General features: G+C 37.4%; 4 protein-coding genes across 14 annotated transcripts in view; 2 read left to right on the top strand and 2 right to left on the bottom strand.

Moving 5' to 3' along the window:
* The window catches only part of LOC139694330 (dual specificity calcium/calmodulin-dependent 3',5'-cyclic nucleotide phosphodiesterase 1A-like), a 580,826-nt gene extending 543,382 nt beyond the window's left edge, over positions 1-37,444 (top strand). For all 6 annotated transcript variants that reach the window (XM_071592827.1, XM_071592822.1, XM_071592825.1 and 3 more), the window contains 9 exons: positions 4,127-4,412; positions 6,607-6,723; positions 12,416-12,556; positions 14,504-14,673; positions 31,415-31,576; positions 31,907-32,109; positions 33,167-33,418; positions 33,919-34,038; positions 34,902-37,444. In XM_071592827.1, the coding sequence (XP_071448928.1) occupies positions 4,127-4,412; positions 6,607-6,723; positions 12,416-12,556; positions 14,504-14,673; positions 31,415-31,576; positions 31,907-32,109; positions 33,167-33,418; positions 33,919-34,038; positions 34,902-35,053 (1,603 nt within the window). In that variant the 3' untranslated portion in view covers positions 35,054-37,444. The remainder of the gene's footprint in view (positions 1-4,126; positions 4,413-6,606; positions 6,724-12,415; positions 12,557-14,503; positions 14,674-31,414; positions 31,577-31,906; positions 32,110-33,166; positions 33,419-33,918; positions 34,039-34,901) is intronic.
* A 5,726-nt stretch (positions 37,445-43,170) lies between these two features.
* Cwc25 (CWC25 spliceosome associated protein homolog) lies at positions 43,171-50,830 on the bottom strand. 2 transcript variants are annotated; one of them, XM_071591944.1, is made up of 8 exons: positions 50,722-50,830; positions 50,224-50,396; positions 49,475-49,641; positions 48,038-48,189; positions 47,177-47,485; positions 46,088-46,272; positions 44,494-44,595; positions 43,171-43,490 (listed from the first exon to the last, which is right to left on the bottom strand). In XM_071591944.1, the coding sequence occupies exons 1-8, from the start codon at positions 50,737-50,739 to the stop codon at positions 43,376-43,378; spliced, it is 1,221 nt and encodes a 406-aa protein (XP_071448045.1). In that variant the 5' UTR covers positions 50,740-50,830; the 3' UTR covers positions 43,171-43,375. The 2 variants fall into 2 exon arrangements, with proteins under 2 accessions (XP_071448045.1, XP_071448046.1); XM_071591945.1 differs by lacking the exon at positions 43,171-43,490 and adding an exon at positions 46,912-47,048 and having other exon boundaries at positions 44,495-44,595.
* Positions 50,831-50,937: 107 nt separating this feature from the next.
* LOC139693996 (uncharacterized) lies at positions 50,938-88,915 on the top strand. 4 transcript variants are annotated; one of them, XM_071592381.1, is made up of 11 exons: positions 50,938-51,230; positions 51,830-51,937; positions 52,679-52,894; positions 57,198-57,615; positions 59,206-59,417; positions 60,648-60,717; positions 62,014-62,176; positions 63,267-63,416; positions 65,204-65,437; positions 70,090-70,144; positions 85,854-85,947. In XM_071592381.1, exons 1-10 carry the CDS (start codon positions 51,204-51,206, stop codon positions 70,103-70,105), a joined length of 1,614 nt encoding a protein of 537 aa, XP_071448482.1. In that variant the 5' UTR covers positions 50,938-51,203; the 3' UTR covers positions 70,106-70,144; positions 85,854-85,947. The 4 variants fall into 4 exon arrangements, with proteins under 4 accessions (XP_071448482.1, XP_071448481.1, XP_071448480.1 ...); XM_071592380.1 differs by having other exon boundaries at positions 70,078-70,144; XM_071592379.1 differs by lacking the exon at positions 70,090-70,144 and having other exon boundaries at positions 85,854-88,915.
* Positions 88,916-140,608: 51,693 nt separating this feature from the next.
* Positions 140,609-144,179, bottom strand: part of Arpc1 (Actin-related protein 2/3 complex, subunit 1A) — a 5,264-nt gene continuing 1,693 nt past the window's right edge. For both annotated transcript variants that reach the window (XM_071591786.1, XM_071591785.1), the window contains exons 7-9: positions 143,193-143,383; positions 142,534-142,637; positions 140,609-141,357 (exon numbers count right to left, since the gene is read on the bottom strand). In XM_071591786.1, coding sequence (XP_071447887.1) covers positions 141,153-141,357; positions 142,534-142,637; positions 143,193-143,383 — 500 coding nt within the window. In that variant the 3' untranslated portion in view covers positions 140,609-141,152. The remainder of the gene's footprint in view (positions 141,358-142,533; positions 142,638-143,192; positions 143,384-144,179) is intronic.

The following is a 144,179-nucleotide window of genomic DNA, read 5'->3' as shown; positions in this document are numbered from 1 at the left end:
TTGTTCAGACCTCTCCACACTAGGCTCGTCTAATGTTAATATTAAGATCTTTGATAGTTCATCGTTCAAGGTAAGTGAAACGCATACACCGTTTCCTTGTTTGCATTCTCAAGTCACTACGATGTTTTGTTTTGGATGCAATGCTTCCATTATTTAGATCATGCATGGAATGCGTACTTTCATGTGCGAAGAACAATGTAAAGTTTGATTTACATGTGAAATGATTGGCATTTCTTTCAAGTCAACCTTGAATTAAAAGCATTGGTGATGAAGGAATGCAATAGATCCCCTATGGAAAAATGTGATTAGAAAAAACGTCTATTTTTTGTTTGTATATAATATTTCTACATTAATATTGGGAATGAAATGCAATGTTGTATATTATTTTTATTGTTAAGATTAGCGTTACTTCACCTGCTATTTAAGTATTCTACTTACATAACTAGAATTAAGAGAAAATGTCCTTTCTCTCTTTGATTTCTCGTGTATTTTATTCTATTTTTATTGCTAGTGTACATCTACCTTCCGGTATGGCATGTATTTTTTCTTCCATTTCAAATGTTGGTAGTTTTCCCACAGCATCCCACTCATCCCTCATGGCTAAGAGTAGCATTCCATTACTCCGATGCATGCATTCGATGTAAGAAAGAAAAAAATATTTATACAGATCAATAAGGTCGTAAGTACGCCCACGCTTCCTCGTGGCCCTACCCGCGGGTTTTGCAGCCCTTAGGGCGCCGAGCGGGCTCTCGCTCCTGCCGACGAGCGGTGAAGGGTTGTTTCCAAGGCCGTCGGCAGAAGCGTCGCTGGGAATCGGCGAGACGCGGAGAGTGTGGACGTCCAAGAGAGTACGATCCCCTCTCTCCTCTTCCTCCTCCTCCATCCTAGCGCCCTCACGAAACATATATCCCACCTTTTCCTCCACACCCTCCGGATGCCCGTTGAAACCGGCGGGGTACCCTTTTTTACTTGATCTCCCACCCTTCCCAATCGTCTCATAAACCGCTCTCCCTCCCTCCGATCCCTTTCCCTCCATCTCCAACCGCCGCACAACACCCAAACAGCAGGAACAGCGACTGCGGACGAGACCCAGGGGAGCGAAGGCTCGCAGCACACTCTATCCCCCCCCCACACCCAGTTCCATTACCTCGCACCCCGCATGCTCGTTACTCGCCCACAGAAACACTCGTGCGTTCGTTTACAAGAGCACAAGCCCTTCGCCGCGACATGCAGAGTATCCGGAAGGAGGAGACTTCTGCGGGGGTTGGGTACGACGTCTGGGGAAATGAGGAGGAACACCGCGTCGAGAAGCGGAAGCGGAAAGTACCTGGGGAGGAAGGGGGAGAGGCAAGGAAAGACAAACATCCCGGTGGTGTGAAATGGAAAGAAAAAGGCAGGTACACGAGCGGTGTTTTGAGCGTTTTCTCCTGCAAGTCCTCTGTCAGCAAGTTTATCTCTTCGATTTTTTTCCGCGCGGCGGGGCCTCGATGACGGAAATTGATGTTTCGAGCGTGGAAGGTTGAATTTCATCCAGATTTTCCGCGTAAGGACCTCAGCGGTAGGCTTAAAAATAGCGCCTCTGTTGCAATTTCATTGTCACATGACTGTCGGATCTCAGAAGACCGTAAGGCTTTCCGAAGCGGTATTGTCTACGTGCCAAATCAAATCTTGATAAATTATACCCTTAGAAAATGGCCCATCTCGATGAAAAGTGTGCACGTAGGGCGACCCCATTTATGGGAATCATTATTCAGCTGAATGGCGGTAATTTGTCGAAGATGCCCGCCTTTTTAATTGATGAAGATCACTAGAAAAGTTATGGCAATGAGACCGTAGTAATTAGTGGTGGGATCGAATATAATTTATCATCCATTCTCCGAAATATGATATCCTGGCTAGGGGTATTAGAATTGACCGATGGGCATTAGCTTTAACCTAGCCTATCAGAGCTTTTGTAGATGCTATTGTCGCACTCTGTACTTCGGAAAATTCCACTTAAATTCTAAAGCTACACGTTTTTGGGAGGATCAGATTTCATAATAGAAATGCATCTTTTTCTTTGAATCATAACAAGACATATAATTTCATTATATCACGAGATTTTCATTGTTTTTTGTGAAGAGATTACGACATATCTCATTAATTTCATTTTATTTTCAACCTTTTGGTATTATCGGGATACTTAATTGGTTTAAATTGAAAATATTTAACAAAACCCAAATTTAGCAAAGGTTAAGGTTCAATTGATAGCCTTTTCGGAAGTATGTAATATGTTTGCCATTTGTTTCGAAAATCCGCACTGATTCAATTTGTGGCTCACTGTTCATTTGTTTCCGACATTACCGATCGTGTGTCCATTTGTTGACATTATAAAAGTAACTTTTAGCCGCTCAGGCATTCACCTCGTGGTTTAATGAAAGAAAAGCGAAAAAGAGGCACTAGACGCGGGTTTTCTTTTGTTACGCGTTCTAGCCGAAAAAAATCATTCCAGTCAGTAAAAATCAACCGCATCTTTAATTTTATGCTTTCCATACAAGAAGGCTCCGTCTGTGCAATGCCACGACTGGAAGGGTTTCAAAGATTATACGTGTGCTTTCTTCTTCGTCCCATGCTCAATTATTTTAGCAAGCTTCGAGAAACCCTTACCGAAACTCATTTCCAGCCATAAGCTCATAATTCCTTTTCTTTGATTTGAGCACATTCGTAATGGGCGGTTCTGAAATAATAAATGGGTAGGATCAGAGTGAGTCGAGAATGGTACACGTTATTCATGGAAGGACTTGAGAAATAAATTGGTTGTGGTCGGAGGGTATCTCGAAGACACTGAATATGGAGTTCAAGGGGACTTAACCTAGGCAGAGGACGTAGGCTAGAAGGAAGTAGAGCCATTTTTTTAGAAGCAGCACCTCACACGAGAGATAGAAATACATGATGGCGAGAAGTTAATAAAACGATTTTTTAACGATTGGTTAACAGTATTAATAACTTCAGGAATGGGATAACCAAGGAATAGGGGTTTGATGATAGCTTAGGCCATGAAATGTTCTCAGGCTCCGCGTTCGTTGTCGCTGTTTTCAGTTCCCAGCTTTGATTTACTCAACTAAGTTAAACATTTAATCTCATTCAGATAGTGAGAAATTTAACAACGGAGTATTTTATAAATTTATTGTTTAAAATATGAATTAATGGACATTAAGTGAAAGGAAATGATAATTTGATGAAAGAGATTTGACTCGTCCAGTTGCAAACTCCTGTTGAGAAATATTCTTTCGTAGAAAATCTTGGCCAAATAAATGTATACACCCTAACGTATTCGTTTAGGTAGTATCATCAGTATATTTGCTTTGTGAAAACACTCGAATGAATTCATTGTATAATCTTTTTTGTTTCAACTTTGACCAAAATTAAAAATTTTAACCGGTATGCTCTGGAAATCAGCCTTATATTTTTAGGAATATTGTGAGGGTACCGCTACATTTTGACGGTGAATGGCTAGTATCTACTAGAAGTAACCGCACAGACAACCAATTCATGATGCAAAAATGCACTTTAGGATAGCTGGGAGTGTTAACGTACTTTTATCTAGAAGACATGCCCCACACCGCGTACAAATTAAAGTGAACCTGTAACTTTCGATTAAAGGCGAAATAAATGCTGAGGTCTCTTCCATTAGGGCACCCATGCTATAACTTGCTGTCGACAATAGAGCTTGGAAACGCGGTCAATGGCACTCTATACATTCCATCTCTGCAACCTGAATCACGTGCTCATCGGAACTAGAACCGAAGCCAGGCGTGCAGTATGAACTTTTAGCCTCTCCAAGTTATTAACACGAAATACGAAATTTAAATTAAGAGGATTAGGTGTGGCAAGACTAACACATCTTTTTGTACACAGTTGGCCCCTTGGCACAAGGCAAATACACAAGGCACAATTCATTAACCCTCTTCCAAATAAAAATCCTCAAACCTGCCACCCTCCCTCCTCCCCTCGTTGAACTCCCTACACTCTCCGGCCTTCTCTCTCGCCCCCGGCTGTCCCCGCCCCCGTGGAATTCCCCCAAACCCTGCTTCTCACCCCCCTCTCCCCCACCTAAAACGTGAACATCTCCCCCGACGTGGTGCAGGAGGTTGGCCGACGAAGAAGACGAGCTGTCTGAGGTACAACCCGACGCCGTTCCCCCCGAGGTCCGCGCATGGCTCGCCACGACGTTCACTAGGCAGCTGGGAGGGGGGGGCGCCGGCCGGGGCCGACGACGCTGGGGGTCCGATGAGGACTCCAAGCCTCGGTTCCGGTCCGTGGCGCACGCCATCCGGGCCGGAATCTTCGTGGACCGCATGTACCGGAGGGTGCTGGCGGCGGGAGGACCGCTCTCCATGCAGTTCCCGCCCGCCGTGGTCCGGGTGCTCAAGGCGAGTTTTTCCACCGGCGGTCAGATTCGCCCGCCCGCGCGGATGGGGTAGCAGCCCCGAAGAGGATCCTCTTCCATCCGGATTGAGGATCCTCGGGAAGGAATCCTTCCATTTCGTGGTGTCAAATTATTGGGTCGTTTTTTTCATCCAGGCTTTCGAGTTTCGGGATTTCTCAGAAATATTTCACGAGATTCTGAGAATACATGTACTGAAAAGAAAACTTATGTCCAGGTCTGAAAAAAATAATCCTTTAATTATTATGAATTTATTTTGATGAATTTTTCTTGAAATAAATGCAAGCAAATATTCTGTTTCTAGCATCTATTCCTTGAAATGATAAAATTATGCATAGGGTTGGATTGGATCACCAGGAGCAGTCTTTTGTATCAGTCTCAAGTCCGATGATCGAGTCATACATGATGTGTATTTCTTTTTCAATGGTAACGTGTATCAATTATTTGTGTTAATTTCTGTTCAAAGCATCCTCATGATATCTTTATTATTATTTTTACCTTAATTGTATTTTTTAACGTTCACTAAATCAAAAGATTTGAATTAACCAAGCTGTATTTATCCTAAATCCACGTAGTGCAAAGTAACTCTACGTGCGTCGTCGAACTTGTTTGTCATAAAATGTTTCAATGAAATGCTGGAATTTCATGAAATAATGTACATATTCCCAGAAAGAACAATTCACACAAAAAAGGAGGGATTATCAGATAAAGTTAGTACATGGCCTTTGTATCATGACTTCATGGATGTTAACCCTTCTGAATAATTGAAAGGAGAGAACTTGCGCCTTTCCATTGGTTTTATTAATGTATGAATCTAGTGATAAAATTGATGCGTAAAGGAATTTAGGAATGTGCAGCTTCGTTTATTCATGGTCGGATGTGTTAATGATGTAAGGAAAGAATTTAAAATTTGTCGTACGGGAGGTTAAATTTTTAATCTCCATCCGTGAAATTCATGGAATGCGCAAAACAACGTTTTGGTTAAAAGATGGGGCGTAAATTTTTTAATTGAAAGTTTAGCGAGTTGGTGATTTTTACTTCCTGCTCGTAAAAAAGGAGAAAAAAACGATCCAAAATCCATATATGAAAGTGAATGAGAAAAATTCATTAGCAATGTTTATGCATTCACTGCAAAAGTATTTCATCAAACCACGTTTATTCGTAAGAGGGTTTTCTGAGTTTTCATGATGTCAGTAAGGCTTCCGAAGCGAGATTTTCAATTAGGGAAACATTTCTGCTACTGACCAGAGGGCCCATGTTTGACTCCCGGATACTTGAAAAACTTATCTGATGACTCAAAATAAATATGATTTTTCGAGTGCCTGATTTTTACTAGTAAACCACTATCGGTACAAGAACATCAGCCAACCTTCCCGGAAATCTGTCCTTCGGTAATGATTGCATAAATTAGAGAATTTCGCGATACGATTTTTGTTGACAAATTGTTGCTAACTTGTGTATTTTAATGCGGGCAACTGCTAGATAAATGATTGCCGATTGGAAAATTCTGACTCGGCCTTTGCCTTAAAGTTATCTGCATAAGCAATGGAAAAATTGGGATACGTGCTGTATAAGTGTGTGCAAATTGTAAGTGCAGGACAATTTGAATAAGATAAAAATATGAAGGATAAAAAGAGAATTTAACTTAATCAACCCTTTGAATGAACGCACGGATGGGCAGCCGCAAATATCACGGTAATAATTACCTCATTCAAATTTCTTGTTATTACAATAAAAATAGCAATTTTCTCATTTTATAGTAAAAAATAAACTATTACGACCCACCGTGTGTTTTTCTCATTGATGGATATTTTTTTCGTATCGTTAATCTCTTTAGAAAATCACATCGCGCCGTATTGTAATTACCATTTGTTTTTTTTAATGGATCGGTGAATTATAATAATAATAATAAATCTGGCAGTATTAATTGATATCAGTAATTGTGTAATAAAATGTATGTTAGTGGATTTCCTCAAAATAAACCTGAGTGGTCTCTTACAAAAACCTGAAACGGCTCGACAATGAAACAGAAGAAAATTAAACGTTTTTCTTTTACTCATCGATCCCCATGAGGACGAAGAGCAATAAAAAGACACAAAGGCCGCCCAGAACCAGAAACCATTGCGGTCACCGTATTCATTTACTTAATGCTCTTATTCTCTCTTTTTTATTTCCCGCAGACTCTGGATGAATGGTCCTTCGACGTGTTTGCATTAGGGGAGGCAGCAAACAATACGCCCGTGAAGTTTCTAGGTTACGACCTCCTGAATCGATACGGCATAATACACAAATTCAAGGTGAGACTTTGTTCCTAGCATTAAACAGTATTAACCCGTAAGCTATCTTGATACCTATCTTGTCTTCGTTTTTTTTAGCTATTAACTATTTAATTTCTCGACGATCCTTTCATAATCATCATAAATTTGTTCTCCAGATTCACTTTTCAGCGCTCTCACAATTAAAACGACAATGTATCCAGGTGAAAAAATCCATGCGCAGTAAGATATTTCATTTTCTAGGTGTGCAAAAGCCCATTTGTTATCATAAAGTTTAATTACGATGTGCAAAGTAAATATGAAACCATGTGTACATCTGTTGACATTCAAAATGGTGGGAAAATATCCGTGAGGTACTATTTGTGATGTACAGCGTTATTTGTAATGTTTGCCTTTTATTTTGTTTCATAAACTAAAATTGCGAATGGCGATAATGCCGTAGCTGCATACCACTCTTAGGAGTTTAGTGATGATGAAGATGGTGCCTCTGGGATTAAAAATTGGCGAACCTGAAATAAAACTTTGAAGCTGAACAAAGTATTTTTTTCGCTCTGAATTTCGATAAAAAATTTCCTTCATACATATTTCATACTACGGATTTACAAATTTGGGGAAAAAATAAAGTTGAATCCTTAATGCTTATCAGATTAATTTCAAAAATTAAAATCGTCATCGCTATCACCTTATCAAAAGTTTTTATTTATCTACATCTACACAATACCCTGCAAGCCGATGTAAGGGCGTGAGGGCGGGAAATTAGGACACCATCCGTAAAATAGAATTGAACCACATGAATAACAAACAAAAGTATTCCAATTCACACCCACACAGAACCCATGCAAAACCCATGTTAACATATACACTTGCAAATACATATACTAGCAACTAACATACGTATGCACCTATGAATGTACCTAATATATACAAATATAATCTTGTTCTCGCTTGTAATTAGAGTGTCCTAACTATTTTGATAATGACTTGATAATGATTTTGATAATGATTTCTTACCATTATGATTCCTGATTTTCCGATGAAAGAACGAATATACGTATCTGTCTGTACTGGAGTCTATATCTGCCTTATCTTATCCTTGTGGCCTAATCTACCCAAATAGTGTGGGAACATAATAAGTCCCTTTGTGTCATTATTAAACTCGTGTGTTCTGAGCCTTGCTTGCTAATTCTAAGTCACGCTTGTTGTATTTGCATCTCCAGCGGCTCCCAGTCTAATTCCTTTAAAAGCCCTCTCACCCTCATCTTCTTACTATCCCTTAAGCTTTATTTTTTAGGGCTACGAGGAAGTGAAAGGTGCAAGTCCCAAACATACCCACTCAAGATAAAAGTAACGAAACCAACACAAATGTATTCCCTTCAGTGTTTGTGGTAAACACTGATCCTCGCGAGTCTCAATCACTCACGGTGTCAGAAAATAACGGAGAAATCTAGCTCCGAATGTATTTACACTGAAAACCCCCTCCCACCCTACGTACAAATCAAAATAAATTAACTGACGGTAATTCACTGCCCATATCAATACTATCTACCTGGCATCAATTTTAATGGGCACACAAGCAAGTAAAAGTGATGATTTAAACCCGTTCCGTTAGTTTTTATTTAGAATGCGAATGTTTCATCAGGTTTTTGATAAGTTTAAATGACCTGACCTATCAAAATGTGTATTCGCGGCTTATTTGTAAGAATTTTTTCAAACTCTCGAAAGTACTTCGTGTTGATCATGTTGTCATCATCCAAATTTAGAAAGAAAGTTATTGCTGAAAGGTATTTTGACCGACTGAATTGCTATCACCAAGGCAACGGGCATTATAGGCGGAGGGTGTCGCAAATATCTTGAGACGTCAACGCAATTCAGTTTATATTAATAAACTGTTATTTTCACGGTCGGAAATATTAAAGGAAAATATACATCTCGTCATACTCGTCGTTTCCCCTTTCTTATTAACTTTGTTTGAAGCTCCATGTATAATCATGTGTCAAATTAATTTCGATTGGAGCTTGTGAATTCATTTAATGCACGATTAAGGTACACTTTCACTTTTTTGTAACGAATATACACAATTTTTTCTCAAGTTCAAAAATGTAATCGGAATTCTTTCGGATCATTAGTAGAAAATGCAATAAATATGTTAGATGACAAGTATACTGTGGCGGCGGCGGCAACTCCATGGTATGATTTTTTCCATTCCGCCTAACGCCCGGTCCAAACCCGTTTCCTTCCATTAACGAAATTTTAATAAGCCTTATTTGAAGTTTTTGCAGACTCTTCGCAGACTTAAACTGCGAACTGTATAAAATTATAATTCTACCAGGTATCTATTCAAAAAGGGGTAGAGCGCTGGTCTATTGACTTCGTGTGATAATTTAATTTATTTATTCAACGACTTTATCGGGGCAAGATTGAGACTTCCTAGTCCGTTCTTCCACATAACCCCTATACATTACATCGAAGACAGTCATAAACACTCAAGCTCTAGTTGGAGGAAAACCTACCAGGCTGGGATCGAACCCATGACCTCTGTGTCAGGCGAGGACGTTACCCACTGCCACCGAGGCCGGCATGAAATGGGGTGCTAGATCTCCCTTGGACACAACAAACGGCATAGGGGAAGTAACTGATACCCTGACATCATGTAAGAATTTTGCTTAGGGCTTAGCAATAGTATCTACTCCACTATCTCTACTCTCACCTATCAAACCAACCTTCAGGTTCACTAATATGATTATCTAATCAAAATTAGTTTTCCATTGAAAGTGCAAAATGTTATGATTGCAAGTTACCTTCTTTCAAACATGACTTTTCGCTAAATACAAATAGTTCACAGTACACCCGCTCAGACCATCGTGTATTCATTTCATAATTGTGAATGAGCTTAAAGAAGGTGAGAGACAGTAATAAATGAAGGAAGAGATAGGCGATATAAAAAATCAAGATAAGGGGAAGTAATGGAATTGGTCGTATATTTGTGAAAAATGTTAATAAAATGAGGTAGGTAGAGATGCGAGGGAGAACAGTTAAGGTAAGGAAGGTGTCAGAAGGAACAACGAAAAAGATTTGGGCATAAATGAAAAAGAGAAAGAAGAGCGATAGGAAAACTGGAGAAAAGCTGAGTAAAGGAAAGAAAGAATTGGAAGAACTTTCATACGGAATATTAATACTCGGGAGACGTAATAGCGTATTAAGACAAGAAACTAAGCAAATGAGGAATGGTTGACAGAGAAGTGCAATTAGTACGGAAAAATTGTAGAGATAAGGCAGATTTTATCTGAGGAACGGATTTACGAACAGGTTTTATGTTGAAAAACGAAAGGGGAATATGTCCCATGGAAATGGAAACAATAGAGTAGAGGCTGCATGTGGCCCTAATGAAGTTATATAAAAATAGAAAGTAAATAGAGTGGCTATAAGAGGGGTGTAATAGGGCAGAAGCGAACCAACTAAAATGGAGGGAGAACGCATTTATTCTGAAGACGAGGAAGGAGTTAGAAACGGTTGAAGATATTAAAAGAATGGGGAGAAGAGTGAAAAAAAGATTTATAGGGCATATGAAAAGGGATATTTTAAAGTTTAGCATCCTCTAGAATCTTCCTGGAAAAGATATGAATTCTGTCGATATTGATAAATTTGGCTGCAGCAGAGATAGAGGGATTGATGTTAAGAAAGACTGGAAGTGAAGGAAGAAGATACCTATTGTTGGACAGCATTCGGATAGGAAATGGTAGATATGACAGATTGATGTAGGCACCCAAGATCGAGAAAGATTTCAAAGTATCGTGACGAAGCATGCTGCCCGTTGAGCGACACACGGAGATCATTCAAAATAATATGGAGTTCAAGATGATAATCTACTTACAAGATCAATGTTTTAAGAATGTAGTATTATATTTTCATGCTTAACTTTGCCGGCGTACTTTCGGCAGAGGAGTTTACTAATGCATTTCGTAGAGCATAGTAACGTTTTTATTTAAATAATTTTATGGGTTTCGCGTTTGCTTAGTCATGTTTCCTTTGGCTCTTGTGCTTGAATCTCTACCGTTATTCCTTCGGTGTAGTCCCGCCCCAGGGAGATATTTCATCCTTTAATCCTTAATGCAAGTTTCCGTCGAACTCATTAATTACACGTACGAGTTTGATCGTTGGACTTAAAACGCTGAATCACCTCGAGAGAGTGATTACGAGATTCGCCCCAAGTTGCTGAATGTTGCAACTCTATCACCCCGCCTGCTTCCGTTCTTCGCGCGACCTTTCGATCAACCAGCCATCTTGAGTGATCACCTCCTCGATGCTCCCCGCGAAGGAGGTGGCAGGGGAATCGGGGTGGTAGCAATGGTTGGCCGGGGATCGAAGGGATCCCGGGGGTCACGCTGCGGAAGGGGGGGAGGAGGGTGAAAGGGACATGGGGCATACTGCGGCCCGGGGGGAGTATTACTGGGTACCTACCATAGCAATTAATTTGCTTCCGTTTCAATCTGACTCAACAATGCCAGGTCGACTGACTCTCACTCTCCTTATTCACACGCCTTCACTGACCTCCATCACCACGGAATGACGATGCAACCTCGGACTTTTCTCCATTCTTGCGATATTAAGTTGTATGGTTAATAAACTTAAGCAAAACATAAACGTTTGAAAATCAGGTTGTAATGCTCATGATAAAATTACTAGTTGAATATTTAAACAAGTGACCTTGTCGACTTATTTATGTTGTACAATAATATTAACAATTGAAGGTTATATCTACGGATTAATTGGCCCATAAAGTCGAGTCTATCTTGAATGAAATGACAGGAGTTTTATTACATACTCCATGTGTAAATTCATTTGAGTCGATTCTAACCCGTTTTACCAAGAACGCTTAGTACGTTGTAACTTGTCAGCATCTAATAACGAGCCCATCCTTCTCACTCTAGCACTAGTTAAACCAATGATAATATTATAGTACATATCAGAATATGATCAGAACCAGCAATTATTCTTTTGTCTCTAATATCGCCAGTAAATTGCCCGGTCTTTTATGGCATGCACAAGAACTCTTTAAAAAATAAATGATTTATTGATATGGTTGTCTCACCACGAACGTGATAATTCCATAAAAATATAAATGCTTTTAACTTCCTTAGTTGGAGCTGTTGCTTCTCTTCAAAGTAAAGATCTCATCATAAAGTTATCATCATTTCATTGCATATCATCATTATTAATATTATTTGATAGTCTACCGTTTGAGGTAGGTTTTGGATGGACGCGGACTAAACGTCGCTACATTTTATAGCCTCGTCTAACGAGATGCAGCCTAGAAACCCTACACTAGGTAGAAGTATGTATGTATGCCTGTATGTAGAAGTAGCCTGTATGTATGTAGTAGTATAAGTATGTATGTATTCATGTTTGTGTGTATATATATATATATATATATATATATATATATATATATATATATATATATATACAAGTGTAAGATAGGGATATTTCGTTAATATGAATTAAAAATAATTATTTCATTAGATGCATAATATGAATTAAACTTTATAGCTCAACAATCTGAATGAATTAAGTTTTCTGTCTCTTAAAACTACAAGTTGTAAGAATGCGCCGTAATGAAATCGACTGTTATTTTATTTTAGCCTAAAAAATTATAACTAATGGGTGGATATTTCCTTGTCTCGCCGCCACTAATAATGATTGATTTCCTTTCAAGGTACCTCCATCAACTCTCGAAGCGTTTTTGACGAGGATAGAGGAGGGATACTGCCGATACGGGAATCCCTATCACAACAACAACCACGCGGCAGATGTGGCCCAGACGGTACACCACATGCTTAGCCAAACGGGACTCATGGTAATCATTTCAACTACATTATTAATATCCCAGAAACTAACCAGAAGGCGAATCCTTTATCACAGATATAATTGGAATGATTGTTTCGAGGCAGCTTCTCGCCATCTCCGATTTGTACAAAAGTCTAGCTTGCCCGTTTATTTCCGCCTGCGTTGCTCCGCCCAGCTTGGAAGATTTAGATTGCTGGGAACGAAGAGCACCGGGCCAAGTTTGCTCAGTGTCTACATTAATGAAAATTTATATCCTTAAAGAATAAATGACAATTATGGTGTATATTTTGTACCATTTTCCTGCATGCAGATACTTATTGAACCATGTTATTTCAGTCACCGATGCATCGGAGACCTGCTCCAGAGTAGTATCTTACGAATTGCCTGGAAAAGTTTTGATAATACATCCTTCCTTTTCTCATAGAACTACTTCGAAGTGGTTAGATCAGCATTAATTATAACTGCTGCTATTACAGAAAATTATTTTTTTTCTCTCGTCTTTTTCATATGCCCTCTCCATTCTCGGAAAATTACCTTTTGGACGACGCCTTAAATTTTCATACGATCTGTCGGTCGTGTTCTTCTGTCGTATGAGTTAAATGAAGAGTTGATGGCGTACAAAACTTTACGGGACATGATTATTCCGATTTTTTTAAGTTTTATTCGAGTAATGCGTTGATAAATAATTACAGAGTTGACGTGACGTCAGCCATCCAAGCAATTTGAAAGTTGTGTGAGTATACTTTGGATAGGATCTTTGTGAGTTTCCGTCTATGCAAGAGTTTCCAAGAATTACGTTTTGCCTGATTTTCATTTCATTTGCTCCACTTATTTACGTGTTGCTAAGCGTAATTCGCTTTTCCCACCTGTTTATAATTAAACTCTCGTGGAACTCGCGCTAATGCGGATGCTAGAGAAAGGATCGATCGCAAGAAGGGATGATGCCGAAGTTCCTCCAACTTCCCCATCCCCCAATGCCTGAAGCGCGATGTCGTTTAGCTGCCTAAAATCTCGCACTTCCTCCACATTTGAGAACTTAGTTCTTTTTTTTCTTCAATAGTTAGTGCCCCATGTTCGGTAAATATTTTATGTTAAATCAGATCACTATTAGAGACCTTTCGTGGTGTTGAAAAAATCCGTAATTTTCAATAATTTTTGCGATGTCATAAATTCAATACGTATTCAATTTGAATACATATTTTGGATGATCTATTTCTGTTTTGAGAAAGAGCAAAATCAAGAGGAATTCGCAATTCATCTACATGCTCTAGGATATTCCCTTTCACTGGTAGCTGTTTTATCGGTTTGTTCGTGTCCGCAATGGGTATGCCTTGTTTGAATCTTTATGCCGTACAATATGGCATGTGAAGCGCGTTTGTTTTGCAAAGAACTTGATAATATATGACCCTGTATTTCACACCATGAATATCAGCGTCGGTGTTAGTCTTTGTGTCAATAGTATTCGATTTTTACGGAGATTACTTTCAACTAAAAACGTAGAAACGCCTAAGGTGTGATTCCCATTAAACATAAGTTATTAGAAATAAAATTAAGCTTGTTTGTGATTAAAAGCGTTTTCTAAGTTTTCTGATAATATTTTGTTTCGTAGAAACTATCATTTTGCTGGCATGCGAACCAATAATCCAAGTTCGTTTGGGACTAATGTTGAAAATAATTACTGCTTTAACTGTAGTTTGGGGCAATGAAATTATCGTAGCGGCTGCACGTGTTTGTGGTTTGTTCACTATATGGTTAGCGATCGAGCAGTTTTTTATTTATTCCAGAATATTCTGCCAAAATTTGGGAGCATACAATCTACCCGTATGACTTAAATGCCAGAAAATACGAAACGCGCCGTCATTTTGATTGGATTTTCATCTAAAGTATGAATGGGAGTATATTTGATTCCGTCATGTTAGCACAATGGTGAATAATCATTTCAATACTTTTCTTGCAGAACTGGCTTACAGACCTGGAAATATTTGCCACCTTGATCGCCGCCCTCGTGCATGACTTCGAGCACACCGGAACTACCAACAACTTCCACGTCATGTCCGGGTCCGAGACCGCCCTCCTCTACAACGACCGAGCCGTTTTGGAAAACCACCACATCAGTGCTGCATTTAGGTATGTGCTTTGCTTGCTATGCCTTAATGCTTATGTGCCCGCAACAACACCGACATTGATTGCATCAGTCTGAGTTGGTGTTACCGAGCCACGTTTTATAAGATTTACAGAAATGACAATGTCCACCGCATTTTGTCTTTTAAAATGGATAACAAGCGTAGGAAATTTGTCCAGCGTGCCACATAATGGGATTACATTAACAATTTTTAACATTTGTGAAATGCAACAGCGAAAATGTATAGCGAAGGACTTTGGTTGAAGGACAACGCTGTTTTCCAGAGATGTTTCTTTTTAAAATTAGTACGTTCGCGGCGGGGTCAAAGAATACGAAGTCAACCAGGATCCCGAGGACGACGCGACCTAACGATCACGGTATCACGGGCGTTTTTAGGCAACATTTCCACGTGAAGGTGAATTTGTTTTCGCAAATTTTTCACACCTTCTGGCACGAAAATTAGACGTTTTGCTCCGAGATCTCACAGGTTTTAAACCTAAATATGGAGTTAAAAACTCTATAGAGCTAGCCCGAAAATTGAAAGATATTGATGTCCCGGAAAAAGCGAGGCTAGTCTCCTTCGACATTAGCAATTTATTTACTTGCGTACCAATATCGGAAACTTTGCTTAGGGTGGAAGAACTACTCAAGGATTCCACCATTGCCCAAAATATCTCAGACGAATTGGTCCCCCTCATCAAAATGACAGTTAACCAGAATTATTTTAGTTTCAACCACACCCTTTACAGCCAAACGGATGGGTTAGCTATGGGTTCCCCACTGTCCCCCTTCCTAGCCGAAGTCTTCCTCAATTCTGTAGAAGAACATCTTTTTAATGCTGACAATCAGCATAACAAAAACGTGGGCTATTGGTTTCGTTACGTGGACGATATACTATGCCTATGGACCGGAACCAACCGACAGTTAGACTCCTTCCTTAATTTCCTAAACACTCTTCATCGGAATATCTCCTTCTCCATGGAAAAAGACGTCAACGGCACCATCAACTTCCTCGACTTGACAATCACAATTAGGGATAATAGACACGAATTTGCAATTTATAGGAAACCCACATATACAGACCATATAATTTCTAATGATTCCGCACACCACTTTTCTCACAAACACGCAGCCCTCCACTCCATGATCCACCGCCTCCTACACATCCCCCTTTCCCCCAAAAACTTCAAAATTGAACTCGTGAATATCACTAATATAGCTACCAACAATGGTTTCAACCCCAAACTAGTTGACACATTACTACGGAAAAAACAAAAAGCAATGGCCATAAAAAGCATTTTCGTATCTCAGCCCGCAGTATCTAAAGATTTTAAGTGGTGCTCGATCCCGTTTCTGGGAGATCTTTCATATAGGATTTCCAACTGCCTACCCACCTCACTCAAAGCAGCCTTCTACCCACCCATAACCCTCTCCAAACTTCTAGCCAATGGAAAAGACACCCAGGATAGCCTTCTCAAATCAGGCATTTATAAACTGAAATGCGAGGATTGCAACAGCGTTTATGTCGGTCAGACCGGCAGGAATATCAAGTTACGAGTCAAGGAACACGCTAGGTGTCACAAAAATCAGAATAACAACTCTCTCTTCGCCAAGCATTTACTAGAATTCAACCACAGCAGTGACTTTGTCCCAGAGATATTACACACACTCCCAAAAGGATTAAAAATGGACGCTCTCGAGCAATTAGAGATTAGAAGGCACTTGGTGAACCCCAACACGACACTTTGTAATGAGCAATTATTCCCATACCCCTCCCCACTCCTCTCCGAGAAATTAGCCTGGAAATGGTCAAAACAATCCATCAACGCACCTGCGAGCCCCCACCCCCTCAAATCCTTCCAACCCTCCCCGCCCCCACTCTGTCCTGAGGGTATATATGCTTGCTCTGTCTGTTTTGCAAATTTGTACCTGATGATGCCGCAAGTCGGTGAAACGCGTCGTGCCGTATAATAAAATCTGTGGAAAAGTACGAGTCTTTCTTTCTATTTCAACAATGGAGAAAATTATTTTATTCGTGCGTGGAAAGCAACTGGCTAATTTTAATTGATTTCTTAGGAAGCCGTATGGACTGCCACGAGAAAACGTTCATTAAATGCGTTTTGTATAGTGGTCAATTACAATATAACATCGGATTTCAACTCCGGGAAAGGTTTTTGTTTACGTCCAGATGGATGAAAGAACAATGTACCTCTGATACAAATAAATTTAAACATGGAAACGAATATTTTGAGTACAATGCTTAAGTTCAATACTAAGTAAATGAAACAGAGCGGTGTGATATGCATTAAAAATATTTAATAACAAACGTATTTTAGTGCGAGTTAAATACTTATATGTTAAAATACCTTGCGGTGGCCTCGAAACTAAAAAGATGGCGACTCCGGTCACTTAGATTTTCTCAATTTTAAGGCATTTTTTGTAGTAATCATACATCCTTTTTTAGCTATATATGCTTTTGCCTTATATATTACAATTCTATGAGAATTTGCAATAATTTACAGTACTGACAAGCTAGGAACAAGTTTTATGAATGTTTCCCAATTGCCAATACTTTGTAATGACGGAACGGTTACACTTCCTCAAGATACTTTCATCTAATGGAAAAGTGTTACCATTTTGTCATTATTGTGTTTGAAATCCAACGTATCACGCCTGAAAATATGCAATTAGTTCACCCTCTATGTTTTATACATTCGCTCAAATTTCCCACTGCAGAAACTATCGTGGCATAATACTCGTTCGGGGAACCGCGTAGTAGTAAACTAAAAAAGTAAATAGTAGTAAAACTTTGTTAATATTTTTGTACGCATCGTAGTAGTAAGTCATTAATGTTTAGGAGGTCAGAGGAGAAAACATAGGATCTCATGAAGACGTAGTTATCTTTTTCAAATGGATCAGTCGGAATTTCCGTCCATTTCACAATAACTTGTTTTAAAGGTTACTTTCCGAAAGTAAAGCTGAGTTCTCACAATTTTTCTGAAAACTAGATGATAAATATATCAAAATGCAAGCATCCCTCTTTTAACTTCTTTGTTGTCCGTTTCTTAATTCATTATTTCATGCATAGCTTTTCGTGCAAAGTATCCTAACCAATATCCTCTCAGCCATTGTCCTCCAATCACTTATTTCAACATACTCTTTTTGCGTTGGAGTAAGTCTCGTGAGTATCTCTCTTTCCCATTTAGTTGGTTTTATTCGATTACCTTCTTCGCTTGCTCCTCGCCAAAGTTTGCTACTATTAAATTTCATCCTCCTTATCGTGTTTAACGCTGACACCGAAGGAATAACCATAGTTCTCCGATGCATTGGCAGGCGAGCCCACTGTGATACGTCGAGAGAATTTGAATAACGAATCGATCGATTTAAGGAGTCTGTTCTACGTCGGAGAACTCGAGACCGTAACATTAAGAAAAAATTTAGTACAAATCAATCAATAATTAACGACTGGTGACCTAACACCACCTGCCATACACCATCGTGGCGGCTTGCAGGGTACACACTTCCAAATTGATCTGCGTTACATCTGACCAACTCTTCACTCTTTCGTTTTCCCAAGCCAACCTTTTAATACTTGTATATCTCCTGTCGGCAAAAAGTATTCCCTCAAATATTCGTCTGAAAATACCGCAGGAGGGTCTATGGCGGAAACAGTTCATAAAGGAATAAAATTTTACGGTGAAGAGCTGTAAGTTATTTCAGATCCAAATGTGATAAAAACTACTCCCGCCGAATTTCGCCAGTCTGTTGTTCAATTTTTTAATTGTATTCGCAAAACAAACCTACCCCATCGCAAAGTTCGCTCAGACGGACAGGCTTGAAAAAAAACGTGCAGGAGCGTGCTGTTATTCGCAGTTAGGAGTACTTTTCTTTGGCTTCACTGCTGAGTGATTTTAATAGCGAGTTTGAGGTTTTACCGCCCAGGGTGACCATCCATCCGATAGTCTCAAGTCGTGCTATATCTCCGCAAGAACGATCGAGTCGTTTCAATTTCTCGGGGGCGTTAGTTGGACGGGGCATTATTTTTTTCTCTCCGTTCGCTGTCACCCGTTTATCCGGGGCAACTGCGAGTGAATCGTACACGAAGGCTGCAAATACTGCAACCTGCTGCCCGGGCTCCCATAAAATAGCCGCGATCATAAATCTGCCCGCGCGAGTGGCCGGCGTGTGTGTGTGTCCTGGGAGTGACGCGATACCTTGGTGGGCCCCGCAATTCCCCGAGGAGTAAGGATCCCGCCACCGACAACGCCGCTCGGTTTTATCAGCCCTTGCGACGGAGAGCGAGTGGATCGAACGACGAGGGTTATAATTGCGAGCTCACCCAGGCACCGAGCACGGCCCCGAATGAGACCCCACTTGTAGATCGATGGCAAGTTCTAATGATCCGACGTCATCCGATCGTCTCACAGAAAATACGGCTTCGCCTACGTCAATACGAGCGAACCGCCAAGAGTGCGCGTGGCAGGGGGTGATAAAGTACGATAGCCTTCCACTATGTAATCGCAGGTTGAGGTGATCCGTACGTAATAGGAGTGACGATCGGAAGTTATTTCGAACGGTGTTCTTTGAGAAACTTTACCTTGTCTATGGCGTGATTGCGAATTTTGCGAGGGAAGAAAAGAGTATCAAAATCTACTCGTACTGAACTCCATATATCTTATCTTATCCGGGTGACTTAATTTGCGGATGCACTGAGGGGGTCCCCATATTATCGTTAGTGAGTGAGGGGGCGATAAAACCCTTCGAATATTTACGATTTCCTTTTAATTTCATCTTTTATGGACTCCATGCGGATTGCACTTTATTTTCTTGCGTATCTCACCCAAAACGGCACCACCATTGATGTCGCTATCTTCATCAACTAGCGAATCATGTTTCCTTGTCAGCATGGATTAATGCAAGTTAGTTATCCAAATCATCAACTATCCATAGTTGTCCCCAAGCACTAATAATTGTCTTGGGTGTCAAAATCATACTCAATAGCTCTCTATCTATCTTACATTCTAATTTTTAGTCTCGCTTGCAATCTTCTGGTATAGAGGGACTTCTCTTAATTTTAGGTTCTTCGCATTTTCTTCTTGTAATACTTTTTCCCCATTGGATCAGATCTTCCTCGACCTTAATTCATGTCCTTAAATTTCACCTTCTTTAATGGAACTGCTTATTCCAAATATGAACAAACCAAGGTAAAATAGTAACTCGTAGTTACTTTTACATGTTCCATCCATTAAATAGTCCCATCGCTCATATGATGAAGTAAAGTCCCTCCACGCGGATCGGCATATTCTCTTGCTGTGTTGATTGGAAGAAAACTGACTCCTATGCAGTTAATTTTTTATATTCTTCCCGCTTACTTCATTCCGTACCGTCTAATTACATGCATGTAATTTCTTTTTTTCTATTTTTCTACATTTTTTAAGAATTAATAATGATTCCAATTCTTTAAACAATCTGAAAACTTGGTTTTGGGTGGAGTAGTTGGTATTTAGCTAGGGTCATCATTTCTCTGCTAAACACTATATCGGTGAATAATAATAAGCAAGTGATTGCTTTCTGTTTGAGGTGAAATAGAAAGTCCCCGATCCAGTTAATCACTTTAGTTGAACATTTTTTTAATCATTTTAAGTTTGAGAACCAAAGAATAAATAAATGAATTCTAGAAACTCCTTTAATCCTTCTGCTAGCTTCGCTTTGGGAGTAAAAAGCAGGTACAAATTAAGGAGGAGAAGGTTGGGTAATTTTATCGAGAGAACACAGTATTGAGCCGGTATAATTAGATAGTAGTAGTAGTTTTTAGGGGAGGCGACCGACAGCTAAGGTCATTTGCGCCATAGGGGATAGACAGGAAAGGATGAAGGGTGGAGAGAAACCTGGCGTCGGTATTAGCCAACTTTTTACGAAAGGCGCCAAGGGGTCCGCAGTTTAACGTCCCATCCGACGGACGGCGTACTCACTCAAAGTTCCCTCCACAAAGCACCTCAAGTAGGGATCGAGATACCTCTGAAAAATATTCAACACCTCCGAGATTTGAACCCGAGCCCTCAGGGTGGGAAGCCAGTACGTTAGCCCCGGCATGATTAGATTGTTGGACAATATCCTTGTTTGCAAAGCTAAAAGTCGCGGGTTCAAAGTCTTCCAAAGAATGATTGTTTTAGGAAGTACCAATTGTTGGAAAGCACCTTGGCGCTTTTTATGCGAAGACAATATTATAATGTGAATGATCGATATCTCTTATTTTATTACGTAAATAATTTCAATTCATCTGGAAAGTTTAAATAGTAAGCTTTGCTATTTGCAGTTTTGATGCATAAATACAGTCATTGAAAAGCAAATCACTTTTTGTTCCGTATGAATTTCACGCGTTGTTAATATTGTTGAAGATACAGGACACCCTCTAGTGGATCAGGAATTTGTTAAGAATTGAACGTAACTCGACACTTGTTGAATTCGGAAATCACTGCGCTAAGAAGAGGAAAATGCCTGTTTGTGAGATGGCAATTTGCGGAGTTTTTTAAATTTGCTTACCTATTATTGGGATAACCACGAATGCAAAGCTTGGCGATTAGAGTTGAGATAACCCATTCTGTTATTCATTCCCGGTGCATTCACTTTCTTCATCCTCTGCAGCTTTTACCATTTTCACATGGGACCGATTTTGCTGTCCATTTCTGTGTCGCAGGCCAGCCTCCCCAATCTCTTTCAATCTTAATACAGTGCGTCATCCGTTATTCTCTTCTCCCTTAGTTATCGCTCCGAGCCCCTATTCCGCCCTCTCCTCGGTCTTCCCACCCCCCTTGTCTCCCTTCCACTTCCATTCTCATCACGTCGCCCGCATAGTTATCGCCCCTATGTGACCATATCGTTTCAACCACTGACTGTACGCTTAATTCTCTCATTTTTCATTCTGTTCAGTCCCGTTACTCCACCCGCCCACCTCGACGTCCTCGTCTTTGCCACATTCATCTCCTTTTCAGCCTTTTTTTCCAATCCAAGTTTCTGGCCCATGCGCCATTGCAGTCCTCACCACTTTTTAAACCCCAGTCTCATTTTTAGGATGTTCATCTCAGCATACGACTCGCTCGATATGTAGTTAATATCAATATTCAATCCACCATCAGTTCCTATATGGTAGCCTTAATATTTAAAATTGCCCTCTTTTTTCCTCCCCTTGAAGTATCACATCTCCATTGCAATCTTCTTTATTGCCTACATTGATTGTGTTTCCTACCGATCTTAAGAAATCTGCCGTCTATTCACCTTCTCCGCACTACCAACTTCCTTTGTACAGTTTTGCTGTTTTCAGTCAGCGCGTATTGTATCTGCGAATAGCATGGCCCCACAGTGATTGCTCGATGACATTACCTATATAATGCACTTGAATAAGCAGAGATTGGGCCTAAGTCTTCCAGTTTTAACGGTCACTCACTCAAATACTGATTTACTTGAATCCAGTAAATTCCAAGAAACTGCGGGAGATGCCGCAACAGTAACTTTTAACGGAGCCATCCGCTAAGTATGCATTTCAATGCAACAATGTCAGAGTGTAAAAGTCATTCGCCTTGATCAAGACGAATGATTTTAATATTCGGAAATATTCGCATTATAATTCTAGTAGTTCTTGATCATTTTACGGCAAGGATAATGGGGATACATTGCAATCGAACCAGCCAAAATTTCGACCTAGCGATTGTAATTTCATGCGTGAAAACTTTTGCAATTTGAATCTTATAAAGTAAATTTTTCTGTAAATTATAATCGTAGCACTAAGGCTGTGTATAATTAGCAGTATTCCACTAGGTTATGGTAGGATTTTGATGGGTAGCTTCAAATTCTTCTGTATCATTAATCCCTCGCCTACCACGGCCCATAATTTTCTGCATCCCTTAAGGTTATCCATAATGCCTATTCTTTTCCTCTCTATGCCTCGCTTTTCCAACGTTCTGCCCTGCAGCTTTCAGCGTTCCTATTGCCTCTCAATATCTCCTGCACCCACTTACAAGTATCCTGCCTCCTTCAAATCTCTTCCAACAACCTTCTCTCTTCCCCTGTAATGCCTAGAATTTCATCGTTTGCTTTCATTTGCATCCATTTTATTTTCTTTATTCTTCTCCGCACCCACCCCTCAGCAACCTCCAAATCTACGCCTATCATCATGCCTCAATAACCAAGTTTCCGTTCCATACACACTTTCAGACAGTATTAGGGCTTCCAATAAGCTATTCTTTATTACTTCACTTTAGATTGTCCGTTATCAATGCTCGAATATTTCTAAAAGGTTCTATACCCAACGCAATTATTTTTTAATATCCTTTCTACTTCGTCCTCCTAGTACACTTCCTAAATAGGTGAACTATTCTGCATGTTTCAGCTTATGTCCCCAAATTTAATGAGGGTAGACAAAGAAGCGTTGCGCTTCCACATTCTTTATTGCCATTCTTTTGATTAGTTCTTATTCCATACCCGTCACCCTGTAATGCTACCTGGGCTAAGTAATGATTGGCTGACTAGCTAACTAGCACTTGATCATCCGCAAATCTGACTTGGTGAGTTCCCCATTTACTCCAGTATTCTTCTCTGCTTATTCATCCCTTACTAATTCCTCCACATATAGAGGTATAGAAAATAATAGGCCATAGTGGATACCCCTGTCCTCCTCACCTGCCTAGCACTCCCCATCCCGATTCTCCATTCGCTATCCGCACTTGTGATGCCTGAGGCATGTGCAGGTTTGGGATAAGTCTTCTATCTCTCCAGTCTGCAGCAATATTCTGCAAATTCTTCATTAACTGGGCACAGTACATTCTATCGAAAGACTTCTCCAAACCCATAAAGCAGAGAAAGATAAAGGTGTGTAATTCTAGCTCAATTCTTAGGATACAGTGCATCTGTAAAGGGATTTAGAGTCAAATAGCTTTAATTATTGAATACTTTCTCCAAATGGGATAGATGTAACATATATCTCGAGCGTAATTGTACATACGAAATCGCTCTTTCCTTTACTTTGTTGCAATTGCTGAATTAGTGGGAAGATAGCGGGTCAAGTATGGAAAATAAAACTGTATACTAAATCATGTTTAAATTTTTTTGCTGCTAAGAAAAGGAACCGACGATTATTTACAAATTGTGGCGCCTTAGCCATCGTTAAATCCTATTAAGGTTATCCTTAAAGGTTTACTATTTGAGGTAAGATTTAATGTGGGGTCAGCTTTAGCAATAAATATGCAAAACGCCTCCATTGCTTCCGCTCTTAAAGTAGCGCCCACCGAAACGACTGTAGGCAATACACCCTTAAGGCCTCGCTTTAAAGTATCGGGTTTTAAACTGTGCATCGACGGCCCCCTTGGATGGCGCGAGAGACAAGAGGCGGGATCGCATGGTTCCCTTGCCTTCGTCAATCCCCACGAAATGGTGTGGTTTTCCACGAACCACCCTTTAAGCCGCGGCCCCATTGGCTTTTCCGAAAGTCCATTCTGTGTTAATGGCACTCTTCAGGTTAACCTTGAAATCCCATTATCTAAAAAAGAACTCGATGAAGAAGTTCACGTAATTTAATGGTTCGGAATAAGGCAAAAGCGCATCAGCTAATATTGGAACATTAACAAAAAAACTGATGAGACCCTGAAAATTATGTACATCTCCGAAGGAGTTAGTAGTCGCCGGAAAAAACCAGGGTAATGCTAAAATTTGTAGGGCTGACTCCGGTTTCGTCAATTTCATGAATGAAAAAAGCTCAGTGAAGTTCACAAAAACTTTTTTATTTAATTTTCCGACCCAGGTTTTGAATTATTCAAGTCACTTCCAAGGTGGAATCACGGACAGGATTGTTTTAGGAATGTTTTTTTTTTAAGTACCACCAAGTGACACCTGAAAATATTCAGTTTATCAGCTTAGATTCAAAGCCAATTGGCAAACTTCACTTTCATTCCGTCGTAGGAGTAGTATGCTCGTAGACAATTCACCATCCCATCATACCCGAGTTCAGTGATTCGATGATCAAAGATGGAACGTCACTGAGACCAACAAAACGAGTTACGAATAGGTGTGGGAAGGATGAAGCAATGTTAGCTGCCGGTGAATTGCTGCATGATCGAATATACGAGAAGTGAGTGACAGCTCCGTCGACTTGGGGAGGCATCCGTGCTGGCACTCTTCCTCTCGCAATTCCATCGAGGATCGAAGTTCGACACTAGCACGGAGCGGCACGACCTCACCCGTAGATCCGCCTAATAAGATATCGCTCTCGGGCTCAGCCGAGTGGGGAATTTTCCCCTCAATAACCGACGCACTGGCACACAAGCAATCGGCGAATCATGCGGATAGCAGTCTACGAGGAGATTCATCAACCTCCGTCGATGATTCCGCGGACGGGGGGGGGGGGGAGATGGCGCCAACGCGTCATAATCCGCTCATCCACGGGCCGGCACGTACGCGCGCGAGTTTTGGCGCAGTGGCCCCGCCGGCCAACCCCAAGCTGAAGAGTTAAAATTCAGCCTGGGACAATAAATTAAATAAAAAAGGATACAATAATAAGTTCCGGTGACGATCAAGAGATAGGACGACGGAGTGGCGGTTTATTTTTTCTTTATCATCGCGGAGAGAGGAAGGAACGAAGGGGAAAGTTATTTTTTTCTCATGCTTTCTTTTTCCTGCAGGGAAAGGATTTTTTTAAATAAAGGACTGAAGTGAGGAAAAAAACAGGTTTTTAAAGGGGGCGAACCCTCGTGCAGGGGTCCTCGAAGGGGAGAGGGGCAGGGCTATATATCAGGGGTGCTCGGAATGGGGCGATGGTTGGGGCTGGTGGTTTCAGGAAAGGGCAATATCGATTGGGCCGAGCGAAGTGTTTTGGTTTTTTGTTTTTAAGAGGAGAGCGGGATGGGGAAGAGCATGTAGAGGGAGGGAGGGGGCTGAGAGCTCCAGGGATAGTGAGAGGGAAAGGGGTGTGTGAGAAGAGGCTTGGGCAGAAATAGAAAATTTTCGCCCGACCCTTCCTGAACAACCACTCTCCGGTTCCACCGACTCGGAGAGACTTTTTAATTGCCCTCACAACCAGCAAACCCTCGCTGCTGCACCTTCCCCTCTCCGTCCAACCGCAGTAGACTCTATTTTAATTACATAATTTATTTTTACACGATCCATTAGGTCCGCATTACTTCGTGGGGTTCGTCGATGGATTATTCATCACGAGTCATTTGATAGTGCTTCGAGGGGTACGGGAGGGAAATGTGAGATGCATGCGAGATGGAAAAGGCTTCTGTGGGTGAGAGATGTTTTCAGGAACCAAGTGCCAATTAGTGTCCGCGTGGGTTGCTGGACTCTCGCACAACTCATTTGGTGTGAAACAGACCGGTAGATCCGGATTGTCTTCAGACCGTGTTATATCAAATGAAGTGAAAAGGAAGGATGAAGTAGATTTTGGAAGTCGAACGTGGTGGAGTATATTCATTAGAACATGATATTGATCTACTCGAGATTAACAATGAGCTAAGAGTTAAAACTGAGAATGAGTTATAAATAAGTCCTTCGCTAGATAATCTCAGCTGGCTTTCACACTTAAAGCCGTTCATCATCTTCATTCATGGTTTCAATTTGTTTTCAACTGTTAGTCAGCTTTAGGTTTGGTAGAGTTATTTTCAAATGTCTCTTCAAAAATCTGCCAATTTCCGTCTTCTCAGTAAGTATACCTCAACTCCTTGCTCGTGTATTGGACAGGTATCGCTCTCGGAGATATTACGTTAAATTCAGCGGGCAATTTCCTGAAACAGTGCAAAAGAACTTGTTTGTGGGTCCATGGATTTTTTTATCATTAGTTTATGAGTGAGTCCCCAGCCGTGTGGACTATTCGACCAGACTCCCGGCACTCGACCGCCCTCCTTAGATGATAAGCATCCGGTAGCGAGGATCGATCATTTTGATCATAAGACGGAAGCTTTCGGTAATAGTTGTTGGATGAATTCACGCTGCTACCCGCACAGTCACTCGCAATGGGGACGTTAGTTCGCTTCTACCTGCCTCTCGCTGCAAGCTTTATCGTTCATTGATTATATAAAGGCAGAGGCATGCGATAAAGGCCGTCATATAATTTCGTTTTCCACATGCAACGAAATAATTTATTCAAAAATGTGATTCAATTATAGAAATTACAATGCCCGTACTGAATCACTGCAATGATCAAACCGAGGGATAGTTTGACACGTGAAGGTTTAGCTCTGCGGCATCTGAAATTTACACATCTATGATCTAAAAGATTTAGCACCCCAAAAATAGCATAACTTGACTGAAGCTGAGGGTGATCATATTCATCCAGATTTGAACCTTTGTCCTTCTTTTTTTAAAAAATCGCTCTACCCGTTAAGGCATTTTGCCTCATAATGCATGTGTGTGTGTGTGTGTGTATGTATGTATGTGTGTGTATGTATATATATATATATATATATATATATATATATATATATATATATATATATATATACACATACATGCATACGAGTACACCGTTCATACATTCACGTACACCAGTTCAAAAATAAAAAATCGGAATTTCCACAAAAATGCTCCTTGTAAACGGTACCTAGTATTTCGAAGAACATTTTAAAATTAAAACTATGTAGTAGCCTGTACATTTTTATGAACTTATAGTACGTCTTATACTTCAACATTCTTGTTTATTAATTACGTCTTCGGTTTTGTTAATGTTTCATAGCGAACGCTATCTAGACTAGCTTAATAGTAATGGATTATTTTTTATTTTTTTATTATGTATCCATCCTAGCATAGCTTAAGTCTCACTTCCATTGATTAAACTACAGTTCGGAACAGGTGAAACGGACTAACTGCTTCGACCGAGGGAATAATTCCTGATATGGTATCACTCTCGTCCTTAAAATACTGGCAGAATCTCCCGTTTTAATTCACATGGACATTGTTAACGGTCGTCCCGTTACTGCAGCAGTAATTTCTTACAAAGCGATCCTGACAATGCTTACATAGATCCTGCTCTGGATTGTTTGCTTTTAAAATATTCTTTAGAGATAAATTAGTGACAGAGTCGAATGCATTCATAATCAAATGTCCTAACCAGCTGAATATTCCAAATTTTCACTGTTATGGACTGAGTCATGGAAGACACGGTCAAGAAGATAAGTTCAACTTAGAGCGAAGAGATTAAGTAGCGCCTCTTGATTTTTAAAGAGATGTTTGGGATTGACTATGCTCTCGCTGTGTCTCAATGTATTTGAATATTGTTTATTGATACTCGTCCAGACTAGCATTGTGTGAAACTTTCTAGAACGCACGATCTCAGAGCCGACCTCGTTTGTTCCTTGACCAATATCTCCAATAATAAAATAACAGTCGCACCCGCCGTGGTTTTGACTGAGTAAACTCACGTCTGCAACGCGAAAAGCGCTTATGATCCGCCACCGCGTCAAGGATGCGTCTGGTGGGGGTTCATCGGTCTTTCATTAAGGGCTCCATTCAGGTCAGCGGCCGCCAACTTCACGCTAAATTTGGTGTCCGACCTGCAAACGGCGGATACCAATCTCTTCAGCGAGAATTTCGAAAAAATCATCATCTCTCGTGAGTTAATGCCACGTATTGCTCGATCGCGTTGAAACTTGAACCGCGCTTCGTGTGGCACGCCGAAAAATTATAAGAAAGGTTATAGACGAGCGAGAACACCGATAATTAGGTAAGGGTCAATATTCTACGATCCATTTCTCTAGTAGATCCTTCTCATCTCGACGTTTTCGCAATTCTTTGGGCTTCGGAGGAAGCGGAGGAGCAGAGGAAGGATAGAGCGAAAGGATGACTGAGTTGACCCGTTAGAAACCACCCCGAAGCATCTTGAGATTCAATTTTCAGAGATTCCTGGATATTTTCCTCTTTTTTTCGCCATCCTTTGGAGTGCCAAATAATTAGTGTCTTGGATGTCTTTTTTCTCACAAAGTGAATTAATGGAAATAGGGTCGTCCCCGACAAATCCCTGTCCGATACCTCAGCGAGTGCTTATTGGAAAAGCCCACATTTGACTCCTTACCTCACCAGGAATGCTGCCAGATAGTTCTTCTAGCATAGAAGATAGCAGCTTCTTTGGTGCTGCAATCCTAAGGACTCCGTAACGAGCAGTGGCACAAAATTCCAGTTTTTGCATTGTAATGCAGGTGATAAAAATAGAAAGCAATGGTTCTCTAGTTATTATCGCCAGAAACAGTATGCAAGCTGCTTCACTCAATAATAGATATCGTATCGGCTCTAATTTGACACTAAAGGCAATCATATCTATTAATAGATAAATGCAGGTCACATCATTGGCATTAAATGGGCTCAATTGTTGGCAAGGTTCTTAAAAATGATGTATCCATTATAAAAACTCAACCAACCACCCTCAAAACCATAGTTTCAGTTGTTTGGATTTCAAGGTGTAATTAGTGAGTGAGGTTATGAGCATCCTAATGGGAAATCTTTGGGATAATTTCCTGGGGGCCCTTCTTTACCAATCTATTCCTTTTGCTTAGAATATTTTATTTGCTATTTCTTTTTTTAAACCTCACCTCTAGAAAAGTATCCTCAACTCATACCTGTAGGTTTTCATAAATGGCCTAGGCAATGTTTATTCTATTTGATGTAGTAATTGAATCTATTCCAAAACGATATTTAAATAAGAAAGATTCAACAGATATGGAAAGATTACATAGAAGGTGTACATGGTAAAGATATTTGGCCATCAAGTTTATATATAAAAATATGATATAGGGAGAGATATCGTGGGTCCTGGCATAATTGATTGGTAGATTTTGCACCCAGCTAATGTTTCTCAGGCTCATTAATACAGGGAGGGCAAATAGTAACTGATCTGTTTGGGTTCAGGAAGGGTTGAGGTAGTCTTAATGTCAGCAGTAATGCATAGCAGTAATGAGGTTGCCAAATGGAGGAATATAGAGTACAATCAGGACGTATATATTTTTCTTGGATTTTGATTTGGACTTTGATTTGGAAAGGGTGTTTAATAGAGTGAACTGAATAAACTAATGAATTTATAAAAGGAGATGAGATTAGAATGGAGAGATAAAAGACTTATCTGCAACCTGTACATTTCTTAGACTACTCAGGTGCGTATGTCAGATAGAGAATCAAGATGGGACGTGACAAGCATGGAAGTATAACAGGGATGCTCACTACCACCTGTTCTTGTCAATATATATGCAGAGGTCATGGTAAGAGAAGCATAGAAAGTACTGGAAGTAGGTTTGAAAGTCTGGGAGGAATCCATTAAATCGGTTAGATTTGCAGATGATTAAGCTTCAGTAAGCCAGTCAGCTAAGGCGTGACTATTATTGCTGAGCACTGGAAAATCAGTGTAGTAGGTATAGGATGTGAATTAATTTAGCAAAGCAATGGTTATGAAGCTTTCAAGGAGGAGGAAGGCTTTAGTTAAACCTTAGAACAGAGGCTCATAAATTTAAAAAAGTAGAATAGTTTACTTATCTCAGAAGTGTTTTGGACCAGAATGGTTGAAGTAGTTGGGACATAAGAAAATGAATTGTGATAAGCAAAGAAGCTTTTACCAGGAGAAGGGCATTGATGACAGAGACTTTGTGTGAGGATGTTAAGAGAATATTGTTGAAAAATTTGATATGGGTCATGGTTTTGTACAGCGTCGAAGCTTGGTCATTGAAGCAAGACAATGCTTTAGCTTGAATGCCTCTGAGATGTGGTTGTGGATGGAAATGAAAACAAATAAAAAAAGTATTGGGCATGGTGGGGGAGGAGAGAGGGTTATTGGGAGGAATCCAAGGAAGTAGAAAATAGGTGGATGCAGTGTATTTGGTGATGAAGATCGAATATTGAAGGCTGCCATAAAGGGAAGAACATTAAGTAGTTGAGGTAAGGAGAGGAAAATGAGAGGCATGTGGAATGGAATGAAGGGAGGTAGAAAGTATAAGGGGCAGCCAAACGAAAACCTAACAGATGGACACACTAGACCAGTCTGCACACCAGTAAGGACATAACCCACAACTGCGTGCGTTTGTGAACGGTCACTTCGCAGTTCTCCAACCAGAGAAATGCTAGTATCAATACATAACAACAGTGTTACCACCTTTCACAAGTAGAGTGTTTTATGGCGGGTGCTCAGTATTCATTTGACTGCCCATCATATGACTAATTTAAAAGAAGTTTATTGTGGTGTGAGGTGTCAGGTTGTGTCCAGTTGGGCAAGGTTGGGAAATCTGTGGGTTTTAAAGTTATGTCGTCCAAAACTTATCTTAACCAGTTGACTACCACATAATAATAAAAATGGCCAATTCTAAAGATAATTCATATGAATGCAAGAATTTTGCATTGAAAATATATAATTGGCCTGTACTCAAATTCAAACCTGAATCCCTCCACTTTCAGCATGTTAAAAGTTCAAGGCCTCATCTTACATTTACATTTCTAAGGTCTTTAAGAGAATTTGATGTTCTGATGTGTTACCTTACATATCTCATGAAATAATCATAATGACTGCACCACAGTTAGGAGGGAAAACCTAAAATTTTGAAACACATTGGTGTTTACCTTAGGCATGCATCCAAATTAACTGCAGGAATTGTCACAACAGTAACTGAAGCAGTGCTGACTGTCAACCAGTCCTTCAACCTTGCACCTTATATGTCTTGATTGATTGCCCCCAAGTGCACATTTGTTATAATCATAAACAATAATTCTTTACCCTTCTCATAATTTCAGAACTTTACGTGAAGAAGAATGCAATATTCTTCAAAACCTCACGCGGGAAGATTTCCGTGAATTCCGTGGACTTGTTATTGACATGGTGCTTGCAACTGATATGAGCTTCCACTTCCAGCAGATAAAAAATATGAGGAACTCGTTAACATTGGGTGAGACAAGGTGAGTACATTTCTCATTATGGGCATTTTGAATTTCATGGAGAATGAAAGGCTAGCTCTAAGTGTCTAATGATTGACAGAAAGATTTAGAAATAGAAGCATTTATTATTAGCAGATTTTAGAAACGAACCTGTACAAGTTAGTTACATTTTAATTAACTGTTTTCTATGGGAATGAACTGTAAGAAAAATGTAAGTCGCATGGGTTTAAAAATGTTGTAAACTATCCAAAATATTTGGGGATGGATATTTATACAGTTGTTAATGATGAGTCCTTAGTCTTCCAACCAGTTGCTTCAAAAAACTTTTTATTTAAATTTATGCTTCCACAGTATTGATAAGTCGAAGGCATTATCTCTTGTGCTACACTGTTGCGACATATCACATCCAGCCAAACGGTGGGATCTTCATCATCGCTGGACAGCTCTTCTCCTGGAAGAATTCTTTCTTCAAGGGGATAAGGAGAGAGAACTTGGACTGCCCTTCTCTCCTCTCTGTGATCGCAATAATACACTTGTGGCTGAGTCTCAAATTGGTGAGTGGTTAGACCATATTTTTTCTGAAACTACCTTATCAGGGGTCTATTCAACATAATTTAAAATTGTGTGTACAACATTGTAGGCTGATATCTGATATACGAGGGTCATCCGGAAAGTAGTACCCGTTCGTGAAATAAAGACACAAAAGTAAATATTAACAAACATAAAAAATTTTATTTGAAAGAGGATACTTTAAACTACTTCTCAACATAATCTCCAAGCAAATTAAGGCATTTGTCATAACGTGTGACAAGTTTCTGTATTCCTGCTGCATAGTCCTTCGCCGCCAGCTCATTGAGATACACGAGGGACCCATCTTGCACAAATTTTTGCATAATGCAGATGGTGTTTAACAATTTCATGAACAATTGTTCGAGAAACATTGGGAAAATGCTCACAGATGTCATCAATTGTGACGCGCCGATCGTTCCTCACGAATTCGTCAACTGAGCTCACCAGTTGGTCTGTAATGACAGACGGTCTCCCCGAACGCTCATCGTCGTGTGTGTTCCCCCTCCCCATGTTGAAGTTGCGACACCACCGCCGAACAGACGACTCGTCCATTACATTGTCTCCATACACCTCCTTTAATTGGCGATGAATATCACATGGGCGAACGTTTCTTGCATTGAGGAATTTAATCACTGCCCTCACTTCACAACTGGCGGCGTTCTCAATTTTTTTAAACATTGTAAACAATCACAGAAACAACACAGGCAATGCTAGCGTCACGCAACTTGGCTCAGAGAAGGCAGACAAGCCACTGAAGCTATCTGACCTCGTCCAGCGGCTACTCGCGTCGTCAGCACTTCATGCGGCACGAACGGGTACTACTTTCCGGATGACCCTCGTACCAGTATCACAGAGAACAATTCTTGCAAAATAAATACAATAACATAGCATAAGTGAATTGCCAAAGGTTACCCATACATTTTCATCGCTAATTATTATTAAAAAACACGATGATTCTCTGTTACACTGCACAGTTACGTATTAAATATCCATGACTTGATGGTATTCCTTTTAAAGTGAGAACTATGTTTTTCCTCCTAGGTTTCATTGAGTTTATCGTGGAGCCAAGTATGAATGTTTGTAGTGATATGCTGGAAGCAATACTGGGACCATTAAATTCAGAAACAACCAAAGAGGTGCCTGAAGAAGGTGCTGAAGAAAAAATGGAAGTTGTGAAAAGTGAGGAGAAGGTAGAGAAACCTGCAGAACAGTCGGAAGAACAAAATGTAACTGAGCCAGCCGATGAGAGTGAATCAAATAGTGCAACTAAAGAACCAACATCAGAAAGTAATGGTAAGCCCAAATATTAAGTCTTTAGTTTCCAGATTATTTTCTATACTGACTGTTGCACACACAGACAGCATGTGTAAATGTGCAAATATAAAGCAGTCATTCTGCTATAACTACACAAATGACATGGAAGTCTAGCCACCTCTGGCCACCTGTGTCAGTTGATTCATACATACATGTACACATCCTAAATCAAACCAAATGAAAAAATATTTCAAATCATTTTTATGAATTTAAAATATCAACAGAATTTTAAAAAGGCAAGAAAACATTTAATTTAACTGGAAAATAATTTCAGATAATTTTTAAAAATTCATGCCTCTTTGTTCATCAGAAGGATGGATGTCACATGCTATGAGATAGTCAATCTTTGCGAAATATGTACATGAATAAACTTAATTATATGCATTTACTGACTGTGTTTATGAATAAAAAAGATGTCACATAATATGCATTAATCTTTTTCCTGCTATCACTGATTAATTACTATTATATTTATCCAGACACTCCTGCACCAGCACCAGAATCAAGCACCCCTCCAGCACCAAAATTTGTACTGAAAAAGCCATGGATCACTACCCTAGCTGAGAATAAGCAAACTTGGAAAGATCAAGCTGTGAAAGGTAAATGAGTGTATTTTAAGTATTTTGGCCTACAGCAAAAAATAAATATTATGAACATTTTATGGCTTAGGAATTTAGTATTATAATTAGGGGCATGATTCAATATATGCCTACCATCTTAAAATGTTACAACTTAAGTGTCAAAATTGAATTAGCTTGGAAAATGATTTAATCGCCAAGGTATGCAGCCACCTGAAATGGGATTCAATGTGTGTGAATTTCTTGTAAGGATTTCACTTGAATCTTGAGTCCATGGATTTTACATGAATGAATCCATGGCCTTTACAAAGAGTCTGCATGAATAGGATTTCACTGAATCCGTAAATCCTAATACCTATTGAAATGGAACCAAAATAAATGCATATTATTTTTGTTGTAGCATAATGCCAAATCAGGACATCATGTACCCAGAAAATGGACAGCATAGACTGAAAATGTAAAAATTATACAAACTGCTTGTGTTCAATGGTATGATGAAGGGTTAATAATATCATACCCAGTATCGAGAAATACCGATATCAACCCATTTCTAGTAAAAACATTCTAGAATCAATTATTTTGTCTAAATCTACATGATTAAAAGCTTGGAATATTTTCTCTGTTGTCCAATTTCAATGGCCTAAACATTTTCCATTCATTTCATCTGGTAAGAAAGCATTTGAGCTGACCAGATTAAGTTTGTTTTTCTTTCCTCAATTTCCATATAAATAAAAAATGATGGAATGGATTTTCAACCATTCTTGCGCCAGCTCATTTATTTATAGGTTCTTTCCTATTTAAGGATTCCTGGTTGAATTCAGAACCAAAATAACCAGTTATGTGCTCCTCTTAACTCATTTCTTTACTCCTCCTTACACTTTTAGATGCTGAAATAAGGCAGAAATTGCAGGAGGAGGCTGCTGCCAGAGAATTGGAGGAAGCGGAGAGCCAAAATGAGGGTAATCAAAGCAGTATGGATGTTACTGCAGCAGATTCTTCAAAAGATGATACAGCAACAAGAAACACAGAGGAATAATCTCCTAGTCTGAATGCAAAATGAAGGTATAATTATTATGGCTGTAGCTTGTAGAGAAGCTCAGTCAAAACAGAACTCACCAAAGGGAATTACAGGCATGCTCAGATGCCTTTCAGGATAGGATATGCTACTCAGGGTTTATTCAAGCAATGATCTCTGAGGTATTTCAGCACACTATGATAGTAAAAGCCATCATACATCAATAAACTTATGTGTAAATGACTGTCATCTCTAATGAAATAAATTAGTGTGCCTGTCTGTCCTCCAATGAGTTTGGTGATCATGTACAATGTACACAATTATTACACTTAAGAGAAAGACAATGTAATGTACTATAAAAACGATGGCAGCATATTTATTTGCTGTCTTTAAATTCGTGCACAGTATTTTTTTCCAATGCTCTTCATTCAGTACCAAGAAACACTCCACATGGGATTTAATGCACACTGCCCAAAGCCACCCTAAGTGACCAAAATCTCTTTAGGTGGTCTGAGACCTGTGTACTCAGGTATGCTCTACCAAATGATTTTACTTCAGTTTTATTGGTTAATAAGAGTATTTTTTCACTCTTGGAAATGATGTTTTCTCTAATTACTTGCGATCATTGATTAGGAGACTACAAGCATTGACTGTTGAAGATAAACAATAGACAATTTCATTTTTGCTGATAGATTTTATAAAAAAAAAGGAATTTGGAGAATGAAGATGTTTACCTTGAGCATGACATTAAATCTCCCTTTGGAAGACTGCTCAGTTTAGCCAGTATGTTTTGTATGCAAACTGCAGAGTAACACAGGCTGTATGCTAATGCAGTTTTCTTAAATTATTAAACAAAATGTTCATATTCCTTATATTAAATCCTGGGTTATGGCATGGAAATATGTGTGCGCAACACCAGATATGTGAGTTTTCAATATGTACATCTAACTGGTTTCTTTCTTGATTTCATTTTCAAGCCTCATAGTTAGGTATTTGGTTTCAGTGTCATAAGAACTGGAAGCAAAATATGCATTGCTTCTAAGTACACTGTAAGAGCTGGTTAAATACATTATAATATATGCTTTCCAAGTATAAACTGCATTTCAAACGGGTTTGATGAAAAATTTGATAGTGAACCAAAGATAATAAAAGTGATTGAAGGTCCTTAGATAACATTTCCAATTTTATTTTTTTATTGCAAATAGTTAAATTACATGATAACCAACTTAATGGATTTATGAACTGATGAGCTACAGTAAGCATTTATTATCATTCTATTGTGTATAATCTTTATAGACTCAGTTTCATTAGTTTAGATAAGTCACCACTTGGTACCATTCTTATGATTGAATAGGATTGCACGAATTACATTGAATACTTCATGAGCAACCAGTGCTTTCAAAATGAAAAGTTACTTGGAAAGAGAATTAAATATAACCTCACATGTACACAGAGGTGCAGTTTAAATTAAAAAGGCAATCATTCCATTCATTGCAAACACACTTGGAAAACTTCATTTCATTAAATGAATCATTCAATCACGAAACATACTTAGGTGACAATGTCCTATTGCCTCAATGAACTGTTGTCTGTAATAGTGTATGTTGATTTTTGGCTTGTTGATTTAGAATTTCAATTCTTTCCTCAGGATTTAGAAAACAATTTCTTTACACTCTTTGTTAAAGGAGCAAAAATAGAAAAATGAGTGCTTTCAATAATGATTACACAATCTTGAGCAGGTGTTCATTGCATTACCTGGAAAATGAATTAACATGATATTATATTTGTAGTGATTCATCGCAGTTCATTCCTGCCAATTTTTTTTAAGGAAATGATATGGTCTCCATCAAGAGGCAGAAATATTTGTACATTGAGACTCAAAGCTTTAAGGAATGAGATGAGTAAAGATTAACAAAGTATATAAAAATGTTGATACCATCAAAATATTTTTGAGCTAGCTACAATTTTTTCAAAAATAAACTTACACCTTTGTAAATACGAAAAGCCTGATATTTATTATGTTTTAATTAAAACATGTTGAATGCATGATTATTAATTACATATTAGGTGGTATCTTCTACCCCCATGCCTGAAGGAGGCCTTTCTAAGAGGTGTTCTTTTCATTTGTGTATTTATAAACAGTGAAAGCTGTAGCACATGGCCACACCAAAATGATTCATGTGTTTGCGTAGTTGCATTTCCTTGCACCAGTTATTTATAGAGATAAAAACAAACAAATTGTTTCTTTAAATAATAGATGGTTTCTTTATAGTTTCCTTTCCTGCACTGTCATATCACCAAAGTGATGGCATATATGGTCGTTCAATTTGATAATTTATTTTGCCAACTGAATTTGTGATAATCAATTCATGTGTATAATAACTAGATAAATAAATTCTACAAATACTGTTATTTTAATTTTATTCTCACAGTGAAAATTATCTTCAGCATAACCCGCCTATAAGAAGATGAAAACCAATCACTTCAATGCAGATCTTGGAATTAAAGTTTCTTATGGATATTGAGGCATAATATAAACCAATAAGATGAGATTTACCTAAAATAAGTTGACGCAAATTTGAACCTCTACTCCTGATTGTCAGTAGAGCATTATTGACAGTGAAATTCCCCTGGACTCTTTCTCTCAATAGATCACCCACAAAAAATCCCTCCTTTTGTTGTACTTTCAACCTAGTCCCAGAAGTGACATTAACTTTTTCAATTTAAAAAATATTAAACCTTTGGAATTTTTTATTATTGTAATTGGTCAGTGACAGATGCATTCACATACCTTGGGAATGGAAGATGGCTCACATAACCCCATATACAATAGGTGTCAATACGGAGGATTTGAATGATTACAGACTAGCAGATATCTGTAACAAAATCATCCTAAAAAATCTTGGAGCATTTTGTTAGTAATGTCAGTTCCCACACCGAACAACACCAAGCCCCATTTCAAGGTTGAAAAAAGCCTTTTCTGAAAATCCTTACTCAATATTCTTGTGATCGATTGCCTCCTCCTTGTACAAGCTTCAACGTTCAATGCAATTCTTCTTATGCCTCTACTACTTTGACAATTTTGGTCCAAAACACTTTTAAGATATGTTAATTGTTTCACCAGCTCTAGTTTATGAACTCCTTATGTATTTGATATGATATTATGTATGTGATACTTAAGTTAACTTTCCTGTTTTCATCAAAAACCACATGACCTTTGTTTTGCTTAAACTGATTCTCTTCCCATACTTATTGCCCTGACTTTCTAATGAAAATAGCATTTCTTGCAACCATTAGCTGACTGGAAAACTAAAGCTTCATCATCCAAAAACTAAATTGATTTAATGAATTGTCCATGTAATTTCATTCTTATCCCCAATTCTTCTTCTAAAACTTGTTTAACCACTCAAATCCCAAAACACACTCTGAAAAACACACCCTTTGATAAATGCTATAGTGTGTCCATTCTAGCATCCCTCCCACTCTCTTCTCCAACTCGAAACAATAAAACAGGCATGTACTCGTATCTAGCTCCTTGCTTCCTGAGATGAGGCAGGTATTAATATCAGACACAAATTACCCCAATCGCCAGACATTCTCATCCCCCTCCTCTCAATCCTACCTTCCCCCCCCCAAACCTTTCCCTGCATCCTCCTTCCATCCGGCATCCTTGACCCTCCTATTGAAACCTTATCCTCAGTTACTTCTCTCCCTTAAGAAATGTGTTCTTGCTGCCGAAAATTCAGAATATGTGTGAGTTTCAGTCGGATAAGATAATACGAGGGTCATCCGGAAAGTAGTACCCGTTCGTGAAATAAAGACACAAAAGTAAATATTAACAAACATAAAAAATTTTATTTGAAAGAGGATACTTTAAACTACTTCTCAACATAATCTCCAAGCAAATTAAGGCATTTGTCATAACGTGTGACAAGTTTCTGTATTCCTGCTGCATAGTCCTTCGCCGCCAGCTCATTGAGATACGCGAGGGACCCATCTTGCACAAATTTTTGCATAATGCAGATGGTGTTTAACAATTTCATGAACAATTGTTCGAGAAACATTGGGAAAATGCTCACAGATGTCATCAATTGTGACGCGCCGATCGTTCCTCACGAATTCGTCAACTGAGCTCACCAGTTGGTCTGTAATGACAGACGGTCTCTCCGAACGCTCATCGTCGTGTGTGTTCCCCCTCCCCATGTTGAAGTTGCGACACCACCGCCGAACAGACGACTCGTCCATTACATTGTCTCCATACACCTCCTTTAATTGGCGATGAATATCACATGGGCGAACGTTTCTTGCATTGAGGAATTTAATCACTGCCCTCACTTCACAACTGGCGGCGTTCTCAATTTTTTTAAACATTGTAAACAATCACAGAAACAACACAGGCAATGCTAGCGTCACGCAACTTGGCTCAGAGAAGGCAGACAAGCCACTGAAGCTATCTGACCTCGTCCAACGGCTACTCGCGTCGTCAGCACTTCATGCGGCACGAACGGGTACTACTTTCCGGATGACCCTCGTAGTTGAAATAGAAAGAATATAAGAGAAATAGAAGGTATATATAGAGATAAACTGTATGGTAAAGAACTTAGGAATATGACTTAAATAAAGATTGCTTAGGTCCAGGTATACCCGACAATGAGATAAAGGGCATTATTGGAGAATAAATCAAATCAGGCCATGGGGGTGGATAACATTCCTGTGAAATTACTACAAGGTTTATGAAAATTTGGTAGGAAGAGACTATATGGGCTGATTTGTAGTATCTACGAGAACGAAATATGGCTGGAAGACTTTGTGAGATCAGTGTTAGTTCCTATTTTAAAAAAGGTAAAGGCTACATCATGTGAGGACTACAGAGCAATAAGTTTGATTTCCCACGCAGTTAAAGTTGTTCCCACAATAATCAACAAAAGGATAGAGAGTAGGGCAAATGATTACTTAGGGGATGACCATTTTGGGTTTAGGGGAGAGGTAAGTGTGATGCTATTGCAGTAATTAGATAATTGATACAGAGGAATATAGAATACAATCAGGATTTACCTGTTTTCTAAATTTAGAAAAAGCATTTGATAGTGTGAATTATGAAAACTAAAGAATATATTGCAGAAAATAGGAATAGGTTGGAGGGACTGGAGGCTAATCCACAACCTGTACATGTCTCAGACTGCTCAGGTGCGAGTGGGGAACGGGAGGTCCGGATGGACAGTGTTCGGAAGAGGTGTAAGGCAGGGTTGCCCATTATCACCATTGCAGTTCAACCTGTATGTAAAGGAAATGGTTAAAGAGGCATGGGAAGAACTAGAGGTAGAAATGAAAGTGGGTGGGGAATTCGTAAAATCAGTTAGGTTTGCTGATGACCAAGCTTTAGTTTGTCAGTCAGCCAAGGGGTTGCAAGCATTGCTGAGTAAATTGGAAATTCAGTGCCACTGATATGGGATGAGAATCAATATTGACAAAGCAAAAGTTATGCGATTTCCTACAAAGAAAAAGGCTAAGCTAAAAATTAAAATAGGAGGGAAAAAACTAGAGCAGGTGGAACAGTTTACCTATCTCTGAAGTGTTTCAGACCAACACAGTCAATCCTATGGAGGCAGGAAAAATGGATGAAGGGCATATTGACTGGCAGTGGGATGCTGAAAACTGTAATAGAGGGGAGAATGTTAGGCAAAAGAGGAAAGGGAAGGAACAGGATAGGGATGTTGGATGGGATGAAGGGAGGAAGAAAGTACTCAGAGACGAAGAGGGACCTGATGTAGAGTAGGATGCTGGATTTTGTTTTTTTATGAATCACAAAATATTTATTTAGCAGCTGTGTCCATCCAAAAACCTACCTTAAGGGCTAAGCTAAACATTAAAATAGGAGGGCAAAAACTAGAGCAGGTAGAACAGTTTACATATCTCGGCAGTGTTTTGGACCAACACGGTCAAAGTAGTAGGGACGTAAGGGGAAGAATTGTGCTAGGCAAAGAGGCTTTCACAAGGAGGAGGGAGTTGATGACAGGGTTGTTGAGTAAGGATATTAAGAAAAGACTCGTAAAAACTTTAATATGGATCGTAGTCATGTATGGCGCGGAAATGTGGTCATTGAAGCAGGAGGATAGACGTAGATTGGAGGCTTTTGAAATGTGGGTTTGGAGAAGAATGGAGAAGGTGAAATGGACAGAGAAGAAAACAAACGAGGAAGTACTTGGTATGGTGGGCGAAGAGAGGGGTTTGCTGGGAGCAATCCTATGGAGGCAGGAAAAGTGGATGAAGGGGGTATTGACCGGCAGTGGGATGTTGAAGACTGTAATAGAGGGGAGAATGTTAGGCAAACTAGGAAAGGGAAGGAACAGGATAGGGATGTTGGACGGGATGAAGGGAGGAAGAAAGTACTCAGAGATGAAGAGGGACCTGATGTAGAGTAGGATAGTGGATTTGTATTTTGTTTGGAATCACAAAATAATTATTTAGTAGCCGTGTCCATCCAAAAACCTACCTTAACCGGTAGATTACCTAATAATAATGTGTGTATATATATATACACATTATATATATATATATATATATATATATATATATATATATATGTATATGACATGTATAATATGTATTCATGTTATATACAACACACATATATTTGTTGTTGCTAATATATATAGACACACCTGTTTCTGTGAAATATCTCTTCCTCCACCCAAATTGAGTTGAAAGCTAATAACAAGGTATGTGAGTTAGTTTCTAGCATTTTACTTGTAGGAGGGTAATCCCAGAAGTACCCGACCCAACAAAGAAAATAAAAAAATTTGGGAAAAAAATTTATTTATTTTTCAACATGATCTCCCCTCAGCTCTATACACTTTTACCAGTGATGTTCAATAAGTTCAATACCCTTTTTATAATAAGGGCTCTCTTACTCCTCCAAATAGCCATTAATTGCCGACATCACTTCTTCACGGTCAGAAAATCTTAAGACCACCGAGCCATTTTTTTTCAAGATTGTGAACAGAAAATAATCCAAGGGGGCTAAATCTGGAGAATAGGTGGCATGAGGTAGGAATTCAAACCTTCAGTCATGAATTTTGCCATTGCAATAACAGATTTGTTAGCTGGTGCATTGTCTTGATGAAACAACACTTTCTTCTTAGCTACATGTGGCGGCTTTTGCTTGATTTCTTCACTCAAACGTGGCAACAGATTTGCATAATACTCGTCGTTGATAGTTTTTCCTTTTTCAAAATGGTCAATGAAAGCTTTCCCACATGCATCCCAAAAACTGATGCCACAACCCTGACTGCAGATGAAATGATCTTTGCCTTCTTTGGAGCCGGTTCTCCCTTCTGAATCCATTATCTTGATTGTTCTTTTGTCTCGAGTGTGAAATGATGGACCCATGTTTCATCCATGGATATGAAACAGTGCAAAAATTATGATTTGTTGCGGTGAAACTTTACTAAACACTCAATTGAAACATCTTCAGGACACTGGTTTTGCTCGAGTGTGAGCAAACGCGGCACCCATCTTGCACACAGCTTTCTCATGTCAAAATTTTCAGTTAATATGCAATATAACACACATTTTGAAATGCCTACTATCATACAGCATCATTTCGTGAATTTTCTTTACCATTTCTGGAGTCATCACCTAATTTGGTCAACCAATGAGATGCTCGTCTAGAGAGCTCGTAGGGCTACCTATTATTGGGTAGCTCTGTCAATATTTTACTTTTGGAAATGAAGGAGCTGACTCACCCAGAGTAGAATCCAGTTCAGCTTTTATTTTGGTTGGGCTGAGGCCTAACAAATAAAATTATTGTGTCACAAATGATGACCAATTTCCTCCATTTTCACAAATTCGCGGAAAACGTTCACTATTGAGGGCTGCCAAACAAATACTAACCAACGTAGCGTCTTCAAACGTGAAACATTGGCTTTATTGATTGCGTGCTTTTTATTGCAGGGATATGTTTCAAACAACTGCCACCATATCTAGTTCAGGCCAGGTACTTCTGGGCCTTCCCATGCACATTTTTTTCAGAAAAATTTATTGCAAGGGTCACATTGATAAAAGTTTCGGGGATATGAGGGAAGCTTGTGAATCATACCGTTTTAATTAATGACTCAGCTTTCTATAAAATGATGCATTTTATTAAATAATTATTACATACAGCCATTTGCATGGTTACAATTTCATTATGCGGTACTAAAAATGTATCATATTCCCATAGCTTTAACATTGGAATAGTCCCTCACAAAACTTGGCTTACAATCACAGTCTAACATGACTATCCAGCCAACATTCATTTGCCATCTTGGGCGTCATAACAATTTTTATGTTCTTTGTCACACATTATCTTCTTGCAAAGTTCTTATCCATGGCTCTCCCTGATCTCTGAATGTTGTTGATGTTAGACTTTATCCTACCCTCAACAGTACCTACTGATGCAGCTATTGAGAGTTGCTTCCTGCAAATTTCAAAATAATTTTATTCGTTTTTGTACAATGTCTGAACATACTATTAACTAAAATTCTTGAAAAAGATAATAATCAAACCACATTCCCAAAATAAGACTTTAATTTGGCTCAATAATTTTATATCCAATTAAAATTAAAAACTTTCTCCAGTTTACATAGGAACACATAAAATGTAAAGGATATATGTTTTGTTAAATCAGCAACATCTATTTATCATTATTTTTTTATTCTTATCACCCCAATCCCTCATCCATTGGAGACTGCACATAAAAAGATGGCTCTCCATTAATAAAACAATCATTAATCCTCTTCCCTGAGTCTATCATTCTGAAGCGTACCTTTGCCCGTAGCACATTCCACAATGGTTTCTCCATTTCCATTATACCATCTGATCCCTCAAATGCAGAACTGAAAAATACTGATTTATCACTATTTTGGCTACCAATTGACTTTCCCCATATACCTGTATATCTGAATATCTGTGTCATTAAACAGTATTTACCCTCTGCATTCCCATTTCAGTAAGCACATTTATGTAATTACACAATATATCATCCTGACCAACAAGTCATATCCATGTGATTCCATCTTCTTGAGTTCATCCACTCACCCTTTTCCTCCTGTGCCATTTCCTCACTCATCTATGCTTTTACCCACACTTTCTGCATACCATTATTCTTAATTAACAATGGTCTAATTCTTTCATGGAAAGACAGGTCACCTTTCACCCCATAAATTTCAAGTAACTTACTTTAAAACTGTGTGAGTTGAAAATGAATGACATGTAGACAGGCTTGGAAATAAATTGCCAATATTCTGCCGATTATCACTTGTTTGTTAAACAACCCTATATAAATTGAGTTTGACATGGATGCATGTTTCCTAATGATAGCTCTGAATCTCTGGGAGAAAAACTGAACCAATGTTCCATTCTAAGGAATACCCATTCCCACATTCTAGAAAGACAGTCAACATAAAAAAGGCGACTCTTACCTGAGAAATGTTGTATCATATCCTTGTTTCTCTGACTCCTTTTCCTTCCTTTCCTCTTCCTTCTGGTGACGCACATTGCGCTCCCTCTGTTCTTCCCGCCACCTGAAAAATTGAGTATCAACTAAGTTTGAAAAATCCAAAAAGAACAGCTAATAACCATTACACAGTAATCCAATGATCTAATTATAAAGGCAAGTATCATAAAAATAAGTACTTGACATTCGATTGGAAAATTTCCCAGTCCCCTTTCTGAATTTTATTTGCTGTAAGATTAATAAAAGCAAATTATAGTACACTCCTCTAACTATATCAAATCAGACTCTGCTTTGCAGATCATTGTCCATATTTGTGCAGAGTTAAAAAACTTAATTACTCTTCCACAGGTTTACTGAGATTCCAAGGCACATTTAAGTAAACTTGCAATTTATTTCACCAATGAAATAAAATGAAACTTCAAATCTCCCAAATTCCTTATCTTCTAGCACTCCTGCCATCTTGCAAGCAAAAAGATAGTAGAAGAGGAAGGGGGAATAAAATCTCCTTAAACCCTGAGGGCATACTATTCACAAGGGTCCCTGTAGACCACAAACCTAAGTAGGAATGTTTTATTCCTTTTTATTTAATATTATTTGCACTTAAATATTAGTGTAATCTCTTAATGTAATTAAGTAATTTTAGTTTGAGTCCAATAAATTAAAATTACTTAAGTTCTACTTTATTCCCCATTTCTGTGAAGCAAAGTACAGTTAACCTTAATCCTCCCTAAAATTAAACTATAAATCTAGTCACAATTACGTTGATTTAAATTATAGTAAAAAATAAAATTAAACAGTTTTCCCAAAAAAATCATTATATCGATACATTTTTGATTCAACTTTAAAATTAGCTCTACTATCATTTTCAAGTTTACTTAACTAATGCTGAGTTATATTTTCATGGATTTCACTTTTACCATAGTTAACATCAGTCAATCACAACTGAAGATTCAGTAGTATTAATTTCACTTCCTAACTCTTGAGTACTTTATGTTTATGAGTTATGATGTTTAAGATGCTTTCCTTGGAATAAATACACTGAAACTTGGGAGTAATATCATTGCAAAACTTAGTGGAACTCGCCTGTGCAAAGAGGTGGAAGTATGCATGGAAGGGGGTGGCAGAGGGTATGGAGGAGAAGGAAAGTGCAGAGTACGCAGAGCTCCCAAAATACTCCAATGCAATTTTCTCAACACTTAGGTTAAGGGGAATTAGCTGCTGGTAACCTGGTCAAAACATTTGGCCACTGCCTTTCTCCTTTGCATCAAGAAATCTTTTAGGTAATAAACCATTACACTGAAAAGTGCTTTCAGTACAAGAACCACCTAGATCCATGATGACTGTAATTATCATATTTTCAGAACATAAAAGTGTCTGAGAATGTTATCATATTCTTAGGACTATTAGCTAGCACTGCAAGGATCATGATAGTGAAATCTATCTTCAGAGCTCCAGCGGCTGAGGAGAAATCTAATAGGGTCTTAAATATTTCCCCAGTATTTACAAGGTAATACCTCATTCTATTTACCAGCACATAATTAAAATGCCTGTTAGATTACCTTGCATTGTCCATCATCTCCCGGCGGCGTTTTTCTATTTCCTCTTCAGAGAGAGGTCGTTTTTGTCCTTTTTGCTGTTGTGTGTTAGTGGAAGGTTTTGAAGGAGCTTTCGACACTTTATGAGACCTATCACTAGAGTTGACAGTAGGTTTTCCACTTGGTTTCTTATCATATCCTGCAGGTTTCTACAAAAGAAAGAAGTACATTATTTTAATTTAGCATTTTCTGAAATTAGTCTCGGAAAAACTGATTTTCACCAGTTATAGCAGCATAACAAAAAAGTATTAAATTAAATGCTATTTAAATGGATATTCCACGAAGAACAATTTATGCATTGCCATGCCTTTCTATAAGATAACATAAAAATATGTTGGTATGTTTAAAGAAAAAATGACAATACACCAGGAGTTTAATCCAATTGAGAAAGAATTATTTTCACATTCAACTTTTCCATATTTAATTGACACAAGTAAAATAATTATGTGTTGGGCAAGTCTAGATTAAACTCAATTTTTTAGAGTAAATTTTTCAGTAAGTTAAATAGTGTATTCAAAGAATGAGTAAACATAAATAATATTAAATGGGTTGGGTGAGTCAGAAATGTTTACAGAAACATGCTTTCAGAGTGAATGTTGGAAATCAATATGGGTTAGAAGGGAACTTCGAATTTTATTCCATACCCTGCAAAACCACTTTAAAGCTCCATGAAAATTATTTCTAAGATTGAAAAGAATGATTTACTTTGAAACACACATATACAGTAAACACTGATAAGAGTACCAGGCAAAGAGATATGTTTGCATTTTATCTCTCTGTTTTTGTACCTGTATACATTAGGAATAACTCTTATCTTTGAACCATTGCATTCTTTCTGACCATCTTCAGATATGAATAACACAAGAGATTTCCACGATTTAATCCTGCCTCCAAAAGTAAAACCTTGATTGATGCTGATTACAACCTGAAAGTAATAAAAGCCACAAAAGAAATGGTAGTAGATGGGTCTTCAGTGTGGCCGCACATGAACCACTTGCATTTGTGAACATTCACAGGCAAAGCATCTCTTACTACCAAGGTTCTCTCACCTACCAATAGTCCATATTCCTTGGTGGAGTGGCTCTTGGAGTCCCCATGCCGGTGACGTGATGAGCCACTACTTTCCTGACTATGACTCATGGATACCTCCCTTTTCTCTTTCTTCCTCCTCTCTTCATTTTCATCATCAGACAGTAATTTCGAAACATCCACATTGTTTAAGTGATTCCTTAAGCGGCTGTACTTTGCAGCAAGTATTCGATCTAGATCCTTCTCGTCATCACTACTGCTGCTACTCCTCTTCCTTTTCTTCTTCTTGCTTTTCTTCTTGCTCTTTCTTTCTCTCAATTTCTCCTCCTTCAGCTGAAAGACAACCCAGAAAAAATTAACTAAGCTCGTGAGCACCTTTCATTGATAACAATATCAAGCATAAATAAAAAAGAATTAATAAAAACATGCTCTTAAAATGGCAATCATGAAAGATTTTTGAGTAATAGTATTGGCAAATTTTATATGAAAATTAACAGCCGATGACATTTTCACGGGGTTAAGTATTTTACTATTGCTGAACAATCAACTACAACAGTATTATATTTTGCTTCTAAGTGCAATTTATTAATTTACCTCTCTCCTCTAATAACACTACCCCATTGTAAAAGTCAATGATTCATAGAATTAGGTTTCTGAAACACGCTGATGTACAACATAGTTCTAAATGACATAAAAAAATTTTCCCTGATGATATATCAACTTCATCTTGTCACACACCCTATTAAACATGAATATGAGAGAACTCAGAGGAAAGATTATCTACATCTTCAACCTTTTTTAACATAAAATATACCACAAGAAAAATAAACTCGGATAATACTCTATTATTCTGCGTATGAAATGATAATCAGAAAAAGCACATACAATTTTCTGCAACTGCTTTAACTTCACAGGGTTGTTCAGTATCTGTGATCTTGTTTCCATTTCCTTCTTTTTTATGAACAGCAGGGGGTCTTCTTGAAGTTTTCTAGCAACATCAACTTGATCATCCAAGATCCCAGACCTTCCGGGAAGACCTTGGTTAAAAAACAATATTATCATTACAAAATGAAACTCTAGGTCTTTAAAAAAATGTCCACACCCAGAATTTTAAAAATTACATTGGTTGGATCAATGAATGGCTTGACTTAAGTCAGAGGTCATTAAAAAATTAAACTTAAACTTATTATACTTAAGCTTAAACACATGGAATGCCCATTTCAATTCACAAATATTTCTGAGAAGATATCTAGCATGACTTTGATATTCTTAAGGCTAACAATTACTAATTACCATATGATGATGGCATCAATATTATTCATCATAGAAATTATATATGGCAGACATACTTCTCTTGATTAGTGGCGAATTCTTACCAGTTGCTTAATGAAATAATGTGATAGGAGAGGGTGGAACTCAACTAACACATGACATGAAATTCACTCATCGGTACACAGGGTCTAGTTCCTTTCCCTATGCCTTTTTTGGCATCCTAGAAATATTTGATACCCATTAAATTACATGGCTTTGGTGATGCTGGGGATGCTCAAAATTACTGAAAATCAAACCCAGACCCCCCAGTCAGGGGCTCAATGTTCTACAACTGGACTACCACTTCTGCATTATATTGGTGATCTTTTGCCATTATTTAAGTTGAAATTCCAGTCAATACATAATTTATAGAGCTGCAATGAAATATGATTAGGGTGCAGAACTTATAACACCTATAAAAATGGTTAGTGGATGATGATAGTAGTTCCGCAGGTAGCTATACTGAAGGTTCTGGGTTTGAACTCACTCTTGGATGCCCTCAGCTTCACCGAAGGAGCAAGATTTTTTGGAGATCTTACTGGGAAACCACAGGTTAAAGCATCGGATTCCCTACCCTAATGTATATATTTCACACCCATTAGACTAATTGGTTAGCCAGCTCTATGCTCATCAAATCAAATAACAAGTTGATATGTGTTTTTTTATAAAAAGGCTACAATTCTTAAACATGATTTTCTGAACTATTGACTACTTGGAAGAAGACCACCAAGACTCAAAATTGCAAATATTTATGAGCAATGACAAATTGACATGTTGATTACGAAAAACAGTAAATGGCTGCAAAGCACTTTCATGGTGAAATGGTTGTTTAAAACTGGTAACCACCTTTTCCCAACAGAAGGAATGAATTTGTAAGAACACACCATATACACATAGGATATCTGCAAATTTAGTTTACACCAAATACAATAAAAATACTACACATCTTGGAAAGGATGCCATAATAAGGTAAAATGGGACACTCCAAAATAAATGAAAACGAAAACTTACCTTGATCGCTTCTTCCCTCTGCTGAAGTTGACTGTGCTGTTTCCTTTTCTGATTCTTGCAAAAGATCAAAGGATTTATCAATTGCTCTTCCTAATAGATAATCTTCCCTGCTTACTACACCTCCTGGTCCTTTGTACATCCAATCTAATTTGAACTCATCCTTTTTCCTAAAATATTATGAAGAAATTAAATATAAAAGTTAATCATCATTTTTTAAAGGATACAGATATGATGCTTACATAAGGAAAATGAAATTACATATGAAAATACCATGACAGCCCATTAGTGCCCACAACATGTTATAAGTACCAACAAACATTAATCATCAATATGAATAGTTTTCATAATACCTCTTTGAGATTATGAAAAAGTTAAAATAATAAATAAAGATGCTTCGAAACAGAATAATAAAATGTAAGAATAAAAATATTTGAGATATCACCCGAAATGTTAACTGATAGTCTATAAAACGCCTGCTATTACCCATCACTAAGCCAATGGTTACTCATTATGACCAAATATTTAATGTAACAAACAAACGTCATGTTTTCCAGTTGGCTACCACTTAGAAGCTTAATTAAGCTACATTAAAGATGCCTTTCAAAATATTTTCCAGGGTGATTGGACTGGCATCAACCAGGTAGGCAACAATAAGAAATAAATATTAGCATGAAATAATAATATTTTGCAATTTTGGAGTTCGCTATTCCTTATATTGATAGAAACTTCAATCGCTCTTTCTAACTTACTCCACAACCCCACCATCCTCTGCAAATTTTCGTATTTCCTCTCGTTCTCGTTCTTCTCGTATTTCCCTCTGAAGCTCGGCAATTTTCTTTTTCTCTTGTTCGTGTTTCTGCTCCGCTTTCCAAACCTTTTCCATGTTTTTCATAGTTGACGGATGCCATGACTTTTTAAGGTTCTGTAAGAAAATTGGTTTGAATCTCTAAGACTTATATAAACCTTATGGATACGGTCTGCTTTGAGTCCATAAATTACTTTAAATAACAACAAAACATTGGTGCAATGTCAATAAGACAAGATTGGGACATTTGAGCCGAGATTTTCAAGCATATACTAATACCCTACAGCAGGAGCACTGCTAAATAATACCGGTTCCTTGATAAAAAGTATAAAAAACTTAAAACATTACCGATGGAATCACGAACATCAGTAATTCAATTGAAAAACTTCCAAGGCTTGTAAAATTAAGTACGAGCTGCTTAAAATAACGTCAGTAATCTCACCAGATCTCCGCCTCCCATGAGTGATATAATATCAGTCCAACCGATTTAGTTTTAAGGACCGGTAATTTGTAATTCAACAGAAAGTACAAACTAATAGTAACAATTTTACCCTTGAACAGTGAGATGCTTTCTCTGGTTTAATAACAATCGCGGCTCGAAATAACTTGAACAAGGTAACAAATGACACAACATTTGCGTTGCCAAACTACCCAATGCAGAAGCGACAGTGCATTGCGTCGATCTATCATCGTTCAAAGCTTATGAATGAGTTTATGTGAAAGTACTGCTGATTAAGAAATTTTCCCCAATTCACGGTTTACAAGTGCGGATAAAATTTCAATATTGATTAGTTCAAACTTCATCAAAAGTTTACTCATCTGTAGAACTTTTGTTAAATGCCGGTAACATACCTAACGGCAATAAACGGCGGATATCGCTTTCAGGTGAACGAGCACTCTGAAGTTTTGTCTCAAAGAATATGAATGAGGACCAAATCATTTAATCTTGAAGTAAGTATTAGTCAGTATTAGAGTATCCTGGTATTTTCGTAATGGCTGGTGGAAACCTCCAATGAAGTTCTTATTGATCGTTTGTTAGTAGTTTTATTGAGACACAATTAGATAATCAGTTTTTGTAGACTTTTTCAATGTACATTACTACATTACATGTGTATTTGTGTACTAATTTGGTGGGGATATCGTAAAATGGTAGATTTTTCCATAAATATTCGTTAATTTTTCATTTTAAGTAGTTTGTATTTGGTTGGCCGTAGGTACATAATAGGTGTTTGACCAGAAGGTAGATTTTATTAATAATTGTCTTTCGACCGAGAAAATGTACAATCAGACGAGTTGAATAATTCAGGATATTAATGAACTTTGACAGTAACGGCATGGCTTAGTTGTATATTGTTGTCGTAATCTAGAAAATACAAAGATAACCGAAGTTGTGTATGCTAATCTCGATCACAGCTGCCAAAGAGGCTAATCGCATCTTTGCTATTTTGCTTCTCTTAGACATTTCAAGATTTCCCTCCGAATCCCAATGTAGGTATGTTATTCAGCACTTACCTGCTATACTCTTACTGTTTTTATCGATTTGATTGCAGATTCTCGCCCTTTTGTTGTTTTCCCTAATCCCATGGCCTGGCCCTACAATCTTCAAAATTTCCTGTCCCAGAGACAAGTCATCTGTAGTACGCAGGCTTGTGCAAAAGGTGCTTAAGATAAGTTTAATTACTTTAATGTTGTTAAGTAGTTGTTGAATTAATTGACCTAGTAAATTGTAAAATATTTTTGTGAAATTACATTGTAGTAAGTAATAATGAAATTTGTCTAATTAATATATCCCTATTAATGGTCCGCAAGTAAGGGATATTTGCCTCATGTTTAGTTTAACACATATCTGTATATTAAATGCTTCTATTTTAATTTTTAGTTCTTGGTATATACCTTGACCATTCAATTTTTGATATCTATAGTGACTGCAGTTGATGTCGCATTGATTGTAATCTTTCTTGCTATCTGTGTAAAGTGGAATTAGGACTGAAATTATGACTGATTTATAGTATCTCTGATTTATGAAGTGATGTTCATGAATCTAATTGATAATTTTGAACAATTTCGGAATACTTACTCATAAATCTTGTCAATGAACCTTATTTCATTAAAAATTAATTAATGATAGGGCTTCAGTGGAAGTTTTCAGATTTTATTGTCTAATAGAGGAATATTAATGACAATCCACCATTTTCAAAAACTTTTTTGCATTTTATTTCATCATACCAAACCAAACATGTTTTCAGTATGATCAAATGTTGTTTAATTTTCATGAAATAAATGGTATATTTGTTTTTTTCACAGTTCTTCAGATTTGAATTTGGTAAAATCATTATCAATAATGATGTTCATCTATAACATTTGAATCAGTACTTACATTATGTAATACTATGTTTTAGAAATGGGTTCCTGTGCTAGAAAAATATGGGGTTGGACGGCGCTTGCCACTTGAATGTCCTTTTCATCCAGCCAGAGACATCTATTGGCCACAGCAAGAGGCCAAGCTTCGTCACCGTCCTTCACAGTGGAGCTGTGCCCTGTGCGGCAAGTCCTTCTTTGATGAAATTTCTCTTGAAAACCACTTTGGGAATAGGCACCCACATCACATCAATGCTGTAAGTTAAACAAGATTTAATGTGCTAGTTAAATTTAGCAATTACCCAGTAGTTGGTCATCATGTTCATAATTTCTGTTAGGTTTGACAATACTAGAGACACTCTCACTATGAAAATAATAAATGCGGTATAAATTTCAAACATGTGCTTATTAATGAATTTAACCCTGTCGAGTGAACTTTGGGCTCATAGAGTCTGGGAAAAGTATTGCTTAGCGTGGCTTGAGAATTGGAGTGGAACCATATTTTTACACCCCTTCTTGATGACTTACCAAGGTTCCAGGATTAGGGTAAATTTTGTGTTCCCTAATGGAGTCAAGAATGTGGAATCAACCTCTTTTGCATGGAATTCACAGTGGAACTTCAGATCTGCAACTCTTTAAAGTAGTGATGGTCATTGGGGAGGATGCTGACAGTCTAGGTCAATTATTCCATGAGGAGTATTTTCATGGTGGTAGATGTAATTAATGCAAGGGTAATTTGAAAATCTCTTGGAATGGAATAGAAATAAATGACTAATCTCTGTGAAACTTTTTAGTTTATAAACATATAATGTCCCTGTACGCTAATTCACTTGGTTCAGCGATATTCGAATGTTATGATCCCATTTTGAAAATTAAATTCCTTCAGGCTTGCAAAATTCCCGTCTACTTCAGCTGTTAGTTCTTTGTTTGAAGAGAATCTCCGACCAACAATGAAAATTTTGAGCAAGGAAAAGTGATGGAAATCTGATGGAGCCAAATCAGGCAAATGAGACGAGTGTGGCAGCAATTCGTATCTTACTCATAGTTCATGTATTTTTGCCATGGCAATGACATGTGTGCATTGTCCTAATGGAAGATGACATTCTTCCTTGCCAAACCTGACCTTTTTTTGTGTATCTTTTGCTCTAGTTGGTCCAGGAGGTTAGCGTAGTATTGTCCAGTAACTGTTTGACCAGTGGGAAGATACTCTGTCAGCAGAATCGCATCCTAGAAAACTGAAGCCATCACCTTTTTGGCCGATCATATTTCCTGTGCTTTCTGTGGTGGTGGTGAATCGATATGTTTCCACTGCTTTGACTGCTGTTTTGTCTCTGGGGTATAGTTTTGGATACAAGTTGCCCTGCTCTGTGCTCACCAACCAGCGCAGAAAATCTTGTTGGTTACTGTTAAAATGATTTAAACATTGTTTGAAAATTTCCATTCTGATGGATTTGTGATCCTGCGTCAAAATTCATGGCACCCATCTAGCAGATAATTTTCTCATATCCAATACCGCTGTTATAATACTGTGATACCACTGTGATATGCCTGTTCAGTTGACATACCTACTGCTTCAACAATTTCTCGCACTTTCAGTTAGCGATCCTCAATGGCCAAATTATGCACTTTTGCAATAATTTCTGGGGTAGTGGCACATTTTGGTTGACCACTATGCGTTTCAATATCTAAGCTGTCCAGACCAAACTTAAACTTGTTTGTCCAAATGGCCACAGTTGAATATGAAGGAGCAGAGTCCGCCAGATGTTCTTAAAGTTGGCATGAATTTCCTTTGCTTTCATACATTTCTTTACGAAGTATTTAATCACTGCTAATATCTCAGTTTTTTCCATCTTCACAAAACACTGCATGAGAACAACATCAGAGAGGCATCCACACTACAGATCTATTCCCAAAGCACTACTGTGTTATGTGTTAACTCATAAATGATTACCTATTACTACTTGGGAAACTCATTGGGTTAGTGCTGACATCTATTAGTGATTTGTGGGAGGGCAGGAAAGGGAAAAAGATCCTGGTGTGGTTTTAGCTTATTTCATACTCGTGAAAAGTGCCCAAGGATTCAAATTCTATGTCCCATTGACGGGGAGTGAGATCCCACCTCACTTGCAGTACTCTCTGCTGGGCACCCTCCTTAAGTTTTGGAATACAGCTGAAAAATCAAATATTGTCATGATGCAATGCAATCTGGGCTTGGGACACAGATCTGGGCACAATCAGGGCTGGGCACAGATCACTTCATCAATCTACACAAACCCCGGTGGTGGTGGGGTAACATTCTCGCCTGCGAAACTCACAAGATTCGATTCCCACCTGGATGGGTTTTCTTTCGCCTGGGGCTTAGGTGTTTTTAATTGTCTTTAATGATTATATGATAGTTAAAAGTCTGATGGAAAGGCCAAAAAGTGCTGTTTTCAGAATAATATTGAATAAATATATTCTCACAATTTAAAAAAATTATTTCAGTTTCCTGCAGTTTCTGAAGTAGTTATATTTAAGTTCTATGTGTATGTATGTCTGCCTATTAGGAAATCATGTATCATAGGTACTTAAATATTGTGTTATATCTATGCTGTCTACAAATCACATTATTCATATTCTTTCTCCATGTACACAAAAAAATTAGAGGCTACATCATGTGATATTCATGTATCAAGGTGGGGCACCAGCTTTTTCCTGTGTGCTACATGTGGTTTACTAGGAATATCTGATACACAGAAAGCCACTAATGCACTCTTTATTTTGAAAAATAGAATTCAGAGGCCCCACCTAACTTTGGACCTAATATCCTCCTGAAACCATCAATAGATGTCCACTGATGTTTATTTGCTAGTGATGTTGATAGATATTAAATCATGATAACAGATTATATTAAATCATGAATGAGACGTAGAGACCTGTAGTATACATTTTAAAAGGGGCCAATATTCAAATCCTAAATTTACATCTTGGCGAGCTGTTTACAAATTTACCCACATAGGCCAGCAACAGAAAGGTCAGTAAAAACAACATGGATAAAAAATCAATATTTTTTACTTATAGAGAAAAATTTTTCAAATCCATTTCAAATAAATTTTTTCCCCATGTGAACCAAGAAAAGTTTTGATAATTATATATTTTAAGGAATTGCTGTGCCCACCCAATAAGCATTTATGTGGTAGATAATAATGATAAAATTATATATGTACTTTACTTTGTATTTCTTATCTTCATTAAAATTTACATTTATTTTCTTAAACTGTTGTCCTGACATTTTTGCATTGGGTAAAACAAGATTATCTTTTTAAGTGGTTTTAATTTTATGAAATTATAATTGTGTTGTAATAGTTGTTGAAGTCCGAGAAATTTTAGGGTAAAACAAGAACATTCAGTGAATTTTGTTATTAGATTTCCCTGACCATCTTTATACATTAAAATGCGTTAAAAATGTACTGCATTTCAATTTTATTAGATGTAGCAGTACATTTTCTGTTATCTAGTATGTATTCCTTTAATTTTCTGTTTAAGTTAGTCCAAATTTTAAGGGCATTGGCTAGTTAGTAAATGATTTGATACTAATTCTTCAGGCCATAATGTCAAGAATATAGTTATCACCTGTAGTAAATATCTTACAAGTTTTTCTAAATGCTTGTGGTAATCATTTGCCAATAATGGTTTGCTTTTCGTAAAAATGCTCAGTGCATCATGCATGGGAAAGTTAGATCAACTCCTTACAATAAGTCCTTACTATTGAGCATACTGGAGAAGAAATTTTGCTTTTAAGCAATAATTCAGACTGCTCTTTTTTTTAATGTAGAATATTTTTAGAGGTGAACAGAAAGAATCAAATAATTCTGTTCCGTGTGTGCATTCTTTGTCGCCATACATGAGTGATATATTGCAGCTGCAATTGGCTATGTGGTAAGTAAACTTGAACAAATGTGATATAACCGATTTGTCAATTGCATAGAGTATTGTGGAATATTGTTATATTTCCAGCATTGATCAGCTTCTTTCTGATATTCCAATTTTTGCACTTGTTTACCTCGATTGACAATTAGCATGTAGTAATTGCTATATTTTTTATCACGCTAATGCATTGAACATGGTGACCCTACTGAAGCGAAACACTTCTGGTACTTGTGGAGTATCTTATCCTTAGTAGATATCCATTTCCCACTCTAACAACAGAATTCAGAAAGTATTCATCGCTAACCATGGCCAAAAATATGTCTCTTCTCCAAAGCCAATTACTCAAGGTGTCTCCATTCAAGAATTTCTTGTTCTTATTTACATGACTGACCTTCTTGGTTACATAAATATCACTGATATTAATCCTATGGTCAATTAAATGGAGCATAATCACATAAGTTGATCTAAAATTAAAAATATGTGTATTCATATCTCAACTGTGACTCATGCATGAAAAAAATGTCAGTGGCATTGCAAAATGATTTTCTTGGGAAAACGATTAATTTTACAAGCCTTCATCTTTACGTTGTCCTCTTCAATTCAGTTCAGAAACTAAATATGGTATCAATTGCTTTTATGTGAATTGTACAGGCAGAGGATGCAGTTTGTTTAGCGGACTACTGTGACATCCTTCGCTGTGAGGTTCTTGCCTCAAAGACTGGCAGTTCATCAGATGCAAACACCGATGTGGAAGTGTGGCGTCATGGGACAATTGATACGCATGGCAAGGATGCCTCCGCAGTATCAGCTAGTAGGACCCTGGTTGCCCCGCCAGGAGTGCCAGTTCCCCACCCTCCTTCAGCACCACATGCCAGACACCACATGGTCCCCTCAAACCGCCGCCCAGAGCCCACCATGGCACCAAGGCTACACTCTGGCGAGAGGGGTGCACTAGTTGTCCCGGGAGCTGGGAGGAGACGAGAGGTACCCAAGGACAACCCTGGACATTGCCCTCGCTTGGTGCCTCCTTCCCCACATCCTCCCGCTGGCTCCCAGCACCCTGCTCCTGGTAAGCTAAAATGGAAGAAAAACTTTGCAAACCATTAATCGTTGGTTTTTTATTGAGTATCTGTGCCGTTGTTGTATTCCAGGAAATGTGGATTGTTGCCCTTACTCTTAACAATAATGATATCCATTGCCTATTATTTGTATTTAATTTCTCTTACAGTCTCACATGGCTTCATTTTAAGATCTATTTTATGTTTAATACACAAGTGATTTACCATTCTTTTTTTCCCTAGCAGTGAAATCTGAGTGAACAATTCTATCAGTGGTGTTTTGTCTTGGAGTTGAAAATTCTTAGTGATTTCACTCTTTGCACAGTTGTGTGAATATTTGTTTGGTTACTCTTCAAACACTGAGCTGATACTTTTTGTTTTAATAATTGTTAGTATTTTTATCAGCCTTTTGTGAATTCTCAATTAGCTTTTTTGCATATGATAATGCAATGAAAATCAATTCATCTGACTAATTGCATATTGCAATGAAAACATTCAATTTCAGCCATAGACACACAGCCATTAGCAGCTCTACTGTTGATTGCATGGCTCTCACAATTCACTGTGTTGGATGAGTATCCCAGTGCAGTTCAAATTGTTGTTTCGTCACATTCAAAAGTATCATGTCTATAATGATTCCCAAACTTCCACTGAATGAATATTAATGTTTATCTACCTATAAAACTTGCAGTATTTATCATATAGATTGGTATATGGTGCACTAAGTCTTTTGCCAAAATTCCAGTTTAATTTCAATATCAAAAAAAAGTTTTAAGACATCCACAAGTTCCTGAGTTATCTTTGCCATTGGTGCCTGGCAATATAGATCATCCACCTGAACCCTTCTCCTCTGCCACCTGGGCTAAGTAGTGCTGCATCAGGTCTTGAGAATGAGCCGTCAAGTTTAGCCTTTTGCCCACGATCAACCTTTCACTAAGAAATAAATTGTGTTTATATTCTCATCCCAATGTCTCCATTCAAAAACTTCTCAAAAGAGAGTTTTTCTAATCCTTCTAAACTCTCCCAAGGATTTTGGGAAGTTTACAGGGTTTAAGTGGCTTGCTGCTAGAGAGTGTCATCATTCCCCATATTCTTTCCTTCTTCTCCTCTCTGCCTTAAGTATTATTATGTTCTGTGACAAAAGATGTGATCACCTCACGGTTGAGCACTTCTAGGATAAATCGATTAGCTGTCATACTGAATCGGCCATGCCTGCATTGGACATGCCTAGGTCTTATAATGTGACTTGGTGCCAAAAGCAAGGGAAAAACAGACTTTACTGATAAGGGTTGCTGAAGAAATAAGAAATTTCGCTGCTGGAATTGTGTATAAGAAAGAGGTGGAAGAACACGTTTACAGATCCAAGGGCTAAATGGGACAAATGAACCTTGCATGATGTAATTATACATGCTCCCCAAAAATGTGTGTAATGTACGTAAGTGCAGTGCTGGTGTAATGATTTTATTTTCAAACAAATTGGTTATTCTTGTATCATTAAGCATTCAATTTTTTGGTTGAGCTTTCATTTTTTTCATTTCCTTGGTGAAATCAGCATCACTCCTATAAGGTGTTCACTCTGATGGCAATTTTTTCATTCTTAGGACCAAGAGAAGAAAGAGAGGGTGTAGGAGGTGCACAGCATGAAGAAGCTGCAATTAGTAATGGTGATGGGAAGGTGCGGTGTGGCAACAGTGCACCAGGAGAGTCATCTCAGGCATCATCTGAGGAGGAGGATGGAGGTCGTGCGAGAATACAAAGGCTCAAGGCAGATTGTCGGCCAGAAGAGTTGCAAAAGCTCAAGACAAGATGTGAGGTATGGATGTATAACTTGATGGCTAAGTTTTGGGCACTTCTCTCTCTTTTGTCAAGTACTAGAGGGCATAATTTTTGATTGACTGATTTTTATTATTTTTCATATGCAACCCAAGAACTTAAATGTATTTACAATTCTCTATTATACAGTATTATGCCCATGTTACATGAGTTGGTAATTTTCCGCAGACTTTATTTTACGGTACAATACATTTCACTGACTTTTGGCAAGTCAGTGAAATGCATTGCACTGAAGGTAAAAGATACAATTCATGATGAGAATGCTCTCTCATCAATTGTTGTTACTGCGTGAAGAGCCCTTAACTTCCCATAACTTCTGTATACCTTCATGGATGCCATGTGGTGAGCTATCTTTTTCCATGTCAAGGAGTTTGGTTATCTTGGCAATACAGATATTAGTAGAAATTCATCAATATAATTACTCTAATCAAAGTTGAATTTACTTTTGAAATATTAACTATTAGTAACCCAATGCAGCCGATATGCAATGGCTTTTATGTGTATTATATTTATAAAGTTGAATTCATTATCTGTATAATGGAATGAATTATATTGTCATTTTCTAAAATATTATATTTGCTTCAGAAAATTGCTCTTGGAAGAATAATGACTTTAATACTACTCATTCTGAGTGTCCTTTTAAGGTGGCCACCTAATCAGGAAATTAGGAGCAAGTGTAGAATTACTCAATTTCTCCTAGCCTTTAGTAAAAAAATAAAAAAAGGACCAAAAACTCTTCTTGACTTGGTTAAAAAAAAGTCTAGAATTTGTTGTGTGAATCAGGAATATGATGTGAAAATCTTGAATCCCTGAGGAAAGCAATCATTCTTTTTTATGAAATCAGTTAATGATTTTTTAGGCCAACACACATGCTAGCTCTGGAAAAAAGAAAAGAGCCGACTTATGATACCAGAGGCACAGATAACAATGAGAGATGATCCACACAAATACCTTGTCTGATACCTTACACTGGAAAGAAAGATAAGGGAAAAGATGTTATTTGGGGAAAAGTCCAAAATTGGTATCAAGAAATTGAGTCACCACACTGCCATATTAATTATGTGTAATGCTTGGGAAGGACTGATTTATTACGTTTTAATTATTTTGAGTCCAAAGTTGAGGTCTTTCCTTGTCTTGTTTTTTAAGAAATATGTGAAGTGTATCATCTTTAAGGAAATAATGTTTCATATTGTTTAATTTTCTTCAATAGATATTGGTTAGAGACTGCATTGCTGGATTGTTGGTCAACCTGTCAATGCAGGATTTTAAGGATGTTGAAGGTGAGTTAGTAAAATATTTATGTAATTGCTACAATAGTTAGAGTATATTATTTAATTTTTAAATGTGCATGTTAATTTTACATTTTGTCATTTTTTTAAAAACAACCTGAGTACTCACTACGCATGTCTATCCATTGCTATTACAAAAATGCTTCTGCTATTTGTTTGTTCATATACATAGATATGGAGATAAGAAATGATAACAATTGCAAAAGTGAGTAATTTTTTTATTGCTATTGCCTCTGGTGCATTACTTAAGTGCAGACAAATTTTAATATTGCCCACAATGTAGAATATGTAAAATAGGTAACCAAAACAAGCTAACCATAATTATTTATATTTTTTGGGGCTGAAGGGGACGTGGTAGACCAGGTGTAGAGCATTGGATTACTGACCAGAAGTCAAGTTCAATTACTGGGTACAAATCTCTGGGCACCCTCAGCTTCATCCGAGCTTGGTGATTTTTCGGGTACCAGAACTTCCTTTGAAACCGTGCATGGTTAAAATAGATTAATCTCAGATAATGCTACAATGGCTCAAAATTCTTCAAAGTACATCCCTTGAGCATCAATCAACTTTTGCCGGTAGCTTTTCCACAACTTGAAGGCTCCCTGGTCGGTGGATTGGGGAAGGTCCTTAAGGGTAGCCTTGTAAGCTTCTTTGATGCCACTTAAAGTCCCATGGTGGTGTCCTTTGAGAAAGGATTTCAATTTTGGGAATAGGAAATAGTCTGTTTGTGCCAAGTTGGGACTGTAAGGGGTATGGGGAATCATCGCGATACCGTTACAGGTCTTCGCAAGCAGGCACTTGACTCTGCTCTTAGTGGTCCATGAAGACCTTTGGGATGAGTTTGGGATAGATCTTTTGCATTGGCAAATTTTCAGTAATAATGGTGGCCACTGTCATATTATCAATGCAAATAAAATCTGCGAAACTCTGGAAAACTCTGTTACTAATACTTTTCTTACAAAACTACCATGATGTGTAAATTTCACACTCCATTGAACTTAGTATTGGGTGAATGCTACCATAACCTACCAAACTGATCTTCGGGTTGATAACTTCATGGTTTTTTATGGTTGGAACTAAGACCTGAAAGACATGCTAATAAGGAAAAAGTGCTACCAAGCAACATCCTAAGGAGGGTCTATTCTTGTATTATATTCCTTAGTATACTCCAGAGTAGTAGTAATCTCTTAACAAGGGATGAAATGCTATGATTTAATAATATATTCAAATAATATGGATCAACTTTCAATGAAAAAAAATGAATGACAAATAACTTTCAAATTGTAGAGGAAATGGACAGAGCTGTATGCTGGTACCTGACTTGTGAACGTTACTGGGAGGATGCTCCTGGTGATGGACGCACAACTGCTTGGGGCTTGCTGCTTCTTCTTGGATTAGTTCTTTCTCTAGCTACTACTCTCACATACTATGTAATATGGGTCATCTTTGAGTAAGTCATAGTAATATAATATAGGCTAAGTAATATTTTTCTCTTTATAAACTGTAGTGTTCTTGGGGATTAGGTTAGTGTCTTGGCCATGCTAGTCTGGTGTATCGGCTATCCACTCCAGGGGCCCAATCCTGGCAGTAGAACAATTTTTCATTGGTTTCCCAATCCTTTACTAGGAGTCCAATGTGGAGAGCACTTCAAATGGAGTATTTCTTCCAAAAAATAGGATTTTAGCAGTGGACTCCTTAATGCCATTTGTTAAGAGTGAACTAATGTGGGCACGGGGTTTCTCTCTCCATCCATTCCTTGAAAATCCTACCTTCAACAAATTACCCACCTACCCCTAATGACACAAATAACCTCGGCTGTCAGTCGCCTAAATGAAATGTTTTTGATTTGTGGAAAGGGGTGATGGCTCCAATTGTCATTCTAAGCATAAGATACAGTGAAACCTTGAATGAAAAATTTTTCTGTGGATCAGGGAAAAAATATGTAAATTTGAGGTTCAGTGTGAATTGAGTTTGGAAGGAAAATATTTGATAAATTTGGTGTATTATCATGCTTTAGAGATGAAATATCTCCCATTATTTTAATTAAGTAAATAATATTTACAGCAATGATTTTAAAATTAGGTGAAAAAGTGTAATAAAAGCCTGGGAAAAAAGTTGTTAAAAATTGGTCATGTCCATCGGGAGGTGAGATTTTCCCATTTCCCAAGTTCTGGGTTCATGGATGTACATTTAAGCTTTACATTTAAGATTGGAATGATTTTCATCTAAAAAGCTGTTCAGTCCTTCCAAAATTTGAGGATTATGTAATTACTGGGTCTTGTTGAATCCAAGGTTTTGCTGTATTTGACTCTGAAAGTTATACAAATTACTATGCTTTTGGTCAGGGACTACTCTTAGCTTTGGGTTTTATGTTATTCAAAAAAATATGATTGAAAGAACAATGCATTTCTGAAACTGGTTGTATTCTCATACAATAGCAACCATCTGTTACAAATTAGCTGTCTAACCACTACTATAACTTATCCCGCATATAATCTCAATTCACAATTTAAATTACACCTTATTTGGTCATTTTTCAGCTCGGAAGAAGGAAGTGTGGCTTCTTCGAGTACAGCCACTCCCTCCCCTGCTCACTCTTCCAGAGCCCACCGAACTCATCAGCGCCTCCTCCATCACCAGAGGCAGCAGGCACTCTTAGCCCATCAGCAGGGCCTCACCCAGCCTGGAAGGTAGGAATAGATTTTTAAGACAATACATCTCTCTTTATTCCATTTTAGGGTGACAGAAATAATTAGTAATTGTAAAAGATATTTTTTTCATAAGTGAACATGGACTTCCCCTTCATTGATGCCTGCCTACCCCATCAACTACAATGTTAATTTGGTAGAAGGCTTGCATAGTCCGATGACCACCAGGGTTTGCTGGCTAGAGTTAAGATATTTTCTCCCAGTAATGCCTTTGTCGCATAGGTTGAAGGGTAAGAGCCAGACAAAAGATCAGAGAGCATTTCTCTCTTTGAGATAGGTACTAAGATGTAAACCCAATCGGGTTGTCATTCAAAGTGATAGTATCGCAATAAAACATTAGTGAGGTAGTCAATGAGAAACTATCTTACTTATTTCTCCCTCATAAATGTGATGGAGGCAAATGTGAATATGTCTCCTGGCAACGATGGGAAAGAAAACCCAGTAGGACCAGTGCAATACCTAGCAGTGGAGGAGGCAAAGCCTCAGATCATCATTATCAAACAAAATATTTGCATGGCTGAATTGAAATGGAGACACAGAAGAGGATTGAAACTGTTAGAATATGGACTTAGAACACTATGGTGATGTTAGTTTAGGGAAGGGATGAGCATGATTCATGTCATAGATGTAATGAGATCACTGATATAAATTTATTTTGAATATAAATAAAATTATTCGTTTACTTCGTGGATTTTGAGGTGTCTGACAGAGTAAATTGGGCAAATATTAATGAACATGTTGCTGTTGGAGTAGACTGAAGGGATGGTGACTCATCCAAAATCTGTCTGGGACTTAACAAATGTGGATAGCAGATGCGGAATCAGGATAGGTAGTGATAGGCAGGTGGTGTAAGACGAGGTTGTCCATTATCAACCTAGCTTTTAATATAAACTTGGGAAAATGTTAAGGTTGACTAGGGAAGGGCTGAAAATAGGAATAATCAGTAGGTTGGAACCTGTCAAAGCAAGCTGTAAGATTTGTCGGTGATCAAGCCCCCGGGAGAAAGTTGTTGGTGGTGATTTATGGGTGTGGTAGGCCATAAGGGCTGGTAATGGAATTTTAAGGCTGAAATAGAGAGGAGAATGTTGTGTTAGGTTAAGGAAGGATAACACATCATAGGAATTTTGGACTGAATGAAGAGAGCTAGAAACAAGCGGATTTGATGAATGATTGATAATAGTGTTTGCTTTTAGTGTGGTGTTAGGTGAGGCTTATTAGTGTAACAGTTATCAGTCCTTGGGTCCACATAAACTACCTTTAACCGAGAGATTAATTTAGTAATAATATTACCCCAGATTTAGTTTAGAGATAAGGGTATTTTTCTTTTACGTGGGTTGTTCAGTAAGTCCTTAGGAGAAAATATAGGTTTATATTATTTTGGGTAGTTTTTTTTTTAATTTTTCATCAATCTCCTTTTAGCTTGACACATTTTCCTCAGAATTTCTCCAAATTTTTATAAGCCGTCCAGGAAGTATTATTTCGGAAGGTTCCCAAAATTTATTTAAGTCTAGGTTTATTTACCAAGTTAATGCATTTGGACCAGATAAATCACAATGAAATTCATAAATAAAACTAAACTAACAGTGTAGATATCATGTTAATATTGATAGCATTTGACAACATCCTGGGTTAACATTTATGAAAACTCATCAATATGATGCTTTCTCATTGGCATCTTTCCTTTTTTTTAAAAAATAATGGATAATGGAATTTAAATCAAAGTCCACCATTCCCTAGCTGGCATTTACAGCAGTCCATTAATATTTCAGGCGTCAGTATCCATACCCACGGCAAACACGCAGACAGCAACACCTAGCCCCAGGGAGCCCCTCTCAGCACCTCCATGGGGATTATCGTGTTGGGGAGGGTGAAGAGGAAACAGAGGAACGATTGGCTGTACGTCTTGGAGATGGGGACCCTGAAGAAGATGAAGGCGTTTGCGGTAATGAGCATTACATCTATGTTACATATCCTCCAGAGCTGGAGAGGAGGTTGCTTGAAAGGTGGGTGGATATTCTTTGTTGTTCACCCCATCAATGGCCGGTTCCTTCACATGTCAGAACACCTATTAGCTCCTCTTGCTGTGTTTTGCCTTGAGTGGTGTCCATATTCAAAGTTTTTTGCCTTCATTAGATATCCATGTGCCTCTTTACTAGATGATAAAATCATTAAATATATAAATATGAATTTATCCTTAGTCTTTGTACTAGTATATCATATTATGATAATTAAATACGAGTAGGTTTCCATGGAAGCCTCCTTATACATTACTGAGGTCCTGCTCTTGGAAATGATCATTGTTAAAAAGAAGGGTTCAGAAGGTTTAAATTAGGGTTACATTTTGTATGCAACTCCCAATAAATTGAGAGTACTTTCTTGATATGAAGCTGACTGCCTGTTGGTTCTAATATGCCTGTGCAGTCACCATCAAATATGATTCATGCACAGGTGAGTCAGCAACAGAAGAAAAGGAGGCACTGAGTGAATCAGGTGTATAAGGGTTGGGAATCTGTATGTTGACACCAACTTGCAAGCATTTGTTTTGACAGTCATTATTTTTCATGTCCAAAACCTTTTGCTTGAATGAGATCATAGATATTTTTAAAATTCTCAGTGTAAGTTCTAAAACATATCAGCATCCTTCTGAGATGGTCAAGGTATGGGAATAACTGGCTTAGGAATTGAATGGAGAGTTGCAGTAGACATGTTGTGTTGTCATATTTAATGAAATTGTATGGGGTGTATGATAGTTTTCTAAAAAAACATGAGTGGAATGATATGATAATCAAGATAGTTGTTATAGAGATAATTTCAGCCAGTCAAGCATAGTGGTATCTATGTTGATCCTCTAAATAATCTAATTTTTATTCTTGACAACAAAATTTCCTCAGAATAAAAGTGCTTTGAGAGTTCAAAATGGGAATGATCTAGGCTCTTGGCCCTCTATTCCAAATGGAAAGAAGAGTAGTTCATAAAAGTAGAGTTTCATCATTACTTTGAATATTTTTTCTTTTTCGTTCTAATTGCCATACTCCCTTGTACATAAAGACTTTTTTTACTCTGGAATGTGCCTTAAAATCAGCCTGCAATTTACATTTTGGGGTGTACAGGTATAGCTACGAATTATAAGTGCAAGCTGATTTGCTGGAAAATTGCTTACTTTAAAGTATTTTTTCCCGTATCAGGCATTGAAAATAGTTGCCTCCATTACAAATTTCCAAAATATCACTGTTTTGACTCAATAGTAAGCCACAGAGTTTTTAAAATTTGGTTGAAAGTACTTCCTCTAAAAATTCTTCAATCAATCATAAATTTGTACAATTTAGCGATTTTAGTTTAATCTCACATGTGGTGTTGCCATAAAGCAGTACATGTAGGGCTAACAGGGATGTCACCCCTCTGCCAGTACGTACATACATTGTACATACTGGCTGGCCGAATAAACTCCAAAGGAATTCAACCTTAGAACCAACCAAGTAGAATGAGAGTGTCATAAAGGCATAGAAAATGGTTGCTTCTAATACAAATTTTGATAATATGAAAATAATAACAGAAACTAAGCATTGCATGAAGAGTTAAAATGATAGTGACCTCATGGCATGTTAAGATAGAAAATAGTCCTACAGAATTTTATTTAAACTTGAAGTTGAGAATTACTCTTTGCAACATGGAAACAAGGCAGCTGAAAGGCATTTCAGCCCACCGCCAACCGAGGAATGTGTCGCGTGGTTGGCGGCCATGACATCATTGGTGGGAGCGTAGCACAGAATGAGAGAGTCGTATTCAGTTTATGCATCTTTTATTTAACCCCTATCAATCAATGGGGCTCAGGCACCGGGGAGTAGGGACGAGTGAGCAGGGCAAGGCAGGACATCTCTGGTGTGGTCGTAAGAGCCTACGACGGACAGACACAGAGACAGGGTATCAGGTGAGGAAGGGGTAAGGAATGGGGGCCCTGCTCCTGGAGCATCTCGCTTTATATAGCATCACGCCTCCGGGGGGAGGGACTTCTGAGTCGCTACATAGTAGCAACATTGTAGCAAAAAGGGAATTGGGTAGCGGACATTGTCTTGCCTTGGTTTCCGAGAAACCCGCGCTCCATCACCATACATTGTCTGGTATGCTGGGGAGCACTGCTTGGGAGAGTCAACCAATAGTGGGGGTTTCCGAGAAACTCACACTGCATATGAGACTAGAGGGATGGTGGTTTTAGTAAATGCAGATTTTGGTCAAATAATTCACATTCATGTTCTCCGAAATGGTCAGAGCTTCCATTAAAACTGTCAAAGTAACTGCTACTTGAATAAAAAAAGAAAGATTATTAGGTACCTACCCATGATACCACACTGATGAGAAAAATGAAACAGCCATTAATATGTATTGTTCGTGATTGAAAAAGTCTTGGTAGAGAGTTAAAAGTGAGACTATCATGATGCGTTTTGAAAAATTTGATAATAGCAACGTGCCACATGGAAGAGAAGATGACCTTGTTTAAGAGGAAAGTGACAACCCTTGGGAAAGTAAGTGGAAATGATTTGGCATCCATGATGTCAGATTTCTGGGTTTCTACCGGAAATAAACTTTGAAATGTTGGTACCCACTTCTTTTTTAAGGAAACAATTCCATTTCCTTTTTATTAAATCTTAACATCAAAATACTTTGATCTTTTTCTATATCATCCAAATACTTTTTGTAAATTCTAACAGGAAAAATCAGGGTCAGTCTTATCATTGTGTCTTATAGGCCAGGAAATATGATAGTTTTTTCATTAGTTATATAATGGCTTCTCATATATTTCTTGTTCATTTCAGTTCCCAAATCTCTTTCATTTAATCTCTGACCACACTGAATCTCAACTGAATGCTAGTCCTAGCTGTCAGTGAGTGCCCTTCCCTTGCCCAATTTCTAATCACATTTGTAATCCACCTGCATGTGTGGGAGTTTCTTGACTAATGTGAATCATCACTTAGCAGGCAGACCATCTCCTATTCAACCACTAGATGAAAGAGATTTTGCTGGAAAAGTAATTCCAGGTCTTCCTGAGGTATAATATCTATTTTGTTTCTATATATTTGGTGTGCCAATAGGTCATAAATTTGAATTCAAATATTAATTGCCACCTTGCTTCAGTCTTAATCACTCTTAAGATTGGTCATGGAGTTAATTCATGATCAGTGAATTGTTGATGCAATGAGGTTGCTCATGGAATCATAATGGAGGCTAAAACTTTGAACAAAACATGAGACTCATTTTTCCAACACTTTATCATCTCCAAATCAAATTACTTTCATAATGAATGAAAATCACATTAGTATATTTTTTATAATTTTTTCATAGTACAATTTATATCTTTTGTCTAAATAGATAATTAGCATTTCCATTTTTGTGTGCATATTTGATCATTTACATTTATATTAGCTTAAAGATGTTAATTGTGTAATAAAATTTCCCTATGTGGATTGATAATAGTAATTTACACATACCTCATGAACCCAGCAGACATTAGTCTGAAGACCTTGTTTAATTTTACAAATCTAATGGAGAGTATTTCTTCATTTGGATGTCACCTATCATTATGAGCGCATAAGATGACCTCGTCGTTGAAGAGTGCTTATCTTAAATATTGTTAAGGAACTTGAATTGGCCCTTTGTCATCTTTAATAATTAGTTGTGAGTTTAAAAAAACACATTTAACTCATTATGTAATCATTAATGACAGTTCTTAAACAAACTTGAGAATTGTTAAAATAGATGGGTTATCGTCTTCATTGTTCTGAAATTATCTGATTTATTGCATCAGTGGTTATTATAATTGTAGTTGAAGGAGAGTCTTTCAACAAGTTGACCAGAAAAAAAATATAAAATAATATCACTAGCAATAGCCTTACTTCGGTCTTTGCTATATTGTTGTAAGAGTGGTTTATTTACTTTGTGGAGATTAAATTTTCAATAAATAATAAATTTTAATTTCAATTAAAATATGGTCATGGAAAAATACTTAATGATTTTTTTCATTTTGGTGCATTAAACCTAGCTAAGTTATTTTTTGACACCAGGTAATCTAAATTATACTTTAAACTCATAATAAAAACTAACTTTTCTTTCAGTTTCATATTTTGTGTGTATGTATATTTGCACAGTTTATAAACATAAGCATATGTGAGTAATGGTATTGGTTTTTACTCCTTAAACTTTATTAGACGTTGCTGCTAGTAAAAACTAGTGCTTGATTTAGTACCTCCTTAGACTTTCAATGTTCATTGTTGAGTATAATTGAGATTTTTTAAACTTTAAAGTATCTTTTTCTATATGTATAATGGTTTTGAAAAATCCTGACTTCTAAGGTTCATGAGGTTGTGGATCAGTACTGTAGCAGTTACTAAGTTTAAAAATCATATAGTCATGAAGTACTTAGAAAAGTGTTTTTGAATAAAACTACATACATGAATGTCGTAGAATAGTAGTTACTCATGCTCTTGGTGAGTTAACAAGCCTTCATTCATTGTTTGTGTCTTCTTTGGGCACCTGCCTTCATCTCTCCATTCTGTTCTCCATTTTGCCTCCCTGCATTTCCTCGAACCTTTTGTCCATCTTCACCCTCTCTTTGCCTCCCTTCTCTCCCCCTCCCCTCTCCTCCTATCAGCTGCTACAACAGAACTACAAGGCTGTGACCAGTTATCCTGAAGTGCTACAGTGTGCCATATTAAGAGGTGATCCTCCAAAGCAATCCTCAATGCAAGCCAACATTTCGAAGCATGATTTTTTTCTCCTAGTCATGCAGTCACACTAGCCAAGATTTTTAGTAACTCTAGAATGTCTTTGCTCCAATTTCTTCCTCTTGTGCTTTAATGGTGTGCCTCATTGAACCATTTCCAATGAAATTGCATGTTCTTTATTATAGAAAGGCTTGGTAGTGGGAGTGAAGACTTTTTTATTTTGTCTGTTATGGTCACTCTTCAAACTCTCTAGTGTCGAAAGTTAATATCCTGAGAATTAGGCACAAGCTGAAAGCATATAACACTCTCATATCACATTCCAACATAATTATTAGTCAGCTGATATCCGTGTGGTCCTTACATTAAAATTATGTTTTAAAGTTGCTCATACTCTTGTCACCGCTGAACATTTTTTTTTAGACCTTCACCTGCATATATATTTATATCTTTATGTACATTGTGTCATTTGTATTTTATTGGCTTGCGTAGAGATGTAAAAAATGTCCTCTTCACTAAATGGATTTAAAGTTCGTGATGTCATTATAATATTAATTGTGATTGAAATATAGTAGTAATCTGAGTGTAGTCCCTCTCTTGACATTAGTCTTCACCTTTCCTGAACTCGAATTTTGGATAAAATAATTTTTTTCACCGAAATAAATTCCTGCAAATTCCTCTCTACACTTTTCTACTGTTGATGGGTCAGTTCTACTTCTTTTTATTGTTAGTTGGATTCTTAGCTTTGATTCTCGGTTTTGGTTCTCATTTTCGGTTCCAGTAATCAGGTTGAATGGATAGATATCAACATAGATAGATATCAACATTGTGTATAAGAATTAAAGAAAAAGAAATGTTCAAAATATTAATGTTATATGTACAATTAATGAGAAGTTTCATGCTACTGCTTTATTTGAAATACAATCTTTATGGTTTTTTTAAGTTTCCATGCTAAAAGAAGATTATTTAAAATTTATAGATAACCATGTGCTGTGCGATACATTTTTCCTTATATCTTTTATGAATTAGGTTTAGTAAAGGCTATTTTCCATTCTATTTGGGAGAGAAACTCTTATGTCTCTTTCTTTTTACTTTTTTACTAAACTAAAATGAATAAATTTTATTGATTAGGATTCTAACATATTTGATAGAGAGCCCATTTGACCATCGCTTAAAATGTGTATGAATGAAATCTTCATCCATTAGAATACCTAACAGGTTTTATCTAGTATTTTTTCACAGCATAAGAATTCATTGATATAGCTACAACAGAAGAAGGAATGGCATTATTATTTTGTTTTCATAAATATATCTAATAAAATTGAACTCTCAGAGGTTCTAACTAACCATGGGCCAACCGTTAATCTAATATTTGTATATTGATGTGAATTTTGAGACAAAATGAGACATAGGTAGGTATTATGATTCAAGTGACAACAACAGTCCTCCACACAGTGCAGGTGTTTGCCAACTTGTGAACTTTCAAAGGCATAAATATTTATGAAACATTGCAGGCAATAAAGTGCAAAATTCCAAGGATTGTCTATACTGCAAGAAACCAATTTTTCAATTAACAATATGGAATAGGGTTGTTCCTTCAATGACCTATAAACTTGATGTGGTGGAAGTGCTTGAACGTTGACCCCCATAAAATGTATTTCCCTACTAGGGACATGATAGGTTGTGGAGGGTAAGAGTCAGATGAAAGGTAATCCACACAGTATCTGTTCCTCAGTGAGGCGGCCACAAAGGCATCAGATCCCAGCTGAGTGGCCATTTGAGTGATGGTGTCACGTTAAAAACACTATTTAATAAAATAAGGCGGAACTACCTGAATTATGATTCCCATGGTAAAAATGGATGGAAAAATAGAGATAATGAATCCTGACAACTATGGGGCTCAGCCCACTGGGCCAGGTGTTGCACCTGATAACAAGAGAGGCAAGTCCATCACAGTCATCATCACACAAAATCCTTGTGCAACCAAGCTGAGAGCAAAAGAAAAGAAGAACCAGAAGTGAACTGCAATGGTTAGGATAGGTACGTAGAATGTTAGGATGACATTGAGGACAGGGAAGCTAGAAATCATTAAGAGAGAGAAATTGAGAAAGGGGTATATGTAGATGTGTTAGATTTGTGTGAGGTGAAATGAAGAGACAGCTGGGATTATAGGAGTTCATAGTGTTCGTGTTAATAGTGTTCATCGTGTATAGAATTTAAATGTACCTGTATTTTGTACTTTACTTTGTGCTTGATGACTCCTATAGCTACATAATATTCGTGGTCAGTGGACAATAAAATTTTATCATTGCTTGTCTCTACTCTTCCGGGTTCTCTATCTGCGTTCCTTGTCTTCAGGTTGAATGTATTTTAGAAACTTTCTTGTCTGCCTTATATAGGGCTGGTGGTCCATTCAAAGTGCAGTACTTGACCACCCGCCCTATATGAGGTGGACAAGAAAGCTTCTAAAATATATTCAACCTGAGGGTGCAGGCAGAATGGCCCGCGAAACTGTCACCCGAAGACGACTAGCGTGGATGAAGAACCCGGAAGTACAGCGACCAGCAGTTCAACCTTACAGAAACTTTCACACAAAATATTATTGTTACTAGTGTTAGTTACAGAGTAATTAATTGTGGGTGAGGGGAGATTCATCATGGAGTGGTTGTTGTACTGAATAGGAAACTAGAGAGAAGGGTATTGAATATAGAGCAGGTGAGTGATAGAATTATATTGGCCGAGCTAATAGCAGATGTAACCTATCCAGTGGTAATCCAAGTGTATACACTGATGAGTATTCACCAGGAGAAAAGAATAGCTTGTACAATAAATTAAGGGATCGAGATGGTGCGGGGGCTAACGTACTGGCTTCCCACCCTGAGGGCAAGGGTTCAAATCCCGGCGGTGTTGAATATTTTTCAGAGGTATCTCGATCCTTACTTGAGGTGCTTTGTGGAGGGCACTTTGAGTGAGTACGCCGTCCGTCGGATGGGACGTTAAATTGCGGGCCCCTTGGCGCCTTTCGTAAAGAGTAGGCTAATGCTGAGGCCGGGTTTCACTCCACCCTTCATCCTGTCCTGTCCATCCCCTATGGCGCAAATGACCTTAGCTGTCGGTCGCCTCCCCTCAAAACTACTACTACTACAATAAATTAGAAGAAATAATTGGGTAGTGCCAGGAAGGAAGCACCTAATATTAATGGGGGATAGGAAATTAGTGGTAATTAAAGAGAGGGTTGGGGAGATATAGAAGAATACAGTTTAGGAATTGAGAGTAATCATGGAAAGTGGTCAACTTCTGCTGAAAAAAGGTTTTGATAATAACTAACGCATGGTTTAAACATCATCACATGTAGATACAAATGAAAGATGCCAGGAGAAACAGGAAAATACCAGTTAGATTATATCATGGTTTAACATAAAGATATAAATACTATCATCTTCCCCAGTGTGAATATGGACTTGGACAACAATTTAGTTGTCACGAAATGCAGTTTGAAGTTCAAAAGAATTGGAGGGGAAGGAGGGTGTCAAAGGGGAATTCAGAAAGTTCAACCAGATTAAAATGGATGGAGTCCAAAAAAATATATAAATATCCCCCAGGGAAATAAAATTGGTAGTCAGAGATTAAGAACCGAATATAAAGAGCAGGAAAGGTAGAAAATGAGATCTAAGAAGCCATGGATCATTGGAGATGCTTAAAAGAGTGAATGAAAGAATAAAAGGAATAATGTGAGCATGGAATGGATGAGAATAAAATAGCTAAAAAATTAACTTAGGCCAGAAACATATTGGGCCGAGGTTAAAACTGTTCTTGAAAGATCAGTATAGTGATATGAAAAAATTGCTGATACCAAAAAGAAGCAGTATATAAGCAATTAAGAGTATCGTCAGGATTTAGCAAAGGCAAAATATATGTATATATGAATGTACATACCATATGAGAGTGGACTGTAGGGTTAGACTACTCATTGGAAACTTGTGCATGAATCAGATAGCACAAATAAGGGTAGAAGAGGGATGATCGATATGGGTAGTCATTGGCTGAGGAGTAAAATAGGATTGCCTGTTATAACTGGTACGTTTCAACATGCATATATGCCGGGAGAATGTTAAGGGCCTAATGGGAAGGACTGAAGCTGGGAGTAAAAGAGGGCTGTGAGAAGATTAAGTCACTTTGATTTCCTGATTATCAAGCAGTAGTGACTCAGACAGCCAAGGGTTTGCAGTTATTATTGAGTAGTTTACAGGAAAAATGGAAGAGGTATGGGATGAGGATTAACCACAAGAAAACACAAGTCAGGGGATCCTCAGGAAGTAGAAAAGCAGAGCATTGTGATTGGCGATGGGATTTTGAGGACTGGAATAAGGGGGGAACGTTGGGCAAGCAAGATAGGCGGAGGAAAGGAATAGGTTGGATGGAATGAAGGGAGGAAGGAAGTAGGCAGAGTTGATGAAAGGTGTTTCGAGAGTCAGATATCAGGTTATTTTTGGTTGGATGAAGTTAAAAATGGAGCAATGTTCAGTTTACGTTCTTCCAAAACATATCTTAAACAATAGACCACTGGTGAGAATAATAATTTGCTACTCACATGGGGTAAACTTTATTTTCATGTATGCCTTTGTGAATCATTTTCTGGAAGCCGTCCTCTCCAATTCTAAGTGAATACATAGTTTTGCAAGAAAATATTTTTCAGGGAATCTGTTTAATCAAGAGTGTAAGCATAAAGAGCACTCCTCAGGATACTCTTACAATATTTCTTGGGATCTCTGATATTCAGTGGTGAATATTATAATTTTTTATGAGCTGTGAGTGTGTTTAAACAATGTAACTTAATGTATAAGTATTAGTTCTGGAACTAATGTTCTTCATTTTGGTTCTGGTTCCAGTTCTTGTCTCAAGAATTGGTAGAATCAAAGAATCAAACTGACCCATCAGTACTATTAATATTTTCATCAATACTTAAGGGGAGGACTAGATTCAGCCAGATAGGATCATTAGACTTAAAATTGTACTATCTAATATGCTTGTAAAAGAAGAAAAGAGGAAATAATTAACTATTTTTATCTAATTAAACCTTAATCTATAAATGCTAGATCCATAAAAAATGTAATAAATGCGATGGTGTTAAAGTATCACATTGTGAAACTCTGTGCAAAAGAAAGAAACTTTGCCCTTTCACAAAATATGTATATTTTATTCATGATCGGTTTTGATGTTCGGGCCAAAAGATGCAGGCATTGGCATGGTTGTGAATAAATGCTATTCTTTGAAATAGCCAAGTTTTCTTCCTTTTGCAGTGTAATAAATGTTCTTGTTCCTCAAAAGGGAGCTACATCCCATTTTCATAATTCCAGTTTCTTTAAAAAGTTTAATTAAATAAAACTGGTTGAGTACAGCTCTATACTACCTTGATCAAAAAGTTCCCGGAATAACCACCGTGTGGCGCTCCCATCGTTCCGATTTGAGTTCTGTTTTTTTTGTTAAATTGGTACATCTGTTGTTGATATTCCCTTTAAATCTTAGTGTCATAACTTGACATTTGCAAAAGTTACGTAGCCAAGAGTACATCTATCTCTGTGTGTGTTGGCGATTTTTTACAATTGCAGAAATGGATTTAAATTTGCAACAACGAACTTGTATTAAATTTTGCGTAAAAAACGGATTTAGTGGCGCACGGACGTTGGAAATGTTGGAAAAGTGTTTCGGCAACGATTCTCTAAAAAAAACGGTCGTTTACCAGTGGCACGAGCGGTTCAGAAGTGGTCGTGAGTCAATCGAAGATGATGAACGCAGTGGCAGACCATCGACATGGAAAGTCGGTGAAAAAATTGATAAAGTAAAAGAAATGTTGGTCAATAACCGCAAATTAACCATCAGAGAAATAGCGGAGGACTTGAACATTGCCTATGGATCCGCCCAAGACATTGTGGTTAATGATTTGGGTTTCCGTCGTGTAGCAGCAAAGTTGGTGCCAAAAGACCTCAATTTCATGCAAAAAAGAGACCGTGTTGACGTCGCAAAAGACATGATTTGCGAGGCTGAATCCGATCCCACATTCATCAAAAGGATCATTACTGGAGACGAGACGTGGGTTTATGAGTACGACACGCAATCCAGACATCAGGCAAGTGAATGGCGTTCACCAAATGAGCCGAGACCAAAAAAACCACGTCGTTTTCAGTCAAAAAAGAAGGCAATGCTGACGGTTTTCATGGATTACAACGGTGTAGTGCATCATGAATTTTTGCCAGAAGGCCAGACAGTAAACAAAGAGTATTATTTGGGCGTTATGAGACGTTTGCGTGAAGCAATTCGCCGAAAGAGACCAGAAATGTGGGCAGAAAACTCGTGGATTTTGCACCAATGATAACGCACCGTCGCACAGTGCTATCATTATTCGTAATTTTTTGACGAAAAATGCAACAAATACCATCCAACAGCCACCGAATTCACCTGATTTGGCTCCCTGTGACTTCTTTCTGTTCAATCGAGTTAAAAAACCATTACGGGGAACGCGTTTTAGCAGCCGAGAGGAAGTAATGGAAAAATCGCAGGAAGCACTGATGGACATACCGAAAACCGAATATAAAAAATGTTTCGAGGATTGGATCAAGCGCTGGCATAAGTGTGTTGCAGTCGATGGGGATTACTTTGAAGGGGACAATATAGATTTAGATGAATAAACTTGTATTTTTAATTTTCTGAATAAATTCCGGGAAATTTTTGATCAAGGTAGTATGCTCAGCATGCATTACTTTTTTAAATTATTTATCACTTTCTCCCCATCACTAAAGAAGTTGCTGACCAGTTAAATGGTAAATGTCTAGCCCATACCATTGATAGGAATTTAAGAATAATTTATATTGTAATTAAGGCATTGTAACTTCTACATTTTATGAATTACTAATGGATGCGTAAACCAGTAATTAAAGTTGAAATTTTTTTCATTTCTGATTAATAATTATCAATATACTATGATTCATCATCCATAAATGATTATTCAGCCTTGCATTTTGTATACAAGCTTTTCAAACTACTATGTTCATTATGCATTGTACATTAATACTGGTTTGCGTAGTTATAATTCCGTGAAATTTTAAAAATGAAAGTGATTGGGGTTTTAACTCTTTGTTTATGATTTTTGTTGTTATGTTGTTGTCGTAATGATCACCCTTAAAGTTGTTACAATTCATATTTTCTTTAATACTATCATTACTTCCCTGTTTGAATCTTAGTTACACATTCCCTGACTAATATCTCTACAGAAATCTAAATCAAATAACATTTAATTGATATTTTTATTGTTTTTAGTGTCATTTACTCTCAAAATTATTTTTTATTTGAACATACTTGAAATATAAGCTTGGTCTTCATCTTTTTCCTTTGAATGTTATCAATGAAATCTGATTCATAGTGTGAGAATTCTTTTCCTCAGTTATTTATTTATTTGTTAATTTTTAATGACAGTAGAGAAGTGACCCTCACATGGCAAGGTTTACCCCAGTACTTCCATGTCATTTATGCAATGAGTTAATAGGACTTAATATTAATAATAGCTTCCATGTTATTAATACATTCTGAGATTTTTTCCTAAGAAAGTATTGAAACAGAAAATTTTGGGTATGCATATTTTGGACACTTATACACAAGATGAGTCTAGCATCGCATACATATAGTATTCAGAAGACAAGAGATTAATTTATATGCAACATTTCCTCAGGAAATCAATATAATTTTCTTCTATAAATGCGTTATTTCACCCTTCATTCCATGATGAAATTATGGATGAATAATTATGAATTTTTCTGGAAAATTTGAGCTTGATTTAAAGTTTTTTCGGGGAAAATTGCTTTCATTTTATTGTTTAATATGGCACACCATGATTAAAATAATTTTATTGAACTTATCACATTGCATTTCTATAATGGTAAACATTGGATAGAAGTGACTGACGTATGACTTCTATGTTTCCTGAACTCCTTGGTCTCCCAAATGACCTCAATATTATCGAGAAAAATATATTTAAAGACTGAAAAATGTAAAATATTCATGTCTTTTCATTCATTCCATTTATTCCGTTCATTGAGTTTGAGTGCATATGTTTGGTGTAATGGATAAGTTCTTATCTGATAGATCAGCACTCAAATACAAGTCAGATCTATATTTTTCTGGGTACTACTTTGACTTATTTTTGTTTACATTGTGTTGACTCTTTTTGTTTACTGATTAAAGCAATTTTTAAATATTATTTTCCATGTAACCAATGTTAATCCTTGCCTTCAAATTCTTCTTTTTGCTGATTGATTTTTTTGCATCAATTCTTATAGTCTTTGTCTTTAAAGTTTATTCTGTATTGTTTCAGTTGATAAATTTGCTTACAAAATTAATAGCAGTGAGGGATATGAAATACCTTCAGTATATCGCTGGGCAGGGGGAGAATTATGGTCCACTGAATTCAAATGGATCTAGATGAAAATATAACTGAATGTTTTTAAAAAATAATGTTTTCAGGAAGAAACCGATATTTATTATCTTTTTAAAATCATTGGCCAAAGTCACTATCATTAATATATATGCTCACTCAAAGGTTCTTCTATTGCCTATAATTGAAAGGCTACTTTAAACTGAGAAAACTAACAGCAAATACCATCATTGAATGAAGGTACAATATTACCCTTCATGGTAATAAGTTTGAAAAATCAAATTGTCATGCCCAACTCTATTATTTCCCTAGAGTGTGTAGAAAAGAATTTTTTTCCCATTACATAAAGAAAATGTTGTGTTAATCTGTGACATATTAATTTAAAAAATTGGAATATTTGGTAATTAAAATTGATTTATAATCATTATACAATAATTTAGAAATATCTTTTTGAAATTATCATAAATACTGGGGTTATGTAATGTGATGACAGGACAATCTCATTTTGCTTTGAATAAAATCAGTTGAATCTCCCAGCCAACCATAATCTGCAATTTGCTACTGAGAGACAAGAAGAGACAGTTTTTTGGTGACGAATTTCATCCTTAGCAGACTAGAAATTCTTAGCATATTAAATTATGTATATTAAATTGTAGATAAAATTAAATAACATAGTTTAGGAAAATTATAATTATGTATACAAAGCATATATAACTGACTGTATATCTTTCAGCGACCAGAAATTCAACTTCCCTTTATTCTTGGTAATTAAGAAAGAAATGATGTAGGGCAGAGAAAGAGGAAGTTCTCACAATGCATAGAAGGAAATAGTCACTATGGAATATTGTGCATTGATTATTATTGGCACTTTTAGGTGCTTTACATAGTGAGTTGGATGAAATTATTTTTAGCTATGACATGTGAAATTCTGTGGTGCAAATATTTTACAGACCATGGCTTCGTCAAGTGAGGGTCCCTTCTTTCCTAATATTCCACTCATGTATGTGCATATTTGTATATATTCTCATTCATTAAATAGCATCAATAATCTAAAATACACTCACTGCAGAAATGTTAAATTACACATGATGTAATTATTTGTTCACTATGCATGGCCATTGTACTTTTTCTGCTATACCAAAGTGCATGGATATTTTATACTTATAATATTGAGGCTTTAAAGTTTACTATTAACCCAGCAAATGAAAATTGGGCTATGTTAACTCAAATATAATTTATGTGAATAAGTATCTATTCTGTTTATAAAAATTTAAAATTTTAAGGGAAAAATAATTCTCATAAATATTTATTTAATGAAAATGATTGATAATGTGGTCATATTCATTTTAGTATCCAGTATTAAATGATGGTGTTCTACAGTCAGAGTCAAATTTCAAACAACTCCAAAGATACCATCCTTCATAATGTCCCAGTCATCAATGGCTAATGAATGATTGACCATTAAAAAAAAATGTTGTATCAAATTTCATGAGATATTTCTAAGCTTACTATGTAACTATATGTGTAACCGTCTCTGTATATCTTTAAAGGACCAGATATTACCAATGATGAATGTATGTTAATCAAGAATATGTTGCCATTTAACTGCAGTTCAGGTGAAAGTTAATTCCCAAGGTGTCAACTACACTTTATAGTCAGTATCAATCTTCTAGGAAAATTAATTTATAAATGTCAATTGCGTTTTTCATTTTAGGTACTAATTTCGTGGTTTTACTTCAAGTTTTAATTTCTGCCACTTGATGAAGTGGAATAACTGTGATTTTGTGCTAACATCATCAACAGAAAATGTAAAGACTTAATATTATCTCATCATTGTGTCCACTTAAAATATTTCACAGATTTCAGTATTATATGTATGTATATTTTTAAAGTGCAATACTATTTAAGTAAATTGAGATGGTTAGTTATTGATATGTAATCACTGTTTATTTGAAACACTGCATAAATGTCATTTAAAAAATTTTATGGCATTAATATCAACTGCAGCCTTATATTATGTGCATGGAGCTGCCTTCGTTGCAAGTATGGTTTTAATTTAAAACATAATGTGTTGAGGGTGATATTAATATATATTACGATATGAGGGTGATATTAATATATATGCTTCATTAAAAAGAGTAATGATATATATTTGTTGCTTGGCGTTATTTACTCTTTTTTATTTCATCTGAGATTTTGTGTTCTCATCAGGAATGTAAATGTGTGATCGGAGTATTTAACTACAAATATAAATGTATTTATTGCACCTCAGAAAGTTCCTGACTAAGGATAAAGTAGAAATTATAGCTGATACAATTTAAGTGGGGCCAAAAGTTAAGATTTCATGGACTTTATTATATAAATATTTAGATCAAACTACCTATTTCAAATGGTGACATTAGCATGTGTGTGTCTGTATTTAAAAATAACCAAGGGAATATAAGCTTAAAATATTATCCAAAACATTTATGTTGGCGAGTCTTTGAGAAATTAACATTACTTTCCATTCAACTTTTGCCCCCAATCCCAATGATTTATATTTATTTGAAAGCAATGGAGAAGTTTTGTGTACTGGAAAATTTATATTTAGTAGTTGGCTGGAAGGTGATCTTTCAGCCAATCTAAACTTCTAGACAAAGGATTCTTTCAGTGTATACCTAGGCTATCATCATTGTGTAATAGACAGGATAGAAATGTATAATGTATAAAAGTACAGTGGTAAGGTTTTGAATTAATTTCTTTTGAAGAAATAATTTTATTTTCTTGCCAAAAAGTACATCCCTATTACATTGAAATTCAATGTTCATGCTTTTATTTCTTTTTCAAAATTACAAAAATTTAAGGAATATGCTGTGAATGCTAAATTCAATACAAACTTAATTATATTATTCAGTCGCATTAGGGGACATGCTGCTGGATTTTGATAATTTATAACAGGTTCTTGTGCATGCTTATATAATGTGATGTACATTTTTCACCACATGTCTTAGTCATACAGTCATTCAAATCTTTCACAGACTGGTAAAGCCTATAGATAATTCTTTACAAAAGACATAAGTATCAACCGTCCCCTTTGCAAAGACACTGCCAACAGGATCATGAGTTGGCTTTTTTACTGCTCTTACTTTCCTTCCTGAGACTTATCTAATAATTTATCCCATAAATTTGATTGTACCTCTGAGCTGCTAATTGGGCATGTAGTCTCTTAATATGACTATTTTTACTAAGCTAAACACCACCTGTTAACCAATAACATGGACATCTTGTGTTTTGACGAATGCCCATGTCTGATTTATTTTCAAATTGTCTCCATGTCCCTTCATAGTTGCAGTGCACATACCCCTGACCTCTCTACCGACTGCTTCCCATCCAGGCAAGATGTTCTGGGAACATACCTCCCAGCAACTCTGCATTCTCAGAAGCACAATTACCCTCACTGCATGAGCATTTCTTTGACTCTCTTTTTCTCCAAGATTCTGGCAAAGGTCAACGCTCGCCCCACCATTCTTATCATCACATGGAAATGGTATATCTTTTAAAGCAGTCATGAGCAATGTTCTGATCTACCATCCCCAATTTGGTTGTCCTCAGTTATTTTCGCATTAAAATTGGCATTACTAACAGAATCATTTTCACCTTTGGTGTCACCTGGTTTTGGCTGAAATTTTGGGATCCTTGATTGTTACAGAAAATTAGCCACCCTTCACGCCTTGAGATGCTTGAGATCTTCTCCTCATTCAGACTGTATAAGCGGTGCCTCTTAACAACTGCTTATAAGGTTTATACTTCTCATGGCTCTACTGTCAAACATTCCTCTAACATCCATGGTTGACAGCCGAATACCCTGAAATCTCCAGTTATCTCTTCTGTTATGTTCTTCTTGAAATATAGTTCATAATGAATCTTCTCATCAGTGGCTTTTCACAGTTACCTATTTGCTATAAGATTATCCATCACAAAAACTTTCCCGAAGAATTACTTAGGCATACCTGAATTAATTGATGGCAAGCATATTGTTTAGAAAAATGCTGTTTAATTGCTTGGCATGGCCATGCTGCTGAAGTGATCTTATGCCTGTTTACTGTGATTAACCTCTCATTTTCTTCTGCATATTCTCTAAATTCCCTGCAGTAGTATTCTGCCCCATTTCTCATTGCTATTCCAGGAGTACCTCTCAAGGACTTCTGATTGTTTCACATATCTATTAAATTTTGGCAAAATATCACCTTTTCAGCATCTTTACTCTAGAACATTGAATAACATCCCTGTAGAACAGATAGAAATGGATTAGGAAAATATGGACAAAATGGCTTTTATGAACTCATTTCTTAGTATTTAAGGAAGTCAAAAGACTTATTTCAATCAATGTTAACTCCCACCCCAAGAAAGGGATAATTTAGGCTAAGTGAGGACTATGGTACCATAAATTTAATTTCACATACAGTACTTTGGGATCATCAATAAAGGATGGAGGAAAGGACAAATGGACAGGAATGATGACTTCGTTTTAAAGAGATCACTTGTATAAAAGTTTGAATGATGACAACGATATATTCGCTTGTAATTTGAATTTTATAAATGGTGCAACAGATCAAACTGAGGATAATATTAGTGTAATAGTACAAATGTGTTACTTCTTTTTTTATGTTGAAAAAAACCTTGAATGAGGCATCAACTCTGTCATATTTATTCATATCAGTTTCTTATCCAACATTGTTGAATGATAATGGCAATTGTAGGGCGTACAAGATAAATTATCTTTTATATAATTGGGATGTTTATTGTAATTGTATTGATGTTGATTTCTGGTGTATAATATCAGTTTATTTAGCGCTGAAGGTGGTTTTATAAATGAATCAAAACATCGGCATATATAAATGAAAGACGTTTACAATTTTGACCAAATCCTTGATAATCAACCAATGTCATTGATTGTCAACCAAATGATTTCTCATTGCTAAATTATAAACTTATGCCTACCTGCTGGATTGTGATGGTTTGACAAAAGGAAGTAACAAGAATAAGCAAGGTGTAATTAAGCAGTTCTGCAAGAAATACAGTGCATCCCTTACTGCCAAAATTTATTCATCCTGAAAATTTCTGACAATGAACAATCAAGCAATCCTAAGTACATGATCAATGCCCGTGTGCCAAATCTTCTGCTGTAATTTGTTTTTACAATTTTGAGTCCTGGAAACGTAAGGGGAATTGTGGCAAAGATTACCAATAGGGCCTTTTTATTAGCTGTCCTGATAATAATGATGGGCCTTACTCTACCAGGTTTTTGATGGGCCTTGACAGTGCACACTACTTTGCTCCTGTGCATCATAACTTAAATGACACAAAACATTCTTAAGTCTCATGGTACAATAAATAATTATTAAGCTCTGCATACTTTCTACCTCCCTTAATTACATCCAAAATGCCTGTTCTTTTCATCTCTCCTCCTTGCTATCCCAGCAGTCATACTTCTGTCACTGTCTTCAACATCCCATTGCCTCTCGGTATCTCTCTCATCCACTCGTCCTGCTTTTTTTGAAATTTGGCTGCTCAGGTAACATATCATTCAATATTCCAAAATGTACCTGAAAGAGCTATCAAGTGCAGCTTATTAGCAGGCTGCTTTTCCTATCAACGGTCATCATTCCTCATCAGAAGTTATGCTCTTTACATGCATATTTTTTAGAGCACTCTTTCAGCCAGCGTTATGTTTTATGAATCAACTCTTCATTAAATTACATTTCAAGGGTGTCAAGTTCAATCATTTTTCAAGCAGTAAGGGTACCCACCTACGAAATAATATTTCTAACATCTGTGTCTTAATAGGACTTGAAAAAAGTATTTAAATCTCTGTGTAAAATCTTAGTGTGATTCTCACTCAACCTTTCCATTATGCTTACATTGCCAACATGCTTTGTCTTTGTATCTTAATGAAAACTCCATATGATTACAAACTTAGGAGTGGTGAAATTTATTATGGTAAGTTCTGCTAGTTTTATTTTCAACTCACATTATCTTAATTCATGCAACCAATTACTAAGAGTAACCACTAAGAGTGGTTACCCTTAGTAATTGTTTAGCTGTTATATTCTTCATTTGGAGACACTCATCTAATGTTCCTCAATATTCTATCCCACCAAACAAAAAAATTTTCAGAATGAAGGTTAAACCTATTCAATACTACGAGTATTCTAAATTTTGAATAGATCATAAACATTCCATGAAACACACTATCTAATGAATCAACTTAATTTGTGCCCTAACATGTTTTCAAGTAGATGGTTTGCCTGTATTTCAGTAAGTTTTAAGAAAATATGTATGGCATTAACATGATATAAGTCAGAGTAAATCAAATGCCTAATATTGCAATATGGTCCCTGATATCCAAATCTTGAGGATGGATTCCAATGTATTAATTCCTTCTCTACATTGAGGTTGCTTGTTCCACATTTCACCTTTGCTGTTTTTGATAGTTCTATGCTTTCAGTATGTCGAATGTGATATTTAAAGTGATTACAAAATTAAACTAACCTTCTCTGTGGTGTACCATATAATTTCTGACATCTACTGTAAAATTACAGCGGATTCAATTGCTAAAAAAATCAGGAAAGGATAGTTAATATTTTAATTTAGTCAGTTATTATCTTAAGGTTGAAAAATTGTTATGTAATCTTATACCAAACATCTGTTAGTGATAAATGTACAAATAGTTATTCATCAGTGAATTTTACATGTTGGAAACCTTTGAATACCAATTGTACTCACTTAGAACTGAAAATAGTAGCATTTTGTGATTTAATGCTTCAAATTTCTTCAAGGTCCAGCACTTTTATCACAAGTTTTGCATACAAACTAAAATTACTTGTAGATATTTTTGTTTGCTTTGGAATGATTTTTTTTCTCTTCTCCATCCTGACCAATGATGTAAACCATAAAATATTTCCTTTGTTTTAGTGTCCAAATTAATCTGAATCTTCTTTGCTTGTAGCTTCTCCTTTCCTCTGGCTCATCATTGGAATCGTAAAATGTAGGAAGCGTTAAAACAAATAAATTTCATATATAATGGCATTCAGCACAATTTGACTGCTTATTCATTGGAAATTTTTTTTATGGTTTATATGAATTATTTCTTCGTCTTTGCCTCAGGTACACAGTGTACTACATTGTTTATGTGAGTAAATACCTTAGTCTTGCATGGTTTTATGAATCTGTCACTATTTGAAATAATTTTCACTTCATAACGTGGCAGTTAGCTCTAAAAATTCATTTCTCTCTTTTCAGCCGAAATTTAGCTGAGAGACCTGCTAAAGTTGAAAATTTGATGACTCCCTCCCAACACCCAGCTTCAAGGTTAACTCCATCATCATAGTTCAATAAAGAAATTTTTTAAGTCTACCCTGCAGGTGCTCAACGAAGGTAGTGGTATGGCATAGTACAGTTTGACAAGTATTAATTAATTTAATATGTCTCCATTGACATAATTTCAATTATTAAATTTGTTGATTTTCATCAGGCCACTCCAATAGTCTCAATATGCGAAGGCAAATTGGTTGTGTACATTGCATTGAATACTCCTCTTAGTATTGAAGAATAAAATAAGTTATAGTTTCTTTAGAACTATTTTAAACTACCCGAAAGATATTTCTTACCAAATGTTGCTATCTTAATCGAGGATATTCTGTTCTAGTCAATTAGAAATGAGATTTTCATCTCAAATTGAGAATAGGGTTACAGTGGGCTGCTGAGCCCACTGAAGTTATGAAGCTGCTCTTTTAAGCTCCTTATCCAGATTTAATATTTGTTTCAAGTTAATGTAATTCAGATATATTTTAATAATTGATCTCATTAGATTTATGTATTAAGATTAATATGCAATGATACATAAATAGTGAATTTAAATTATCTACATTGTAGCATTTGTTTACTATGATCTCATCTTCAATATTTGTCTGCAAAGATATATTCTTGCCCATATCCCACCTTAATGGACAATCCTGTAAAAAAAACTGACAAAACCACAATCTCGTAGGCAAGTAGGGGGACATAAAGCCCACAATAGCCGAGCTTTTATCAGGCTGAATTATGAGGGATCAAACATGATGTTTCCTGTAAATTTTTCTATGTTGTTGAAGATATGTAGTTGAAAGTAGTTGTTGAATATTTTCATTACAATTTCACTCAGTAGTTCTTAGATAATTCACATTGATTTATTTGTTTAAAGAATGTTTTTGTCCAGTTAATTATTCCAGGTAATTGTTATGGGAATTTCCTTTATTGTCTGACATCCTCAGAGTTATTTATGTTGTTGACTTTGTATACTGATTTGGGATATAATTTACCTGTCTTGCTTTCGAAGGGGAAATTACCATGTGAAGCCTCAAGCTCCTGTCAAATGTGTCAAAGTTTTGGCTCAAATGTGTACTTCTAGTCTTTCCAGCTGCTCATGCACATGTCTGTTAACAATTGAATGAAATGTTTAAATACCTAGTTTCAAATTGACTGAGTAGGATAACATGAATAGTGTGTTTTGGTCATTTTTATGTGGACTGGCTTTGTGCATTCTGAAGTAATCGATTATACTTTGGGAGTTTTAATACCTTTAAAAGAATTACTGAAAGTTTTTTAAAATGCTGAAGTTTCTGCAATGTGATAGTTTTCTGCTGTAGGAGTATTATGCAAGTTAATTACATTGGAAATTTCTTGACCACCTTTTTTGGTGAGTTAATGTCCCAATAGATCTATTTTAATCTCATTCTTGAAGTCCCTATGACAAAGTTCAATGCTGCAGATAGCACAATGATGCTGCAAAATCAAATTTTATTCCTTTTGTTGAAAGATGTTATGCTTAGAATTGTACCAGATATTGGGCAAATGCAATTAATATTTGTTTCATTGAATTAGTTGTGGTGATTGTTTAGCACAATAGCTTTGAATAATAGTATGGATCTGCTGAGACAATCTTATTATTGTTCATACAATGATAGGTACTTTGCAGAAGTAATTGCCTATCAAATTTTGTATTGTATTTTAGTATTTTGGCTACCAAATGACTACAGGGTATTGTCTCTGCCTCTGCTGAACCACAAATGTTTAATGTAAAGAATAGTTGTGTGGTTTATAGTTTATTTTTTACAGTTTGAAAAAGTTCAAGGTTTGCACTCTTTTGTTAGGTTTGAAGAATGATCACTTGTGAATTGAAATTTATACCCAAGTTCTTTTCATCCAGCTTGGTTGCATTTAAATTGTGTGCTTCATCAAATCAAATTGCCCTGTTATGTATATATGGCTTTCATTGAGATATTTAAACAATTTATTTTTATTATATGAAAGAATATGTGCCTGTGTTACTGAATGTAGTGCCGTTTTCTTCCCATTTATTTTTGTATCTATTTAAGTTCTTTTACTGTGATAGGCATCTGCATAAAAGCCATCTTGATAAAACTGGTACATTTACAATCATGAGAAATATAATAATGCATTTAATTCATTGATGGGAGTCTTTGCATGACTATCTCATTTCTCATCAAGGGTGGACCTAGGGAATGTTGGATTGATATGTACAATAATGTTTATAAACATTTAATTTAGAGGGTTTTGCAAATCCTATAGTCAAATGCCTATTTGTGATCATTTAAGCACTTTCTGTGTTAATTTGTGATATTTTGCAACTTTGTTAGCATTTTATATATTATTTATTGAATTTTTAAATAGTGTTTATAGAAGATGTTTAATTTATTTCCCTAAGCATTGGTAAGATGCAATTCAAGTTAATATTGTTGCACTAATTACCTTTGTCCAGTTCAGTAAATATTGATTGTCCTCAAGCTTTTAGAGCAGTTTTATGTAACCTCTTATTTCATCATGTATGAAATAGTACTTTTCATGCATGAATACTCTGATGCAGTATTAAATCTCAAGTCTTTCAAAGTCTTAAATTTTAATCAGAAATTTTACTACGGTATATTCACAGAAAAATGCATTTTGGCATTTTACTTGAGGATATTAAAAAGTTAGTGTCAACTCCTTGTCTTAGTTTTAACTTTTCAACTCTTGTTATGTAGATCTATTGAAATTTCACATTGAGTGAATGCACTGTTTTCACAAAAAAAACAGGTTCTGCCCTCTTTCACATTCCTGTTTCTATGGATTGTAGTCAAGGTGTATCTTCCTCTCTTTTCCATGTAGTTGTAAAGCTGACTGTAAAGCCAAGATTTTATGAGAATGTTAAATATCCAGCATTGTCTTGACAGTGTAATTTGCTGAACTTTTTAAACTTTTCCATATAAAACACATAACAAGTGCTTGCACAACACAAAAAATGTATGACTTGTGTAGTAAATCACAATGCTAATAAAAAATTAATTTGGTTGTATTTTTATTTTTATATTATTAGTATATATAAAATAGTTCGTATTTTTTTTATCAGTGTTAAAATTTTGTCTCATTCATGAGGGAGTTGTTGCCAGCTTTTCATGGTCAAATTAGGTTAACTAAAAACGAAAGGTTATATTGAACATATTGCCATATAATTGAAATTATTATTGGTATTCTCCAGGTTAAGGTAAGTTTTAAGCAGCCTATGCAATTGTATAACAATACATTTGATTGCCTCTAAATAAAAAACAAACTCGGGCATCAGACACTATCCCTCATCAATTCAGCATACATCCTCCCTTCCTTAATTCCATTTAACATGCCTATCATATTCCTTTTCCTTCCCCACTTGCCTGATGTCCTCCTCTCTGTCACTGTCTTCGGCATCCAATTCCCAAACAAAATGTTCTGAATCCCTATTTGCTGCCCCCTTAGGATTTCTCACAACATCCTTCTCTCCTCCCCCACATACTTAGCCCTTTCTCTTTTCCTTTTTGTCCATTTCCCCTTTTCCATCCTCCTCACTTACATTTGAAAAGCCTCCAATTCACACCTGTCATCTTGCTTCAATGACCATGTTTAAGTGCTGTGCAAAAACACACTCCATAATAAAGTTTCAATCGGCCGAAAGGAGGTTAATCCTTACTCAATGTCCTTTTCATCAATTCCTCCTCCTTGTGAAGACACCCCTAATCCTTATTCATTATACTGCCTATCCTAACTGCCCGCCACGCACACTTTAAAGTCTGAGGCAGGTACAGGTTGCGAATTAGTCTCCTTTCCCACCAATCTACATCTATTTTCTACAATACATTTATTAACTCCACCCAATTCCCTCTTGTCAAATGCTTGCTCAATATCTACAGACAAACTAATACATCTTGAATGTGTCTTATATTCCTCTCTGTTAGTGACCTTGTTAGTGCTATGTCATCATGCATGGAATCCTGAATATAAATCGGTCATCCCTGCTCCACATCATCTTATTGATGAACCTTAGAATCACTTAAGCTGTGTGCAGAATCAAATATTGTTCTGTATTCCTTGCATATGGCTGCTTTTCCCTTTTTTGGAATAGCAACTAACACTGATCTCTTTAAGTCTTTTGGTTAATCAAATTCTCCCTCCTAAGTGCTACTAATTATTCCATACACTCTTCCTCCCACCTTTTCCTAAACCTTTGAGAAATTCCATGGGAATGCTGTCTACCCCTAGGGCCTTATTTGATTAAAATCCCCTAATGCCCTTTCTATCTTGCCATCAACTGTTAAGGAGGATGCAATGAGTGATTCAAGATTTCTTGGGAATAGTTTAGAGGACTCATTTTGTTTAATTACACTGTCATTCCTGGAAAGAGATTCAATCAAACTAGAAGCTATATGTTTCTATTTTAAAAATTGTAAGCTTGGTTGTTAGTCACTATTTTGGAGTTTCATGCGAATTCACCCAAAAACAACACTTAAAAACTATCGCAAAGACCGATTACTTGTCCTAATCTATTAACAATAAAGTATTATTTAATATGTTAATATTGTTGATGCACATTTATTTCTAAGATGTCCCGTCGTCTAGGTAACTTCGCGAGACGACTTCCTGGTCACAAAGCTTTTAGTGAAATCAAAGTTTCATATTGGAAAAATTATTATTTACGGAATCAATTCATGAGAGCGTATTCCATCATGGCATTGATAAGATAATAAGATCCACACATGCTTCTCGAGGGTGGGCGGGCTTTTGGGGATCGGATAGGTGCGAGGGATTGCGTCAGGCAGAGAGGAAGCCGGCTCGGTATTCCCCTATCTTCTGGCTGAAAGGCGACGGTGGGAAGGCAGTTCGAACGGCCCGGCGTGCAAAGCGAAGCCTTTGGGCTCCCATTTTAATTTATAACCGGCGACTTCCTAGTCGGTGACATCCTATTTGAACAAACCTCGGGCTGCCGCGAATGGAAATCTAACCCGTCCCAAAGGAAGCCAGTGGAATCGCCGACGCGTCAATCGGGCCCGAAGTGAGCTTCGTCTACTCGGGGACAGCCTAAATGGGGCAATTATTCTGGCGAAGGGTTCAAAATCACACCGCAGTCTACTTGAGCACGTCCTAGACTTTAAGGAATGGAAGATTACGCAGGGTACTTGGAATTGTTAATTCTTACAAATTAATATCTCGCAAGACGTTTGTGTAATGAATAATACTAGTAGAAAATTTGGATTCCTTTTGATCGCCAAGACCATGTTCATTGCCGAAGATATTGTGTGCTCATGCTCTTCAGTAGTTTTTGGTTTGAAGTCTATTAGCGAACACATTTCGTGACCGTTTTGTTGGTATTCTTATCAATTCTCTTCTCGCTCGCAGTCTTTTTTTTATAAAGAGAAGATTGGAAATCAAATGCTTTTTTTGTTTGCACTTAAGATTTACCTTGCGTACTACTGAGTGTGTACGCCTCAAGCAAGAGCATCGTGTACCAATCAGTGTTACAGGATACTTTACTATTGTCGCATATGTTCAGCTCACTCGTATTTCCATTAACAAATGCTTGTTTCATTTTGTGCCATTTCGCGTTCAGCTGTCCCTACAACATTCTTTCTTAACCCCCTTCACCCTCGTTCTACCCTACATTCCATTTTCACCCCACCTCTCATCTCCCTCCTCCCCAACCCAATCTTTCATTCAACTATTCCCACCCTCCTTCCCGGCAGCTCAAAACGTTCCCCTTCTCCTACCTTCACCCACCAATCACCAGCCGTCCATCTATTCTCGCCCCTTCTCTCGTACGTTCCCCAGTCAAGAACTTATTTCTAAGAAGTCTTTCTTCAAGCTCGGGTCACTGCAGGCGTGCTCAAGAGAGAGGGTACGCTTAGGCGGAGCGAACGGCGTAGTGAGAGAAACGAGAGGTCATATGTCTCTGTCCCAAATCAAGTAAGTAACTGGCCTTGTGTTCTTGGTTATTTTCCTGAAAAAAATTTAATATTATATTTGCTGTCTTAAAACTCATTTCCCGCGGTCGTCTTAATTGTGCCCTGAACTCTGATTTGCTTTTCTGGTAAAATTTTTTCTACGATACTTTATAGTGTCTCAAACATGCTGGATTATGGATAAATTTGTCTATATATACTGCTGTAACTGAATGAAGATTTCGCGGCACATAACACTCGAAATTTGGGGAAAGACGAAATTTGACGCGAGGTTACAGAAGGCGTATACTCTTCGAGCGACTGTGCTGTTCACGCCTCCCACGTTAACTTGAGAGGACTAGGTTTCTCGTGCACTCCTTTGAAGGCATGCTCGAGGTCTGTGGAAGTGAGTTGTAATAACCGAATCTTGTAACCTTTCGTTTGTGAATATCAAATTTTTTTAGTCAAATTCCACGTGCCTAGCGTGAAAATTCTAAACGAAAACTTGTCAAATTGAATCTCTCACTGAAGAATGTGATTTAATTTGTTTTCGGTGCGACTTGCTGCTTTGTTCTTCCGAAGATGTGTGATCACGCAATTAGAAAGTAATTTCATGTAAGAATATTTCCCATCTAATGCCCTCACGTAGAGCATTGGTGCTTCACTGGCTGAGTATTAGCCGTGTAATTATTAGTTTTAAGAATGAGCTTACTTGATTTTAATAAGTCAGTTCTATATCGCTATGTAAACTTGCTAATTCTACGAAAATGGCTATATCTAACTTTAATTTAAAAAAATGCTTATTCTTACTGCTTTAATGCCTTGCAGACGTTTCAACTTGAGCTTTAGTATGCCTGTCGTCTTATTTGGACTGCTGACAGACTTCACTGCGGAAGAATGCATCATATCGCAATTTTATCCGATCGAGAGGTACGCTTCGAAGTGGGAAGGTGAAGAATGACCTCTTTTCATCAGCTGATCGGCGATATGACTTCCTTAATGCTGTTAGACTAATCCGGAAAGGTAACCTAATTTTAACGCTTTATTTTTAATTTTCTGAGGAAAATTGTGTAACTTTAAAATTCATTTAGCCACATTAATTGTAACTTTTAGCCGCGGGTGAAGCCTCTATTCGGAGTGGGATGGGTATCACGTGCTCTCCTACAGAAAACTCGGATGAATTCCGCCTCTTAATTAACGCAAAGATTTAACTTTGATGAAGAATTATTTTCTGTGTAGATTCAGGATTTTATTTTTGCGCTTGTGTACCTGATAGTTCTGTTATGTTATTCCAATTTAGTTTTTCATAGTGAATCCGCCTGGAATATCTGAAAGCCCTATTAGGCATAGCTGTGCTTCTTGTTAAATGCTATTCCTCGCAATTATAATTCACGATCGCCCGAATTAATCAACAAGTTTATTTAATACCTTTATATTGACTTGTGGTCTTGTTCTCAATTTGTTTCGGCATCTTAATATATGAAAAGTTTTCCCTTGGGGCTCTCATTTGATATTGTTCGCATTGACGCTGGTGCGAGAGTAATTTTGATTCGCTATTAATTCGTTGAATATTTCTCCCGTAACTCAATTTTAGCTTCGTAATATTTGTATTCTAGAGTAAAATTATATTTAGTTACTATTCAAATATTTTCGGATGTACTAATATTAGAAATGCTTTCTTTTAGCGGATTCTACTGCAATTGAAGTGGAGCTAAATCAGAATGGAACAGAGAAATGTTTGGGACGTGGGTTTGCTGGTAACATCGTAACGGCCTGTGTGGAAGAAAGTGGAAATCTTCAGCAACATGGAACAGCATCTCGTAGATTTATCATAATTGAAAATTGGAGGATTCTAAGAATATTTTCACCCAGTAACCCGAGGACGCCGAATTCTTTAAATCGGGAGAGCGCCACTTCGGATCAGAGAAGCGCGCAAGTTGCTGTGCTCCGGTCAACAGCTGACACCGAGAGAGCCTCCAGAGGCCTTTGATATTGCAGACTGCTCGTTTCTTTTGAAAGGTAGTTACTACTCCTATATATTCTAAATTGCATTTGATTCAATGTCTCTCTAAGAGGACTGAATTCACTCTAGATTTTGCTTTATCAGGTTCCCTGAACAATTTTCGCTCATTCAAAACCCAGCATCGGAACTTCAAATTCTTAGAAAACTTTTTTTGTCGCGTTTGACTAAAAAATCGTGAAGTCGCCAAAGTGCGACCAAGCGAACAAAATTAGGATTCCTATTCACATATAAGAGGCGTGGTGCTTTAAAATTTCCAAGCTGTATATTCTTGTGCCCTCGGTGGCGTTCGTAATTGTGGTTAGTTTTTTATAGTTTTTATTCTTAGCTCTCCATATGTAAATTTTTAAAAAGTTCAAATGATGGAAATGAAATTGTCACAAAATGCATTCATAATATTAAAATGAGCTACCTACCTCGTGCAATATTTCAAAGTTATCCACAATGCTCTTAAAATATTTTCTTACGCATACGAATGGGTAGAGCGTTAGACTACTGACCGCGGGGGTTAATTCCCAGGTAAATCTTTGGGCACTATCAGCTTCACCACCTAGCGCCGGTACTGTGATTTTTTTCAGGCACTAGATCTTCCGGTGAAACCATAGGCGGCACAGGGAAAGAAACTGGCCCCTACCCTGATTTGTGAATTTCACACGCCGTTGGGCTTGGTGAACTCGATATTTCAATATAGTTTCATCTATCAAACTGAACTTAGGGTGGATCATCGTGGTTTTAGTGTTCATCATGTGATCTTAATAAATGTCTCCTGAAGTGACTATTAGAGAGCCATTGATGAGAGAATTATAGGGAATAATGAATAGTTCAGTAACCTGATTCATGTTCTGCCGTGCCTTCCTGGGTGTTAGGTAACACCCAGGAAGGCACGACTTACAGGCAGTGTAATGTCACCCAAAGTTGGGAAAAGTTGGTATTTTGAGATCTCGTTGATAGTCTAAGTATAGCTGTTCATTGAACAATTTCTTATCAAATATGAAAGTTATTTTCTGATCGCAGACTAGATAAATAGCACATCGCATTGTTTTCATGGTCCTAAATTAGGGTTACAATCAGGTCGTTTCAACAATTTCTTGCACGCAAAAGTCATTGCCTGGCCTTTACTCTTTACTTGTTTATTACAGGAGCGTTTTATTGCTTCAAGATTTTATATTTTTAATTATTCCGCAATCTGCCACCATAGTTCCATCTTGGTATTCTCCTCGGTAGGTTTTTGTTTTCTTTGGCACTAATCTACTTTAAATATTCTGAAATTTTTCATTCACTAATCTCGCCTCGACTCTTTCCAATCAAATAATGCTACCGAGATATTCCAACTTTTAATTCATTATTTAGTTCCGATTCATTGCATTTGATTATTTGCTTAGTATAATTTGATTATCTGCTTGGTATTGATTCTTTAGTTAATATTTGTCTCTCGTTTATCGATCGCGAATATTCTTAAGCTGACTTAGAGCTTAAGCTCAGTTAGTTTCATACTATGAACTATTTCTACTTACAGCTACTGCCGGAGGGTTTCCTAAAATTAAGTCTTCCCTTTCTTGGACTCTAAGTAATTAAGACACTCTGGCAGACCCCTACCACATCCTCAATTGAGTTTCATCTTCATTCCATGTCTAGCAATTAGTGTTTTATAGGACTTGTTTTTTTTCAGCGTCTTTTTAGATGGCGGTAGTCTTGTACATAAGCCTGTGCACTGCTCCTCGTTCCCTGAATTAGGTCGTATCGGTGACATCACATCACACATATCTTAATCGTTAAACAGTAAAATGTTCTTTCTTCATCATAAATCAAACTGAAGATTTAGCCTATAAGTATGTACTCAGGAATGATGTTACGGTTTTTCATTAGAGATTAAAATTCGCTTTCGGCGGTCGTCAGTCGCAGAGATTGAATTTAGGGTCCTGGATTTCCTATTCGGCTGACAGGAATTAGTCACTCCAACCAGCAGATTTTAATAAGTAAAGTACATATCATCATCTCTTACCAGTTTATTTTCGTTCAGCATTTTATCTTCGCGCCCAACATACTCAACCTACTAACCAGACCAACTGAATAGATTAAATTGGCACAATCTCACACTGGGCTATACTATTCCGCCAACATACTATGTTAGTCGTCATAGTTTTGCCATTAAGCTATGTGATGAAGCTTCAGCGGTAATTGATATGAATATAGATTGAAAAGTTTATGAAGCAGCTTCCTCGATACTACTCATGAAACCACTCATTGAATCACAGATGTTAACTTCAGTTATGACGGGATGTTTTCCCGGATCCATAATTGGCTAGTACTACAAAACCGAAGGACATTGAAGGTTTTTAAGACTAAAATGTTCATTTTAATGCAACAATTTCAGAGCGTAAAAATCATTCGCCTTGACTGGGACTCGAACCCAGATCCCTCAATATCCGGTCGAGTGCTTTGAAAATGATTTTTACGCTCTGGAATTGTTGCATTAAAATGCACATTAGCGGATGACTCCGTTAAAAGTTACTGTTGCGGCATCTCCCGCAGTTTCTTTGGAATTTACTAAAATGTTCCTTTTTCACCATATTTCGGAACAGCTTAACGTCTCTCCTTTCCTAAATCTGCGTCTGGTCTTGCCTTCCGTCAAAAACATTGACGCGACTCTTGTTTCTCTTCGCTCTCTTAATTTATCTGCTACGTTAACTTAAGGAGGGCGGAATCTGAAGAAATTTAATATTCCGAATATCTTTCTTCACCTAAATTTGTGTGTCCGCAAGGGCCATAAATTCCACCAAATATGCGCTATATCTGTAAGAATTCCCAAAGCTAAGCTATGAGATAAAGAGCATCAGTGGAGATTAAATCAAATCAGGCGTTGGGGGTGGATAACATTCCTGTGGAATTACTAAAAGGTTCAGGAAAATTTGGTAGGAAGAGACTATGGGCTAATTCGTAGTATCTGAGGAAGAAATCTGGCTGGAAGACTTAGTGAGATCAGTGTTAGTTCCTATTTTGAAAAAGGTAAAGGCTACATTATGTGCGGACTACAGGGCAATGTTTGATATCCCACGCAGCTGAAGTTGTTCACAGGATCATAAACAAAAGGATAGAGAGTAGAGCAAATGATTACTTAGGGGATGATCAGTTTAGTTTCAGGAAGGGGACAAGTAGGATGGCTTTCGTGCTGCATCATGGGGTGCAGTTTTTTAGTTGTTTTGCGGTATGTGTGTTTGCATGAGTATTGGTTGAAGGGATTTTTGCACGAGTGTGTGCGCTGCTGTGGGTGTAATTTTCCGCGTTGTTTTTTTTGCATGTGGTATTTTTCTTTTTTACGGTTGGTGACCTAACACCCCCCGCCACACGCCCTTGCGGCGGCTTGCGGGGTATTATGTAGATGTAGAAGTACACGTGATGCCATTGCAGTAATGTGATCATTAATCGAGAGGAGTATAGAATACAACCAGGAGGTATTTACCTGTTTTGTAGATTTCGAAAAAGCGTTTGATAGAGTGAATTGGGAAAAACTGAGTATATTGAAGAAAATAAGAATAGATTGGAAGGATAGGAGGCTAATCCGCAACCTGTACATGTCTCAGACTGCTCAGGTGCGATTGGGGAACGGGGAGTCCGGATGGGCAGTATTAGGAAGAGGTGTAAGGCAGGGTTGCCCATTATCACCGTTGTTGTTAAACCTGTATGCAGAGGAAATGATCAAAGAGGCATGGGAAGAACTCGAGGTAGGAATGAAAGTGGGCGGGGGATTCGTAAAATCAGTTAGGTTTGCTGATGACCAAGATTTAGTTTGTCAGTCAGCCAAGGGACTGCAAGCATTGCTTAGTGAATTGGAAATTCAGTGCGACAGGTACGGGATGAGAATCAATATTAATAAAACAAAGGTTATGCGATTTTCTAGAAAGAAAAAGGCTAAGCTTAACATTAAAGTAGGAGGGCAAAAACTAGAGCAGGTAGAACAGTTAACGTATCTGGGAAGTGTTTTGGACCAACACGGTCAAATTAATAGGGACGTAAGGAGAAAAATTGCGTTAGGCAAAGAGGCTTTCAAGAGGAGGGAGTTGATGACAGGGACGTTGAGTAAGGATTTTAAGAAAAGACTCGTAAAAACTTTGATATGGAGCGTAGCTACTAGTATGTACGGTGCGGAAACGTGGTCATTGAAGCAGGAGGATAGACGTAGATTGGAGGCTTTTGAAATGTGGGTGTGGAGAAGAATGGAGAAGGTGAAATGGACAGAGAAGAAAACAAATGAGGAAGTACTTGGTATAATGGGCGAGAAGAGGCATATGTTCGGAGAAATCCTAAGGAGGGAGGAAATATGGATGAAGGGGGTGTATTGGCTGGCACTGGTATCGACTGGACGAGAGCCTTTGATTTCTTGGTAATTTGCATTGATTTTAAATTATGAACTTGAAATTACTATGCAATCATGCGTCAGTCGGTACATGCTTAACGCTAAATAATTGCCAAAAATCAACAATTGAGACATTAGAGCATTTGCCGTATTTAATTTTGTCTTTACTTGTTTTTATCCGATTTAATTTGTAAACTCTAGAAAAATACAACGGACAAGCCAACAGGGCTTGTACGTGATCTAATTTGCTTAGGGCGCTCAAAGCACTCAATTTTAATATTAGCTTGTTCTCAACTGTTGGTTGAAGTACTAGTGTTGAATAATTAAATCTTAGGAATACTAATGTTCTTTATGTGCTGAGAATGATTGAGAATTCCTTTAACAATACTGCTATTTTAGGAACAGGACTCAGAGTTCAATTTAGGGTGATTGATCTGGAATGGAATTGAAAATATCAATTTAGGAGAAACAATTCAGCCGAAGTGTAATCTGCATTCGTGGTCACACTGCAGACCCAAGCATGCAGTATAAAGAGATGACTATTAATTTAAAGTTCTAATGCGAAGACAGACACGCCAATAATTTTTAGTAGTTATATTTCCTCTAGTCGAAGGTCGATATTTACTGAACCCACAGACTGCTGCGGTGCTGCGGCTTCTGCCAAAAATTCAGGAGAACACTTGGTCATTGGTAATATTTTTCAGCTAACACAAGGATATCTTCTCATCGTCGCTCTTAAACGAGTTGATACTCTTCCTTAATCCTATGTACCCTTACATAGGAATTTAATATACGGTATTACTGCAGGGAAAGAGCAGAGGGTAGTCGGCGGAAAAAGCTGGGTTTGGATTACTTGAGTGCGAAATTTCAGTCTGTCGGACTGTATTTGAATACATATTCAATAGAGTATAGCTCTTCTATTGGTTGCATGCTTTCATATTTTGATCGTTTTGTGTTACACTAGTTACATCAGTTTATTTTAATTAATATTAATCATAAGCATTCACCTACAATTGCAGCAAAAAATTCAGCATTAATTTTGCAGATATGATGTAATCGGGACAATAAAAAGGTAGTTCATGTACCTTTAGACACTCTTCGCTTTCGTTATTTTTTTCGATAACATGTAAAAGGTTTTGCTCAAAGTTAGCTCAAGATAGTGAAATGTGAAGTTTCTCCAAATCTCGATAGAAATGCATTCATTGGTAATAAATTCATTTATAGGGCAGGTTTTGATATGAGCATTCCAGTGCACCTAATAATAGTTCATTGTGATATCGATCACATTTGTGAAATTAGAACGTCGTCCACTGCTGCGAAAATCTTATACTAATAAAATTTAAACTTCTACATTCAAGTAGATATTGATACTTCACATGTTTTTGTCAGAGGTTAATACGATAGAACTTGATGTTGAATGTGATTGGTGCTAATACGAGTGGGGTTCCTATCCGCTGCTATTCAGTTGGATCATTCATTTCACATTCAACTTTTGAGTTACTGAATGATCAGTAAGTTTATGCCAAGGAAACAAAGGTGTCGTTTGAATAATTTCGTGGTAAACCAAAGTGCGTATAATTAAATTTTGCAATTATCTCGTATGTTTAGATATCCTAATTTCTCTCAAAATTAGTGCTAATAAATTAATATCCTTCTCTTCAACTAAGGTGGTTTTCGTGGGGTGGCATCCATGAGCTGGGGTGAATTATTTCCGAAACACAATACCTTGTGTTCTCGAAGCATGGCTCGGAATTGAGTGATAGATAAATTTGACTTGTAAATGCCAATGCCAATGTCTAATAAAAGATTCAACTGAAATTTTTTCATTACTTAAAATTTTAGAAATTAAAAAAACCTTACCAAATTAGTATTCAAACGTGTATTTGGCGTTGAGTAATAAATACTGACTGGGGAATTTGCGAAATTTGCCTTTCAATTTTGTATATAATTTTCTGCATATATTCGCAGGTTTGTTTAAAAATGTTTATATTTTATCAAACGTTGTTTTTTTGTATTTGTCAAACTTCGTACTATTATTGTTTATATCATTGTATTTGCTATGAAAGATATTATTCATTATTATATATAATAAAGGTTATCTTTTTGAATTTTTCAATGGCAACCTTTATGTAACGCACCTCTCCTGCCCCAGTACCCTTTGTCATTTTGTCTAGTTATTTCGTGATAGGTCATTCTGATCAATGGAATAAAGTTAGGTAACTGTTGTGCATGTTGAATCGAGTCACACTGCAAAACCAAGATGAAGAGAGAACTGGTAATTTTTAGGCTCAAACGCGGGGACAGATGCGCCAACAATATTTAGTAGTTATATTTCCTCTAGCCAAATGTCGATATTCATTAATTCCACATACGCTGCGGTGATTAAGATTGCTCCTGCATCAATAATTCAATGATTTTTCATTGCGGAATTGAACTACATATGCAAGTCGCCGAGGGATACTGAAATGCAATCAATCCATTGTTTCATTGCTATAATCCTGCCATTAAAGTAATTTCTTAAGTAACTTTCATTTGAATTAAGTTAGTTTTCGTGGGTGGTAACTATAAATAGAAGGCAAATTGACTGTTCAATGAATCTAACCATTGCCAAACACAATATATTCTCAAATAACATAATTAACTTAATTTTTTCATGAAATGTTATCTATCACCCTACTAAAATTAATTTTTTTTTCACAGGTTTTTTTCACAGGTCATCGTTCATCCTTTGCAGAGTGAAGCTGAAATCAAGCAAACCGATCACCGTCTTGACTTACAACCATTCTTTGTGCAAAGAACGTGATGTGCAAAACTGCATAATAATGCACGACTACAGTTATTGCAAGGCAATAAAAAAATGTACTTTTTCTTTTGTAAAATTTTGTACTATAACTCCGCAAATAAATGTTGACTAAAATTTGAAAACTTTCTATCTTTCTAACCCTGTCCATAGAAATTTTTATTCTGGACTTAGAATATTTTTTTTCGCAAGTAAAAAATCTTCTAAACAAACTTTATTCCGATAAATTTTTTAATATATAAAAAATAATTATCATTTAAATAAAATCATTTAAATAAAAAATGCTCTTTTCTTCATTTTTTTGAACAATTTTTATCGATTTTAATCAAAAAAATGCCTTACAATATACCCTTAAGTCCTATTTAATTAAAACTAGGCTCTGTCCGGCATCGAGACTTTGGTATTTAAAATTTGGAAAGGGTTTAGGAAAAAAATTTATTTCTTCTGATAATTAATACATGTCCATATTACAATATTGTCAAAAAATATAACGAGATCATAGCAAAAAATTACAAAATTGTTGAACGCAGACCAATCCGGGAGCAGTGACTTCCGCAGGCGGAAAATTCCAAGGAGTGCGATCTAGTAGTTTAAACAGGACTCGCTTGATATCTCTTGTTTAAGCTATTGGATTGTATTCCTCAAAGATTTTGTTTACGTCTTACAATCCAATAGTTTTAAACAAGAGATATCAAATGAGTCCTGTTTTCACTACTAGATAGCACTCCTTGCAAATTTCCGCCTGCGGAAGTCACTGCTCCCGGACTGGTCTGCATTCAACAATTTTGTAAATTTTTTCCATGATTTGTTTCTTGTTGACAGCCATCAAGGGAGAGAACCTGTGGTGAAAATAATTCAATTGCACTGAATGCAATCAAAGGTCAATTGTCTTCTATGTTGTACGCTTTGTCCCCCCTCCTGCTCTAGCGCCAAGGGTGATGTGCCGCAGTCTCTCGGATTTCATCCCACATGGAAAATGTCCGATAATATTGCACATTAAACAGAGCACTGACACCCGTGGCTGAAACTGCAATTCCGGCAACACCCTAGTGCACTGCAGTAAGAGTCTCTCGACTGATTTCGAATTGGATCAGGGTTGACTTATCCGCTCCGGCAATGATAACTGACGAAAAAACACTGTAGAAAAGATAAGACAACTATCACGCCTCTTTTCTTAATTCCTTCATAGGCGTTTTACAGGGAAATATAATGTACCTAAAGAACAGCATTAGGGAGAAATGCCATCACCCTTAAATCCTTTGCTGACGGCATCTGTGATTGGTTGAGGAATTTTGGGAAGATCCTTTAATGACATTACTAAGCATGATGGCCTAGAGGAACCCACGAGAAAGATGTTGCGTAATACGATGCATTTTGAATTAATTTTCTGGGACGGTAGCTGTAACAACCAAGGGGAATGACTGCTATGTAGGAAGAGCATGAAAGTGTAAATGGTACTCATGAGGAGAATATAAAATGAAGGAATTTACAAATATGGTGTAAACTACAACCTAGAGTGTGAAAGTAGGCGGCAGATCATGGAAATAGCACAGCAGCTATTGGGTGTAATGTAAAAAAACTATCTTATGGTTAGGGTGAAAGAGAAGAGTCAATAAATAGTGACAGGATAATTAAATTGATAAATTTGTTGAAATGTAACCTATAACATGTGAATAAGCACTTTGGAAGGGTGTTATATCGAATACAGCAAAAGAATGAAGAGGGAGAGTCTCCCAATGCGAGTACATCATACCTGATGACCTAGAAAATTAATTATGGGAACAAGTAGATATGATCAGATGCATCCCTCATAAATTAGATAATATATCCTATGCTAGACGCTGTCTTATCATAGACCAGTCGTATGATCGCCCAAAAGTGAAGAGTAATTTGATTAAGTATTTGAAGATAATTAAGAAATTCTGCTGAAGCGGTGAAATTTTTTTTACATAAACTCCTTGTCCAAACTCTACAGAGTAGACTTTTAAGGAAAGATTGAGTGCAAACTAAATATTTCCTATCTCAGGAACATTATGAATAATGTTAAAGTGAAATAATTCAAAACCACATTTAAGGGATGACATTGAATTGAATGACTGAAAAAACTGTGAGCTAATGAAAAGAAATTCGAGTATTCAGATGCTTCAAAGAGCTGTGTTCTTCTGGTCAATACAACGTCCCAAATGAAAAGAAGTTGGCATCCATAACGGGAGATTTTACAGCAAAACTAGTTTCTGTTCAATGTAAGTATGCATATAAGGGTATCATGCCAAAATAAGGTTTGCTGAACGGTGAAAGCGATGTTCTTAGCAACCAGAGAAGTTGGCGTAGTTTATGGAGAATTAAGGATGATAGCATTTTATCCCACCATATACATAAACAACAAATGCACACGGGAAAAACAATGTTATATACATATATATATTATATTATATATAAATATTTTTTTACATATATTATACATATATATATATATTATATATGCAATATATACATATAATATATATATACATATATATAATATATTTACAATTAATATATATATATACATACATATAATATATATATATACATATATATATATGATATATACACACGAATATACATATAAACAATATGCAAAAGATTAAATATAACACCAATCGAAAGCATTAATATTGACTTTCAGCATAATTTTGAACTGATAATATCTCAGAACATAAAAATATAATTTGGTTCATGCGATTTATGTAAAATTAGAAAAATATATAAATAAGCCAGTTCTAGATTTGGAAAATAAAATTTCCACATATTGCTAAGGAAAAAATGCGATGAATTTCTACTCTATTGAGAAGTATCTTGCTATCTGATAGACGCGTCCTCAATTGGAAAGGTGTGACCCAGACAATTTTTCCTGTGAATTAAAATCCATCCAAGTATGTTGGGATGAAGGAAATATTTTATTAATGTCGTATGCTGATTTATTATTTGGGTAAATTATAATCTGTCACAATTTTTCTTGGAAACATAGGATTTTGCTTTCACCACCAGCGACTACCACTACAGTAGCATGAGGTGGCATTCATTGAATAAGTCTCTTAAGCGTGAATCTATACCTAATATAGTTTCCAATAACGTGCCTTGCCATTTTCAGAATGTATTTCAAACGAGAGCTACTTGAACTGAACAAGGCGAGTAGGGAAAAAATCTCTATAGGCTGCATTTGGAAATTACAGTAACGTGTTTGGGGGTAGCAGAGGATTAGTGATTCCAAATGGCTGGTTTAATGAAATGCAAGGAATAAGAATGAAGAGAAGAGAAGTAGAGAGGTGGGGAGCGTTGTAAAATGCAGTGGAGGAATGAAGGAGTATCAGTATCCGCGAGGACCCCGTAAAATCGATAACCACACATGGGGAGAATATAAATTTTTGTTCTATTCATAGGTAATGGGAATTTATATGCCATTGAATCAACCTGTCAGTACAGGTTGTACTGTAGACTTGAATAACAGCTTTGAAAGCTCTATGAATTGACATAGAACTCAGTCGGGGAAACAGAACAAACCAGCTTCCTTTTACCGGCAAACGGTTTTAATGCCGAGGACTCAATATGTGAAAAAATGAGGATAAGGAAGAAAATGGCAATATCAGTTCATGCTCTAAAAAAGGGTGCTACCGCAATAGCTTTGTAATTGCTTCATCTAGTCAACGTAACTTTAAATGACAATGTCTTCCCAAGTGCTTGTAATAAAGCAAACAGTATGCCTATTTTTAAAAAATGAGAAAAAACGATTGCTACATACGATATAAAATAAGGGAAATAACGTTAACAAGAGCATAGATGTAACACTTTCAAGTAAATAGAACGTACCCCAGATTATGTGCACTCATTTTGCACTGAAGTAGCAGAAGTAGTAAATATTTAGGTGTTTACCTAATTAAGGAACTTGAGTGAGGAGTTCAAGTGGACGCGCAAAACATTTAAATTACTTCGTTAGGTAATGAGAATTTTAAAACGATGTAGCATAGCCACGAAAGAAAAAGCTTTTAAGGTCCTGGTCCGCCCTATCCTGGAATACTCTTCCTACCTAAGTAAGGAAACCGTACGAGGTAGATCATATTAACAAACTGGAAAAAGTGCAACGAAAGCTAGCCAGTTATATACTCGGTAGGCATTAGGTTCAGATAGCGTAATGAACCTGTTGGGTTTTGTGAAATGTGTGAGACGAAAGAGGGTTAGTTGCGACCTAAAGAGTGGTTATAGAGCGTGGAAAGATTCAGGAAAGAAATAGTTTTTAGGGATAAAATGACCTCAGTTTGAAATAAAAATAAGAACAAAAAACGAATAGGAAAAAACTTTCTTTTTTAAATGCAAGTATTTTTGAATTGAACCAGTAACCTGGAGGGCTGTTTGAGCCCTTCCCATCAAATGTTATGAGTTCAAGAATAGGAGTTAGGGAGGCATTCGTTGATGAACATTACAATCATTGTAAGAGATAATGGATTGTAAGTGGTGTGAACGGTGCGAAGTTGAACTGTGAAGGTTATATGTTTGACGGTGCGTGATTATGGACGAGATGTAATACTGGACAGTGTATTCCTTATATAAGGCGATGCTGGGCAATATATGATGATAATGGCTTCATTTTCAATTTGATCATGTCGGTATGTAACACCTTGCTTTTGATTTCTTTATTATTATTCATATTGTTCGTTCGAAGGTTTCCGCGGCGATGAGTAGGTGATTTCCACATTTTTCGGGCTGCGTCCGCGTATGTCGTTTAAAAGTACAACAGTTTCGCCAGCTATCCTGCTGGCGTCCTCAGGTCAAGGATGAAAAGAAGCTTGTTGTCCCGTCTTATATAGGAAAAAAAATTGACGCTCCGACTTACCAACTCGCCAAGTACTTGGCGCGGTCTCTGCAGGACCACGTCGGACAGACACCCAGCTTCGTAAAAAACTCGACGCATTTCATTGACGTAATAAGAAACATCACCATCCACGACAACGATCTCATGGTCAGCTTCGATGTTGAATCGCTTTTCACCAGCGTCCCTATTGAGGAATCGCTGAATATCATCAAGGAACTCACCTCCCGCGGAATCCCTAAGGACTTTCCAGGATTGGTGGAGCATTGCCTCCGCAATTCCTTCTTCCTATGGAATGGTGACCATTACGAGCAGATGGAAGGAGCTGCGATGGGCTCACCCCTCTCCCCGGTTGTGGCCAACCTCTACATGGAGAGCTTCGAAAAGAAAGCACTGGAATCCTGCGACAAGCGGCCCTCACTGTGGCTAAGATATGTCGACGACACTTTTGTCATTTGGTCACACGGAGAGGAAGAATTAAAAAAGTTCCTGAAACATCTGAACTCACAGCATCAAGCCATCCACTTCACTATGGAGGTGGAAAAGGATCATCAACTGCCCTTCTTGGACGTCATGGTGAAGAGAAATACAGGGAATGGGAGGCTTGGACACAGAGTATACAGGAAGCCTACTCACACCGACCGCTACCTTAATGCTGCATCGCACCACCATCCCAGTCAGAAGACCTCACTGGTAGACACACTTGTCAACCGAGCATATAAAATATGTGACTCCGATTCTATTGCCAACGAGAAGAAACACTTGACAAATGCCCTGCAAAGGAATGGATACAGCGCTCATATGATCCAAAAAAGGGCCGAGAAGGAAGAAAAGAAGAGACAAACCACCGCTGTTCCTGACAGAGAGGAAGACTCCAGACCACGTCCGAAGGCTTACGTCACCATCCCCTTCATCGCAGGGACTTCGGAAAGAATCGCGAGGGCTTTAAGGAAACATGATGTGGTGACCAGATTCAACTGCGTCACCAAGATAGCTGACACCCTACCCGGACCCAAGGATGGAATTTCACCGTTAATATCAGAAGGCGTGTACCAAGTGCCATGCTCCTGTGGCAAATGGTACATCGGTGAAACGTGCAGAGCGCTGAAAACACGCATGAGTGAACACCAGAGGGCAACCAAGGCCAAACAGTTTAGAGCATCGGCCATCGCTGAGCACGCCTGGAGTGAACCTGGACACTCTATTCTCTTCGACGACGCTAAAATAATAGCGAAAGAAGGAAAATACTTCCAGAGAATAATCAGAGAGGCCATTGAAATCGTTAAAAGGCCAAAAAATTTTAACAGAGAGGATGGATATCCACTCCACAGTGCGTGGAAACGAATAATCCCGCGCAAATATGAGGACGTTCCCTGATTGGCCAAGAAATTTCCCGGTATTGGCGCCGGATTTTTCCTATATAAGACGGGACAACAAGCTTCTTTTCATCCTTGACCTGAGGACGCCAGCAGGATAGCTGGCGAAACTGTTGTACTTTTAAACGACATACGCGGACGCAGCCCGAAAAATGTGGAAATCACCTATTATTCATATTGTTTCATATTTTATTGTGATGCTGAGATTCTTGCGACATCTGACGCTGTCTATCGACACATCCATTTTACTATTAATAACACTAATTAAAGATACACAAATAAGCTTAGCTTGCATTTGCTATCTCTTTCCAAATATTTTTCCAAGATCGATGATTGGCCGGACTATCAATGCAAAATTTTTCTATGCTCCCAATTTGGCATTCAAGTTTCACTATTATTCTTCATTAAATTGCAATCTATATCACCTAAAGAACTCTAAGGCAATATGAGGAATCTATGCCAAGGGATGAACCTCTTGAAAAATTTTCCCACGAGGCATAACTTGTTGAAAGTTACACAGAGATTTTAAATGGAATTTAAATTAAAATAATTAAATAAACAAATAATTTTTCAAAAATAGGAGAACGTTCGAGTGACGAACATGCGCCGAGGGTAATATGGGATTGCCCTCTAAGTGCGTAGGACTTTTTAGGGTGAGAATGGTAGTGCTATTTCATTGCTCCCTTACACGGGGTAGGTCCTAGGAATTAATCCGATTTAAAGTTTATTATTGTATAAGGGATGCCCCTGTTATTGCAGAAAACTTTATTACCAAAGAATCTATCATGTAATGTACAAATGCTAACATTGAAACCAGATTTAGATTAAACTTAAGCCCCGAAAATGCCCTAAAGGTAATTTAAAAGTGTTTACGTGGCACAATAATTACCCGCCATTATAGTTGCGAAAGGTTTTTTATTATTTTACTATGTGATGAATTCCTATACCATCAAACTCTGACTCGTCATTTATACTAGTGAACCTTTTTCGATCCAAACACGCAAAAAATATATACAAGATTCTATCTTTTTTATAAACATGACTCTACTTGACGTATACTATAAATTATATTTTATAATTACATCGCCGAAAATTATGTTAGACTTGGGGAGGAGGGAATTCTTGTCACAACGATTCTTACAAAGGGAAGTGGGTGTGTATAAGAAAGATGAATTCGGTGCGTTCAAAATTCGCTACTTAAGGACTCAAATGTGATACTGATATAAATAAAATCAAATTATCACGATCAATGCCAAGAAATACCCCCAAATATGCGTAATATGAGAAAAAGTTTACTTCAGAAATGAATCAAAATCAAAGAAAAACCTAAGCGCTGCCATTTTCTTCTCGTGAAATTCGAAAAACTTTCGATTCGAAAAGGCAAAAAAGTGCCTAAGGGTGTGCAGTGAGAATACAGGGTAAGCACAGAAGAGGAAGGAAAATATTAGGGCTCTAGGATGGTGCACAGGCTGTCGGAAAATATTATGAGCATCATAGTGAAATTATCCAAGACAACAACAGTTTCAATCGGAAAAAAATCAAGAAGTATAAATTAATGGACTGAGTGGATCACAAACTAACTGTTAACAGTAACATAGCTCATTTCATTAGGACACACCAATCCATGACAAACCTACAATGGTCGAGGGAACTTTTTCTTCATTTAATTTGTGGCATCTTAATTTTTTTCTTAACCAACTGAATAGCACTGGCTCATTATTTCATCATTTAAAAAATCATTCTGTGCTAATAAAATTAATCATTATGGTAAAAAATGGATGTAGCTTAAACTGATAATAGAGGCTAGATAATAATACTTGACGTGATCTCTAGAAAATTAAGTCAAGAAAATTTTCTGAAATAAAATAAGGACATGGGGATAAAAAACATTTAAGAACCCATTTAAGGTTTTAAGAAAACTTAAAAATAACTTTTTCATGGGCTCATTTGCACACTTACAAGGGAGAATTTTGACCAAAAGTTATTTCAATGAACATGAATCCCCATCCCAAAAATGTAAAAGCAAATGTGGAGGGTGGAGTGGTAAGGAAGTATGTTAAACCCTGAAAGATAGAAGGGGGGTGGGTTTGGAAGGGGTAAATAATAAAAATGGGGAAGGAATTGTGAGAAGAACAACAACTTAAAAATTGGTTCCTTAAACAGAGAGGCAATCAAATGGGTGAGGGGAACTGGAAGAAATGGATGCAGTCATTTTCTCCTCTGTGTAAGGTCGATTTCATGTAAATAGGATCTCATTTTTCGATTATTGTTTATTTGAGAACTTAAAGACAAGAAGTTAGATTTTTATTACCACAAAGAAGCAATTGAGTCATCAACATAAAGATGCAGAAGAATGATTGATTGATCAAAATGACTATTTGGAGGATCACCAATTTGGTTCCAGAAATAAGAGGGCTATGCCTGATGACACAACATTAATGAGGTGACTGGAGTGACTACACCGTCTGGAGTAACATCACATACAATCACTTTAAGGCATCACGAGAGCACTTTTCTCCTTCCTTATCCCTGGCAGTAAATATTCCATTCAATTTCATAGATCCCCCCCCCCCGATATAACGCACACCAGAATTTTTTCCTCTACCAAACTTCTGCTTCTAATTCCAATGGCCCTCGCCAGCACACGATCCAGTCTGATTTGCCACGGTTGTGTATCAACTGGGACTCGACTGTATGTAGTTGGACCGCTGTACTAGGGACAGAGTCCCTCTCCGGGAGGGATTGCCATTCTCTACCCTCCTCAGCATTTTGGGGATGGGTAGGTCGTGTGTTTTGACCGAGCGGCTAGGTCTCGTCCAAGTCCACCAAACGATATGCAGGACTTGAAACGCATTTTACTTTTGGATTCCGTACAAATCGTTCACCGCAGCCGACTAAGTGGGGTTGGCTCATACCCGACTGCGGCGGGCTTCTAGTGGAGTCAGGTAAACTCGGATGGAAGGGCGGCTGTCTCAATTTAACCTCCGTGAAACTGGAATTTGATCTTAATTTTTTCTCTTGGCAGAATCCTAGTGAGGATTAAGAGGGGACACGAGCAAGCGAGGGACGAGAGGAAACCGAAAAACAGGTCCCGTCGCTTATTGTAAGGAGTCGAGGGTCGTTTAGGTGAGGCATGCGGAATTGCCCCACCCCCTCTCCATTCGAGATTTTTTCAAGCAAGCCTCAACTGGAAGGGGAATAGGAGAGTATTACGAGCGAAACTACTTGCATCTATTCACCCCTTTTTAACCTGTACTCTGCCATCCCGTTCTTCGCACCACCGACAATGTCTCATCATAGTTTCATTACTTACTCTAATTTATGGCAATGCAAAAGATGTACGCCAGCTTGATCGTGATGATATAGAGGTTATTGCGATCGCGTTCTTCGTTAGCAGAAAAAGGTGATTACGGAAAAAAACCGGCAAAGAGAAAGCTGAAATGTTGGGGGATAACTGCTTGAAGTTGAGATCACGCACAAAACTATCTCAACACCGAGATTATTAAGCTAGCACCTTCATATCATGTGGTGGCGTTCATTCCGGAATTAGGGTTAGGTGTCCGATCATTCAGAATATCATCTTCGAAATAGAGCGTATTACCTTTTTTTAGTTATTGACATAATTCTATTTCCCATCATTCGATCGGTAAAACTAAAATTTTACTTCTAAATTGTCACGATGAAGAGCCTAAAATGTTAGTTTGGATCATTCTTTCTGCGTTCTTCGAATCTGATTTGATCATGTTGAAATTACTATATTTAAGCTTAATTCACGCCACACACAAAAAATAACTATAATTTTTAAATGCACATACTGATTTTGTCAACCGTCTTACTGATTGATAGATCAAATTTCAAGTATTCTGGGATCGTTGAATAAATGCCTCTTGAGGGATAAATATACTACTGCAGCCTAAACGACTGATTCTACTTGAAAACAAGTCACCACCACTCTTACTATGCAATAGGGAGGGAGGAGAGAGAAATCAAAGAGGTGAAAATGTTAGGTTGAGTACTCACATTTAAGACGGAGTTTGCCTCTATACGGATTCACAAGTAGCATTGGGGATAACAACTTATGATAAAGTAGAAAAATTGGTAATGAGAACAAATTACTCACCGATGCCCCGTGATGAAGACATCTGATATCCACCTACCCCTCCATTACTTCACCAAGCAAAATTAGCTCTGCCAGCTCTCACCGTCTCACTAGAAGCGCGTCAAACCATTGAGTGAGCGTTTCACTAATCAGGCGAGAGGTGGCGATACGGGCGTAAGTCGCTCACCCTCCACAATTCTTTCTGGTCAGGGTAAAATGCGGTATGACGATTTACTTTTTCTTCAGAGGCGGGTTGGATTCGACCATCCATGTGTTCCAAGGGCCCACGGGTGATGATGTATGCATTTCAAACATTCTAATAGGTCAACGCCGGCAACCGAGGTCATGATTGTGAGTCATTATTCTGAGTGAGTTGAAGGCACACACGCGTGCTCAGAATAAGTGCAGGAAGGGGCAAAAAGTTAGGGGGAGAAGCCAAGACGGCAAGAGATCTTGAAAAGGTGGGAATGGAAAATAGCAAAAAAGGAAAAATGCGATCGATGGCCCGCATTCAGCGGACTACTTGGAATACAGATTTAAAATGATGAACTTATTAATTTGTCGTTTAGTATGATTAGCTTAATCAGTTCACAATTTACTACTGCGGATCTACAGCAGAAATATCACAACCATTCTTTAAATTCTTTCTCCCCGCAGTAATTCCTTGTACCTAAACCATGGTCCCCCACCTCATCACCATCTCTTCCTTCGCATACCGTCGCATTCAAATATCTATCCCTATCTCTATCAAATCTCTATCTCTATCTCTATCTGCACAGTGATCAACCCGAAGGTTAGTTTGGTAGATTATGATCACACATCAGGGTAGGGGGGCCAGTTCCTTTCCCTGTGCCGGCCTCCCCAAACCAAACCGCCCAAAATGCCCTTATCACCACTTTCTTCCCTGGAACACACAAAATTAAACATTTAATCCGTGACCTCTTTCCCATTATTAACAACACTCAGTCCACATCACTTTTATTCCCACATTGTCCCTCTGTCTCGTTTAAACGCCCGTCGAACTTGCGAGACATCTTCAAGTCCACAAAACCAACTGCGAGCACCCCCGTCTCTCCCCCACCCCTATCTGCACCATGCGACCGCCCACGCTGCAAATGCTGTCATCTGCTAAGACCCTCCCCCTCCCTCAGTACCAACTCCCAACCGCTCGCCACCTGTACCTCAAAAAATATTATATATCGCCTCTCCTGTAACTTCTGCCCTGCCTTCTACGTGGGCGAATGCACGACCGCACTTTCCCTCCGCATGAATAACCACCGATATTCCACCAAATCTCCCACCTTTCTTAATTATCCCATCCCTACTCACACCGCTTCCCACAATCAATCTTTTGACGACTGCTTCTCCGTTTCGGTGATTGAAATCCTTCCCAAATCTGCGAGTATAATAGAGGTGAGAACCCGCGAGATGGCGCATATCTGGGTGGCCCAATCATTCAAACCGCCCAGGCTGAACCAAGCCCACTGAATGCATCATATGGCTGCCTACATATCCCCCCCACCCCCTTGTTCATTTCCTATTGGTCCCTTTACCTCTCCTTCCCCCACCTCTCCCTCGCACATCCTCTTCGCTCTTCCCCGAGAACGCCATTTTGAAGACGACAACCGTGCTGTCGAAACGTCAAATAACATATTGTGAGTGTCCTTTCTATGTGTCTCTATATTCTACAAATCTACATCCGTGTTTTTATATATTTGTGCGTCGCCGAAGAGCGTTCCATTTCGAAGATATATATATACTACCTTGATCAAAAAGTTCCCGGAATAACCACCGTGTGGCGCTCCCATCGTTCCGATTTGAGTTCTGTTTTTTTGTTAAATTGGTACATCTGTTGTTGATATTCCCTTTAAATCTTAGTGTCATAACTTGACATTTGCAAAAGTTACGGTCGGTTTTCGGTATGTCCATCAGTGCTTCCTGCGATTTTTCCATTACTTACTCTCGGCTGCTAAAACGCGTTCCCCGTAATGGTTTTTTAACTCGATTGAACAGAAAGAAGTCACAGGGAGCCAAATCAGGTGAATTCGGTGGCTGTTGGATGGTATTTGTTGCATTTTTCGTCAAAAAATTACGAATAATGATAGCACTGTGCGACGGTGCGTTATCATGGTGCAAAATCCACGAGTTTTCTGCCCACATTTCTGGTCTCTTTCGGCGAATTGCTTCACGCAAACGTCTCATAACGCCCAAATAATACTCTTTGTTTACTGTCTGGCCTTCTGGCAAAAATTCATGATGCACTACACCGTTGTAATCCATGAAAACCGTCAGCATTGCCTTCTTTTTTGACTGAAAACGACGTGGTTTTTTTGGTCTCGGCTCATTTGGTGAACGCCATTCACTTGCCTGATGTCTGGATTGCGTGTCGTACTCATAAACCCACGTCTCGTCTCCAGTAATGATCCTTTTGATGAATGTGGGATCGGATTCAGCCTCGCAAATCATGTCTTTTGCGACGTCAACACGGTCTCTTTTTTGCATGAAATTGAGGTCTTTTGGCATGCTACACGACGGAAACCCAAATCATTAACCACAATGTCTTGGGCGGATCCATAGGCAATGTTCAAGTCCTCCGCTATTTCTCTGATGGTTAATTTGCGGTTATTGACCAACATTTCTTTTACTTTATCAATTTTTTCACCGACTTTCGATGTCGATGGTCTGCCACTGCGTTCATCATCTTCGATTGACTCACGACCACTTCTGAACCGCTCGTGCCACTGGTAAACGACCGTTTTTTTTAGAGAATCGTTGCCGAAACACTTTTCCAACATTTCCAACGTCCGTGCGCCACTAAATCCGTTTTTTACGCAAAATTTAATACAAGTTCGTTGTTGCAAATTTAAATCCATTTCTGAAATTGTAAAAAATCGCCAACACACACAGAGATAGATGTACTCTTGGCTACGTAACTTTTGCAAATGTCAAGTTATGACACTAAGATTTAAAGGGAATATCAACAACAGATGTACCAATTTAACAAAAAAAACAGAACTCAAATCGGAACGATGGGAGCGCCACACGGTGGTTATTCCGGGAACTTTTTGATCAAGGTAGTATATAACGTTTTACTTACTTTTGGGGAATGACCCTGTATACATGTATAATGTATATATACATGTATACAGGGTCAGTCCCGAAAAGTAAGTGGAGGGCACTTTGAGTAAGTACGCCGTCCGCCGGATGGGACGTTAAGCTGCGGACCTCTTGGCGCCTTTCGTAAAGAGTAGGCTAATGCCGACGCCGGGTTTCTCTCCACCCTTCATCCTTTCCTGTCCATCCCCTATGGCGCAAATGACCTCAGCTGTCGGTCGCCTCCCCTCAAAACTACTACTACCCCCGAAAAGTAAGTAAAACGTTTTTTTCCTGGCGAAGCGGAAGACTGGAGTGGGACGATTTGCTGCGGGAAAAAATGGTGAGACGTGTTGTGAAAGCAATATGAACCGCGTTAGTTGCCTGCCGTTACAGTCGGCGGATCCCTGCTAGACTGAACCCCTTTTCGAGGGTCGGGTCACAGTTTCACGATGCGACTTTCCATGGAGCAATTATATGCGATAAAATTTTGTGTCAAATTTGGGAAATCGGGTTCGGAGAACATGGCTATGGTTAAGGATGTTTATAGAGATGGAGGAATGCTCCAGGTGATAGTTTTCTGCTTGCACAGGATGTTGTGGTAGGGTAACGAGGATCTTGACAAAGAGGAATGTATATCCATCAACGGTGTATTGAAAATCAGCAACAAGTGAGACAAATGCTCAATTCTTATTGACCTCTAAGTGTTAGGATGTCAGCAGAATGCAATATTTAGAAAATCACGGTGCATTGCATTCTAACAGAAGATTTAGTCATGAGAAATTTGTGCCAAGATGGCCCCCAAGGTGCTGACGGATAACCGCTCGTGTGACAATCTTGCCTTAGGCCTCTTGGACCACTGTGAAAGTGATCCGATTTTTTTAGAATCGGTGGTTACTAGTGACGTGACATGGGCCTTTGATTACGACCTAGGTACGAGTACAGCCCCTTTGAGTGACATGCTGGACCACTGGATTATGCCAAAGAGGCCGTGCCGAAGTGCCAGAAGAAATTCCCGTTGACACTTTCCAGGGAGTGCACCAGAAGAGTATTAGTAATTTTAACTTTGATCTGCAATTAAGTTTTCCCCCAATTTGTTCTATTTAGTTTTTGGGACAGACCATATATATATATATATATATATATATATATATATATATATATATATACCTGTATATATATATATATATATATATATATATATATATACGTGAGTATACATGGACATGGATGGGAAAGGGATAGGAGCACACATAAAAGACAAACACAGAAGAGTTGGAGAAGGTGGATCGACCAGATCACAAACGCAAAAATATATCCTTGACCAGGACTTGAACCACGGATCTTTCGACTTACCATGCCAATGCTCTATTCTCTTCAGCAATCGAGGAAACGTGAATTACACTGAATCTAGGGGGGATTTATGCAACCAAGTGCCCCCATTTCTTTGGCCAGGATATGGCGTTCGGGAGCTGTTTCACCTACCAAAGGAGAAATGGACAACGACACGAAAGGAAAGGACCGTAGGGAGCGCAAAAGTAAAATGTCATAAAAGATAGGAACAGTGTGTTACGTGGTACGCATAGCAAGAAGAAGGAAACGATCCACATTGGCCAAATGCACATTCAAACACGAAAACCCGTCAAATGGCGGACCAATATTCAGTCCCATGGATATAGATGTAAAGAAAAGGGATAGAAACACATAAAAAAACAAATACAGGAGAGTTGAAGAAGGCGGAATCGATCAAATCACAAGCGCCAAAATATTTCCTTGACCGGGACTTGAACTGCGGATCTTTCGAGTTCCCGGGCTCGAGCATGAGCCCGGCGCCACATGGCTCAATGTGGGTACATAATTGACTTTGCCCTACCCAAAAAATTAAGATGACCTGTAAATGCAAAAACCTTACATAAACCAACAAGTAATCACTACCCAATAGTGACGAATATAGGAGCAAAACCTTTAAATAAATATTTCCTATAGTCCGGCGAATTGGGATCTGTTCCAAGGAATAGTCACAGGAAAATTGAAACATGAAATATTCTTCCCAACAAAAGCCCTGCAGTGCTCGAATATTCAACCCTCCTAACACCTTGAGGCCTCAGACGTGTAGAAAACAGCAAAATGCTTCATAGGGTTCTTATACGAACGAATTGCTGACTGAAGGTCAACGAAGGAGGCACAAATATCCTTGCAGAAATGACGAAACCTCTGATATACGTATGCTCGATGGAGGAGGGGCAGGCAGATATTTTATTATAAACATTCGAGGAAGATTTTCTTTTACCATAGAAGTTAAACAACACTCAATTGAATCACATTTAAATGTCGGAATCTACTCACACCAACTATCTCATCACTCATTTCAACGGCTGAGAAAGTCTTCTAAAACGGGACTGTTTATATATGATGCTATGAGCTTCGATTTTTCTACCTTCTGGTTAAAAGGCATTTTTAAAACTCGTAAATCCGGTTCAAATTTCATTATAACAGATGAGTTAGATGAAATTATCGTTTTATGAACTGTTTCGTTTTCGCATCGTTCTGTAGCAATTTTGTATCATTTCATGAATTACCTATCTTAAGAATAAAAATAATAATCATGTGATTAGTTGTAGAGATATGATAGCTACTAAAGGGTTCTATCAGGTCAAATTACGGTTAGCAACGCATTTGGACAGCGTGTTGTCGTCGCGTAAAATGTATCCTTTAGTATATGCAACCCTTCATTTATTATAGACTTGGATAATTGCATAACATCAAGGATACGTTAAAATTCTTGGGTTCATTTTATCAAGTTACTGTTATTTCTTCGCACACCTAGGGTAGTCTAATGAATGCGTTTAGACCAAATATGGTTTAAAGCAATGGGAAGAATATAATTTAAGTCTATCGCGAATTCTTCACGCATTGCTAAGTTCTGCGAGAACGCAAGGTAAGAAAATGTACCGGCTATCTCTGTGTTACGCAGCTTAAGAAGGAAGCTTAAATTAGTCATTATGGACGGAAGACCGAAAGTTGACCACGATCTATTACTTCAGTGGCTGACACTAAAGATGAGTGCCGTCGATCTCTCAGCGGGAGTAAATGTGAACGAGTATACGACAAAGGTACTGTGATTCCAAGATTGTAATACTAACTAGGTATTATTTATCCTGCAACTAGAAATACCATGCTTGCCGAAACAGCGTTGGCTTTATTTGTAGTTTGTGTGTCTGTATAAGCACTTAATAAAGTGTAATTCACATTTATTTTTTCTTGTATAATTTTAAGTGAAGGAAACCCATACGGTTTCTGGAATTTCACAGGGTACTGAATAAACTTTACCGCGAACAATTCGCTGCATCTCTCTACCCTTACCATTATAGCAGGAGTATTTTTGACTCCGCAGCCCAATTGGACCCCCCTCACTACTTACGCAACTCGAGGATCATTTGCACATATTTATACTTAGGAACTCCCTTCCCGAATTAAGTGAAAAATAAACCTAAAACATCTTTACCCTGTTTTATCTTCGTATTACCTTATCAAGATGGGACTCAAAAATATTTTAACAGATTTTTATCCATTTCATATTTTAAACCTCTTTATCAATTTACAGTCGGGATTTTTATCAATTAAATAGTATTTTCTGAACCCTGTCTGAATTTTTGCATAAGTTTTAATGTAGCCTGCACTTTTGCTTCCAATACACATTCCTAAATTTAACCCCAGGAAACAAATACTATATTAGAGTGCAAATTAATTACCTTTTTTTCAATTTGAATGCATTTTTTCAAGTTGGTGGGCAATATTTGATTCAATTTCTTTACCATTTATTCCTGGGTAAAGTTTAGCTGAACTATCATATTTTTCACTTAAAATACATAAAATGTTGTTGATTGATGTCAAATTATTTTTTGACCGTAGATACTTGCCATTTCGGATTTCATGGCATGGAACTTAGGAATTCATTGAATTCTAAAGTATTTCCATTAATGTTTTGCCTCTTGAACAAAGCTCTGATAGTAGATATGTGAGTTTCATAATAAAAGCATTCAAAGCAGTCGCATTCTATATTAATATATTGCTAATCTCCTTTACCAGGAAGGTTCTCTTTATACCTACATATCGCACCTTTTATATTATCATATTCCAGAGAAGATATCTCATGTGTGTTTCATTATTTGGTAAATACACAAAGTGAATGACTATCACGTTGTACTCTTTGTATTATTTTAATTACTCTTGTAGAGAATTAATTCCCTTTGGACACCTGTTTTTACTCAAGATCATCTTGCAATTGGTTTCTGTACAGAGACACAAGGCAAATTAATTGTATAGACAACGAAAACATCAAAATGAAGAAAAATTAACAAGCTAAGATACACCAAAAGAATAAAATAATCGCTATAAGAGAATTACAATAGTGTAATGGCTAATGCAGTGCCTTCCAGCTACAGGGGACCGAGTTCGAATCCAGGAGGTGATAGTTTATTGGATGTGAACAGGTGCCTACTTAGTATGCTTAGTTGAGAGCATTTCGACCGGAGTACGCCATCCATCAGATGAGGTGTTAAGCTGACGCTCCTCATTGGCTCCTGCTTATTCCTTGGCGTCTATCATTCTTATATTAGGCTAATGATGACATTAGAGATGACATGAGATTTTTCCCCCACCTTTCTCCATTCCCTGAGAACCCTACCCCCAATAAATCAACCACCTATCCTAAATGATACATATGATCTTAATTGTTTGATGCCTAAATACTACTATTATCATAGGTAAGCTACCGTTTAAGGTAGGTTTTCAATTGACACAAGCTACCAAATAATTCTCCTGTCTCTCCCAACAAAAAACAACTCTATATCCTATATACTCTAAAACAACCCCCTCTTCATCTTCGTGTACTTCATTCTCCCCTCCATTCCGTTCAACATCCCTATCCTCGTATTCCTGTTCCTTCCTCATTTTCCTAACCTTCTCCCTGAATCACTGTCTTCAACATTCCATGGCCAATCAATATGCTTTGCATCCATTTCTTGCCTCCTTATGAGTTCCACAACAATTCCTCCTCCTCCCTCACTATACCTAGCACTTCCTGGTGTGTTTTCCTTTCTACCCAATTCACCGTTTACATTCCTCTCCGCATCCACATACATCCACGGCCATCATCTTGCTTCAACGACTGTTTTCGTACCGTGCAAAACCGCACTGCATTCGAAGGTTTCTCAATAACCTATTATTAACCTCTTCACTCAACACCCCTGCCATTAATTCCCTCCGCCTTCTGAGAGATTCTCTGACGAATGCAATTCTTCTTGTTATGCCCCTACTACTTTGAATATTTAGGTACAAAGCACTTCCAAGATAGGTAAATTGTTCCGCCTGCTCAAGCTTATGAACTCATATTTTACTATTTAACATAGCATTCCCCTTTCCCGAAAACTGAAAAACCTTTGTTTTGCTTAAATTCATTCTCAACTCATATCCATCATATTTATTTTCTAATGCACTCAGCAACTCTGGCAATTCCTTGGCTGACTGGTAAACTAAAGCTTGATCATCTGCAAACATAACTGATTTTATGAAATCCCCGTCGACTTGCATTCCCATCTCTGATTTTCCCCAAGCCTCTTTAACCATTTACCCCGCACACATAGTGTCGGTCCCAAGAATAAGGAGAATAAATCCGGGTGAAAGGTACACAATTTCAAAGTACGAATAACTAATATTCTACAAAATACTACCCTTACGTATCGACGCATCAATGCCAGTGCCTCTGCCAGTCACGGTGAGCTTTCTGGAAGGCGTCGAAGGGAACCTAGTTCAGGCACCTCGTCAGGTACCTCTTTGACGTTATCCCGCGTTCAAAATTTGTTACCTTTCAAGTTTATTTTAACTATCTTGAAAGTCACCAGTAACCAAGTTACCTAAAAAATTGGGAACTTGGCATCGTAAATTCTTGACCTATCAATCGAAGAGGGTTCCAGTATAACAGCGTTCGGCACACTGTAACGGTCCGCAGAAAATTGAAATGGGTCGCGTTGCTTGAAAGCAGAGGTGATAATAGGCACCTCGTCTGACCCCTCTTCCTAATATTACCCATTCCATTTCCCCTTGTGCCACTCGTACCTGAGGCATGTACAGGTTACAGATAAGTCTCGTATCCCTTCAATTCACTTCGAGTTTGTGCAAAACATTCGTTAATTCTACCCAATTCACCCTATCGCACGCCCTCTTGAAATCTACGAAACAGGGAAATTCATCCTGATAGTATTTCATATTCCTCTCTCATTACTGCGATGGCATCATGCGTGCCTTTCCCTTTTCTGAATCCAAGTTGATCAGCTTTCATTTGCCCTGCTCTCCATACACATTGAAAATAAACCATAAACACAGTAACCAACCAGAAGGTCAGTTTGGTAGGTAATGATAGAGTTCACCCAGTGCTATGCCCAACAGCGTGTGAAATTCACTCATCAGGGTAGGGGTTTCTTTCCCTCTGACGGTTATGGTTTCCCGGGAAGATCTGGTACCCAAAAAATCACACAGCTTGGATGTAGCTGAGAGTGACCAGAGTTGCTTGCCCGATAATTGAACTCGGGCCCTTCGGTCGGTAGTCCAAAGTTCTACCTCTAGACCACCGCGATCCTACATTGAAAATATACACTGCAATTTATTACACTGAGTTTTAATCTCAGAAAATAAAAATATACATAAAATATCCTCAATAGGGATGTGATAGTCCATTGAGTTAAGTGCTGGGCTACTGAACGAAGGGTCTGGGTTCCATTGCGGGTGATGTCTCCGGATATCCTCAGCTTCACCCATGCTGTGTAATTTTTGGGTGCCAGATCTTTTTGGGCCACCATTGGCGGAAGAGGTAAACAAAATGGTGAACCCTTTCCTGATTTATGAATTTCACACGCAGTAGTGCTTAGTACTAGGTGAGCTCTCCCGCGACCTATCCATCCAACCTTAGACTCTATTAGTGATATTTTACTATCCTTTTGTTATCACTCGTTTTTATATCTAAATAATGACAAGAGCCAATAATGAATAGCCCATGATACATCTATGATTGTGTTGATGTCTTTGACGGTTTTCCCCCGGGTCAGGGTGTCAGCTGCTGACGTTTCGATGACTAACTCCGTCATCGCCCTCAGAGCGTTGATACCGGGTAATTAAGTTTAAGATTACAGGTTTTTATTTAGTGATCGTAAAATATGTATAAAAAGCAATATTAACGACAAAACGAACTATATAATAAAAAAACGATCCTTAATCCCTTTTTTATGTACAAGCTTCCCACAAGGTCAGTGGAAAAAAGTGGTTCTGCAAAGAATGTAGCGATGGCGGAAAAAACCGTGTCATCATTTTTGCGGTTCTTATTTGTCCTCTGATTGGGCTCAGGAAACACCTTATTAGCTGTCTCTCACGTTCTCTTCCCTTCTCTTTTTGCTGTCTTTTCCGGCCAATTAAAATCGATGTCACCATGACATCGGGCCTAACAGAGGGGAAATATTATTCTCCAGAAACTTTTATTACCTAGGTTATCTCAAACGAAACGAATGTATGGTAATTGTAGGACCGAATAAACGGACGTCAAGAAATGAAAGGTACGCACATATTATGCGGTTCACTTTACGATTATTTCACTGAGAGCCTTCGGAACGGATGGCTGCGATCAACCCTATGGAATGTATTGACATAATTGAGATCTACAGTGTTATATCACGTGGGAGATCAATTCATATAAATAATAGTGACACTAAATCATTTTCAAAGTTATAAATTAAAATTATAAACTAAAGAATATAGAAGAGGGCAAATGACTACTTAGGCGAAGATCAGTTTCAGTCTAGAAAGAGGCACCATTACAGACATGAGGCTTTGGATGCTAAGGAGTATAGCTCATGACCAGGTTTTATTTGCTTCTTTTCAACGCATACACCAAGTAAATCACAAGAGAAACTTAAAAATAAATTACGATAGGAATTAATCCAGGTAGAGAATTACAAGATTAATGGACGATCAAGTTCTAATTTGGTTTGGCCCAGGTGACCAAGAAATTGCAGTCATAATTGAGTGCATTACAGAACCAGAGTGATCGGTATAGGATGAGAATAATAGAAAAAAACGAAGGGAATAAGGCTCACAGGAAATGCGTAGTTAAGCTAACTCAAAGATTAAAGTGGCGGTAAGAAACTAGACCAGGAAGAAGGCATTACTCATTTACGAAGTTTTCTTGACGGAAACGGGAAATTTAATAAGGAGATGGAATGGAGTATGATTAAAATTGTAAGATTAACGTCGGGTAAAGGTGGTTTTTCAAAAATAGGATGCTGTTAACGGAAACGTCACAAATAACTGTTTATAAAATGCTGGTGAAAACATTCATATGGAGCGCAGCTTTGTATTGTCTATTCTAGGGTCGGGGTTCCCCAGGTGGCGAAGGCGGCTAAAAGGACGTGAGTTGCTTGACCCAAGCCACGAAATTGAGCATTTTTAGGGACTATCGGCCCCACGTGCCATGGGCTCAAAGAAATTCAGCGTTCTTTCCAAAAACGGAATTCGGAGTTGAAGCAGGCCGGAACACAGTCAAACGTCCAAATAAACAAAATTTACAGGTCTTAAATGCAGCATTGTCCCGCGGGTTGATCGTGGGAACATTTTCCGAAGCTTAATTCAAGGGATAAATAGATTGGGCAATTTTTGCCGGGATATTGGAGCGGATGTAGTTGGCCTACGGTATCTCCTTTCAACGCGGGAGGAGGCACTAAATCGTCCGGGAGTTCATTATTTGAGCGAGGCATCGAAGGAGGCGCGTCGGATAGGCGAGCACACGACGCACGTTTAGTAACATTGTTATCAGTGCAAAGATATTTTCTGGAGCAACAATTACTGAGAATGATGTCATGAGCCCAATCAGAGTAGGTATATTCAGCTCTCGGATAGTAATAATAATGACAGTTATACCAAGCATAATTCAATTTCCTTTGCTTACAAAACTAAATTATTGGAATTACTATCGGTAACAGAATAAATATTATCACATTTTATTATCGAAGCGCGAAAACAAAAGATTGGATATGGAAATTGGATGGATTTATTTGAAAGTACGAGGGCAGACAACATAATAGGAATTAAAAGTGGGCTCACAAAAGATTAGCGGAAAGGGAGGTTTTTCCGAAAGGTTTCATCAACAGAAAATACGAGCCTAATAGAGTTGAAGGTGTATTCATCACAACTACGCACAGTTATCGTTATGAATGAGAAAACGATAGAGGAGATGAGAGACGAGAAGGATTATAATCACAGAAGCTAAATTAACATATTGATTTTAAAGACCCCTGAATCAAAAAAAAGATGTTCTCTTCAAGCTTAATGACCAAATAACCACACTATTCACGGATTATAGCAACAGTATACCAAACTGCGGTCGTCGTCATCCTTAAATCTGTTGGCAAATTCGATTGATTATGACAGCTGTTGCGTATAAAAGCCGGCAAAAGTTGGGATTCATGTCAAAAACTTCTAAACTAATTGCCTAACTCTAGTTAAAACTAGCCGTGACACGGGACTACATTTTACCCGACATATTTGCAGCTAATGTATTAAAGGAAATCACCAATGTGAACGTAACTTAGGGCTTTAGTGATCATAAAGCTACGAGAGGACTTTCATATATTTGTATAAATGAATACTACGTTCGTGAAAGTAATTTAGTCAGAGCATAAAATTTATCGTGTTAAAAAAAAGGAAATTTCAATAGGATTTATCGGGAGAAATTAAAACACGGATTGCGGTGGCAGAGAGAATGCTAGTTATTTCATACCGAATTATTTAGCGTTGATATCCCGCAAAAACTTAGAACACATCACTGCTAGCAATATGACCTTTGTTGACAGTAGGAACACACTCCTTTGTGACCAACAAGGACTTAGGAATAGCACGTATTGCGAAACACAATTACAAGTAGGTGTCATAAGTCACGATATCCTTACATCAGGGATGCTGTATTTTTAGATTTCAGGAATACATTCGACAAGGTACTTTACTAGGTTTTAACACACAAACTAAGGCATGAGGCACACACATTGGCTTATGCGGATCAGCCACAAAGAAGCTACTCGTAGGTTTCATTAGACAGATTGTAGCAAAATCTAAATAAAAGATATGAAAGAGTTGTTGCTACGCTTAAGATAGGCCACAAGTAGAAAAAGCAGAAATATTTGAAATTCGTGGGAGAAAAAGTTAATTAAGAAATAATAAAAGATTCAAAGAAAATCCGCTAGATTTTTCAAAATTTCAAAGAAAAGAGAGAAATCACGATGGATATATTGGATGAATTAGAGTGGGAGCTTCTTCATTGTCAAAGAGAGAAGGCGAGACTTGAACTTTCAGAAAGATGAAGGACACCTCAGTTTTCTTGAGACACCGAGGTAATTATTATGGTCCCAAATTATTGATACATATTGATTGATAGATTTGACCCCTGGGACACTTTAAAAACATTACACTATCAAAGCCAAACATCAGACTATAATTATTTAAAGAAAAAACTGTAATGGTTTATTCAAACACGCTAATTTTTGAAATATAGTAAGTACTTTCTATGCACTCCCATCTTTCCCCGATTATTTTCATTCATCTATCTTCATTCATAATATTCATAAAGTTTTTCTTTGCACTTCTCCCTTTTACTCTCATTAATGATTTGAATACTCCACTGAGACTCTCTCCTACGACTCCTTACGCACTGTCTTTGATGGATATCCAGGGCGTTCCTTGTCGTCAACCTACTCTCTACCCTCCCAGAAGATCTTCTGCCAGAGGAAAACCATTCTTTGGGACATTGCTTCATCTCCGAACCTGATTTTTCGAGTTCAACACAAAATTTTATCGCGAACAGATGGAACGTGGCATCGTGAATTCGTAAAGTTTCATTTTAACAGGGGTCCACAGGCTACTGAAGTTGGTCGAATTGCTCTTTCAAGACCTCCCACTAACTTTCCCGCCACAAATCGCCCCAATCCAGTCGTCCGAGTCGGTGAAAAATTATCATTCTACTTATTTTTTAGACACCCTATAAGCACCGTATTTTTTGTGCATATTTTAATTAATTATCCTAATAAATGCCTTAGTGATTAATGAACGCATCTTCAGAGCGAAAAAGTGAATGGTCCTTTCGAGAACAAAATGTACTAAAGCAGACTTGCTGAATAAATCCAGCGAGGGACTTACATTTGAGCGAACCAGTCAAGAGAATGACAGTCTCCTAGTGTGTCTTAAAATGTTAGAAAATGTTAAGCAAAGAGGTACGAGGGTAAAATTGACTCTCCTCTACAATATTGCACTTAAAGCATTTCTCATCGCCCGACGATATCCAAGTGGGAGTAGCAACGAATCCGGGACTTGAAACAGCTGAGGGAGAGGGCCGTCCTAAACATTATTTATTACCGTGGAAGATTTCAGTGAGACTGCTATTCGGATACGGCGGGGTGGGAGAGCGGTAGCTGTCCCAATTGTGAAGAGAGGCCTGCAAATCGCTCAGGACTCGCAAACAAAGCAATCGCCCCCCCCCCCTTGCTATCGGTTAAGCCCCCCGGTCCCCAGAATGCCAAGGAGGTAAACAATAGCCGCTCCACAACCGAGGGAGAGGGTTCCAACCCAAGAGCGAGGGCCAGCGAACGTACTCGAGTCCCTGCTTACAATTTAGACTCAACAGAGGCGCATCAGACCAACAGTGTGTACGAGTGCATCCGAAAGCCATCGGACTACGACACTAGTGCATGAGATAGCTGGAAGGTCTTTGTGAAATGGTGGAGAGCTTTCGTAGTGGTGCCACCAACTAGTCATTATCGGGATTAGCAGTAGAAAATATTCTTTTGTGCAACACGCCGAAAGAAAAGAAATAGAAGTTAATGAAAAAATATGCATTGGCATGTTTATTTACTCCAAGGTATATAAAAGGGCCAAGTTGCTCTAGGGATTCCTTGAAGCGATCGAGTACAATGCGGCAACAAATTTTTATTTCTTCCGCCTTATTCACTTTCCGTATTTTTATTTCCATAACTTCACAGCGCGTTTTCAATTTGTTGAACTTTCCAAGGTATATGAGGTTAGCTAAAGAGCTGACCCCGGTGGTGGCGGGATACCATCTCCACCTGCCAACCCAGAGGTTTCCCACCCTGGTGGGTTTTTTCCCAGTAATGGTATGGGTGTTTGGATTTTTCTTCTTGTTATTTTAGTGTCAAAATATCCGAAGCAAAGGTCAATAAGGCATTTTTGGATAAATGTTAAATACATAAAAAATAAAAATAGTAATACTTTTCCATTAACTGTACCAGGTATGTTGTGTGCATGTCTCATGTAGTGAACACCTAGAGCAAGGTGATATACTTGTAACTCAGATAAGCAGTATAATCCCTCATTACGTTTTCATCCAACCAATCCAATTTCATATTCAACGGGATCTTAACTACTAAAAAAGTTTACTCACGCATTTTCCATCGAAAATTTTTCATGCCACCGGATTTGACCCTGAGAAATTTGACTGCAGATACGGCGGCAGTGCCCAAGGGTCAGCTGCGACGTCGACGAACTAGCCGACCAAGCGAGTTCATTCGCCCAACAGTCGAAACGGATGGGAGAGTCTAGCAGGCCCCAACCCAAGGGGCGCGAGATATAGATGGGGGGGGGGCTCGACTTGCCTCAAATCAGTCGCGACCGAGTCAACGGAACGATTTACAGGTCTCTAGTTGTGAGCACTCACATTCCTAAGTCACTCCTTCCCGCCGACACACACACACACAACAAGCTTCCGAAGGGCCTCCCTGGCTTCCACCTCGACTTACCCAACACCCCGTTATCTGATTCCCATTCTGTGACTCTCTTCCCAATGCACAAAAAAATACGTTTTTCCGCGGTCGGCTAATGTGCTCGAAAGTTACCCAAGTCCCCATGCATCCGTTGGGCACACATGCTGAGCGCGACGTTAACACCTTTACATCATGTCATGAAACTCTCTACATATCATTCTAGCATCGATCGTTATTTCAGATAACAAAGTGATTTACTGAGAAATGTCACCGGCAGGTGGCGAGCTACTCTAGCGATTTAGAACAGAAATTGGAGTGATTCACAGAATAGGGGCTGGAGTTAAATATCAGACAACACAGAAAGAATACACACTGTAGTTTTGGAAGAAATGAAAATCAAGACAAATAAAAATATAGATGTGACCGAATTAAGCACCTCGGAATAAGACAAATGCTAGGTAGGTGTTATACTAAAGTAGGAGAGAGGTGTTACTTTACTTTAGTTACGCCACATTTAGAATACCGCCAAACAATTGAGATCCGTGGGAGAAAACGTTAATTTGGAAATTAGATACGGTTCGTACCAAATTCGATAGTTTTTTCATGAATTGCTAAGAGAAGCGAATAAGCGCCATGGGAATGCTGGAGTAATTTAGCTGGGAATCTATGAATTCTCTAAGTTAAGACATAAAAAGCTTCAAGGATCCTGAGTATTCTCGTGAATCAAAGGAATTATTATGGCACGAGGTTATATCGGCAGGTTCGTCCACCGTAATAAAATAAGGATAGACTCCGTCACCGATAGATTCAAGTCCCCCGCACGAATCATAGCAGAACCGAAGTCAAGAGCCTAAAAAAATTAAATTAACTTGAATACTAAAATGTGATTGATTGGTAAAGCCCAGCATGACTGCATAATGTATAAGCCATTTATGCGCACAAGAGACGTATATGATGTAACAAATAGTTGTTATGTGTGAATTGACTAATTATTCTCCAAGTACGGCTGGTGCTCCAACTCATCCTGCCACAAGCCCCTGCAGCGGTTTGAAGGGTATTGTGTAGATACTATCGTATTTGAACGACAGCTAAGACTGGCGGGAACGACCCTCCCCTAGTGATGCCAACTGGCTTGTTGTCCCATGTTACTAATTCTTACACTTTGCCTCTACCGCTCAACAGATAAGTAAATACATTTTTCAAACGCACTAAAAATAATCTCGCGAAGAAAAAACCTTAGCAAACTTGATATTCTGGGGCAATACGTAGTTTTGATTCATTTTATGAACGATACAAACTTAGTTAAGCTCACAAAAAAACTTTTATTACGCGGGGCAGGTATCGACTCATACTAAGGTCTTGGCTTAAACCTAAACTCTCATTAAGTCGAAACTTTAATCGAAAAATAAAAAAAATTTCTTTTAGTCATTTCATTAAAAATACGAGTATTTACTCGTACAATCCATGTTACTGATACGTGACTTTTCCTACACCACTGCATTCAATAAAAAATTTATTTCGTAAATAAATAAAGAATCAGGTTTTCAGACAAAATAACAAAAAGTACTTACTAAAAATAGATTATGCATATTTCATTGCTGACAGAAAATAAGTGTTAGGTTACATCTATTATTAGTATTGCTCCACAGATGTCAACTAGTCCACTTGTCGCAGCGTAGCATTCATTTGTATGTGCTCTTTAGGGATCAAGTATAATTAACTTTTTCTTAAAGCTCTGAAATAATTCAATAATCACCTTTTGCTAAGATTACTCCTAAAATCCGCCAGTGGGAAACGTAACGGAATGGTACTTCCCTCCTCCCCACAAAAAGCCTGTAGTAATTTAAGAATAGCCCCTAGGGAGAGGTGAATGAAAAGAGTCATGAGTTCACTCTATCACAGTGTGAGTGAAATGGAATTGTGACATTCCTAACTTGTAAGAAAATAAAACTCTGGGAAAATGCTTATGGAAACAAAGATATAGACAGCGGCGATGGTGGTCTATTTCATGGAATTGACCACTAGGTTTAAAATGATGCCTGGAAAGGTGAGGGGTGAGCACCGCACAATATCTTTTTCATTCGGCAATGTAAATACAAAATCTAAGATTGAAGGAAGAAGCTGTACAAATTGTATTGTACCGTACGGTCATAGTGTACACTGGGTACACAGGTACCCGTATTAAGTTTCAGCCACATGCTGTAGGCCTTCCACTCTAAAACAACATCTTTAACAATTACCTTGACATATTGGAAGGGCTTTTCATATTCCTTTACCCATAGAGCTGTGCTGAGCTGATGACAACAATGATAATTTCTCCAAGGGGGGTCACCCATACCAAACATGGGCCCCGGCGTCATGCCTGGCAGTTGTGGAACAAGGCCTCCATGGTCATCATTACACAAAATCCCTGCAAAGCCAAGTGAATGTCAGCAGAAAGGAAGACACACAAGAGGAAAACCACAGTGAGAATTGGGACTTATGTCAGGATGAAGCTGATGACATGGAAGTTGGAACACATTAAGTGAGAGATAGGGAGAGAAATATAGAAATGTTAGGTATGTACAAGGTCAGATCAAATAATGGGGATTATTGGAGCAATAGCTACAGGGTAATAACCCGTGGATGGGTTGAGAGCCAACATGAGGCAGCCATAGTACTGAATATAGAGACAGAAATACTAGAATGTATCAAGAGAGAACTGGAGAAAAGAAGTACAAACATACAAGGTTTGAATGTGAGTTTTACTGGAGTAATTTAGAGTACTTAAAGGAGTAATTTAAATTGAGAGGGTAGAGAATCAATGGGAAGTGATGGTAGTAAAGCATGGGAGAAGAGTAATAAATGTGGAACATGTACGATTATTGACAATATGTGATGGGTAAAAATAGGAGCAGACCTGGTCAATCTCGTTTTGATCCAAGTCTACATGCTGAAAAGCAGTCAAAGGGAGGAATAAATAGGCATTTTATATTTTAAATAAAACAAAATTATTGTGAATATACCTGGAAGAAAACATTTAATGGTGATGGGAGTTGTAACTGTGACAGTAGGCAAAGGAAGAGATAGACTTGAGGCGGGAGAGAGTATAGTTTAGGACAAAAGGAATGACCACTGGGAGAAAACTGAGTTTTGCAGGAGATAAGGGTTAACTATGATTGACATCTGCCTTAAACACCAAATTAGACATAGGTACATTTGGAATATACTTGAACATACCGGGAGATATCAGTTAGATTATGTTAAGGCTTAAGGTAAACGTATTTTAGAATAGTATGATGAACACAACTATCCCAGGAGCATGTGCCGATCAGGATCCCAATCAAGTTCTCATGAAGTGTTATGCTAAATGCAAGAGAATGAAAAATATGAAGGCTTGTATGAAAATGAAATATAGAAGACATAATTGAGGTGAAAATGCAGAGTACTACAAGGCAGCTGATAAATATCGGAGTGAGAATGAGTCGGATTACAATAGAAGAAAAGTAGGAATATGCCAAACAAGTGATAAAGAAATTAGCAAATAGATCATTAGGAATGGCATATGGAAATTTCAAAAGCCATGAATTGCAAAAGAAATGGTGAGAAAGATAAGTGAGAGAAAAAAATGGAAGAACAAGAACCTAGGAATAAGGAAAAGAAAGTTTAAAGAGCTATCTAATAAACTAAGGTAAGGAAAAATAGTGGAAATAAGAGTGCAAATATATGGAGAATTCACAGGGACAAGGTACAATGTGCACAATATACAAAAAGATAAAGGAACATTCAGGATAAGTGTAAGGAAGGAAACTACAGTTACACTATTGGAGAGGCAAAGGGTAACATATTAAGCAAAAAAGAAGAGGCTCATGAGAAGAATGCCCGTGAACTTGGACAGTAACAGTTTTAGACAGTGCCTGGAACTGGTGTTATGACAACAAACTAAAATTAAATTGTAAAAAGACGTTGTTTCTTGACTTAAACCATACAATATTGCAAGAAGATATAATTTAAATCTCAACAATGAAAGAATTATTTGTTCATTCAATGCTAAGTTTTTGGGTTAAAAAAACTGGTGAGTGGAATATTCATGTCAATAATCTGAGCATTAAATGCACTCTGTATAGTAGTATATTCAACTAATATAACATATTATAGAAAGAGAATTTGTATTAGTATTCAACTTCTTAAGGTAGGTTACAGATGAACACAGGTTATTGAAAAATGTCTTTGCCTCTCCTAACAAAACACAACCTGAAATCAACCACTATGATAAACCCTTCTCCAATTCTATATACTTCCTCCCTTTATTCTGCCTATCTTACTCCTACCCCTTCCTCACTTGCCTGACATTCTCCCCTCCACCAGTCTTTGACATCCCATTGTTAATCAAAATGCTTCATATCCACCTGTACTGCCTCCTACAGATTTCTGCAAATAATCCCCTCTTCTCCCCCACCATGTTCAGCACTTACTCTTTTATTTTCTGATAATTTCACTTTTTCCATCCTTCTACATACTCACATTTCAAAAGTCTTAATTCTACACCTATCATTCTTCTTCAAAGACTATGATTTTGTACCACATAAAACCATGCTCCATAAAGGGATAATGAAGTCTTAAATGATAGCTTAGGACTAAGAATATTTGATGGAAAGATATAAAAGGCATTAAAGGAAATTTAATCAAAAATATATGCAGGATAGATAGCACCCCAGCAGAATTACTCAAGAATTTAGGAAAATGAGAAAGGAAAAGTTTTTGGTCTTATTCATTCATGAGGGAGGTATTTGGCTGAAGGCTCAGATCAGTATTGATCCTCAAACAAAAAAAAATAAAAATACAGGAGTATTGGAGAAATATAAGATAATGAGTTGATTTCACATGTGAAAAAGGTAATATAAGTATTTAGGATCATCAACAAAAGAATGGTAAAGGGAGCAAATGCATAGTTAGAAGATGTTTCAGTCTAACAAGGATGCTATAGCAATGATGAGGTCAATAGTAGAAAGGAAATTAGGAGAACAACCAGGATATAATGGCTTTGTGAATTTTCAGAATGCTTTCGCTAGAATAAATTGGACACAATTAATGAGAATTTTGCTGAAGAAGTGAGTATACTGGAGGGACAGTTGTCTCATATGAACCTGGACATGTCTCAGGCTTTACATGGGTGGATTATAAAGTGAGAATCTGGGTGGGGGTGCTAGGCTAGGGAGTAAGACAGAAATGTCAATTATCAACAGTTCTTTTCCATATTTATGAGAAGAAAATAGTAAGAGAGTCATGGAAAGGGCTGGAGACTTGAATGAAATTTGGTTGTGAACTCATCAAATCATTTAGATTTGCACATGATCAAGCATTATTTAACGTCAGCCAAAGAGACAATCATTGCAGAACCATTAGGTATTATTTATGACAATATCTAAATGTTAATACCTCAACGCCATGACAGCAGCATAATAATAAAATGGAAAGATTCAACGAAGAAAGTTTAACTTGGAGTAAAAAATATATTTATCTGAAATAATATCTTAAAGCAAAATGCAATGAAAAGTGAAAAAGAAAAATGACAGGGCTAGGGAACTCCATGAACATGACAGACTGGTCAAGGAAGAGAAATGCCCTTTCAGCAAAAAAAAACATTTTTTATGTACATTTTACAACTTCAAGGTGTTAGTGAGCCAAATCAACAAGGGCTACTGGCAAAGTACAAATTCAGGCTAGGAGATCTCATTTATAATTAAAAAATAATATTCAGCAGATCAATTCAGCAAAATTTTTAGCATAAAACAGCACTGAGTAAAAGTTTTGAATAATTCATGAAAAATGACCCCACTGTAAACCTTGACGCCCTATCTTCATTTGTAAAAATCAAGAGCACAGAAACATGGCCATTTGAGGGGTAGGAGTAACTATTGCTTTAATAATCACTACAATATTTCCATTTCAACTTGCACAGGCTTAACATGCCTCCATACTCTCTCTCTCCAGTCCTGTAGTCGCCAGGACTCATTTTCAGGTTAGATTCAATCATGACTAAAGATAAATAATGTAATTGTTTCCTATTGCCTTCCTCAATAGTGTTGTTAACATGACACCAATTAAATGGGCACCCCTGATGTTTTCAAAGCCACCTCACAGAGCAATATTAAGCAGACTACCTTTTGTCTGGCTCCTGCCTTACAACATAACTGGCATTCGTGACCCTACTAGGAGCTATTATTATTGCTCCTGCTATCACAGCTCTGTTGGTCATGGGAACAAACACACAACTCAAGCTTAAATAGGCCAAGGGCTATGAAGAACATTTACATATAGATCAGAGTAGTAGCATCTGTCAAGTGTATCTTAGAATGACAGAGAGCAAATATTCCTAGATAAAATGCACCAAATACCAATTTTTCCTGAACACTCAACATAATTTAGTTTTCCAGATATTCCAGGTTGGCAACTAAAGAATCTATAACAACATTCCTGTTATTTTTGCATGCCCCCTCGTAAATATAGAGAAATATATCCAAGAAAAAATAGGTTTTGAAACACTTTTTCAGTGAACAATATGGGATAACAAATTTTCTCCAAATGAAATCACTTAACACTCCAAGGTCTATTTCCCTCAGCAGCCAACCATCTTGCATAGTATCTATATCAATGAAATGCTGGAATTTATTGTGTAAACATTTTTGGAGAAAGTGTATTTTTTCTAATATTCCAGTTTTATTCTAATATAAAAAAATTGCATAACTTTCACCATGAAATCAGCTAATATTTCAATTGCTATCCACCACACCTAATTTTACAGCAGCATTGGAAATGTTACATACCTTTTCATTTATGTTATTATCCCAACCCATTAGGTGACATAAAAAGAGAAACTAATATGTATATACATGAATATAATGCACATTGGCAGGCATTTATGTGATACTTGGTTTGGATTTCAGTCCATCCATTTCAGTAACCCAGTCCATTTTGCCATTAAATTTTCACCAATTCTTGAATTCACTTTATATAAGCTCATTCCATTGCAAAAATTGTTTTTTAGCAATTTTAAAAACAAAATAATATTAATTAAGTTTTAGTTTTTCAATATCATTGATAACACCTAAAACTACCTGAAAAACAAAAACTACCGTATTGATAAAGAGTCAGATTAGCATAAATAATAGAAATCTTGAGTTGAGTCTTGCCAAAAGGATTCTGTTCAGACTGATCACCTAGATTTTGATTTGAGTGGTCAATGCTTTCCCTAAGAAAATGGGCTACATCAGATCTGACTAGATCAGGCACAGGGTTCTGACGTATTCATCTACTTCTCAGAAGCCAACTTATGATTATAAATTCATAACCTCAAGTTGAGATGAAACAATTGACAAAAATTATAACTTTCTGTCAAATAGGTTTACATTTCTTTATATGACCAAAAGAGTACCTTCTCTTGGTCCAATTCTTCAATGAGCCTTAATTCCGTCCAGTGTGAATCCAATTATGAGGAAAGAACATTCAATCATGAAGGAAAACCCCATGAGAAGTTGTACTTTCCCCAGAGAAAGAAGTTGACATTTAATTTTACTCCTTTTAAAAGAAGGGAGTAAATAAATGTTCTGAAACAAAGTGTTTGCATCCAAAAAGAAATTGATTCAGACTCTGGTCATGGTAACTAGCTACAAATCAGTGGACCCCAAGTTATGTTACAGATATTCTTGAGTATTTAGGCTTGAGAAATAAAATCTTTAATTTACTAAAAAGTAATAGCTTTCTATGTAAACATGGTGGAAGTAGCATTTCACTGGATAGTTACCATCAAATTGCTTCATAATTATTGAGCAGCATTTAAGTTACAATCAGTATTCGAGTAGATGAACATTTAATAGAAAGCAAATATGATAAACAACAACAATATATGTACATATTAAGATATTCTTCTGCTATGCTTAGGATAATATTACTTCAACAGTAAACATAGTAATGTGATATAAGAAAGAGACTTCCAGTCTTCTAATATAGAATATTTTATGAAAGAAAGGCCTGGTACAACAAAAATTTTGTAATTGTCCTAAATTAAAGCCTAAATCCAACAAGAGAACATCATTGAGAGCTTAACCAAGCTTATCTCTCATTAATTTATCATACTAAGTCAGATGCTGCATAAATTATTCTAGGTTTTTCATGTTTGAGACCCAAACTTGATGGAACATGCTGCAAAGGTGAACATAACAAAAATATTAGCGACGATATGGAGCTTAATAATAGGATAGGAAAAACCTTAGCCATAGAAGATTGACTATACTTACATTGTTGCCATGCTAGTGTATCCAATTAAGTTTAAACTCCGACTCAATTTTCCAAGACCTGGATTTGAGTTGCTAAGTTCAAAGACTTCATACTATACACTTCATTGAAAATAGAATTGAATTTTTAATGAAAATATGAATAAGATAATTCATTTATCATAAATAAAAGTAATTGACAAGACAAAATCTAGTCCTGCAGTATTCTCAAATGTGCCCAGCTTGACCTCACCTGAGTTTCTCTGAGAGACTCCTGCCACTCAAGCACACAAACAAATATGTCCAAGAACCATAGTTGACCATCCTACCTGATTTGATTCTCTTTCATCTTCACCAGGCCTAATTTGATCCTCATGGGCAAGGCATAGTTGGACTTCTCATTGATTAAGCCAAACCCATAAAGTTCAAATTAATCGATTTCAAACACTGCTTTGACTGACCTCTTTGGAGCTAAGTAGGTTAATATTGAATTGCTGGCTCAAACTTTTAAAGATATCAAGGTATCACAGTTCAGCAGGTTCTACTATTTTCACTTAAGAATATCTTCCGAAATTCCTCAAATTGTCTCCCTATGGATCTGAAACACTGCAAAATCAATCCTTTAGTAGTACTAAACACATTCCTGGTAGACTTTTTGAAGTTTGCATCTCACTAATAATGAGCAGTTGGGAGTAATCCTATCTATAATTATATAGTTTGGTGTACCTCTTACATTGAATATTAATTTAGTTATATAAAACAGGGAGAAGATTAAATGGCCTAGCTTCAAACTCAGATAACCATCTGGGCACCCTCAGCTTCACCCAAGCTGTGTGTTTTCTGGATGTCAGATCTTTCTAAGAAATTACAGGAGGAACAGGTAAAGGAACAAAGCCCCATCATCCTGATGCGTCAAACTCACATGCGATAGCACTTATTACTATGTGGAAGGGAACTTACTATTACACATAAAACCAACCTTCAGGTTGAGTATGAACCACTTTTTAGAGGAAAATCTGCCGGTGAAAACACTATTATGGCATTATTTTATAACCAAGTGGTGCTTTAACTTAGTTATGCATCTCATCCAGCTTAATTTAAATTAGAAAATGGAATGTTCTACTATAAGATGCTATTATTCCTTCCTATTAGGTAGAAATTTTCAGTAAACCTACATTTATAAAATTTAAATCAGCAATAGATAACTGCTCAATCCATTATGGCATATATATTTACATACAAACAATAATGAAGTGTAATAAATTAATGAACAATTAATTAGACATGTAAAGAATGATAGGAACATGAAATACTTGAAAAGATTCTATAAGTAAGTGTGGATGGGATTTGACAAATTTAAAGTGATGACAACAATTGAACTCTTAGAGCAGTCAAAATAATGATTCTAATGGAAGAAAGAGAAAGCTTATCCTTGGCGGAAAACCTTTAACATGTATTGTATACCGACTTCCTTCACCAATTATGGGTCTAACTACAATGTATTATTTCAATAATAATACTGCTTATTCAAAAGAATGTACTTAGAATCTACTCCAATGAAAGTATACAACAAGTAAGCAAGATTAGGGTGGGAAGAAATGTGAATGGAACAGCTACAGGCCCCTACTTATGGAGGGAAAGTCTGTTACCCTGAGGAGAAAATTGTGCTATCAAAATTAGACTAAATGTGGTAAGATATAAGGAAGTCAATTGCATCTTCAATTTTGGTATCTTATTTTCTAATTTAAGATTAAATATTATCTCAAATGTTGACATTTAATGGTAATGTGATATTTCGGTCTATCACAAAAGAGGCCCTATATTTGCCAAAATTAGAAAGAAAATTACTTTCTTCATAATTTTTTACTGGATCAAATGCAGGAAGGAGGAGAGCAGTCCGAATTATAGAACGGTTTATTGAACTGTTGAATGTCAGGTTGTTTAGCAAGGAGAGACTAAGAAATTAATTCATTGCTGTTCAGGCTGGGTCCATCCAAAATCTATCTTGAAGAGTAGAATACCAATTCTTCCATTATTAATTTCTTAAGAGATTGCTCTTATGCATCCCCATGATTAAAAAGTTAAGAGCAAAAAAATCATTTTTTAGTAAATGTCAAGTCCCTTACTGAAATGTGTTCAATATGCAAAAAATGCTACACATTTTCAAACACAAGCAGTTTGTGTATTTATAAAAAATAGTAGGCTAAACTCTAGTTTCATGATTTTCATGGTAACTGCAGGATTAGCTCGCTGGTAAGATTGTATTGCCATATCTCCATATCTGATGATTTAGACCATGCGTTAATAGGACAAATATACTTAAAATTGCTTGTCCTACCACAACCTTACAAGGATGGTCCCAGAAGTACCCGGCCTGACCTAGAGATGGCGGTAGTTGTTTGAAAAATATCGCTGTATTAGAAAGTATGCAATCTATAAAGCATATGTTTCTAGTTTGAAGATGCCACATTGTTAGTATTTGTTTGGCAGCCTTCAATAGTGAACGTTTTCAGTGAATTTGTGAACATGGAGAAAATTGGTCTTCATTATGTGACACAATACTTTTATTTGAAAGGCCTCAGCCCAACCAAAATAAAAGCTGAACTGGATTCTTACTCTGGGTGAGTCTGCTCCTTCACTAAAAACAGTAAAATATTGGGAAGCAGAGTTTAAACGAGGCCGTACGAGCTGTCAAGACGAGCATCACATTGGTCGACCAAATGAGGTGACGACTCCAGAAACTGTGAATAATATTCCACTAAGTGATACTGGATGATCGTCGACTGAAAGTTCTCGAGCTAGCAGACATAGTAGGCATTTCAAAAAGAGCGGTATATTGAATACTAACTGAAAATTTGGACATGAGAAATCTGTGGGCAAGATGGCTGCCGCATTTTCTCACACTCGAGCAAAATCAGTGTCGTGAAGATGTTTCAATTGAGTGTTCAGCAAAGTTTCACAGCAACAAAGCAGAATTTTTGCACAGCTGTTTCATAATCACGGATAAAACATGGGTCCATTACTTCACACCTGAGACAAAAGAACAATCACAATGGATTCAAAAGGGAGAACCGGCTCTAAAGAAGACCAAGACCGTTTCATCTGAAGGCAAGGTCATGGTGTCACTCTTTTGGGATGTGGGTGGGATAATTTTCATTGGTTATCTGGAAAAAGGAAAAACAATCTATGGTGAGTACTATGCACACTATTGCATCGTTTGAGCCAAGAAATCAAGCAAAAGCAGCCGCATTTGGCTAGGAAGAAAGTGTTTTTTCATCAAGACAATGCACCAGCTCACAAATCCGTAATTGCAATGGTCAAAATTCATGAATTTAAGTTTAAATTGCTACCTCACGCACCCTATTTGCCAGATTTAGCACCCTCAGATTATATTCAGTTTGCAAACTTGAAAAAATTACTCGGTGGTCAAAGATTTTCCAACCATGTAGAAGTCATGTCGGCAGCTAATGGCTATTTTGAGGAGCAAGACGGTTCTAATAATAAGAAGGGTATCGAACTTATTGAACATCACTGGGTAAAGTGCATAGAGCTGAAAGGAGATTACGCAGAAAAATAAATACATTTTTTTCCAAAATTTTTGTGTTTTCTTTGTTGGGTCCGGTACTTCTGGGATTACCCTGATATGCTATTCAGTATCTTCATGGATCACCCTGTATAAAAGATGCTACCTTAATGTATTGAGACGTAAGTGTCTCATTGGAAAACCAGCCAGCCCATCACATAATGTCAGACTTAGTTATTATGCAAAATTACTATTTATATTATAAGTCATCAAGCAAAAATATGTGAAATCTCATGACTGTGGTTATTTCTATACAGTAAAAAAATATCAAAATAAATAAGCTGCACCCAGCTTCCAAGGAAAAAAGTGACACATGATGGTATGCTGTATGCTAATGGCTGAGCAATTGAAGAAGTGAAGAAATTGTCCAAAATTTAGGATTCATACTTGTCCCATAGTTAACATGGATCATTTTCTCAAATCATTTCCTGGTTCATCAACCTAACAAGTTGGCTAATTTTGTCCGGAGTATGAAGAGCTTTACTTTTATGTAGTATCCTGGCAATAGAAACCTGTCACTATAACTAGAATGTTTATTTGCAGAATTGATCAATGCAACACATCCTCGAAAAAAGTGAATGCAAGAATAACAGTCTTCCTCGTTTCTTCCATAAAAACTTGAGTAAAAAGAAATAGGATTAAGCAAATGCATCCTTTAAGTAAGTATCCAACAGACTTCAAGAGAACTCATTTCTTGTGCATTTGAATTATTTTATGTCCTCGTGGCCAAAGTTGGGAAAAGCCACAAATGAACCATTTTCACCTAATAATCACTCAAAGCAAAACATTAATGTCAGAAATGGAATGAGATAACATATTGCACTAATCTAACATCATTCTACACTTTGAAATTCCTCTTTAGAGCTGTTGGAGTCTAATTAATACTCCTTATTTGGTAAGCAGGTTTTGACAGCAATTTCAGATGTCAATGCCGAAGAATCGCAGGAAAAAAATGATTTAATCCATCATTCAATTAGTTCCAGGACTTATCGAACAGGATATATTTTGGGATACACAAGGTATAATCTACATCGACTACCTTGAAAAGGAAAAATCTATCAATAGCAACTATTACACTGAGTTATTTGTGCTTTTGAAGGATGAAACCACAAAAAAACTATGCACATGAAGAATAAAAAAATCATCTTTCATCAAGCCAATGCACCGTGCCATAAGTCAATGAAAACAATGGCCAAATTGAACGATTTGGGCTTCAATATGCTTCCCCACCCACCATACTCCCCAGATCTATTCCCCCACGACTATTGGCTGTTTGCTGATCTCAAAAAGATGCTCCAGGGAAAAAGATTTGGGTTGAATGAGGAAGTCATCGCTACAACAGAAACTTAGTTTGAGGACAAGGACAGATAGTTTTACAAGCATGGTATCGAAAACTTAGAAAAGCATTAGAATGATTGTATAGCTCTAGAAGGTGATTATATTGATGAATACAAATGGATTTTGCAAAACAAATGTTGTTTTCTTAGTTAGTCCCGGGACTTACTGAACGATGGGTTACACAATTCTACAGATGATGAAGTACCAGTTTTATCTTTAACACATTTTTAATGAAGGGATCACAATGCCATTACATATATGTAATATCCATTGTTGTTCCATTATTTTAACAGTGATTATCATCTTTCCTCTAAAGAGTGAACAAAGATGTACAAAATTGAAAAGGATAAGTATTTTAAAAGTTGTATTTTTTTAAGGTGATAACCAAATAAAAAGTTTTATACTGAACTTAACAGGAGTACAGAAGTAAGAGAAAATATTATTAATTCCAACATTTCCTTTATAACTTTGTTATAACAAATTGCTCACATACAGATTAACATAAAATTAGTTTGTCATCATGCATACATACTTATTATTGCTCTAAACAAATATTTTCCATATCAATTAAATGCAAATATAATTAAATTTCATGTAATCTTTACATTAAGACAACCATGATTACACACATTTTTTTGAGTCAGATAATGAATGTTCAAACTCAAGAATTACTCAAGAAAAATGAACGAAAAATGAAAGTAATTCTGTGGGACAATAAGTCAACAAGGTCCTACGACACCATCACATGTTACATTTTCCCCGCAGCCCTTGCCTTCAAGTCCCAGATGACTATTTGCCCATCAAGGGCACTGGTGCTGATTTTTCCCACATCCATCACAGTTCCAGAGTGGATCCGAAGACAAGTGATGGCATTCTGATGCAGAGTGTCAAGAGTGGTATCATTAGTCTCCACTCGGGCCTGTCTATCCAAGCTCTGGAACTTCCTCATAGCACTGGCAGAAAAAAAAAGAAACAATGTTTCCAAATTTTCCCGTGGCAGCAAAAATGACAGTGAGCATAAATAATGTTGTCGACAATCCAACAAAGAAGATATTCTCTGGATTTCCCAGGGAATATTTTCAGTTTTCCCGAATGCTAAACATTCCGAAACAATTTTTTGTTTGTGCAAATATTGACCATAAGCTATTAATTATCAACTGCAGTGGTCCAAAAAGATAAGGTATGGTTTGTTGTCTCATTGTGATAATGAGTGCAGAACATGATACCATGCTGCACATAAGTAGTATATGTGAGAAGACTATCAAGAATGTACATCATTGTGATCAGAACATTTCTCAAGGTTATTCACAATGGATCCCAATAGAAGAATAAAAACTTCCCCTAAAATGAAACTAATGTATAAATATAATAAACAGAAAATATTTTGCTAAAAAAGATATTCATATACTGCTTCACCAATAAGTAAACCTAAAAAAGAAACCCTTCTGGGGCAGGAGCAGAATTCTTTGACATATTAAATATTTACCATCGTCATCCCTTAACAGGACATCTGATTATTGTTCATAAGAGCAAGAAGACGGTTGAACAATAAAAGTAGAAAAAGATTCTTGAAACATTTAAACCATGCTTTTAGTTCTCCCAGCCCAAAAAGTAATGGCATTAAATTCATGCATACTTGAAAGTTGTTCTAAGCAAGAATGAAAGTAAACATAAAAGCTTTGATAAATATGACATGTTCCTCATTCTTTGTCTAAAAAAGAAATTCCCACACATGGGAAAATTTACACCAAATACTCCAATTCCAACTTATTTCAAATACCCCAACATAAGGTTGACGATTTGCTTTCACATTGAGTTTTAAATGCACAACAGGAAATTAAGGGATAGAATGTTTTAGAGATTTGGTAGCAGATAAGAGAAGATAAAAATGAATCAATGGACAGGGTAGTAAAAAAGTATGTGATGAAAATATTAAGGGTGAATAAATTCCATTGGCTGGGAGGTAGGTGCAAACTGAGTAGACGTAAGAGGAGATTTTAAAAAATCTACTATAAAATATGAGTTGGTGAGGGAAAACAGAGTGAAATTGGAAAATAGAGCTTATATGAATATGAGAACCAGATAAGCATTAGAGACTCGGCAATAATTAAAATAAAAAATTAACATACCTCAGGCCACCAGCCTCCTTCTTCTGGGATACATCAAGCTTGCATGTAAATGTCAGCTGGCCATCAAAATCCACATTATAAAGCATTGGACAGCATCCATGACCCTTAAAAATAATTAAAATTCAATTTGAACATTTACAAGGATTAACTATGAGAGAACAAAATACTTTTAACATAAATCTCATGTTCTGACTCTCTTTTGATGGTAAATTTAGCTGCAATTTCTAGAATCCCTTTCTGCCATTTTCATGCTTCCATTGTGCACCATAAAAAAATATCTATAATGTTAATATCAGTAATGTAACAAATTCAAGCTAGACAGTAAATTCTATTTTATCATGAAGCATTACATTTGATCCTGAACCCTTTATTGAGAAATTAACTGTCCACTCCCTTGATACTTCACCCACAATTGATACTAGGATCACAGCTGATAAGGTAACACACAAATTTATTTTGCTATCTGGATTCTTCTGGTGGTCTAAACACCACTTGGGATTCCGATAAGCCTTTAGCTTGTCATTGTATTCCCCTGGAGCCGGACCATCAGAGTTTGCACAACACTCATACTTAAAGGCAAAAACTCAAACCCCTTAAAAATTCTTAACTTAATAATGACAGGCAGTAGTTTGAAAGGACTAGCCTCTAGCTCTACTCACTGCGGCCACAAGAGAGTCTGGTCCAACCCAGATACAATCGAGAAATGGAAGGAACGAAGTCCTTAGTTTCCTTGGATCATGAACGTTGGCTTCTCGCTTTGACGCATCAACTATTGTCACTGATGAATCATGACCCACCCAAGCCAATTTATTGCCATCACCGGAGAAAGCCACACCATGTACCCATCCTCCTAGAGAAAGAGAAAAATTTACAGTTACTTTTGATTTTATAACTAATTAAGGAATAATAATCCTTTATGTCTACCTCCCACAGTGAAGCATCTTGATAGCAACTTGGATGAAAAAATCTTTTAATGCACTGACCATAGTAATCAAATCACAGTTAAAATATCCAGAAATTTTATCACTGCTAGTTTCAAATTACATGCACATTATGTTTTAAACAGATAGCATATCTGATATTTACACTGGATTATTATGTGAGCGGGCAATGTAACACAACTAAGGTTGGACCACTTCCAAAACAGCTGTTGCAGCCTTATTACCCATTATACTGACTTCCCTTAAAATTGGTGGAATGAGTTTTGCACTGTGGCCCTAATTGGAAAATCCAGCCTAAAATCAGAGGAATTTTTATAAATAAAACATGCAAATGTAAGGATTACTACTAAATTACCACACATTACACTTTTTTAAGCCTGTGTTGGCATGGGTGGGCCCAGCCAGAAAAAGGAACTTGGAATGCAGGTCACGATTAAATGTGGATTGAATTCATCAGGTATGAAAGACATGTGCTACAGCCTTTAAGTCAAATCAAGCTAATGAACATGGTAGAATGAAAAATGAGGTCAAAAATATTTTCAAGGCCTCAATACCGGTCTCTAGGTAACGATTCGAAACCATGCATTGGATGGTGAATGTGGAGATTATGTATTTTCGGCACAAGTTCACATGAACCAAATCACAGCACAGCAAAGCGAAGCCACTGAGCAAATTATGTAAATTCTAAACAATGTTGTTGATGGG

The sequence above is a fragment of the Hetaerina americana genome, unplaced genomic scaffold (assembly GCF_022747635.1).
Source record: "Hetaerina americana unplaced genomic scaffold, ioHetAmer1.1.p SCAF_5, whole genome shotgun sequence".
Taxonomy (NCBI): Eukaryota; Metazoa; Arthropoda; class Insecta; order Odonata; family Calopterygidae; genus Hetaerina; species Hetaerina americana.
Note: the sequence above shows the minus strand (reverse complement) of the source record. Positions and strands in the feature narration are given on the sequence as shown.

What these genes read in the sequence shown, in the direction of transcription:
- LOC139693996 (XM_071592379.1), top strand. Translation starts at nt 51,204, where the DNA reads ATGAGGACCAAATCATTTAATCTTGAA. An exon ending in ACCCACATCACATCAATGCT is followed by an intron (nt 52,895 to 57,197) that starts GTAAGTTAAACA and finishes TGAATTGTACAG; the next exon opens with GCAGAGGATGCAGTTTGTTT. An exon ending in CTCCCAGCACCCTGCTCCTG is followed by an intron (nt 57,616 to 59,205) that starts GTAAGCTAAAAT and finishes TTTCATTCTTAG; the next exon opens with GACCAAGAGAAGAAAGAGAG.
- Cwc25 (XM_071591944.1), bottom strand. An exon ending in GAGGATGGTGGGGTTGTGGA is followed by an intron (nt 49,642 to 50,223) that starts GTAAGTTAGAAA and finishes ATAATATTTTAG; the next exon opens with GAAAAAGGATGAGTTCAAAT. An exon ending in TAAAGCAGTTGCAGAAAATT is followed by an intron (nt 47,486 to 48,037) that starts GTATGTGCTTTT and finishes GTTGTCTTTCAG; the next exon opens with CTGAAGGAGGAGAAATTGAG.